Raw genomic sequence first — 144,179 nt, 5'->3', positions numbered from 1 at the left:
CTGTATACATGTCATATCACTATAATGGAGTACAGGGGAGCTGGGATATACATTACTGTATACATGTCATATCACTATAATGGAGTACAGGGAAGCTGGGATATACATTACTGTGTACAGTTTTATATTTTGGACTCTTTATTCTAAAGAAAAATGTAATATCATAAGCTTTTAGGGGGCGTTGTTGGGGGCACAGTTGGGGGTGTGCTGGGGGTGGGGTTGGAAGCAGGCCTGGACAAGGTTGGGTGGGGCAACTGGTGGAGAGTAAGTTTTGTGACCAGCTAGTAGGTCTGGACTCAAAATTTTAACCCCTGCTATATACCCCATACTATTGTACATGGGGGGCTGAGATCTGGGGGCCCCCTTGTTAAAGGGGACTTCCAGTTTCTGATAAGCCCCCCCCGAAGACCCCTGCAACCACTGCCCAGGGTTGTGGGGAAGAGGCCAATGCAGGGACACCTCTGATCTCTCTTCAGGCATTCCGGTATCTGGTCAAAATCTGGGGATCTCATCAGCATAATAGCGTGCCGCAGTTTTATATACCCTCCCTCCAGCAGACAACATTCTCTGGTAAATCAGGCTAAGCCTGGAACATTGCTTTATCGCACCAAGACATTAAACTGAGACAATGTCAAGTAATCTGCTGTTGCAATGCTGTGCCACTGTGAGTAATCAAAAATTTCTGTAAACATACTTTTTGTTTTCTCAGAATCTATTCTGTGCCCTGGAGCCTGGAGGCTTTTTAGAAAGTAGTAAAGAACAAAAGAAAAGAGCGCACCAACCTTGCGTATTACCTCAGTAAACAGTGCATGTATTTATTAATAAATTATACTCACAAGAGTAGCAGTAAAAAAGGCATATAATATCCATAGCCAACACAGGGTTAAAAGTCACGTGCGAGTTCCATCCGGAAGGGAGATAAACTCTTGGTCAAGCTAACACGTTTCGAAGGGGGGTCCCTTCTTCCTCAGAGCTGGATTATTGATAGTAATATTAAATTTGGATTCAGTTCCTATTCATAGGAGGCATTCAGCCACTATGTGTCAGTGTTTCTGTTAGTTTTGCAGGAAGGCTTTTTAGAAAGGTTTTTCTGGAAAAAAAGCCCCCTTTCCAGGGTCCATATGTTAATTGGTGCTTAGACCTCATTACTGATCCTAGCTGTTCACAGGCTTTTTTTATATGTGAGCTGCGTGATGTTCAGCGCTTTCTCTCTCTTGCTGTAAGAGCCTGCTGCTGCTGCTGGGAGAAAAGGCTGAGTGCTAACAGAATACTATAATAAGTACAAATGCTGCTTGTTTGTTTTGGGGAACCCATTAGGAGCGCACAAACTGATCTGAGTTTAATTTGCGTCTTGGCGAGCAGATATTTTGGGTTTTTTATGCTTTGGGCATGCCGTATGAAGCCTTACCGCATTAAAAGGGTGTTTATTTGCTGTTTTGTTGAACAAAAGTGCAGAGCGAACCTGCTTGGACTGTTCCTGGGTCCCAGTCTGGTGCATTATTTGCTGATGACTATAACACCTATACAGTTCTATGCAGAAATCTGGCTCTGGAAGCAAGATAGGTAAAGTATACGTATATGTAGCTACCTCGGCTTGCCAGTTTTTTATTCATTAGCCCATCTTTAACACTTTACAGTTCTTAATCATTTACGCATAGGTTCTAAGTAACTAATAATATGACATTTTAACTAGCACTGGTGAAATAATTCTGCTAGCTTTCTAGTTTTTTCTATTATCTAGAAACTCTGCATGTATGTGTGTGTGAGGTGTGAGTATATATATATATGAAAAGGGTGTCAGTCACCGCTCTCTGCTCTGCTCTTCCATCACTTACTGACAATGGCTCACTCTCAGCTGACACTGGGTCACAGGAGAGCAAAAGTAAGTACACTCCTGTAACCCACTACAGATGTATGGCCAAGAAAGCTTTGGCCATACCTCTCTTTTAAAGAGCTCTTTCTCGGGTCCCTGGTGAGTGAAAATGGCAATCAACAGGTATTTCAGCGCTGTTACATTTTGAATGACAATTACACAGCCATGCAACACTATACCCAATTAAATTTTTGTTTGAGGCAGATAAAGCTTTACTTTGGTGGTACTTAATCGCCACTGCATTTTTCATTTTTTGCTATATAAATGAAAAAATACCAAAAAAATTTGGAAAAAAAACACGTCTCTTAGTTTCTGTTATAAAATTCAGCAAATAAGTAATCATGCTTCATAAATTTGAACCAATATTTAATCTGCTATATTTCTTTAGTAAAAAAAACCCAAATCAGGGTATTTTATTTAGCCTGTGTGAAAGTTATAGAGATTACAAGCTATGGTATATACTGTATATATATTTGATCATATACATATATAATTGATCAGTTCTAATGTACTGACTGCCTATCTCATTTCTTGAGGCCCTAAAATGCCAGGGCAGTACAAATACCCCCCCCCCCCCCCAAATGACCTCTCTTTTGGAAAGTAGACTCATAACACTGATGAGGCTGCACTGGCATGGTTGATTAGGACATTGATGAAGCTGCACTGATGTGGATGACTGGTGTGGCTGATCAGGGCACTGATGAGGCTGCACTGGCATGGCTGATTAGGACATTGATGTGGCTGCACTGGTGTGGATGACTGGTGTGGCTGATCAGGGCCCTGATGTGGCTGCACTTTGTGTTTACATACTGTGTAAAAATCACAGTATGTAAACACACTCTGTGATCCTACACAGATCGTCTCTCCTTTCCTTACACACTGTCTCTGTGTGAGGAAAGGAGAGCCAATAACCAGCAAAAGAATTCTGTATGTTTACACTGTGACAGCTGTGATTGGACACAGCTGATCACATAATAAAAGATTGCTGTGATTGGCCCTTTATTGCGATCTGTGATCCGATGTGTCAAAGGCACTCAGCGGTCTCAGAAAGCTCCTGATACCCCAGGGGGCACATGGGATGCGTGCATGTGAGTCCAGGGGCGCCCTCCCAGATCTAGAAAGCAGCACTAAAGCTGTATATCGGCTATACAAGTGGTTAAAGTGTTCCTGAACTCATAAAGTGGAGATTCATATTTCATATTGAAATGTTAATTGTACCTAAGTGTAGCACTACACCCTGAAGAGCTGCTGGTATTTTACCCAGGCTTTCCCCCAAATCTTCACTCGCAGCCAAGCACACAGTATTTCCTATAGCCAGGTACACACAGCTTCTGCTACTTACTCCAATGATCAGTCTAGGTGGTTGTAGTTTTTTGTTGTTTTTTATTTTGTTGCAGAACTGGGATAGGGAAGGAATATAGTGGTATACTCCAAATTGAACTATTCACAATTGAGGACAGCTTTCTCTAAGTGGGTCTGTAGGTTCTCTTAGCAGAACTGTGTAGCAGACTGTACAAAGAATGGAGCAAAATCCTTCTGTAGAAATGTAGAAACTAAATGGTCAGTTGTAATTCGGGACACCAGCTGGTGTCCCTTCTACATTACACCCAGCAGCTAGAGGGGGTTAAACAGCACAAGTCCCAGGATCCGTTTAGGATAGTCTGTACTCACAAGGTCCTCGCTGCAGGTCACTTTCCTCTATGATACTAGACAGGATCTGGAGACATCCCCCTCAGTCAGCTCTCAGACGCACGCTGGGTTTCAGCGTTCTGGTCACCCACCCAAAACCTCCTGGCAGAATGTGCCAGGGGAGGCAGCTGCCTCAACCCTGGCTGGAACTCACATCTCAGGAGAAGAGGAACCCAGATCCCATGTGCTCACTGAATATAAATACCAGCACCCAGCATGCTTAGGGGCACCACTCCCTGTAATTGACTGAAGCTGCATCCATATTCATACTGCTCATCTGCATGACTCCATACTGTCAACCCAAAACCTTCGTTGGTTACCTGGATACAGATGAACCTTCACCCAGATGCAGCAGCACTGTGAGTCACACAGGGTGAACTAGCTATACAATTGTAAGAAAATTAAATATATAAATTGTGTCGCGCTCCTGTGTATAAATAATTACAATATTCACTATTTCAAATGACAATCCAATGAGAAAATTTTTTTTGAAAAAATAATAAAATAATATATATACTTATATCTAGTGTATAAAATACAATTATCTTCTGCTTATAACATCATAAATAAATACCGCATACTGTGCTGGTGACAATAGTAAATAGTGATAGTGATAAAAACAATATATATGAAAAAGTGCTCATAGACAGTCCTCTTTCAATTTAAATTATGATGGTGCAATGCCGCTCCCATAATCCACGTGCAGTGTGATTTTATTATGCGCTCACCTCAGGTTTTGCCTTATAAAAAGGCAAAACTAGCTTTTTGTCCTTATAGGACTGCTGGGATGATCCTCCTGCTTAGGATATTCCTGATGGCAAATGGGATGATTATGCTCGATCTTAATCCACCTGGGATCTCTGGAGTGATTATGCCTGCTGCTGATCAGGATTTGATGGCTGGATGGATATTTCGCTTTTTCTTCCAAAGGTCTCCTTCCTCCTATACTGATTTCTCTCCAATATATCACAGGATGATTGTATGAAGAAAAAAACCATCATAGTGCTTTATCCTTTTAAAATTAAGGCTTTATTTGCTGCTGCAAGTTCCATACAGAGTTTTTAGCATAGGCTTCAAAGTAAGGCAGTTTCAGCCTGTCCTGCAGTTTCTGCTATGCTTGCCATGCTGTGCTGTGTCCAAGACAACGTCGTGATGTCAGAGCCCCTCCCCTACGCGTTACGTGACTTCATCAGGGGGATATGATTGGACATCACAACTATTGCTGCTATATATATATATATATATATATATGCCGGCCACCATTTTATTGGAGTCCGCATGTGCGTGGCCATCTTAATGGGGTCAAATGTGTATGTTGCTACACCCAGATTCCGACAGATGAAACTGTCAGTGGAAAGCTAATTAGCCCTCTAACGTCAGACGTTGACTAATGGACAGGCCATGTATAGCATTCACTGAGGGCTTGCTGGATTGCTATATACATCTTATACTGTGTATATTACAATTAGAGATGAGCGAATCGAAGTAGCCGAAGTGGAATTCGAGTCGAATATCGGAAAAATTTAGATTCGCGCCGAATCCGAAAAATAGCCTAATTCGGACGCACGAATCGAAATTTTTCCGAAAATGGCGGCTGACATGTGCGGCGACGGAGCGGGGATGTCTGGGAAGGCGCGCAGACAAGGCGCGCTGACCCATAATGCATTCCTCAACGACATGTGATCGCATCAGCCAATCAGCAGCCAGCCAGCTAGCACTGTGTAATGGTCGAGCTATAAATAGCGGCCATTTTGGAATTCTTCATTTGCCTGCAGTCATTGAACAGAGGCAGACAGCTCTGTATTAGGGACAGGGACAGAGTTAGGGCCACAGAAACGATACTTGGGGACAGAGAAACGATACTTAGGGACAGAGAACTATTACTCAGGGACACAGAATTGTTAATTAGGGCCACAGAATCGTTACTTAGGGACAAAGAAACGCTAGTTAGGGCCACAGAATTCATACTCAGGGACAGACAGAATTGTTACTGAGTGCCAGAGAATTGTTACTTAGGGCCACAGAAACGTTATTAGGGCCACAGAATTGTTACTCAGGGACAGACAGAATTGTTACTGAGTGCCAGAGAATTGTTACTTAGGGCCACAGAAACGTTATTAGGGCCACAGAATTGTTACTCAGGGACAGACAGAATTGTTACTGAGTGCCAGATAATTGTTACTTAGGGCCACAGAAACGTTATTAGGGCCACAGAATTGTTACTCAGGGACAGACAGAATTGTTACTGAGTGCCAGAGAATTGTTACTTAGGGCCACAGAAACTTTAGTTAGGGCCACAGAATTGTTACTCAGGGACAGACACAGAATTGTTACTGAGGGCCACAGAACTGTTACTTAGGGCAACAGAATTGTTACTCGCACAGACACAGAATTGTTACTCGCACAGACACAGAATTGTTACTGAGGGCCACAGAACTGTTACTTAGGGCCACAGAATTGTTACTCGCACAGACACAGAATTGTTACACAGGGACACAGAACTGTTACTGAGGGCCACAGAACCGTTACTTAGGGCCACAGAATTGTTACTCGCACAGACACAGAATTGTTACTCGCACAGACACAGAATTGTTACTCGCACAGACACAGAATTGTTACTGAGGGCCACAGAACTGTTAGTTAGGGCCACAGAATTGTTACTCGCACAGACACAGAATTGTTACTCGCACAGACACAGAATTGTTACTGAGGGCCACAGAACTGTTACTTGGGGCCACAGAAACGTTAATCAGGGACACAGAATTGTTACTGAGGGCCACAGAACTGTTACTTAGGGCCACAGAATTGTTACTCGCACAGACACAGAATTGTTACTCGCACAGACACAGAATTGTTACTGAGGGCCACAGAACTGTTACTTAGGGCCACAGAATTGTTACTCGCACAGACACAGAATTGTTACACAGGGACACAGAACTGTTACTGAGGGCCACAGAACCGTTACTTAGGGCCACAGAATTGTTACTCGCACAGACACAGAATTGTTACTCGCACAGACACAGAATTGTTACTCGCACAGACACAGAATTGTTACTCGCACAGACACAGAATTGTTACTCAGGGACACAGAACTGTTACTGAGGGCCACAGAACTGTTACTTAGGGCCACAGAATTGTTGCTCGCACAGACACAGAATTCTTACTCGCACAGACACAGAATTGTTACTCAGGGACACAGAACTGTTACTTAGGGCCACAGAACTGTTAGTTAGGGCCACAGAATTGTTACTCGCACAGACACAGAATTGTTACTCGCACAGACACAGAATTGTTACTGAGGGCCACAGAACTGTTACTTGGGGCCACAGAAACGTTAATCAGGGACACAGAATTGTTACTGAGGGCCACAGAACTGTTAGAGCCACAGAATTGTTACTCGCACAGACACAGAATTGTTACTCGCACAGACACAGAATTGTTACTGAGGGCCACAGAACTGTTACTTGGGGCCACAGAAACGTTAATCAGGGACACAGAATTGTTACTGAGGGCCACAGAACTGTTACTTAGGGCCACAGAATTGTTACTCGCACAGACACAGAATTGTTACTCGCACAGACACAGAATTGTTACTGAGGGCCACAGAACTGTTACTTGGGGCCACAGAAATGTTAATCAGGGACACAGAATTGTTACTGAGGGCCCCAGAACTGTTACTTAGGGCCACAGAATTGTTACTCGCACAGACACAGAATTGTTACTCGCACAGACACAGAATTGTTACTGAGGGCCACAGAACTGTTACTTGGGGCCACAGAAACGTTAATCAGGGACACAGAATTGTTACTGAGGGCCACAGAACTGTTACTTAGGGCCACAGAATTGTTACTCGCACAGACACAGAATTGTTACTGAGGGCCACAGAACTGTTACTTGGGGCCACAGAAACGTTAATCAGGGACACAGAATTGTTACTGAGGGCCACAGAACTGTTACTTAGGGCCACAGAATTGTTACTCGCACAGACACAGAATTGTTACTCGCACAGACACAGAATTGTTACTGAGGGCCACAGAACTGTTACTTGGGGCCACAGAAACGTTAATCAGGGACACAGAATTGTTACTGAGGGCCACAGAACTGTTACTTAGGGCCACAGAATTGTTACTCGCACAGACACAGAATTGTTACTCAGGGACACAGAATTGTTACTCAGGGACACATAATCGTTTAATTAAAGAGTATGTCAGACAACATGCAGAGGAGTGGCAGAGGAGGCAATGTTTTAGGAGCGAGCAGACGTGGCAGCAGAGGAAGGGGTCGAGGCAGCACTATTCGCAGCCAGAGGCCAGTGCTCCCGGTGTCATCCAGCGGTCGTGTCTCCACCGACAACCCCGCCGTCATCGATTGGTTGGCTCGGTCGTCTTCCTCTTCCCAGGTCACCTCTGACACCTACAGCCAACGGTCGGTGGGTACGTCAGACACAACCGTTAGTTGGCATGGCCCGGGACCAAGCCCACTGAAATCACGTGTCCTCTACCTGCCCCTGTCCTTTGGTGTTCCCTCACCAAGCGAAGTATCGCATGCTGTGGGCTCAGCCCCACTGTACAGTGAGGAAGAGCTAACAGAGGGCGGTCAGGAACGGGGGGAGACATCCGCCTTTTCAGCAGCCAGGCGAAGAAGTAGTGGCGAGGAGAGTGGCCCGGTAGCCGGTCTAGAGACAGGTCTGTCTCCTGACCCAGACGCAGCCGAGGGGGCTAGTAGTGAGGCGGAGACCCTACTTGATGATGAGGAGGTTGATCGCACTTGGCAGCCTCGTCGTCATCAGGCAATTTCTTCCGCATCATCAGGAGAAGAGGGTGGCAGCTTGGCAGTGAGCGAAACAGTCGGTGGGTTGCCCAGGAGACAGCAGCAGGGTCGCAGCAGTGTCAGTGGAAGCAGTGTCAGTGGAGCCAAACGGCCACGGAGTAGAGCACCAGCTCCACTGCAGCCTACCACCACGGCCAGTAGTGGTGCCGGTGTGCACGTAGGAAGCAGCAGTCAGCCAGTGAGGAGTATCGGGGGCAAAGTTTCCTACTCGGCGGTGTGGCAATTTTTCGTCAAGCCGCCCGAGGAAGTAAACGTAGCCGTATGTCGACTATGTGGCCAGAAAGTCAAGCGTGGCCAGGGGGCCCATGTTGGGACTACAGCGTTGCGGCAGCATATGCAGCATCGCCATTTGGTGGCCTGGAAAAACCGTGATAAAGATACGGCGGTTCTGCCCGCCCCAGCCCCCGCTCCATCACCCGCTCCGTTACTTGCTCCGTCACCCGACGTCAATCGCCCTCCATCAGCCAGTCAAGGCTCCAACACCTCTGCTGAGGGGAGTTGTCGCTCGTTGGCATCTTCCGCTCGTTCAGATGCTCCTTCTCCTGCTATTCCTCTTCACGGATTCCGTCAGCAGTCTTTCTTGGAATCCGTTTCCAAGAGACAACAGTTTGCGAGCACGCACCCGACGGTGCAAAAGCTGAACGTCCTCCTGTCCAAGTTGCTGGTGCTGCAGTCCCTCCCTTTCCAAGTGGTGGACTCAGCACCTTTCAGAGAAATGATGGCTTGTGCCGCGCCGCGGTGGAGAGTGCCAAGCCGTCATTTCTTCGCCAAAAAGGCAGTGCCAGCCCTGCATTCACATGTAGAAGAGATGGTGGGCCAGTCTTTGAGCATGTCGGTCTCTGCCAAAGTGCACGGCAGCGCCGACGTGTGGAGCTGTAACTACGGTCAGGGACAGTACATGTCATTTACGGCCCACTGGGTGAACGTGGTGCCGTCACAGCCGCACCAGCAACTTGGACAGGTCACGCCGCTTTTGCCTCCACGTTTGCACGTCCTTGGTCCGGCAAAGATGTCCGCCTCTACCACCTCTTCTTCCGCCGTGTCCTCAGCCGCCACCCCCGTGCCAAGTCCCATTACCCGACCGGCATATCACATGTGCAGGGCGCAACGGTGTCACGCTGTTCTGCACCTGGTATGCCTTGGCGAACGTAGTCACACAGGGGAGGAACTTCTGAGTGTAATGAACAGAGAAATCGACAGATGGCTGTCTCCGCGCAAACTGAAAATCGGAACCATGTTGACCGACAACGGAAAGAACATGGTGTCTGCTCTGCGTCAAGGAAGGTTGTGCCATGCGCCATGCATGGCTCACGTGTTCAATCTGGTTGTCAAGCGGTTCCTAAAATCCACCATCCCACTGCAAGACATCCTTAAAATGTCACGTAAACTTTGCATGCATTTCAGCCATTCCTACACCGCAAAGCACACCCTCCTTGAGCTGCAGCGGCAGAACGGAATTCCACATCATCGCCTGATCTGCGACGTTGCAACAAGGTGGAATTCAACCCTACACATGTTAGACCGCCTTTACGAGCAGCGAAAGGCCATCACCGATTTCCTGATGTTACAAGCGGATAAAGGTACTCCCCTGTGTAACTTCGATGTCAGCCATTGGCAGCTCATGCGTGACACCTGCCGCTTGCTCAGGCCCTTTGAGGAGGCCACGCTATTCGTGAGTCGGCAGGACTATAGGATGAACGACGTCATTCCTCTGTTGCACGTCCTTGAACAAATGCTGTTAACAATGGCTGGTCAGGGTGCGGTAGACGTGGCGCACAGATCTCAACGCCACATGACCCCTGTGGGGGCAGGACAGGAAGAAGAGGAGGAGGTAGAGGAGGACATTTGTGCTCAGGAATTATTGAGTGAAATGGGTGGTTTTTCCACTCAGCGGACAGGAGTGGAGGAGCAGGAGCATCTGGTAGAGGAGGAGGAGGAGGAGACAGAGGACCCAGACACACCGTGGCAGTATGCTGTGGAGATGGAGGCAGGGAGTTCCTCGCATTCCTTGGCACAAATGGCCCATAGCATGCTCGGTTGCTTGCGTAGCGACAGCCGAATAATAACCATCAGACAGAGGGATGACTTTTGGCTGTCCACCTTGTTGGACCCTCGCTACCGTTCCAAAATGGTGGCCTTTTTCACACCTGCTGAGAGGGAGGCCAAAATAACGTACTATAAAAACCACCTATGTAGTCAGTTGGTCTCTGCCTTTGTGCGCCAACGTCCATCCTCAGACACTGTGGGCCCTGTGCGCTCGCGTTCCGCTGCCATGGCAGCAGGGGAGGGGTGGGGTGGTAGGAGCAGTGGCAGCTCCACCAGCAGCGGCTGCCTCAGTCTGCAGTCGATGATGAGTAGCTTTCTTCACCAGCGCAGTGAGGAAACTACTAACCAGCCGCAGCAGCAGCAGCAGCAGCAGCAGCAGCATCAGGTGGACCTGGAGCAGGACCTCAAACAACAGGCTTGGGCCTACTTGGACAGCACCCTGCCAACCGAGGTAGACAATCCCCTTGACTACTGGTCAACGAAACTTGACCTTTGGCCCCAACTAGCTGAATTTGCCCTTGAAAGGCTGTCATGCCCGGCCAGTAGCGTGGCATCGGAGCACGTGTTTAGTGCGGCAGGAGGTATTGTAACTCCGCGGAGGACACGACTGTCCACCCAAAGTGTGGAGAGACTCACGTTTGTGAAAATGAATCAGGCGTGGATTAGTCTGGATTTCAAACCACCAGTTCCTGACACAACTGACTAAATCCGCCATGAATCATGCCTCAAACATGTGCCACTTTGAGGTCTCCTCACACACTGCTGGTGTGTTGAATTTTTTGACATAGGGTGCTGGCAGATTATGGGCCTCCTATAGCTGCTGCCAGGCCCCTAATCTGCCATGGGCCCCTATATACCGCCTCCTCATGCTGCTGCCAAGTCCAGAGTCTCTCATGGGTCCCTGTACGGCCTCCCATTGCTGCTGTCTCCATCGCCACACTCTGCCATGTGCCACTTTCAGGTCTCCTCACACTGCTGGTGTGTTGAATTTTTTGACATAGGGTGCTGGCAGATTACGGGCCTCCCATAGCTGCTGCCAGGCCCCTAATCTGCCATGGGCCCCTATATACCGCCTCCTCATGCTGCTGCCAAGTCCAGAGTCTCTCATGGGTCCCTATACGGCCTCCCATTGCTGCTGTCTCCATCGCCACACTCTGCCATGTGCCACTTTCAGGTCTCCTCACACACTGCTGGTGTGTAGAATTTTTTGACATAGGGTGCTGGCAGATTACGGGCCTCCTATAGCTGCTGCCAGGCCCCTAATCTGCCATGGGCCCCTATACCGCCTCCTCATGCTGCTGCCAAGTCCAGAGTCTCTCATGGGTCCCTGTACGGCCTCCCATTGCTGCTGTCTCCATCGCCACACTCTGCCATGTGCCACTTTCAGGTCTCCTCACACTGCTGGTGTGTTCAATTTTTTGACATAGGGTGCTGGCAGATTACGGGCCTCCCATTGCTGCTGCCAGGCCCCTAATCTGCCATGGGCCCCTATACCGCCTCCTCATGCTGCTGCCAGGTCCACAGTCTCTCATGGGTCCCTGTACGGCCTCCCATTGCTGCTGTCTCCATCGCCACACTCTGCCATGTGCCACTTTCAGGTCTCCTCACACACTGCTGGTGTGTAGAATTTTTTGACATAGGGTGCTGGCAGATTACGGGCCTCCCATTGCTGCTGCCAGGCCCCTAATCTGCCATGGGCCCCTATACCGCCTCCTCATGCTGCTGCCAAGTCCAGAGTCTCTCATGGGTCCCTGTACGGCCTCCCATTGCTGCTGTCTCCATCGCCACACTCTGCCATGTGCCACTTTCAGGTCTCCTCACACACTGCTGGTGTGTAGAATTTTTTGACATAGGGTGCTGGCAGATTACGGGCCTCCTATAGCTGCTGCCAGGCCCCTAATCTGCCATAGGCCCCTATATACCGCCTCCTCATGCTGCTGCCAGGTCCAGAGTCTCTCATGGGTCCCTGTACGGCCTCCCATTGCTGCTGTCTCCATCGCCACACTCTGCCATGTGCCACTTTCAGGTCTCCTCACACTGCTGGTGTGTTCAATTTTTTGACATAGGGTGCTGGCAGATTACGGGCCTCCCATTGCTGCTGCCAGGCCCCTAATCTGCCATGGGCCCCTATACCACCTCCTCATGCTGCTGCCAGGTCCAGAGTCTCTCATGGGTCCCTGTACGGCCTCCCATTGCTGCTGTCTCCATCGCCACACTCTGCCATGTGCCACTTTCAGGTCTCCTCACACACTGCTGGTGTGTAGAATTTTTTGACATAGGGTGCTGGCAGATTACGGGCCTCCCATTGCTGCTGCCAGGCCCCTAATCTGCCATGGGCCCCTATAGCGCCTCCTCATGCTGCTGCCAAGTCCAGAGTTTCTCATGGGTCCCTGTACGGCCTCCCATTGCTGCTGTCTCCATCGCCACACTCTGCCATGTGCCACTTTCAGGTCTCCTCACACACTGCTGGTGTGTAGAATTTTTTGACATAGGGTGCTGGCAGATTACGGGCCTCCTATAGCTGCTGCCAGGCCCCTAATCTGCCATAGGCCCCTATATACCGCCTCCTCATGCTGCTGCCAGGTCCAGAGTCTCTCATGGGTCCCTGTACGGCCTCCCATTGCTGCTGTCTCCATCGCCACACTCTGCCATGTGCCACTTTCAGGTCTCCTCACACACTGCTGGTGTGTAGAATTTTTTGACATAGGGTGCTGGCAGATTACGGGCCTCCTATAGCTGCTGCCAGGCCCCTAATCTGCCATAGGCCCCTATATACCGCCTCCTCATGCTGCTGCCAGGTCCAGAGTCTCTCATGGGTCCCTGTACGGCCTCCCATTGCTGCTGTCTCCATCGCCACACTCTGCCATGTGCCACTTTCAGGTCTCCTCACACTGCTGGTGTGTTCAATTTTTTGACATAGGGTGCTGGCAGATTACGGGCCTCCCATTGCTGCTGCCAGGCCCCTAATCTGCCATGGGCCCCTATACCGCCTCCTCATGCTGCTGCCAGGTCCAGAGTCTCTCATGGGTCCCTGTACGACCTCCCATTGCTGCTGTCTCCATCGCCACACTCTGCCATGTGCCACTTTCAGGTCTCCTCACACACTGCTGGTGTGTAGAATTTTTTGACATAGGGTGCTGGCAGATTACGGGCCTCCCATTGCTGCTGCCAGGCCCCTAATCTGCCATGGGCCCCTATACCGCCTCCTCATGCTGCTGCCAAGTCCAGAGTCTCTCATGGGTCCCTGTACGGCCTCCCATTGCTGCTGTCTCCATCGCCACACTCTGCCATGTGCCACTTTCAGGTCTCCTCACACACTGCTGGTGTGTAGAATTTTTTGACATAGGGTGCTGGCAGATTACGGGCCTCCCATTGCTGCTGCCAGGCCCCTAATCTGCCATGGGCCCCTATACCGCCTCCTCATGCTGCTGCCAAGTCCAGAGTCTCTCATGGGTCCCTGTACGGCCTCCCATTGCTGCTGTCTCCATCGCCACACTCTGCCATGTGCCACTTTCAGGTCTCCTCACACACTGTTGGTGTGTAGAATTTTTTGACATAGGGTGCTGGCAGATTACGGGCCTCCCATTGCTGCTGCCAGGCCCCTAATCTGCCATGGGCCCCTATACCGCCTCCTCATGCTGCTGCCAAGTCCAGAGTCTCTCATGGGTCCCTGTACGGCCTCCCATTGCTGCTGTCTCCATCGCCACACTCTGCCATGTGCCACTTTCAGGTCTCCTCACACACTGCTGGTGTGTAGAATTTTTTGACATAGGGTGCTGGCAGATTACGGGCCTCCTATAGCTGCTGCCAGGCCCCTAATCTGCCATAGGCCCCTATATACCGCCTCCTCATGCTGCTGCCAGGTCCAGAGTCTCTCATGGGTCCCTGTACGGCCTCCCATTGCTGCTGTCTCCATCGCCACACTCTGCCATATGCCACTTTCAGGTCTCCTCACACACTGCTGGTGTGTAGAATTTTTTGACATAGGGTGCTGGCAGATTACGGGCCTCCTATAGCTGCTGCCAGGCCCCTAATCTGCCATAGGCCCCTATATACCGCCTCCTCATGCTGCTGCCAGGTCCAGAGTCTCTCATGGGTCCCTGTACGGCCTCCCATTGCTGCTGTCTCCATCGCCACACTCTGCCATGTGCCACTTTCAGGTCTCCTCACACTGCTGGTGTGTTCAATTTTTTGACATAGGGTGCTGGCAGATTACGGGCCTCCCATTGCTGCTGCCAGGCCCCTAATCTGCCATGGGCCCCTATACCGCCTCCTCATGCTGCTGCCAGGTCCAGAGTCTCTCATGGGTCCCTGTACGGCCTCCCATTGCTGCTGTCTCCATCGCCACACTCTGCCATGTGCCACTTTCAGGTCTCCTCACACACTGCTGGTGTGTAGAATTTTTTGACATAGGGTGCTGGCAGATTACGGGCCTCCCATTGCTGCTGCCAGGCCCCTAATCTGCCATGGGCCCCTATACCGCCTCCTCATGCTGCTGCCAAGTCCAGAGTCTCTCATGGGTCCCTGTACGGCCTCCCATTGCTGCTGTCTCCATCGCCACACTCTGCCATGTGCCACTTTCAGGTCTCCTCACACACTGCTGGTGTGTAGAATTTTTTGACATAGGGTGCTGGCAGATTACGGGCCTCCAATAGCTGCTGCCAGGCCCCTAATCTGCCATAGGCCCCTATATACCGCCTCCTCATGCTGCTGCCAGGTCCAGAGTCTCTCATGGGTCCCTGTACGGCCTCCCATTGCTGCTGTCTCCATCGCCACACTCTGCCATGTGCCACTTTCAGGTCTCCTCACACACTGCTGGTGTGTAGAATTTTTTGACATAGGGTGCTGGCAGATTACGGGCCTCCTATAGCTGCTGCCAGGCCCCTAATCTGCCATAGGCCCCTATATACCGCCTCCTCATGCTGCTGCCAGGTCCAGAGTCTCTCATGGGTCCCTGTACGGCCTCCCATTGCTGCTGTCTCCATCGCCACACTCTGCCATGTGCCACTTTCAGGTCTCCTCACACTGCTGGTGTGTTCAATTTTTTGACATAGGGTGCTGGCAGATTACGGGCCTCCCATTGCTGCTGCCAGGCCCCTAATCTGCCATGGGCCCCTATACCGCTTCCTCATGCTGCTGCCAGGTCCAGAGTCTCTCATGGGTCCCTGTACGACCTCCCATTGCTGCTGTCTCCATCGCCACACTCTGCCATGTGCCACTTTCAGGTCTCCTCACACACTGCTGGTGTGTAGAATTTTTTGACATAGGGTGCTGGCAGATTACGGGCCTCCCATTGCTGCTGCCAGGCCCCTAATCTGCCATGGGCCCCTATACCGCCTCCTCATGCTGCTGCCAAGTCCAGAGTCTCTCATGGGTCCCTGTACGGCCTCCCATTGCTGCTGTCTCCATCGCCACACTCTGCCATGTGCCACTTTCAGGTCTCCTCACACACTGCTGGTGTGTAGAATTTTTTGACATAGGGTGCTGGCAGATTACGGGCCTCCTATAGCTGCTGCCAGGCCCCTAATCTGCCATAGGCCCCTATATACCGCCTCCTCATGCTGCTGCCAGGTCCAGAGTCTCTCATGGGTCCCTGTACGGCCTCCCATTGCTGCTGTCTCCATCGCCACACTCTGCCATGTGCCACTTTCAGGTCTCCTCACACACTGCTGGTGTGTAGAATTTTTTGACATAGGGTGCTGGCAGATTACGGGCCTCCTATAGCTGCTGCCAGGCCCCTAATCTGCCATAGGCCCCTATATACCGCCTCCTCATGCTGCTGCCAGGTCCAGAGTCTCTCATGGGTCCCTGTACGGCCTCCCATTGCTGCTGTCTCCATCGCCACACTCTGCCATGTGCCACTTTCAGGTCTCCTCACACTGCTGGTGTGTTCAATTTTTTGACATAGGGTGCTGGCAGATTACGGGCCTCCCATTGCTGCTGCCAGGCCCCTAATCTGCCATGGGCCCCTATACCGCCTCCTCATGCTGCTGCCAGGTCCAGAGTCTCTCATGGGTCCCTGTACGGCCTCCCATTGCTGCTGTCTCCATCGCCACACTCTGCCATGTGCCACTTTCAGGTCTCCTCACACACTGCTGGTGTGTAGAATTTTTTGACATAGGGTGCTGGCAGATTACGGGCCTCCCATTGCTGCTGCCAGGCCCCTAATCTGCCATGGGCCCCTATACCGCCTCCTCATGCTGCTGCCAAGTCCAGAGTCTCTCATGGGTCCCTGTACGGCCTCCCATTGCTGCTGTCTCCATCGCCACACTCTGCCATGTGCCACTTTCAGGTCTCCTCACACACTGCTGGTGTGTAGAATTTTTTGACATAGGGTGCTGGCAGATTACGGGCCTCCCATTGCTGCTGCCAGGCCCCTAATCTGCCATGGGCCCCTATACCACCTCCTCATGCTGCTGCCAAGTCCAGAGTCTCTCATGGGTCCCTGTACGGCCTCCCATTGCTGCTGTCTCCATCGCCACACTCTGCCATGTGCCACTTTCAGGTCTCCTCACACACTGCTGGTGTGTAGAATTTTTTGACATAGGGTGCTGGCAGATTACGGGCCTCCCATTGCTGCTGCCAGGCCCCTAATCTGCCATGGGCCCCTATACCTCCTCCTCATGCTGCTGCCAAGTCCAGAGTCTCTCATGGGTCCCTGTACGGCCTCCCATTGCTGCTGTCTCCATCGCCACACTCTGCCATGTGCCACTTTCAGGTCTCCTCACACACTGCTGGTGTGTAGAATTTTTTGACATAGGGTGCTGGCAGATTACGGGCCTCCCATTGCTGCTGCCAGGCCCCTAATCTGCCATAGGCCCCTATATACCGCCTCCTCATGCTGCTGCCAGGTCCAGAGTCTCTCATGGGTCCCTGTACGGCCTCCCATTGCTGCTGCCTCCATCGCCACACTCTGCCATGTGCCACTTTCAGGTCTCCTCACACTGCTGGTGTGTAGAATTTTTTGACATAGGGTGCTGGCAGATTACGGGCCTCCCATAGCTGCTGCCAGGCCCCTAATCTGCCATAGGCCCCTATATACCGCCTCCTCATGCTGCTGCCAGGTCCAGAGTCTCTCATGGGTCCCTGTACGGCCTCCCATTGCTGCTGTCTCCATCGCCACACTCTGCCATGTGCCACTTTCAGGTCTCCTCACACTGCTGGTGTGTTCAATTTTTTGACATAGGGTGCTGGCAGATTACGGGCCTCCCATTGCTGCTGCCAGGCCCCTAATCTGCCATGGGCCCCTATACCGCCTCCTCATGCTGCTGCCAGGTCCAGAGTCTCTCATGGGTCCCTGTACGGCCTCCCATTGCTGCTGTCTCCATCGCCACACTCTGCCATGTGCCACTTTCAGGTCTCCTCACACACTGCTGGTGTGTAGAATTTTTTGACATAGGGTGCTGGCAGATTACGGGCCTCCCATTGCTGCTGCCAGGCCCCTAATCTGCCATGGGCCCCTATACCGCCTCCTCATGCTGCTGCCAAGTCCAGAGTCTCTCATGGGTCCCTGTACGGCCTCCCATTGCTGCTGTCTCCATCGCCACACTCTGCCATGTGCCACTTTCAGGTCTCCTCACACACTGCTGGTGTGTAGAATTTTTTGACATAGGGTGATGGCAGATTACGGGCCTCCCATTGCTGCTGCCAGGCCCCTAATCTGCCATGGGCCCCTATACCGCCTCCTCATGCTGCTGCCAAGTCCAGAGTCTCTCATGGGTCCCTGTACGGCCTCCCATTGCTGCTGTCTCCATCGCCACACTCTGCCATGTGCCACTTTCTGGTCTCCTCACACACTGCTGGTGTGTAGAATTTTTTGACATAGGGTGCTGGCAGATTACGGGCCTCCCATTGCTGCTGCCAGGCCCCTAATCTGCCATAGGCCCCTATATACCGCCTCCTCATGCTGCTGCCAGGTCCAGAGTCTCTCATGGGTCCCTGTACGGCCTCCCATTGCTGCTGTCTCCATCGCCACACTCTGCCATGTGCCACTTTCAGGTCTCCTCACACTGCTGGTGTGTAGAATTTTTTGACATAGGGTGCTGGCAGATTACGGGCCTCCCATAGCTGCTGCCAGGCCCCTAATCTGCCATAGGCCCCTATATACCGCCTCCTCATGCTGCTGCCAGGTCCAGAGTCTCTCATGGGTCCCTGTACGGCCTCCCATTGCTGCTGTCTCCATCGCCACACTCTGCCATGTGCCACTTTCAGGTCTCCTCACACTGCTGGTGTGTTCAATTTTTTGACATAGGGTGCTGGCAGATTACGGGCCTCCCATTGCTGCTGCCAGGCCCCTAATCTGCCATGGGCCCCTATACCGCCTCCTCATGCTGCTGCCAGGTCCAGAGTCTCTCATGGGTCCCTGTACGGCCTCCCATTGCTGCTGTCTCCATCGCCACACTCTGCCATGTGCCACTTTCTGGTCTCCTCACACACTGCTGGTGTGTAGAATTTTTTGACATAGGGTGCTGGCAGATTACGGGCCTCCCATTGCTGCTGCCAGGCCCCTAATCTGCCATGGGCCCCTATACCGCCTCCTCATGCTGCTGCCAAGTCCAGAGTCTCTCATGGGTCCCTGTACGGCCTCCCATTGCTGCTGTCTCCATCGCCACACTCTGCCATGTGCCACTTTCAGGTCTCCTCACACACTGCTGGTGTGTAGAATTTTTTGACATAGGGTGCTGGCAGATTACGGGCCTCCCATTGCTGCTGCCAGGCCCCTAATCTGCCATGGGCCCCTATACCGCCTCCTCATGCTGCTGCCAAGTCCAGAGTCTCTCATGGGTCCCTGTACGGCCTCCCATTGCTGCTGTCTCCATCGCCACACTCTGCCATGTGCCACTTTCAGGTCTCCTCACACTGCTGGTGTGTTCAATTTTTTGACATAGGGTGCTGGCAGATTACGGGCCTCCCATTGCTGCTGCCAGGCCCCTAATCTGCCATGGGCCCCTATACCGCCTCCTCATGCTGCTGCCAGGTCCAGAGTCTCTCATGGGTCCCTGTACGGCCTCCCATTGCTGCTGTCTCCATCGCCACACTCTGCCATGTGCCACTTTCAGGTCTCCTCACACACTGCTGGTGTGTAGAATTTTTTGACATAGGGTGCTGGCAGATTACGGGCCTCCCATTGCTGCTGCCAGGCCCCTAATCTGCCATGGGCCCCTATACCGCCTCCTCATGCTGCTGCCAAGTCCAGAGTCTCTCATGGGTCCCTGTACGGCCTCCCATTGCTGCTGTCTCCATCGCCACACTCTGCCATGTGTCACTTTCAGGTCTCCTCACACACTGCTGGTGTGTAGAATTTTTTGACATAGGGTGCTGGCAGATTACGGGCCTCCCATTGCTGCTGCCAGGCCCCTAATCTGCCATGGGCCCCTATACCGCCTCCTCATGCTGCTGCCAAGTCCAGAGTCTCTCATGGGTCCCTGTACGGCCTCCCATTGCTGCTGTCTCCATCGCCACACTCTGCCATGTGCCACTTTCAGGTCTCCTCACACACTGCTGGTGTGTAGAATTTTTTGACATAGGGTGCTGGCAGATTACGGGCCTCCCATTGCTGCTGCCAGGCCCCTAATCTGCCATAGGCCCCTATATACCGCCTCCTCATGCTGCTGCCAGGTCCAGAGTCTCTCATGGGTCCCTGTACGGCCTCCCATTGCTGCTGCCTCCATCGCCACACTCTGCCATGTGCCACTTTCAGGTCTCCTCACACTGCTGGTGTGTAGAATTTTTTGACATAGGGTGCTGGCAGATTACGGGCCTCCCATAGCTGCTGCCAGGCCCCTAATCTGCCATAGGCCCCTATATACCGCCTCCTCATGCTGCTGCCAGGTCCAGAGTCTCTCATGGGTCCCTGTACGGCCTCCCATTGCTGCTGTCTCCATCGCCACACTCTGCCATGTGCCACTTTCAGGTCTCCTCACACTGCTGGTGTGTTAAATTTTTTGACATAGGGTGCTGGCAGATTACGGGCCTCCCATTGCTGCTGCCAGGCCCCTAATCTGCCATGGGCCCCTATACCGCCTCCTCATGCTGCTGCCAGGTCCAGAGTCTCTCATGGGTCCCTGTACGGCCTCCCATTGCTGCTGTCTCCATCGCCACACTCTGCCATGTGCCACTTTCAGGTCTCCTCACACACTGCTGGTGTGTAGAATTTTTTGACATAGGGTGCTGGCAGATTACGGGCCTCCCATTGCTGCTGCCAGGCCCCTAATCTGCCATGGGCCCCTATACCGCCTCCTCATGCTGCTGCCAAGTCCAGAGTCTCTCATGGGTCCCTGTACGGCCTCCCATTGCTGCTGTCTCCATCGCCACACTCTGCCATGTGCCACTTTCAGGTCTCCTCACACACTGCTGGTGTGTAGAATTTTTTGACATAGGGTGCTGGCAGATTACGGGCCTCCCATTGCTGCTGCCAGGCCCCTAATCTGCCATGGGCCCCTATACCGCCTCCTCATGCTGCTGCCAAGTCCAGAGTCTCTCATGGGTCCCTGTACGGCCTCCCATTGCTGCTGTCTCCATCGCCACACTCTGCCATGTGCCACTTTCAGGTCTCCTCACACACTGCTGGTGTGTAGAATTTTTTGACATAGGGTGCTGGCAGATTACGGGCCTCCCATTGCTGCTGCCAGGCCCCTAATCTGCCATAGGCCCCTATATACCGCCTCCTCATGCTGCTGCCAGGTCCAGAGTCTCTCATGGGTCCCTGTACGGCCTCCCATTGCTGCTGTCTCCATCGCCACACTCTGCCATGTGCCACTTTCAGGTCTCCTCACACTGCTGGTGTGTAGAATTTTTTGACATAGGGTGCTGGCAGATTACGGGCCTCCCATAGCTGCTGCCAGGCCCCTAATCTGCCATAGGCCCCTATATACCGCCTCCTCATGCTGCTGCCAGGTCCAGAGTCTCTCATGGGTCCCTGTACGGCCTCCCATTGCTGCTGTCTCCATCGCCACACTCTGCCATGTGCCACTTTCAGGTCTCCTCACACTGCTGGTGTGTTCAATTTTTTGACATAGGGTGCTGGCAGATTACGGGCCTCCCATTGCTGCTGCCAGGCACGTAATCTGCCATGGGCCCCCGTACCGACTCCTCATGCTGTGACGTTGCAACAAGGTGGAATTCAACCCTACATATGTTAGACCGCCTTTACGAACAGCGAAAGGCCATCACAGATTTCCTGATGTTAAAAGCGGATAAAGGTACTCCCTGTGTATCTTAGATGTCAGCCATTGGCAGCTCATGCGTGACACCTGCGCTTGCTCAGGCCCTTTGAGGAGGCCACGCTATTCGTGAGTCGGCAGGACTATGGGATGAACGACGTCATTCCTCTGTTGCACGTCCTGGAACAAATGCTGTTAACAATGGCTGGTCAGGGTGCGGTAGACGTGGCGCACAGATCTCAACGCCACATGACCCCTGTGGGGGCAGGACAGGAAGAAGAGGAGGAGGTAGAGGAGGACATTGGTGCTCAGGAATTATTGAGTGAAATGGGTGGTTTTTCCACTCAGCGGACAGGAGTGGAGGAGCAGGAGCATCTGGTAGAGGAGGAGGAGGAGGAGACAGAGGACCCAGACGCACCGTGGCAGTATGCTGTGGAGATGGAGGTAGGGAGTCCCTCGCATTCCTTGGCACAAATGGCCCATAGCATGCTCGCTTGCTTGCGTAGCGACAGCCGAATAATAACCATCAGACAGAGGGATGACTTTTGGCTGTCCACCTTGTTGGACCCTCGCTACCGTTCAAAAATGGTGGCCTTTTTCACACCTGCTGAGAGGGAGGCCAAAATAACGTACTATAAAAACCACCTATGTAGTCAGCTGGTCTCTGCCTTTCTGCGCCAACGTCCATCCTCAGACACTGTGGGCCCTGTGCGCTCGCGTTCCGCTGCCATGGCAGCAGGGGAGGGGTGGGGTGGTAGGAGCAGTGGCAGCTCCACCAGCAGCGGCTGCCTCAGTCTGCAGTTGATGATGAGTAGCTTTCTTCACCAGCGCAGTGAGGAAACTACTAACCAGCCGCAGCAGCAGCAGCATCAGGTGGACCTGGAGCAGGACCTCAAACAACAGGCTTAGGCCTACTTGGACAGCACCCTGCCAACCGAGGTAGACAATCCCCTTGACTACTGGGCAACGAAACTTGACCTTTGACCCCAACTAGCTGAATTTGCCCTTGAAAGGCTGTCATGCCCGGCCAGTAGCGTGGCATCGGAGCGCGTGTTTAGTGCGGCAGGAGGTATTGCAACTCCGCGGAGGACACGACTGTCCACCCAAAGTGTGGAGAGACTGACGTTTGTGAAAATGAATCAGGCGTGGATTAGTCTGGATTTCAAACCACTAGTTCCTGACACAACTGACTAAATCCGCCATGAATCATGCCCCAAACATGTGCCACTTTCAGGTCTCCTCACACACTGCTTGTGTTTTCAATTTTTTGACATAGGGTGCTGGCAGATTACGGGCCTCCCATAGCTGCTGCCAGGCCCCTAATCTGCCATGGGCCCCTATATACCGCCTCCTCATGCTGCTGCCAGGTCCAGAGTGTCTCATGCCATGTGCCACTTTCAGGTCTCCTCACACACTGCTGGTGTGTTCAATTTTTTGTCATAGGGTGCTGGCAGATTACGGGCCTCCTATAGCTGCTGCCAGGCCCCTAATCTGCCATGGGCCCCTATACCGCCTCCTCATGCTGCTGCCAGGTCCACAGTCTCTCATGGGTCCCTGTACGGCCTCCCATTGCTGCTGTCTCCATCGCCACACTCTGCCATGTGCCACTTTCAGGTCTCCTCACACACTGCTGGTGTGTTCCATTTTTTGTCATAGGGTGTTGGCAGATTACGGGCCTCCCATTGCTGCTGCCAGGCCTGTAATCTGCCATGGGCCCCCGTACCGCCTGGTCACGCTGCTGCTGGGTCCACAGTGTGACATGGGTCCTTGTACCGCCTCCCATTGCTCCCACTGCATGTGCCACTTTCAGGTCTCCTCACACTCCTGCTGGTTTCCATTTTGTCATAGGTTGCTGTATGGCCTCCCATTGCTGCTGCCTCCACCGCCACACTGTGGCTCCAAACACTGGTTTTGGCCCCGTGACTGGCCAAATGAGTGAAGTGTGCGGTGATTCTAAGATCGACGGCACTCATCTGCATGTCATACTGAGTGACAGTATTATTTCTCTTCCCCAGCAGACTCCAAGGGCATTTAAATTAAAGGTACAGTGTTCTGCACTAATATTAAGTCTCTCTGAAGCCTAGAAACACCCTTTTTTAAGTTAAATTCACAGCGAATTTATTCAACTCGAATCGAATATTGTCCACGAATTCGCCGAATCAGTCGAATCGAATTTTTCATTTCTTCGCTCATCTCTAATTACAATCAATACATGGAATTTTTGCACAGCTAAATACCACCTAAAAAAATAATAAAAATATATAAAAATACTATAGCTATGAATCCTATTATATCATCAAATCTAATATTGTATGTGCTATTAAAACCAAATCTTTAATTACTGCGCCATTAAAAACCTCAAATTCTTGAATGAATAATGTTCTAAAATGTATCTTATATATCTCCCTATGTTTTACTCATCTTTTAAAAACTGATATATAAAAAATATATGAAATTACCTCCTAGTGGTGGATCATACAATCTACTACCTCTTAGGAAAATCGATAATACTTTATTATTTTCAAACTATTTAGAACCCAATCAGTATTTTTATATAAAGTCATGATTACAATGATATGTATATATAAAATTAACATCTAATAATGATGTATACCCCATAAATTTTTTTTATAAAATTAAAAAATTAAAAATCTGAAATAATCCCAACCTGATTTTTATTTATTACTAATAAAACATGTCAGATCAAATTCTTTGTTCAAACCATTTGGAGCTAAACAACCCATTTCGTGAATCCACTTCGACTCCTTTTTGCTTATTTCTCTAATCAAGTTATCACCCCTCCAATGATGGGTATGTTTTTCTATACCCCAGAATTCTAATAGTCTGGCGTCTTTATTATGATGTTGTCTAAAATGTAGTGATAAATGATGATGTTTGTAACCTCTATTAATGTTGTATACATGTTCCTTTATACGTTCTTTTAATAATCGTTTAGTCCGTCCTATGTATAATAAATTACATGGACATTTTAAGGCATAAATGACTCCTTTGGTTTCACAGGAGATAAATTGTCGAATTTTATACTCTTTCCCATTGTTAGGGTTATTAAATGTAAATCTCCGTCTGGGATTATGCGTTACTCTACTGCAGCTGTAACATCTGCCACAGGCATAGAAGCCTGTGCCTTGAAAGAAACTCATATTATTCCCCATAGGAGGTTCTAATACATTTTTCACTACCTTATCTCTAATAGAAGGGGCTTTTTTATATATAAATTTGGGTTTTTCTGGAATAACATTCTGTAGGTGTTTATCCAGTTTTAAGACATTCCAATGTTTATTAATAATATTTTGGACTGCTTTATATTGTGTGTTGTAATTTAGTACCACCGATAATTCCTCATATGCAGTCTTCTCCTTCTGTTTATTTGATAACATATTTGATCTGTCCATTAATCCTACCTTTTTCCTTTCTACTTCTATCAACTCTTTATTATATCCTTTATTAATAAATCTTTTAGACAGTGTTAGACTTTGTTCTTCATAATCTTTATCTTTAGTGCAATTCCTTTTGATCCTAATGAATTGGCCTCTGGGAATATTATTAAGCCAAGATTTATGGTGGCAACTATTTGATGGAATATATGCATTCCTATCTGTGGTTTTAAAGTGATTTTTAGTGCATAGTTGAGATCCTTCTTTAAAGATTTGAATATCCAAAAAGTTAATGGATTCTTCATGTATAACATGGCTCAAACTAATATATTCTTCATTCTTTTTATAAGGCAAAACCTGAGGTGAGCGCATAATAAAATCACACTGCACGTGGATTATGGGATTGCACCATCATAATTTAAATTGAAAGAGGACTGTCTATGAGCACTTTTTCATATATATTGTTTTTATCACTATCACTATTTACTATTGTCACCAGCACAGTATGCGGTATTTATTTATGATGTTATAAGCAGAAGATAATTTTATTTTATACACTAGATATAGGTATATATATTATTTTATTATTTTTTCAAACATTTTTTTTTTCTCTTTGGATTGTCATTTAAAATAGTGAATATTGTAATTATTTATACACAGGAGCGCGGCGCAATTTATATATTTAATTTTCTCACAGAACACTGTCTAATGAGTAGGTGTGAGTGCCAGCGAACCACAGGTGTATCATATATTGTGTTTTGTTTTGTTTGTCAAATTAATTAATGGTAATAGTTTAGACAAACACCATAGTAGCTCACAAGTACACTCATTTATTTTTTTAGCTATACAATTGTAACTCTTCTGTTAAGCAGAGAGAGCCACTTAATCTGCCTAACAATCTCCTGTTAAGTAGACGACCATATTTTTCTATACTCAGATGTCTACATCCTAGTATCTAGGAGGGAGCTACATAAGTGGTACACCAAAAAATTATCTTTTGTCTTGAATTCCCCCTGAAAAGTAAAAGTGCATTTCCTGGTATGTGAATGTGACTAGGCATGCCTCCCTGTATCCTTATAGCTAAATAAGTCCAATGTGAGATCTAAGGTACTGCAGCCTCTGACTGCTAATCTCAAGAGATTTGGTAATGTCAGCACTGTGCAGCTCACTGTTTTCCCTACTGGAGAGAAAGCTGTACCTGGCAACCTACAGTGCAAGACACTCACCACTAATGCCTATTTGTTCTTTGGATCTGGGCTTTGTAAACATCACCTTCTGCTTCTTGAATGTTACCACACCAATCAAAAGTCATCCGGGGGGCAGCACTGACATAAGAGAGCAAAGTCCTGCTTCTCTACCAACATGGCTGCCTCCACAAAAAGACAGAGGGGTTGATTTACTAAATAGACAGTTTAGTTTACTAAATAGAAGTGCAGTTGCACTCTGCAAGTATGGTTGTTCTAGAGCTCTGAGGTCTGAAGAAGAAGCAAGTGCTTTGAAATGCGTCACCTGACCCTGTTCCTGCCCTGCCACTGGTCACCCGCCGAGGTCCCAACTTCCTTGCTGTCCACGCTGGTTTCGGCGCCATTTTCAAAAACTCTCTGCATTGCTGAACACTGACGGCTGCATCTCTGCTCATCCTGCATAACCAGGATCCATCTTCACATCATTGGCAGACTGAGGGCTTACCAAAGGCATTCCGTTACCATGCTATTATACTTCTTACGTTTGTGAGTAGTATTTAACCTCTTGTTACCAATAAATCTTTAATCCTCTAAACCGAGATTGGCGCCCCCTTGTGTCCGATTTATACCTTAAAACTATGTGTCTTCTGGCTGGTCACCTGAGGAGAAAGGTCCTTCTTCTATTCAGTGGAGCCATTTTTATTATTCAGTGAAGGGATCTGGGATTCATAAAAGTTCTACTGTGCTTCAGCCTGCTTTGTTTAAGTGTCATTTTTCTTTATTATTATTATTTTATTTATTACAAGTACTTATATAATGCTGTCAATTTATACAGCGCTTTACATATATGTATATTGTACATTCACATCAGTCCGTAACCCTCAAGGGGTGTACAATCTGAGGTCCCTAAACTTACATTCATACATAAACACACTAGGGCCAATTTAGAGAGGAGCCAATTTACCTACCACCATGTCTTTGAAGTGTCGGAGGAAACCCACAGGGCCCAGGGAGAATATGCAAACTCCACGCAGGTGGTGCTGTGGCTGGGATTTGAACCAATGACCCTAGTACTGCCAGGTAGAAGTGCTAACCATTTAGCCACTGTGCTGCATAATTAAAGCCAACATTTAAAAGTTCCACTGTAAACGGTGCACATGGTATTGTGGGTGAGGGTCAAAAGTTTTTCTGTTCAAGCCAAATTTGAATAATCAAAATCCACCTCAAACTCATAATCTGAAATATGAATCTCATCTCTAGTGCCAACACTTTCTCACAGCCAGCTGCTCTTTTTCTGGAGTCTTATCAGACAATACCTTCATACAGAGCATATATATGTATACATGTGCCAGCCTGATCAACTGCCAAGCTCTGCATCAAATTTATCATCACGTAGATAGAAATCACAGGCACATTACATAAACTTTAGCTGGGGATACTTGTCACTAGATACTCACAATATCAAAATATTTGTTTCTGTTACTGAAAGTATTGAGCCTCATTCACACTAGTTCTTCTGCATTTAGCTTTTATCTGGGATGTGTAAAATGTATGCTTTTTGAGATCACTCTTTAATGGATTTCGATGTTCATGCTTTAACCAGTTCCAGCCCAGCCTATAGTCAAATGTTGGTTGGGCAGAGCTGATCTAGCTTCAGATTGACGTCATATGACGTCATATCCCAGAACTCGCCTTGCACTTGCCCCATGAGCCACCCTGCAGCACAATCTGTCACCCACTGTGTCTGGTGGATGACAGATCAGTGTACCGATCCACTGCCGGTATCAATCACAGCAGATCGCATGACAATTGTACACAACTGGCGTTCATTCATGCCATTCATTGTGTACTATTTTGTCAGTCTCTGTGATTGGTTACAGTGATCACATGGTACAGACAGGGCCTATCACAGCCCATCTGTACCACGTGATTAGCTGTGGCCAATCACAACTAATCACAATAGTACACACTGAAGTTTTCATTTGCAAAACATGATTGTTTATGACAGTGAGTATCGCTGTTAAAAGTGATCATAGTGTGTGAAAAAAAAATCCTGATCACCTCCCCAGAGTAGTACAGTGCTACTATGGTAACGCTGTTAAAGTGAGGATGTTGCGCTGCTCTTACCAATTGAAGTATAATAAGAGTATCAGAAGACTGGTGAGTGCCTCCCCCACTGATAAATGGTATTCCTAATTTTATCAGTGGGGGAGGCACTCACCAGTCTTCTGATACTCTTATTAAGACTTCAATTGGCAAGAGCAGCGCTACATCCTCAGTAATTCTACGTGTTCCTTTGTTTGGAGTGTGGTAGGTGTCAGCAGCAGCTCACCATAATTGTGCAGACACATTCTACACATTATGGTAATGCTGTAGTGCTCTGGTCACACTATATATAAAAAGAAAAAAATTTAATAAAAACACAAAAAATTAAAATTGTTGAATTTGTTTTCATTTTACATACTGTCACTAGTCAGTATCCCTAATCACCACCACACCAATTATATGATGCCATTGTACTGCACCGGTGACAGTATGTTTTAAAAAAAATTGTACAAAAAAAACATTAAAAATGTCTTCATTTCATTTAAAAAAAAAATCATGACAAAAAATGACAACCTCATAAAACTTGCCATGTCTCACTAAATACATTACACTGTCTACTTTCAAAAACTTTCATTTGCACTATCCTGGCATTGTTGGGTCTCAAGAAATGAGGTAGGCCATCAGCACATCAGGATTGATCAATTTTCAGATACAGACCATAGTTTGTGGACTCTATAACTTTCCTCCAGACTAAATAATAAAAACAGATTTGGGTTATTTCACCAAAGAAATGTAGCAGTATATATTTTGGTCTAAATTTATGAAGAATAATTTTTTATTTGCAAACTTTTATAAAAGAAACAAAGAAAAACTAACTTTTTAAAAAATTTTCATTTTTTTAATTTAGTTTGCAAAAAAAAAAAAAAAAGCCAGTGGTGAATAAATACCGCCAAAAGAAAGCTCTACTTGTGTGAAAAAAAAAGTGTGAAAGCTGAAAATTGACCTGGGCAGGAAGGGGGGGAAAGTGCCCGGTACTGAAGTGGTAAAGCAGTTTTAGCCATGTTTAGCAGGGTTTACATGCATTTAGCCACATTTAGAGTTTCTATTCTAATCCAGGACACACAGGATTTTAATTGCTGTCTTCGTCCCCATTGGAAAGATTTTTCCTCAACATCAGTTCTGTTTACACTGATGAGGACTCTTGACAGCAACAAAAACTGACAATGGTTCCATCTCTTCCTTACTACTAATAAAACTGCCGTTGTTGATGTCTGTGTCCTAGTTTCAGTTCTGCTCACTTCCTGTCTCAGGGACACAACAGGAAGTAAGGGGAAATCCCTCTACTAGAGGCACAGCATTAAAAATCCAATAAAGATCTAGCCCATCCTAATTCCTATTTAAAACTAAAACAGTTTTGGCTGGAGTTATGTTTATGGTTGCTTAAAGTGGTTGTAAAGGCTCATGGTTTTTACCTTCATGCATTCTATGCATGAAGGTAAAATAAAACCTTCTGTGTGCAGCAGTACCCCCAGCCCCCTCAATACCTACCTGAGCACCATCACGATCCATCGATGTGCATGACAGCCTTGGCCGTCCCAGGTCTCTGCCTCCTCATTGACTCAGACAGCAAGTGGGAGCCAGTCAGCAAATGAGGAGAGAAGGGGCGGGGCCAAGCTGCAGCTCTGTGTGTGAATGGACACATGGAGCAGTGGCTTGGGAACAGCCTGCTTGGGTGCCCCCATAGCAAGCTGCTTGCTATGGGGGCACCCGACAAAAAGGAGAATGCAGGGGCGCCGGCAAGGAACCTGAGAAGAGGAGGATCCGGGCTGCTCTGTGCAAAACCACTGCACACAGCAGGTAAATATAGACATGTTTGTTATTTTACAAAAGAAAAAACGAACCTTTCGAATCTCTTTAAATTATTAGTAAACCTTTGAGTATATTCTCATAACATGTAATTACTTGGAAGCAGGAAGCCACATAATATGGCACACATTGGTGCTCATTTTACCTGTCTGCCTAAGGGCTCTTTCACATGGACATTCCAATCAGGTCTGCCTGCGTGTGTTCAGGCGGACTCGATCGGAACCCCCACTTCCCTTTATGGAGCTGCGGGTGTAAATGGACATGTGTCCGCTTACACCCGCCGACATCCGATCCAATCCGATCCGCCAAAAAGGAACGGATGGAGATCCAATTCGCCCTCCATCTGTTGAACCGGGTCGGATGAAAACGGACAGGCGGTCAACTGGCTGCTCATTTAGGAGAGCGAGTTGTAGTGGAGTGGACACAGGCCTGTCATCTGCTTTCTCAGCTGGGATCAGCGGAGAGATCCCCTGCTGAGCAAGCAGATCCGCTAAACGGGTCCGCTCCATGTGATAGGACCCTAAATTGCATTATAGATTTTTGTACTACAAAAAGCTTGAGTCATTAGATTATAATAATCTTTATTTTTAGCCATGGGACTATTATTGACAGCCCCTAGAGATAAAAATCATGGACATTATGGCAAATAATGGTTAAAGTGATATTAAGCAGAAGAGTGTTAACCTTCCTAGCGGTCTGATTATGTCCATATTTCTGTGCTCAAAGCGGTACATTGTTTTCCATGGAAATATGTTGTTTTTTTATTGTAGGCCTGTAATTCTCAGGAACAACTCACTGAAACCTGTCTGAACAAGAGTCTAGTAAACATCCCGGGTACGACAACATTTGAAACATGAAATCATAAATTATAATATAATAAATAATCATAAAAATAATAATATAATATTAATACATTTAATTCAATAATGTAATCAAACCAAAAACACTGAAATTTGAAATATAGCGCCAAGTTCGCACATCATTGATCTTAGTCACAAAATTGTTTTCAGTGTCTAATGATGAATTTCCCCCACAAATCATTATCACTAAATTCTGCAAGTACAGTAGTTCTAATTTACTATCGCTGTTCTCTAGCTGGTCTAAAACCGCTTTTGACCTAAAGGGATACTTTTTGGACTCCATGGAAGTTTATTAGTTTCCAGGCAGAAAGAACAGTAAAAATGCAGGCAGGGCACAGGACAAAGCACTCGGGACAAAATGTACGTGAAATGGTTTGATACAGTAATGTTATACTATCAGATTTTAGTGTATTGAGTGAATGTCACATTTTACATTTTTTAATTTCCTGCCGGTTCCGTCCCCCAATGCTCGCAGGGAACGGAACCCGGAAGACTAATGCCGGCATCGGCTGGAGGACATGGCCAGGGATGCTGCAGGGGGGACATCACGGGAGCGCAGGACAAGGTAAATGCTGGAGGGATCCCAGAGCAATGCTGCAGGGTAATCCCGAGTGTAGCTCAGGGTTACCACTTCTGGTACTGAAAGTTAACCCCGAGCTACATGCGGGAATACCGCCAGGGTGGTTAATTGGCATAATTCATATAAATTATATGCTGTATATGTTACCACTGTATTTTAGGTTTTATTAAAATCCTTTAACCACTTCAATACCGGGTGTAGCAATCGTGAGCACAAATATGGAAGCGGACGTCCATGTTGCTAAGGATCCTCCATCTTGTCATTCTCACTCCAAAATCAGCCCCCCTCCCTTTCTGTTGAGTGACATGTGGTCTGTGGGTGTGTTGAGTTCAGGAGTGCACAGGGCATGGCTAGATACCCTTGATGGTTGTAAACCCAATTAGCTGATGCCAGGATGTCTGTCCCACTCTTGCTCTGAAGCTGCTCGTAAAACTATAAACCAGTCAGACACTGGACTTCAATTTTTTTGCTATAAGCAAGCATTAAACTGAATGAAATCGATTCATTCAGGTTTTTTGTTGTGATTAGCTGTGATTGGCCACAGCTAATCACATGACACAGATGGGCTGTGATTGGCCCAGTCTGTGCATGTGATTACTGTGATCATTCACAGCTAGACACAGTTGTATACAATGGAAGGCGTGAAAAGAAGCTATCCATTGGTCACAGCAGGTCACATGGTACTGGCAATGGGGCCGGTACACAGATCTGTCTTTGGCTGTGTCCGAGGTACACAGCCGGTGACAGATCTCGCCACTGTAAGGCCCTGCGGGCACGCGCAAGGCGTGATCTGGGAAGGACGTCATATGATGCCCTCCCAGATCGACGAGAGTTCCACCCGGCCGTCATTTTACTATAGGCTGGGCGTAAAGTGCTTAAGTACCTTATTCCTGCAGCACTGCTGTGTGGTCACATGATCTTTCCCTGTTCTTTGGCATCTGCAGGGAAAGATCTTTGGGAGGGTCTTGTATTACTGCAGTATGTCTATGACTGCACAGCTCTGATTGGTACTGTGCCAGTCACATGACTAAAAAAACACTGTTTCAGAAGAGCAACTCAAATTAAATGATAAATATAAAAAAAACTGTTTTACAGCTCCCTGTAAATCTTTATTGAACATCAAATAAATAACTTTGGGGCAATAAGATAGTGTAGGTGGAGTTCAAAAATGTTTGATACTAGCATTCATTGTGTTCAGTTTGCATCTGCTTTCAAGGCTCTTTTATTACTTCACAAGTATTAGTAATTATGTTTGATATGTTTGATACTGATTTATATTAACACTAAGCTTTTTTAGGAGTTTCTTAGTGAATATAATCAACCAGCTTACTATATCTCGCCCCCATGGTGTTTAGCAATGGAGGAGGAGTGATGGAGGTGGAGGGAGGGGAGTGTCATTTACCACTGTGTATGTGTCCACATGTGTGATTCTATAATCACATGGGCTGCAGAGATAACAGAAAAAGAGGAAATGAAGAGCTCAGAAGGGAACTGAAACTGGAGCATGCTCAGAAGATGGCAACAGCTGGTCTACACAATTTCAGCCTGCAATGGAAGCATAGAGAAGATGATAGGGACAGCTGATGGCAGGATCAACCAGGTATATTCACTCTACACAAAACTAATTCTTTAGAAGCCTTGTGATTATGCACACTCTGTTATATAGCATGTAATTAGAGTTTTTCATGGTCTGGGTTTAATGACGCTTTAATATACAGTGGTTTGACCGCTGCCCGACTGCCCTATAGCAGATATACTGCAACGGGGCGGCACAGGTGCGCAAAATCAAGTATATATACGTGATTTCGCATTTCCGGGATGGGGGCACATGCGAGGCGCGTGCCCATGGCTGTCAATCACCGGGTCCCGGCCGGTGATTACTCGCCAGCACTTGGTGATTGTCAAGCATCTCCGACGGGGAGGAGAACTGTTGATAAACAAAACAGTTCTCCTCCCTGTCAGATCGTGCACGCTGCTTTGCATGGCTGTGCAGAGCACAGCCAGGCAAAGCAGTGTGATTACAGTGAAGCATACGGACACAGCCCCATAGTAAAACAGCACACAGTTAACCCTTTGACTGCCCCTCATGTTAACCCGTTCCTGCCCAGCGCCATTAGTACAGTGTCAGTGCTTTTTTTTACCACTGATCACTGTATCGGTGTCACAGGGGATGTCAGTGACACCAAGTCAGTTCCCCCCAGGGGTGGACAGACCATTTGGAAACTCGGGCGCTGCCCGAGGGCCCAGGGTCAGTAGGGGGCCCCATGAGATGCTCCTGGTACCTTTTTCATAGGCTTTTTTGAGTTTGGGCAAGGACACAGGGGCCCCATGATCCCTTATTGCCCGGGGACCCCATGAGTTGTCAGTCCGCCCCTGGTTCCCCCCCAGTGTCCGAATGCCCGCCGCAGTCCCGCTATAAGTCGCCGATCGCTGCCATTACTAGTAAAAAATGTTTAAAAATAGAAAAAAATTCCAGTATCTATACCACCATTTGTAAACGCTATAACCTTCACTTAAACCAATTTATTTACACGTATTGGGATTTTTTTTTTAGCAAAGACATGTAGCAGAATATATTTTGACCTAAATTTATGACGAAATTAGATTTTTTACATTTTTTTACTGGACATGTTTAGCAATAGCAAAAAGTCAAAAAGATTGTTTTGTTCTCAAAATTGTCAGTCTTTTTTTTTTATAGCGCAAAAAAACAAAAATGTCAATTGTCAGTTAAAGGAGCACTGTAATGCAAAAAATGGCCTGGTCAGGAAAGGGGGGTAAATCCTCAGGAGGGGAAGTGGTTAATGAATTGAGCCTTTCAAAAGCCCATCCTTGAATTTGCTCATCAATGTTGTAATATCTGTTAGTTATTCTGCAAACACAGGACTTGCGCACATCAGCGAGCCATGCTGAACACACATCCACTGGTGTGTGCTGGGAGTCACAGAGCCGATGTACCGATTTCAGTGCAACATATTGTTTACATTTTTTTTCACAGACGTTTACTGAAATGTCGCACAGCAGTGTGTAGTTGAGTCGCAGACTGCTGTGCTGAAAAAAAATACTTCTTTCAAGTACTTACAAGTTTATTTCAATGCACAATAGAGCAGTGCTGTGGTGTGAACAGAGAACAAGCAAGTTGCCTTGTCTATGCATTAGGGCTGCACTGGAAATACCTGCCAGCATAGCTCCAATGCATCTGGTGTGAATGAGCCCTCAATCAATAACCAGTCAAGGGGCTCATTCACACTGCAGGCAAGGGGGCGGTAAAGCTGGATGGTTGAGGTGTGGTTTTACTTCCCCCCCAACTATTTATTTATTTCAGGTGCTTATATAGCACCATCAATTTACACAGCACTTTACATATATATTGTACATCCACATCAGTCCCTAACCCTCAAGGGGCATGCAATCTAAAGTCCCTAACTCACATTCATATGTACACATACTAGGGCCAATTTAGACAGGATCCAATTAACCTAGGGAGGAAACCCACACAGGCACAGGGAGAACATGCAAACTCCAGGCAGGTGGTGCCATGGCTGGGATTCGAACCAACGACCCTAATACTGCCAGATGGAAGTGCTAACCATTTAGCCACTGTGCTGCCCACACAGCTAAACACAGAAATGCAGCCACCCAGGGCCGTGCACATGATGTGGCAAAAACTAATCAGAATGTCGCATTTGGTGGATGGTACTGCCACAGAACATAACCTAAGTGAACAGGGCCGCATTGCACCTGCCCTGCAATCACATGCAATGCACGCAATTGTGGCACAATGGGTCGATTTTAAGGCTAGGTGCACACTTGGTGCGGTACATCGCATATGATGTGCATAGGAACCGCACCACATTCCTGTGCAAATCAGAGGAATGGTGTGCGGTGCGATTTGAGCCATACATTTTATATGGCTCAAATCGCACCGCATCTGCACCAAAAAGGTGCAGGACACTTTTTTGGGTCCGCTCTAGAATCGGATCGCATGGGTATTCACAGGGGCGGACTGACCATTCGAGTACTCAGGCACTGCCCGAGGGCCCGGGGTCAGTAGGGGGCCCCATGAGATGCCCCTGGTACCTGTCATTGGCTTTTTCATAGGCTTTTTTGGGTGTGGGCGAGGACACAGGGGCCCCATGATCCCTTATTGCCCAGGAGCCCCATGAGTTGTCAGTTTGCCCTGGGTATTCACACCTATGCGATCCAATTCTGCACATCGCACTGCGTTTTGTGGAGCGATTTTGGGGTGTTGTTAACTTAACATACACACCCGCAGCAGTTCGCATGAATGGGGTGCGATTCTGAATTCGCACAGAAAACGCTGCAAATTCCGGACCTCATCAATGTGAACCCGGTCTAAGGGTTAAGACAGGCAGTGAGGAGGCAACATATTGGCTCCTCACTGCCTGTCAAATGCTTTCTGGAAAGCGATCCACCATGGAGCATTTTTCAGAAGTGTAGCAACAATAGCTGCACATGTGAATGAGCCCTAAGGACTGTCCAGACCGGCAACCCTGTTTTTTCTGAATACAGCCATTCTGGTAAAAATGATCATTTATGTTCCATCGTTGACGTAGCGGACTGAAACAGACGAAATTTCACCCGTCAGGAGAACACCTAGAAAATAAACATTAACACACGCTTATGATTTGTAATGAAAGCATTTACACAGTGTAGCTGTCAGGGAACTGTCACATTCATGAATGGGGAAAGGAAACCGAGGTCTCTGTAATGTTCATACTGTAGATCTGTCAGAGCCGCCTGATGTTTGTCTGAGAAACTTTTCCTCACAAACAGCAACAATAGCCTCTGACTACATGTCAGCACTGCCCTCCCCCTCACTTTGTCACACTTTGCACTCTCTGCTCTGTGCCTGTCTCTTCAATGGGGAAGTGAGACGCGCTTCCTGAGGGAGGGACAGTCACTAACTTGACTGTCTCTTCTGTCTAGGAGGGAGGAACAAACAGTGTGCTGGAGAGACACACAGCAACTGCAGGAGGGGCACAAGAAAGAGAAACAGGGAGGGAGTTGGAGGGAATGTGTTTGGGGGAGTAGTGCTGCACAGCCAGCACTGAGATCTCTTCCTGTCCTATTCCAAGAGTTACCCCAGGAGAGGGGGGCCGGACGGTTCACTGCAACCGCTGTCAAAGCAGGTACAGCTGGAATGGAGGAGGACCATCCTGCAGGTGAGTGGAGAAACATGTCCATAGTCTACGGAGGATGATGACTTTATACTGACCACAGACTACGGAGGATGATGACTTTATACTGACCACAGTCTACGGAGGATGATGACTTTATACTGACCACAGTCTACGGAGGATGATGACTTTATACTGACCACAGACTACGGAGGATGATGACTTTATACTGACCACAGTCTACAAAGGATGGTGACTTTATACTGACCACAGTCTACGGAGGATGATGACTTTATACTGACCACAGTCTATGGAGGATGATGACTTTATACTGACCACAGACTACGGAGAATGATGACTTTATACTGACCAGAGTCTACGGAGGATGATGACTTTATACTGACCACAGTCTACGGAGGATAATGACTTTATACTGACCACAGTCTATGGAGGATGATGACTTTATACTGACCACAGACTACGGAGGATGATGACTTTATACTGACCAGAGTCTACGGAGGATGATGACTTTATACTGACCACAGTCTACGGAGGATGGTGACTTTATACTGACCACAGTCTACGGAGGATGATGACTTTATACTGACCACAGACTACGGAGGATGATGACTTTATACTGACCACAGTCTACAAAGGATGGTGACTTTATACTGACCACAATCTACGGAGGATGATGACTTTATACTGACCACAGTCTACGGAGGATGATGACTTTATACTGACCACAGACTACGGAGGATGATGACTTTATACTGACCACAGTCTACAAAGGATGGTGACTTTATACTGACCACAATCTACGGAGGATGATGACTTTATACTGACCACAGTCTACAGAGGATGGTGACTTTATACTGACCACAGTCTACCCGCAATCTACGGAGGATGATGACTTTATACTGACCGCAGTCTACGGAGGATGATGACTTTATACTGACTGCAATCTACGGAGGATGATGACTTTATACTGACCGCAGTCTACGGAGGATGATGACTTTATACTGACCACAATCTACGGAGGATGATGACTTTATACTGACCACAGTCTACGGAGGATGATGACTTTATACTGACCACAGTCTACGGAGGATGATGACTTTATACTGACCAGAGTCTACGGAGGATGATGACTTTATACTGACCAGAGTCTATGGAGGATGGTGACTTTACACTGACCACAGTCTACGGAGGATGATGACTTTACACTGACCACAGTCTACAGAGAATGGTGACTTTATACTGACCACAGTCTACAGAGAATGGTGACTTTATACTGACCACAGTCCACAGAGGATGATGACTTTATAATGACCACAGTCCACGGAAGATGATGACTTTATACTGACCACAGTCCACGGAGGATGATGACTTTATACTGACCACAGGTTACAGAGGATGTTGAATTTACACTGGACTTTATACTGCCAATAGGCTACCGAGGATGAGGAGTTTATACTGACCATGATCTATAGAGCATGATGACTTTATTCTGATCATAAACTACAGAGCATGAGGACTTTATACTGACCATAGTCTAAAGAGGACGATGACTTTATACTAACCATAGTCTATGGGAATGATGACTTTAAAATGACCATAGTCTACGGGAATGATGACTTTATTCTGACCATGATCTACAGAGCATGAGGACTTTATACTGACCATAGTCTACAGAGAAGGATGACTTTATACTAACCATAGTCTACTATACTGACCATAGTCTACAGAGAAGGATGATTTTATACTAACCATAGTCTACGGGAAAGATGACTTTATACTGACCATGATCTAGAGAGCATGATGACTTTATTCTGACCATAACCTACAGAGGATGATGGTTTTATACTAACCATAGTCTACGGGAATGATGACTTTATTCTGACCATAGGCTACAGAGGACGAGGACTTTATACTGACCATAGTCTACTGAGGATGAGGACTTTATACTGACCATAGGCTACAAAGGATGATGACTTTATACTGACCATAGTCTACAGAGGATGATGACTTTATACTAACCATATTCTATGATAATGATGACTTTATATAGACCATAGTCTAATGAAGATGAGGATATTTTTACTGACCATAGGCTACAGAGGATGATGACTTCATACTTACCATGATCTACAGTACAAAGCATGATGACTTTATTGTGACCATAACCTACAGAGGATAAGAACTTTATATTTACCATAGTCTACAGGGGACGATGAGTTTATACTAACCATAGTCTATGGGAATGATGACTTCATTCTGACCATAGTCTACGGAGGATGAGGACTTTATACTGACCGTAGTCTACAGAGGATGAGGACTTTATACTGCCCATAATCTACAGATGATGACGATGACCGTATGTGGTCCTTAGGCTACAGAGCATAATGACTTCATACTGCCCATATTATACAGAGGATGATCATGTTATGCCATAGGCTATAGAGCAGAGGTCTCCACACTGTAGCCTGGGGGCCAGATGTGGCCCTTTACCAGCCTTTAACTTGCCCTTGGGCCTCCCACCGACACCAACAATTTTATTTTTTATTTCAGGTACTTATATAGCACTGCCAATTTATGTAGTGCTTTACATATATATTGTACATTCACATCAGTCCCTAACCCTCAAGGGGTGTGCAATCTAAAGTCCCTAACTTACATAGATATATATACTAGGGCCAATTTACCTAACAGCATGTCTTTGGAGATGGGAGGAAACCAGAGTACCTGGAGGAAACCCACGCAGGCACAGGGAGAACATGCAAACTCCAGGCAGGTGGTGCCGTGTTTGGGATTTGAACCAATGACCCTAGTACTTCCAGGTGGAAGTGCTAACCATTTAGCCACTGTGCTGCCCTATTGCTTCCACTGATACCAACAGTGGGTTACTATTCCTTCCACTAATACCAATGATTGGGTAATACTCTTTCTTTTACTGACCACCAAGCCTAAGGCCATGTTTATTCTCATGGATCCTGGACATTTTCTACCCCCACTGACCACAATCCAGCACCCCTAAAGTCTGAAGTACAGTAAACTGGCCCTTTGAATGAAAAGTTTGGAGACCCATGCTATAGAGGATGATATCTTTTTACTGCTTATAAACTACAGAGGATAACTTTATACCAACCATAATCTACAGAGAATGATAAATTAATACTGACCATATACAGATGATAATGACTTTTTACTGACTGTGTGAAGAATTACTTATCGCAGAGTACTATTCATTTTCTGTGAAGCTGGCTCACACTGTTAGAAACTGTCTCAGATTTGATCTAAGCATGTAGTGGTGGGTCCAGCTAAACCATCATTTCACATGATCTCTAATCATGTGAAATTTACAGCTGGTAAATTTTGCAGATCTCAAAGCTCAAATTTGAAACAAAATCTCCCTGTTTGTGGACTTCTTGTGTTTATACTGCACCTAAATGCACATAGAGTTCTGCCTCTGCACAAGTACAGTCAGGGGAGGACTGACAACTCATGGGGCCCCTGGGCAATAGGGGATCATGGGGCCTCTGTGTCCTTGCCCAAACTCAAAAAAGCCTATGAAAAAGGTACCAGGGGCATCTCATGGGGCCCCCTACTGACCCCGGGCCCTCGGACAGTGCCCGAGTTTCCAAATGGTCATTCCGCCCCTGCGTACAGTTCTATTCAGTGGTAAAGCAATGAATGGAAGTGCATATTAGCTGCATGAAAAAAAATACTAAATAGTATATACAGTATTACAGTATATAAACAGTATATATATATATATATACATACACACAGACACATAAATACTCAATCCTAATATGTGCAATGAGTAAATTCATATTTGTTATTGGTTGCTCTGGGCTACCTCTGCTTGTTGGGCAATTATCTTGACCTCATTAAATAAAGGTTCTGTTTCTTTGATTTCATAACTTTCGGTCTTTTTTTTCTACTAGAGTTCCTTTTCTCTTTTCAAGCAATAAAAAATCACCAATGCTTGTATATGGAAATACACATAAGCTACATCTTCACATTGCACAGTTTGTGCACATCCTAAAAAGACACATAAGATGTTCTTATGCACAAAACTGTTTCTTTTAGTTTATAGCATTAACACAGAGTAAATATACTGTGATATATTAGTCATGATTGTACTGGGATAAATAAATAAAAGGGCCTTGTTGGGACCTGTATTGGGTTACGTACCCATAAAATACCTGAACCGCTGGTTCTTTATGAGTTCCTGTGGTTTTACTCATGATGCAAGTAACTAGTTAGATATAAAAACCATCAATTCTAGGTTATAGCTACACAGTTATTTCTAAAAAAAACTTTGTGTGGGATGGCATTGTTTAAAGCTGTGTTTCCGCATTAAGTCAATTATGCAGTTTCCCACAGTGAGTTTGCGGTCAGCTTTGGATTCTTAAATAAGACCCATACTGGGCTTTGCCTTCACTCTCACTGGATAGAAAAAAGGTAACCTAGATGAGAATGTTACAGGTGCATACTTTCCAATGTCACAATAAAATGGCAAGAGAGTTGTTGTAGAAAAGGTGATTGGAATGCAGTATTTGAAGGAATGGTACTTGTAGGGTGTGTGTATGTGTTCACACATAGCGGAGAAGGGTGTGTGAGTTTAGATTACAAAGTCAAAGTGAAGCAAGCAAGTGTGAAACAATCCTACAATTAGTGGTGGGTGTAAGCTTTTATTGAAACAAAATGAAGCAAGAAATCTGATCAGCTGTTGCGCTTACACTTCCAGTTTTCTTTGCTCCTGTTTTTATAAATCAGCCCAAAATTCCGAAATGTAGAACTAGAGGAAAGCAAATCTTGTTAAATCTTTTCAGTTGGCGATTCTATGGACCAGCTATCTGGGTGGCATGTCTGATATGCTTCAAAGCCTTTTTGCCACAGAATTTTCTTGGTTAATTTTTTATGATGTAGGTTGCCAGATCTTTCTTCAAAACTCCCCAATTGCTTGGCTTGGGAATGGCATGTAGAATCTAATAGCACATACGTAATGCCAATTTGTATACACACACTAGGCAGGGTCAATTTAGATAGGAGTCAACTAACCTACCAGTATGCCTTTGGAGTGTTGGAGGAAACCCACGCAAACACAGGGAGAGCATGTCCTGGCAAAGATTCAAACCAAGGATCTAGTACAAGACCAAGTACTTGTGTGGTACGTGCTATTCCAATGTGTTGCTCCAGCCAAACTGTATTTTAGGGCATGGCAGCCCACTTTTATTAAAATAACAGAAAGTTCACAAAGATACCAGTTGCTCATACTGGGGTTTTTTCCCCTATCAATATGAACAGTCCAACAAAAATACCCAGCCACGTGGTTCCTTTGTTTGCAGCACCACTGCTCCTCTTACCAGTCACTCTTGACTGTGTCAACCAGCTGTCCAGGATAACTTTTCTCTCTTAGCCTATAGTCGCAGTCCCCTGCTGCACAGCCCACTCCTGGTCTATGCATTGGGGTTCTCCTGACACTCCGATAGGAGCCGACCTGACTTCTGAAACGAGACCTCCTGGCTACTGGCTGGGGCACATCTGACCCTTGGGTGAGACACTCTGCCTCTTGACTTCTGAATGGGACACCTCTGACCCCTGGGTTAGACCCTCTGTCTCTTGACCCATGGCTGGGACACCTATGGCCCCTGAGTGAGACATATTTCTCTTGGCTCCTGGCTGGGGCACTTCTGACCCATAGGTGGGGACATCTGTCCCTTGACTCCTGGCTGGGGCACCTCTGACCCCTGGATGAGACTCTCTGTCTCTTTACTCCTGGCTGGGGCACCTCTGACCCATGGGTGAGAATTCCTGTCTCTCAGACTGGGAGCTCCCCCTCCCCTTTGTAATGTCATATCCTCCTCTAATGTGGCTTCTGGCAAGGCCTTGGGAGAGCTGGTCTGACTGCTCCAAGGCACAGTGCCAGAGTACACAAAGGGAGAAGGTAAAGGTAGGGCATGAAGGAAGCTGTGGTCTGTGGTCTGGAAGCAGCTTCCATGGTAACTGACCCCAGCCTCCTGTGGGATTTTACCACTGTGTCCCAGGATGGAAGTACAGAGTCTGCTGGGTGCTGCTGAGATCAGGAAAAAGATGTCAGCCCCCCAGTTATGTTACAATCAGGGGCGGACTGACCATTTGGAAACTCGGGCACTGCCCGAGGGCCCGGGGTCAGTAGGGGCCCCATGAGATGCCCCTGGTACCTTTTTCATAGGCTTTTTTGAGTTTGGGCAAGGACACAGAGGCCCCATGATCCCCTATTGCCCAGGGGCCCCATGACTTGTCAGTCTGCCCCTGGTTACAAGAGTCCCAAATGCAATAAGAAATCTTGGGGTGATTGACCACTAAAATAAAAAACTTAAACAAAAGTAACAATAATTGTGATGGGAACAAAAACATGTATAGCAGGGTCTCTACAAAGTACCAATATGCACTGGATCTGGATTGTAAAAAGAAACAGATATCGACCAAAGTGCGAGATGATCCCATGTCCCAAGACAAGAGGGCAAACCAATTGCCCAATATGCTGTCCAGTTAGAATGTCTTTAAGGTGCAATATAACTGTTGTGTAGAAAAAATAATGCTGACTTGGCATAACACCGTAGAAACATGATGTTAGCTGGGTCTTTGCAGGATGGGCAATGGACTAACTAAATGTGTTCCTTTACAGAAGTGTGCTCAAGAACTGAGTGGGAGCTGCGTTTACAAGCGCAGGAGGAGGAGGTCACGCTGCTGAAATCAGTATTGCGTGATGTTCTACAACGACTTCAGAACTTAGAAATTCGCTCACATCCTGGACATTCATGTAAGTCAGCTTCATATGGCCTTTGGGCTTTGATCTTTTATAATGGGGTGATCGATTCCAAACCAGAATTAGTAGGTCACGTCTTTGTAAAGGTTAGATTTACAAATGTAAGAATACTGAACCCATTGGAAATAAGAGACTCCCAAAATGTGATCTGACTTTTATCTATGTAATTATAACAAATAGAGCCAGACTTATTAATGATGTGCCTGTTGTCTGATAATGTGTTATGTCAGCAGGATTTGGTTTACACAGTTTACAGAAACTGCATGAATGTTGCTCTGTATTCAGATGTTAGCCTAAGGCCCCATTGGCTTGTTTTAGGTGTGGTGAATTGTGCTGTGTGTTTTTGGTGCTTTTAACCATTGAACTCATATTTGTTTGAAAACCATATTAATGCAGCAAGCGGGTCTTTTTCTGGCACAGGCCACATATATAAAAGATGTGAATTGGGAATTGGGTGAAGATGTGTTAACAGTCCAGCTGAAGTGGATACATAAAGAGTAATAGAAATGCTCCAATATTGACCTTTTTTGGGGAAAAAAATGCAACTCTAGGCAATTAGCAGGTTCTTCTTCAGAAAGTTGTGAGTATTGTAGCATTTAACCATTTTTTATTCATCCACCCCACACGTAGGACAGTGTTAGGCTTTTGTTTAATTTGGAACAGCTTCTCTCCCCATACAAGTCTATGGGATGCAAAATCTGCTGAAGCAGGTCAGAAGCAGGCAAACTACAAGTCATCAGCACCCAAAGTAAATTCTGACTGACCACAAAATTGTCTCAAACTGATGCCAAAAGCAACCTGCAGACACTTATTGATGATGTTGACACAGGCCCTAAGACTGTTCATTCAGCATTATGTTAAAGGATAAGGTCACCTTCGGGAACATGTTACATCATCCACCCATTTTTAGGATTAAACAAGTAAAATGTTACTGCTCCTGCAGCTTCCCCCTCGATCCCCCTGTTAATTGTGACATCTTCCCACACAGCCATGTCATTTATTTGCAGAGTTCTGCAAATGAATGAACTACAAGTACTTGCAGCATTTGCAACTGATGGCTTGTAGTTCCCAATTAAAGTGGTTGTAAAGGCTCAAGGTTTTTACCTTCATGCATGAAGGTAAAAAACCTTCTATGTACAGCAGTGCCCCCAGCCCCCTCAATACTTATCTGAGCCCCATCGCAATCCAGCAATGTGCATGACAGCCTCGGCTGTCCCTGGTCTCTGCCTTGCCATTGGCTGAGACAGCAAGTGGGAGCCATTTGCTGTCAATCATAACCAGTCAGCCAATGAGGAGAGAGAAGGGACGGGGACAAGCCATGGTTCTGTGTATGAATAGCCATGCAGAGCAGCGGGTACCCCATAGCAAGCTACTTGCTGTGGGGGCACCCAACAGAAGGGAGGGGCCAGGAGAGCCTACAGCGGACCTGATCCAGGCTGCTCTGTGCAAAACCACTGCACACAGTAGGTAAGTATAGACATGTTTGTTATCTTCTAAAAATAAAAAGTTAATCTTTAGAATCGCTTTAACTACCAGGGTGCTAGTGGGCACTCTAGGTAGTTCATTGAGTCTTCCTGTCATTGTGTAACTGCCTGCCCATACAAAGTTACATAGTTAGTCCGGCTGAAAAAAGACAAAAGTCCATCCAGTTCAACCATAGAAAAAAAAAAAGAAAAAAGTTGTAATCCTATACCCACAGTTGATCCAGAGGAAGGCTAAAAAAACCCACCAAAGCACAATCCAATTTGCACTTGCTGGGAAAAAAATTCCTTCCTGATCCCCCGAGAGGCAATGGGATATTCCCTGGATCAACTTTACCTATAAATGTTAGTATCCAGTTATATTCTGTGTATCTAAGAAAGAATCCAGGACTTTTTTGAAGCAATCCACTGAGCTGGCCAGAACCAACTCTTGAGGGAGTCTATTCCACATTTTCACAGCTCTCACTGTGAAGAAACCTTTCCGTGTTTGGAGATTACATTTCTTTTCCTCCAGTCGTAAAGAGTGCCCCCTTGTCCTCTGTGATGACTTCAGGGTGAATAGCTCTACACCGAGTTCACTATATGAACCACTGATGTATTTATACATGTTGATCATATCCCCCCTTAATTTCCTCTTCTCAAGAGAGAATAAATTCAGTTCCTCTAATCTTTCCTCATAGCTGAGCCTCGTATCAGTTTAGTTGCCCTTCTCTGTACTTTCTCAAGTTCCCCAATGTTCTTTTTGTGAATTGGTGCCCTAAACTGAGCTGCATATTCCAGATGAGGTGTTACTAATGATTTGTACCGGGGTAATATGATATCTCCCTCTCTGGAGTCTATACCTCTTTTAATTCAAGAGAGGATTTTGCTCACTTTAGAAGCCGCAGCTTGGCATTGCATGCCATTATTAAGCTTGTGATCTACCAGAACCCCCAGATCTTTCTCCACCATTGATTCCCCCAGTTGTACCCCTCTAGTATGTATGATGCATGCATATTCTTAACCCCCAAGTGCATCACCTTACATTTATCAACATTAAACCTCATTTTGCCCAATTAAACAGTGCATTGAGGTCGGCTTGTAAATTGAAATGGGATTTATAATCCCAGACCCTATATTGTTTATAAATGTATTAATAAGTAAGGGTCCCAACACTGAACCTTGGGGTACACCACTGACAACCCTAGACCATTCAGAGTATGAATCATTAACCACTACTCTCTGAATACGATCTTTTAGCCAGTTTTCTATCCATTTACATACAGATTTTTCCAAGCCCGTAGACCTTACCTTACACATTAGCCGTGTGTGGGGAACTGTGTCAAACGCTTTTGCAAAATCCATGTATACCACATCCACCACCACCCCTCTGTCCAAGTATACCAAGCCAACCGCCACCCCTCTGTCCAAGGTTTTACTCACCTCCTCATAAAAAGAAATCAGATTTTGTTTGACAACTTCTGTCTTTCATGAATCCATGCTGTCTGTTGCTTAAAATATTTTTTCCAGCAAGAACTCATCTATGTGGTCTTTTATTAATCTCTCCAGTATCTTCCCAACTATAGAAGTTAAACTAACAGGTATGTGCAGACAGATACGCTGACAGTCTGCAGAAGCCTTGCATTGTACCCACGATCTGCTGATTGAGGGTGCAATTCTTTACAGGCTCCTAAAATAAAAATAAGAAATGCACATGTTTTTACCTGCAAATATGAACTTATCCTTTAACATTTGGGATTACGTCTGCTTTGTATTTGTGGTTCTGCATTTATTTTGGGTTGTTCTCACCATAGTTGTGAGACTAAAAAGAGAATTTCTACATGAAGGTAAATGAAAGTAATCCTTTAGGGCCTGCATTTGAGATTAGTCTGAGGCACATCTGAAATCATTCAGAGCTCATTGATAAGGGACTTTGACCAAGAGTTGACTCTTTCTGACCTTCACTGTACCTCCTTGTAAGCTGCTTAAAGTTGATTTTGCATTCCCATTGATGTGTATATAGAGAGAAGCAGCTATGACTCAAAGAAAATCCCATCAGCACAGTCCTCTAGATTGATGCTCATATTTGCCTCAGGAAAGGTTACCTTTGCCCTTCACTAGTTACATAGTTACATAGTTAGTCTGGCTGAAAAAAGACAAAAGTCCATCCAGTTCAACCATTAAAAAAAAAAAAAAAAAAAAAGTTATAATCCTATATGCACAGTTGATCCAGAGGAAGGCAAAAAAACCCAGCAAAGCATGATCCAGTTTGCACCTGCAGGGAAAAAATTCCTCCCTGATCCCCCAAGAGGCAATCAGATATTCCATGGATTCCCTAGTGTGCAAAGAAGTAAGAGTGAAAGAAAGGCTTTGGAAGAACCTTATGAGAATTGAGTAGTTTTATAATAGATTGCACCATATGATTCCTCCCCTACCCCCCATCCTCCTTATCTAAGATTAAACAGGTACACAGACCTAAACACTACAAATTAGTGCAGTCATAGTGCAGTCATATACATTTCTTATGACTTTTGATTGGTACCTAAACTTTGCCCCTTACGAGAATAAATAAAGCCTAATAAAGTTATTCTGGGTATGCAAACAATGATTTGATACAATGAATATTCAAGCATCTGTTCTGATAATCTATCAGCGAAAGATTACCAGTTTGAAATGAGCATTTCTGAATAGATTGAAATAGCTATCAATATTCAGGCTGTTTAGCTGACAAGCTGGGCTGTTAAAGACTTGATTTAAAGTCTATGTAAACCCAGTTACTAAAATCACATATATGTTTTAACATATTTATACATTTCAAAAAACATTTTCAAAATGTTGAAAGCTGCAGTTTTTGTTAACATGTATCTAAAACCTTTTTTTTTTGCTTTGTTTTAATTTGGACATACTGGTGAATGGTTAGAACCAGGGGCGGACTGACAACTCATGGGGCCCCCGGGCAATAGGGGATTGTGGGGCCCCTGTGTCCTTGCCCAAACTCAAAAAAGCCTATGAAAAAGGTACCAGGGGCCTCTCATGGGGCCCTCGGGCAGTGCCCGAGTTTCCAAATGGTCAGTCCGCCCCTGGTTAGAACTCATCAGATTTTTATTACTATTTGTGTTCCTTCTGGAGAGATTCACCTTGTCTATTCGTCCTAAAGACTGACTGCTGTGTCTGAAACTGAAAGTGAAAGAAAATCCAAAATTTGAGTTGTCATCGGAACAATAGATTGAAAATGCGGACATTTGTTTCGTTGAGTGAACTTACCCCACAGCTTTCCCTGAGCTGCTTGTTGTGTTTAGAGGTCATTAGGAGAAGAGAAATCTCTCCAATGGGACACAGATAAAATAGAACTTGACATGAGTTTTAACTCTTTACTACTTTGTCTTAAACAGAACAAATATTTTAGCTTAAATACCCTTTAAAATAATCCCAGGTGATCCTGCTGTGAAAGTCCTTGCTGTAGGCACTGTTACAATGTGACAATGCTCTGTTCCTATGTCCCAATTGTTCTCCTGAGTGGCCACCTTGTCACATGGGCTTTCAATGGAGACAAGTGGGTGTGCTGACACTTATTACACAGGGATGATTAACTGTTGTTACCATCTTGAAACCGGCTCTGAGAAATGCCATACAGCCAATACAGAAGTGCATATAGATAGGAAGAAGCTATAATGAGGCTGCAAGAGATCCCCAGTGCAAATAACAAATAATAAAACATGGGAATGGGTATTTGATTTTTTAAAAATGGCAGTTGTTTATGATATATAATTTATATTTAGCAAAACTACATGTCATTCAATTCAGTCGCCCATGCCATGTATGAATGCTAATTCACCCTGCACTGCTATATGGTAATTGTCTGCGAGCAATATTCATCTGTAATATCGCCCATGCCATGTATGAATGCTAATTCACCCTGCACTGCTATGTGTAATCTATACTGCTTTTAAAATCCACCTCTAACTGAAGCTGATTCATAACTATCAATGTTCTTATTGGTCATTCTTACTGCTTCAAAAATCTTTAACTCTGGTCCATATTACTGTGGTGTTTATTTTACTCCTATTGTCTAACCCAAATTTATGAGTTGATCCTAATCTTTACAACTCTGTCCTCCTGCACTCTTGTCTATTGTAGTTCTCCTATGGTGTGAGAAGTTTGCCCTGCTAGCCATGTGTCTCTGCTAAGCATTCCTAATTGATTAATTGGCAATTCCCCCACCCAACTCAGTATAAATATAGGCCTTCTTTAGGGAAGGCACAGCCAGAGGCAGCATTGGCAACGATCATCGTGTATAAAGTATTAATTGTGGATTAAGTGTTACACTTCGGTTCTGCACTTCAGTGAATGCACAAAGCGAGAAACAACAGCAGACAACTTCAAATACTAATCAGACTACAGGTGACCTGTTTCCCCACCCAGCTCTTTCAGCTTTCATCCAGCCTGCTTCATCTCCACTCTGTAACATGCACTCCCTCCTCCTCCTTCTCACAGTTGTGTCCTCTCTCTTCAAACTCTCTCTCCTTCACCCCTCTTCTCCACCCCACAGCTTATATATATCACCCTCACTGCTTTCTTCACCTTATTACTGTACTCATCAACTCCTGATAATTCAGAACCCGCACACTAATAAAACCTCCAGCACACTGGAACCTGTCCTTCCTTTAAGTCATACTCCCATATTACCTCACTCACTCTTCTGCTTCTCCTAACATCTGGAGACATTTCCCCAAATCCATCTTTTTTCCTTTGATCAACACACCCGGCACCCCCTATCCTTCAACAGCAGCCACAATCCACACAATCTAGTTACTATTCCTCTTCTTCCTAGAACCAGCCTCCCCTTTTCCTGTGCCCTCTGGAATGCCCGCTCTGTTTGTAACAAACTCACGTTTGTCCATGACCTTTTTATCACAAACTCATTTAACTTGCTTGCAATTACAGAAACCTGGCTTCATGAATCTGGACCCTGTTCCCTCACAAATACTACAGTCACCCTCTGGCTCTATCCTTCATTCTTTAACTCGTATCTTCAATCTCTCCCTTTCTACTGGCATCTTCCCCAACTCCCTAAAACATGCGCTAGTCACCCCCATACTTAAAAAAGCCTCACTGGACCCCACCAATCTTGGCAACCTAAGACCCATCTCCTTACTCCCTTTTGCCTCCAAACCCCTTGAACGTCTAGTCTACAGCCGGCTGAGCTGCCACCCTATTGAAAATAACCTTCTTGATCCCCTTCAGTCTGGATTTTGCTCACAACACTCCACAGAATCTGCTCTCCTAAAACTCACAAACGACTTACTAAGCTCTAAAACCAATGGTCACTATTCCGTACTTTTGCTCTTGGACCTCTCCACTGCCTTTGACACAGTTGACCACCCCCTCCTCCTCAAAAAACTCTATGTACTTGGTCTCTGTGACTATACTCTCTGTTGGTTTGAATCTAATCTATCTCACTGCACCTTCAGTGTCACTTACAACTCTACTTCCTCCTCTCCTACTCCTCTTACTGTTGGGATCCCCCATGGTTCTGTCCTTGGACCTCTCCTATTCTCGATCTACACTTCTTCCTTGGGTCAGCTGATAGCTTCCCATGGTTTCCAATATAATTTCTATGCTGATGACACACAAATCTATCTCTCTACTCTTCAGCTCATCCCATCAGTTCCCACACGTATCACCGATTTACTAACAGACATATCAGACTGGATGTCACTCCACTTCCTAAAACTCAATCTATCCAAAACTGAGCTCATAATATTTCCTCCCCCACGTGCCTCTTTCTCAGTCAGGATCAATAGCACCTCTATCAACCCATCACTGCATGTCAAGGTGCTAGGTGTAACCCTGGATTCTGAACTATCCTTTCAGGCCCACATCCAATCCCTGTCCAAATCATGCCGCCTCAACCTCCGCAACATCTCCAGAATATGCCCCTTTTTAACCAATGATACCACAAAGCTCCTAATTCACTCCCTGGTAATCTCTCGACTCGACTACTGCAACTTCCTCCTCATTGGCTTACCTTTACATAGGCTATCCCCCCTCCATTTCATCATGAATACTGCTGCCAGGCTCATCCACCTTACCAACCGTTCAGTGTCTGCTACCCCTCTCTGCCAATCCCTCCACTGGCTTCCACTTGCTCAATGAATAAAATTCAAAATACTAACAACTTACAAAGCCGTCCACAACTCTGCCCCCAGCTACATCACCAGCCTGGTCTCAAAATATCAACCAAACTGCTCTCTTCGATCCTCCCAAGACCTTCTGCTCTCTAGTACCTCCTCCCATGCTCACCTCCAGGACTTCTCCCGAGCTTCTCCCATCCTGTGGAATTCTCTATCCCAATCTGTCCGGCTGTCTCCTAATCTATCCACCTTTAGACGATCCCTGAAAACCTCTCTTTAAAGAAGTCTATCCTGCTTCTACCTAGTAAACCGCCATTTATTTCCTCCATCAGCTCATCCTCCCACAGCTATTACCTTTTGTATCACTCAATCCTTCCTCCTAGATTGTAAGCTCTAACGAGTAGGGCCCTCTGTTTCTTCTTGTACCAAATTGTATTGTAACTGTAATGTCTACCTTCATTTTATAAAGCGCTGCGCAAACTGTTGGCGCTATATAAATGCTGTATAATAATAATACTCTGGTTTCCTCCCACACTCCAAAGACATGCTGGTAGGTTAATTGACTCCTGTCTAAATTGGCCCTAGTATGTGCATCTATGAATGTGAGTTAGGGATCTTAGATTGTATGCCCTTTGAGAGTTAGGGACTGATGTGAATGTACAATATATATGTAAAACTCTGCTTAAATTGATGGCTCTATATAAGTACCTGTGATAAATAAATACTTAGGGTTTATCTCTACTTCCAATCTGAAGACCAGAAGCCAGACATCTCCCTGTGAAGGCTGGGTGGGCAGTTATCTTCTTATGCTTTTATGCATGAATCTATAGAGCACCGGGACCCACAACCTTCCTTACCCAAATCTGACAGCAGTGGATGAGAACATTTTTGAACCTTCACTTTTCTCAATCGAAGAGTGAAGAATACCTCCCATTCACAAGGAGATTGTGCTTGAAATCTTAGCTATACACATGTGTAATGCAATATCTTTGAAGATAAAGTTACCAAGTGATGTACCTCAATGATATGGTCATTATTGAACTTAGACCCAAGTCAGGTTGGGAAGCATAATTATTTTTATATGGCCAGTATTTATTATTATGATTATATAGGATTTCTATAGCACCAATAGTTTGCGCAGGGCTTTACAATATAAAGGGATATAGTACAGTTACAATACAATAAAATACAAAAGGGTTGGACGGTCCTCCTCGTAAAAGCTTACAATATATTAGGGTGGGGCAAGTGGTACAAAAGATTATAACAGTGGGGGATTAGTTTATGGAAGTTATACAAGTTCAGTTAGTTGGAGGTGTGATAGGCTTCCTTGAAGAGATGAGTTTTCAGGTATTGCCTAAAGGCAGCCCGAGTAGAAGATAGCCGGACAGACTGGGGTAGAAAGTTCCAGAGGATGGGAGAGGCACTGGAGAAGTCCTGAAGAGGAGGATGGGAGGAGCACACAAGGGAGCTTGAGAGCAGGAGATCTTGAGAGGAGCAAAGAGGACGACTTGGGTGCTATTTGGAGACAGGATTGGTGGTGTAGCTCGGGGCAGAGTTGTGAAAGACTTTGTATGTTGTTATTAGTATTTTGAAATTAATTCAGTGGGCAATTGGAAGTCAGTGGAGGGATTGGCAGAGAAGGGTGGCAGACACTGAGCGGTTGCTAAAGTAGATTAGTCTGGCAGCAATATTCATGATAGACTGAAGAGGGGATAGCCTATGGAGAGGTAGGCCTACGAGGAGGGAGTTATATTAGTCAAGGCAAGAGATAACAAGGGAGTAGCTTGGTGGTTTAGTTAAAAAGGGGCACATTTTAGAGATGTTATGGAGGTGAAGTCTACATCTTTAAAATTGGATTTGGGGCTGAAAGGATAGGTCAGAATCTAGGATTACACCTAGTACTCTGGCATGAGGGGAGGGACTGATTAGTTGCATTATTGATCTTGATGGAAAAGTCATGGAGGAGCACCTCATGCTGATATGTCAGTTAGTAAGTTAGTATTGCGAGAGGAGACTGAAAGGGAGAGGTGAGAAGTAGAGAGATAGATTTGGGTGTCAACAGCATAGAAGTGATATTGGAAGCCGTGGGATGTTATAAGGGGATCAAGAGAGGAGGTGTAGATAGAGAAGAGAAGGGGTGCAAAATCAGAGCCTTGGGGGACCCTACAGAAAGAGGAAGTGGAGAGGAGGAGGTAGAGTTATAGGTAACACTGAAGGAGCACTGTGATAAGCAGGAGAACCAGGAAAGAACAGAATCTTGGAGGCCAAAGGAGTGGAGTTTTTTGAGGAGTCAGTGGTCGACAGTATCAAAGGCCGCAGAGAGGTCTAGTAGTAAGAGTATGGAGTAGTGCCCATTGGTTTTAGTATTTAGTAAAATTGAATATATTTTAATGGCATTGGTAGTAGTGGGCATTTCATCAGATGTATACACTGAGTGGAGAATGGGTTCATAGCATGTATAACCTATTTACAGTTTAAAAATTTAGATTGTTTTCAGTATATGCAATAACCGATTGTAAATTTATCTGTAAAACAGGTAATTCCAACTCCTCTGTGGTGAAATCTGTGAAAGATACCATTACACCATCAAACACCTGCAGGTACCGATATATGTATGCTTTTTATTTGCTATAATAAATAAGGATTGAAGAAGTTACAGTATATATGCAAAATTTCTATGCCTGGAGTCAAAATAAAGTACAAACCAAGCAGTTCTGATATAGTTATACAACAGTTTGACCATCTCTGGCCATAAACTTTTGCATCACCTAAACTCTGAACATGGGGTTGTCATGTTGGAAAATTATCCTAATCCTCTTAATCTCTGTTTATTAAATGTCTTCTAACCGCTCGTACATGTATTTAATCCTCTCTTCAGCTGTTACTTAAAAGGTAAATGTGCAAGATCATGCTGGATTCAGTTTCCTGTAGTACCAGTCAGAGAATTTTGGCATCTGATGGGGCAGAGCCAGACCATATTCAGGAAGAATTCCGGCAATACTGTCTAGATCCACCTGGCCTCCTGATTGATAGTTGGCACCTCTTTTTAGGGAACAGATGAGAGCCACGGCCAGCTGAGCTTGTGCTCTTCCCAGCCTGGTGCTCCAGTGAACATTGAAGGAGCAGAGCGAGATGCATTGACTGACAGTCATTGTTGTCTGATGGAAACTGACTGAAAGCTGATTGATCAGCTGTCAGGTGATCGCTCAGCTGTTGGTCCTAGAGCTGGCGTGGGACAGCTGTAGTGTCACATGGATGCTGCATCATGGTGGTGAATATGTATGTTTGTTTTATCATTCGCTCCAAACTTCTCCTTTCAACCAGACATTGTAACCTTTATCTAAAGTGACCCTGTCATGTGGACACAAAGCTAAAAAAAACATACTGCCTAGAATAGAAACTACATGTTGCAGTTACTTACTTGTCCCACTGCCTGTGCAGCTGTTCTTCTCTGTATTCACAAAATATAGCTGCCGTTAATGAGCACCACCCAGCTTGACAAATGTTGATTTAAAAATGGACAAATGGACTGATGTTGGTGGAAAGCTATCAACAGAACAGTGTCTTCACCCTATGCAGTCATATTTCTGGCCAAAATTTCTCCTGGACCTGACATTTTGGGAGTGTCAGATGCCTGTTCCCCTTCTACACACTATGGTTCCTCCTACTGTCACTACAGGATGTGGGGCTGGTGGCAGAAGCCACAGAGTACAGCAAGGAACCCGGCATTCAACTCACTGGGAAGCATGCTGTATAATTTTCTGTCTCACAAATACACAGGGGAATTACAACTTTAGAAGTGAGGCCGGTAAGTATTAAATAGTTTCTTTTCCCTAGCATTCATTTTTATTTTTGTGTCCACATGGCATAGTTGCTTTTACTCCTGCAATGCAACTTTTTAAGTCTAAATGTATAATACCCCTTGCCACAAGAACATTAATTAAAGTTTTCGTAACCTTAATAATTACATTTTATAGCTGTATTTCTTTGCCTATATTAACGTTTGTAAATAGTTGTTTTTTACAGCAAGTTTACTTATTAGCATTAAATACCTGTTGACCCTGCTAGGTCATCCTTTAACACTGTGACCACACCAAGCATGGAAGCAGCTGGCATGGTCATTCTATTGTAACTCCCTCCTCATTGGCCTACCTCACCACAGGCTATCCCCTCTTCAGTCATATCATGAATGCTGCTGCCAGACTCATCCACCTTACTAACCGTTCCATATCTGCCATCCCTCTCTGCCAATCCCTCCACTGGCTTCCCATTGCCCAACGGATAAAATTCAAAACATTAACAATAACATATAAATCCATTTATAACTCTGCCCCAAATTACATCACCAATCTTGTCTCCAAATATCAACCAAACCGTACTCTCTGCTCCTTGCACGACCTCCTGCTCTCTAGCTCCCTTGTCTCCTCCTCCCATGCTCATCTCCAGAACTTCTCCAGAGCCTCCCCCATCTTCTGGAACTCTCTACCACAATTTATCAAAATATCACCTACTCTGCTCACTTTTAGGCAATCTCTGAAAACCTATCTCTTCAGGGAAGCCTATCCTGCCCTCAGCTAATAATGGAATCTTCTATTCCTCCTACCAGTTCATCCCCCACAGTTATTATTATTATTATACAGTATTTATATAGCGCCAAAGGGTTTGCTCAGTGCTGTACAATAGCAAGGGGGACAGAACATGAGACAATACAGTAACAATACAATACACGAAGGGTTCGAGGGCCCTGCTCTTTCGAGCTTACAATCTAGGAGATTTATTACCTTTTGTACCACTAGCCCCTCCCTCTTAGATTGTAAGCTCCAAGGAGCCGTCTTGTATTGAACTGTATTGTTGCTGTATTGTCTCCCATTATATTGTAAAGCGCTGAGCAAACTGTTGGCACTATATAAATTCTGTATAATAATAAAAAGAATAATTTTGCATCCCTCAGCTCCTAACCAGAGCTACAGAATGCTGCCAAGATGCACACTGTGCCTGTAGTCCATAGCCCCACCCTGCTAGTTTTGATTGACAGCAACTCTGTCAAATCCGAAGCTGGATATTGCAAAGCAGCTGATGAGTGGAAAGAGTGAGGAGTAGAATGCAACATCATGCTGCTGCCCGCCTCAGTAAATGCTGCCACGTCACCCACGCTCAGAAATAGTTTGGAAGAAGAGCTTGTGAGGTCACATGACTGAGGATTAAAGGTACAAATTACTGGAAAGACAGGCAGTATTTTTAGCGATTGAACTTTCTGTGACATATAACAATGTATTTGAAATGGTCTGGGTGTCCAAGTTTCAAATCTCTGGTCACGAAAGGGATAATTTAGCCAAAAACATTATGTTAAACTTTGCTGGTTAGAAAATAGAATGGATTTCAGCCATTTTGATGGTCATGTCATTTGGCATGATTTTTAACTACAGCAGGTAACATCTAAACTAAACTCTTGACACTCTCCAAGAAGAGAAAGTGCCTTCTCTTCTTATTTAAATGAATTCTATTATCATGCACCATTGTCCCCCTCTGTCTGTGCCAAAAAACCCAGCCCTTTTTTCTCAAACCAGACAAGAAATCTATCCGTTGAAACCCATCTTGGCTTTTTAAGGGCCTTTATGTATCTGCCTTCTCCCATTCTAAAACACCCTGGGATTAATTTGAGACCACACCAAGACAAATTTGTGGAAAAAAAAGAAACTAACAATTAATGCCCAAAACAATAAGTTCAGATAACTCGTAGTCCTGAGGTCATTCCCTCAAAGGTGAACAACCAAGACAATAGGATCTTAGCAGACATGCGGTAGCATCATCAGGCAAAACTTGCATCCATGAGAGGCCATGGATGCCATTTTACTGGATGTCTGCATTCCAGGAACCCAAGAAAAAGCATAATGAATGAAACTTGGCAAGACATGCTGTCCAGAAAATGTAGGAAAACCCAACAAGCCACACCAAATGATGGGAATTGCTTAAAAGGAAGAATCAATTAGTGAGCAAATCAGGAAAAATGTAGGCCAAAAAACAGAATTCCATCCTCCTGTATGCAAAATTCCTTAAAGTGGTATTGAACCCAAAACTAACATTTTATATATTGCAGCTTACCAATCCTTGCAAGTAATAGCCGCATTTGTTTATTTTTAGGCTTTCTTTTCTTGTTCAATATTTTTATTGAAACAGATTATTAAGTATAATATTTCACATAGGTCAAGATAGTGCAATGATACAATTATTTTGTACACATCCGCAGGTAAAGATAATGGTTCATCCCGTTAAGTATATTGAAATCAAATTGTAACGGTACATCAGAAGAAATGAAACATAAGGGGAGTAAAGGCTCCCCATACTGCATGAGTTGCTTAGGTACCCAATACATATCAGTTGGAGGGGGGAGTAGACAGTGGATAGGAGCATACAGGGCAGACATATAATATGGTAACCACATGTCCTATACTGAGTAGAAAATTATGAATGGGGAGAAAGCAGGGAAGTAGAGAGAAAAGAGACCAATAGGCCAGGAAAAGAAGAGGGAGGGAAGAAAAAGGAGGGAAAAGAAGAAGCGAGGGACAAGGCCAACGGCTCCACACCAGGGCAGGAAGTTAGCCAAATATTTTGGCTGGTGTTATAGAGTTAGGTTTCCAGTAGCGTGGTGTCAATACAAGGGGGTAGGAAATGATCCACCCATGGTTGTCAGATTTTTAGGCTTTCTTTTCTATATTTGTACCTGGTGATCTATCCAGTGACACACTTCCTGTCTTAGAGTGACACCAACCTGCTTCCAGCTCACACTTTTTAAGCAGTTACAGCAATCTTTTTTTTTTTTTCCTTTTTGGGATAAAGGTTTTACCACTTCTGCCAGTGTTATCTAGTTTACCCTTTAACTGCAATTTTTCCTGGACAGATTAGTCTGGTAAAGGAAGTAAAAAATAATAGTTTTACTGGCAAGAGGACTAGGTGAAAATTAAGGGAGAAAAAGCCTAATAAAAGGAAGTTATAACAGCCACTATATTTAAGGATGGGTAAACTGGCCATAATTGCACAGTAACACAAAACAAATGTGTACCATATTCTCTTGGGTGTAAATCTAAAAATGGTAAACATTATTTTCTTGAATCTAAATCTGTAAATTGTGCCAAGGAACTGCACGGTATTCCTTAACCACACACAACGCAAAAGCCGCGCTGCTTATAATATAAACTGAATGCAAGTAACCTCTCCCAAAGATGTCAGTTTTTGAATACTTGACAATTCTAACGCCTTAATCCATCACAAGAACATAGAAGGAGATAGATCACTAGATTTGATCATGGCTAGAGAGGCTAGCTTTTTCTTTTCTTTTTCTTTAATTACAACAAAAACATAAGTAAGCAACATGTAGTACATGAAGAAAATAAATAATTAAAACCTTTATAGAGCTCCATAAAGGAGAAACTAATCAAAAATAGTAGGTTTAAGGCCATAAATTAACCAAGGGCAAATAGGTGACAGAGACTCATACAGACAGAGGAATATAGGAAAGGATATGGGGTACCTTGTGTGGAAACATGGTGTGGAAAAATGCTTTGTGACATCTAGCCAAAAAAAGAAGGCCAGGGCCAATGGGACAATTTATTACTACATAATTGGCGGCACCATTATTGCTCAATTGTACCACATGATCTATAGTTAACAGTAAGTAATCATCTGCCGATCTTATTTGTTACCATTCCAGCTAAGCCTTCCAAAGACTTTTCCAGGTAGATTGAAACACATGATTGTGGACCTCTAGCATAGATTGTTCTCCAGTACAGAACCTAGGCATGCTGACATCCAAAGAAATCTGCTTGAGAGTGGAGGGAAAGAGTATCAGCAACACCAGATGATACAGCAATGCTAAGACAGGCAAGGAAGATGAAGCTAGACTATTAATACCATAAACAATGCTAATACTGTCTGTAATTAACAAAGGCATTTGTTGTTCAAATGCTACCCCCAGAGTGCAGTAGACACCACAGTGTGGAACAGTTGTAGGAAAGTTAGGTTTTGTTTAGGCTTTTTTCACCCAATGCCAGGCCAGGCTTCAGCACGCATAGGGGGAGATTTACTAAAACTGAGCGTACAAAATCTGGTTCAGCTCTGCACAGAAACCTATCAGCTTCCAGGTTTTATTGTCAAAGCTTAATTGAACAAGCTGAAGTTAGAAGCTGACTGGCTACCACCCACAGCTACACCACATTTTGAGTGCTCCAGTTTTAGTAAATCTCCCCAAATGAGAACTCAAGAATGGTCCCAAAATATTTTGAGCCTGCCCCAAATTACGTGAGCATTGGACATTTCTAGATGCTGCCGACAAGATCTCCTGCTATCATTTTGCAGAAATCATTGTTATACTTTTAGACTGATATAATGTGTATTACCAAGGTCACAAACCACCTCAGACTATGATTGAAAATTACGAAAAAGCTACACATTAACAAGGCCAAACTTGGCCTTTCCTATTTAGTAAAGCCTTATTGTTTTACAGTGCTGTTCCTTCCTCTCCCAACCTGTATTCTGCTGTCTAGACCAGGGGTCTCCAAACTTTTCATTCAAATGGCCAGTTTACTGTACTGCAGACTTTAGGGGGGCCGGATTGTGGTTAGTGGGGGTAGAAAATGTCCCGTGACAAGGATCCGTGAGAATAAACATGGCCTTAGGGTTGGTGGTCAGTAAAAGGAAGAATATTGCCTCATCATTGGTATTAGTGGAAGGAATAGGAACCCATCATTGGTATCAGTAGAAGAAATAGTGCACCATTGTTGGTGTCAGTGGGAGGAATAGGCCCTTGTATCATTCAGTGGAATAGTGTCTCAAGGGCCGAGTAAAGGTTGACAAAGGGCAGCATCTGGCCCACAGGCTACAGTTTGAAGACCTCTGGTCTAGAGAAATAATAATAGTAGGAATAATAGGAAATATTTAAAAGTACAATAAGGATGTATGTGATGATTAATAGCTAATTTCCAGACTAACCATTTCTGATTATTCATATACAATTTAAATGCTGATAGGAAGAGGAAATTAATGGTATTAGCATGATTACCAATGAACACCAAGTTTAAGAAAGGTTATCATTAGAGAATCTGAATGAGATTGTTAGATTTTGTATCAGATCTCTTGTATGGTTGTAGAGTATGGAGTAGAGTACAGTTAAACCCCCTGTGCACTTTTCAATTTTTTCTACTTGTGTTTCACTAGTGGGATTTCTATTTACGTCCTGTACTGTAGATAGACCAGAAAGTAGAAAGAAAATCTCTCTAAAATAAAGAGGGAGGTGTTTGTCACAGCACAGGTATCCCCATTGAAAAATGTCTCCTCTATTCGTGTTCTGGAGAAAACTGTACAATTTTGTAATTTCCATCACTTTCATTCCCAGAGACAATAGTCACCAGAACAAATAAAAAGTGTGAATCTTCCCAATGGGGACATGGATTTTACGCATTACCTATTTTATGAAATGTTAGAAGTAAAATGTTTTGGTTTTAGATAAACTGTAAATGTTTGTGGCTTAGCAGGACATTCTCCTGTTTCTGCCATTAACCCTGAGGCATGGTTCACTTTTTCCTGGGGTTTAATTTGTATTGCGATTAAATATTTTAAAATTGTTTGTCTTTTTGCTGAAGTAAGATGCATGGGTTAATTGTTGAATATAGTCCCTAATGTTAAATCACAGAAACAGTGGCAGAAATAGCATGTACAACTGCTATTTATATTTACTTTGCCAAACTTCCAAATACAGATGGGGCTGTATGTGTCTCCTGTAATTTCTTAACCAAAAGGAGATTAGGTTTCATTCTTGATGACTGACTTTTTCAAATTTAGGATTATGAAAAACCTTAGCTAGTGTATATACTTGAAGACTTCAACAATTGTTATAGCACTACAGATACACTATATTGCCAAAAATATTGGGACCCCTGCCTTTACACACACATGTACTTTAATGGCATCCCACTCCTAGTCCGTAGGGTTCAGTATTGAGTTAGCTCACTTTTTGCTGCTATAACAGCTTCAACTCTTCTGGGAAGGCTATCCATAATGTTTAGGAGTGTGTCTATGGGAATGTTTGACCATTCTTACAGAAGTGCATTTGTGAGGTCAGGCATTGATATCGGACGAAAATGCCTGATTCACAGTCTCTGCTCTAATTCATCCCAAGGGTGTTCTGTCGGGTTGAGGTCAGGACTCTGTGCAGGCCAGTCAAGTTCCTGCACCCCAAACTCGCTCCTCCATGTCTTTATTGACCTTGCTTTGTGCACTGGTGCGCAGTTATGTTGGAAAAGGAAGGGGCCATCCCCAAACTCTTCCCACAAATGAATGAGTCACTCGGGTCTCCCGGTTGAACAGGAGAGCTCGAGAGAGCAGCGGAAGGATGTAGGAGGGGGGGAACATCCCCTCCGTCTGACTGTAAAAGCGATCCAACAGCTAATTAGCTGCTTGGATTGCTTTTACAAGAAAGCTGACAGTCGACTACAAAAAAAAAACGATACTAGGATGATGCCTGTGGCTGCTGGCAACATCCTGGTATAACCACTTGAAGTCCAGCGATGTATGGGCACGTCACTGGTTGTCAAGTGGAGTAAAACAATATTCTCATTATAGAGATCCTTACTACAAACTGAGATATCTCTTAAATTATGGGAGTGATTTGAAATATAAAGCTTTTCTTTAGTTTAATTAATGAGCTGAACAAGAGAATGAGCTGAATCAGTCGACTTCCTTATCCATGCTAAACAACGTGGACGGAGGAACCTCTACTGCCGGCTATTGTATTTAGCAGCCGCAGCACCCAAGGGTGTCTGAACACCACAGCATTGCTGTAAAGTGACTGTGTCTGATATGATGCAATCACTGTTTGGCTGATAATTTTGTCAAATTGGGGGACTTACAGGGCCACCCACAGTTCTGAACCTCATCCGATTTAGCAGGAATCAGAAAAAAATCAAGCTGTCTATTGCCAGCCTTAACCAATGTTGAATTCAAATGCTTTTGTTTGATGTTTAAACATTCTACTTTTGTCTACAGTGAGCCTAAGAAAAAAACACAAGAGGTGACTCCTTTGCGTATCACTGTTGGGACACAGACCGAGTGTCCTCTGATAGAGCGGGGATCCAAGGAGAGCTTAGACACGTTGGATGGAAATTTATTATGTGAAAATGACTCACTGAATGGTGAAACAGCAGATGTGATCACTGACTTTGAGGAGGCACAAGTGGTGGACAAGGTGTTCCAAAGCCCAGCACCAGAAGAGGCAGGAGTCTATACAAGAAACGTTTTGGCTCTAAGACAAAACAAGAAGGACTTGTAAGTGAACATCTTTTTGTTATACAAACTAGAATTTGAATTACAATTTGCCCCAAATGAAATGAGGTTTTACTTCAACCAACACTGATATTTCAGCATTGAAGGTCAGCAAGTAAAAAAAATAATGTTAAAATTTATCTAACTATCTAAGCTCTATTATAGTTTTAAATAGTGTGTTTTGGAGGCTATAACCACTACCAAGTTTATTGGTGTCTGTGTTTCTGCTTGGGAGATCCACCGTCTATTGTTTTCCTGCTGTCTGAGATGGAAAGTAAGGGCATTACAAAAAAGGCAAGGGGGCACTCTTTACATTTGGAGAAAAAGATTTAAACTCCTACACATACAGAAAGGCTTCTTTACAGTAAGAGCTGTGAATATGTGGAATAGACTCCCTCGTGAACCAGTTCTGGCCAGCTCAGTAGATCGTTTTAAAAACAGCTGTATCATGCACAAAATATAACTGGATATTAACATTTCTAGGTCATAATTCGGTGGTTCAGGAAGGAATTTTTCTTCCCTCCACTGGAGTGAATTGGATAATGCTTTATAGGGATTTTTTGGCTTCAGCTGGATCAATTGTGGGTACAGGGTTCTGTAGATTGAGGTTTTCTATTTTTTAGTTTATTTTAGTGGTTGAACTAGACCGTCTTTTTCAACCTAATTATGTAACTTTAGAGAGGTCAAAAAACAAAAAAGGCTTAATAAACTAAGCTAAAAGAGGGTTACTTTATATGTCAATTGCAGTTTAAAACTCCATCACTTTATTAAACAAGATATCAAAACATACATAATTAAAGCGGAACTATACTCACCTCCACTACAGCGCTACAGTGTCCTGAAACTCCCTCACAAGCCGCTGACATCTTTGGCCAGTCTACTTCTGGGTACCTATCTTCTGCCAGTTTGAGAGTTAATTAATCTCAACAAATTCGGAAATTGTACACTGAGCTACTCATGTATATTAAATTTATATAAAATGTTTTATACTTCCTATATCACTTTTTCCTGCATTTAGATATTTTTTATTTAAGGCCCCTTGCACATGTACAGTGTAGCTGCTTGTGGCCTTCCTTCAGTTTTAGTGCACCCTAGAGGGACAGCTGCAGTGTCCCTGAATGGCCCCCATAGACTTTGATTGGCTGTGGGCAGTGGGGATGGAGCATGGCATGAAGGCCTAGAGGGCGACGATGGAAAGGCGTAGGTAAGTACAGATCCCATATTTTAAGAAATTTAGCTTACAAATCATTAAGAAACAGTTTCTCATTTAGTAGCATTGTATTCAAACATTCCTTCCCTTCTTGCAAGTGAACATTAGATTTCTTTTAGACTCTGTTTAACATAATAGCCAGTGGGTCCAACCAAAAAAGCGCGTTGAGACCTATCTAGTAATAGAAGATCGATCTATTGTGGTGAATGTAAATCCATGGGAGGTTACCTGGAGCATTTGGAAGTGGTGGCATGTTCATCTGTTACTAATCGCACCAGCACCTGTTCACCTACCTTTTGTTTTTCAAGCAACTATTATTTGAATGGGACTTATTGATACAGTGGAAATTAGTTGTATTTTCTGGTGTTATTTATTTATCCTTTCAACTTTTACATATGGCATACTATTTAGAAATCTTGTATAGCGCCCTCTAGATTTAGCTAGATAGGATTTGTTTTTTTAGTCAGAGGCTTGCTAGAAGCCTGGGATGAGTCAGCCTGGGAGTCAGGTAGAGAGGACAGGCTGGAATGCTCAACAGGTCAAGGCTTCTGGAGCCCTCCCACCGTTCTAGAAACCGGAGGAACTTTCTAGAGGAGGGGCAGTGGAGGGGAGGAAGCCCGAATTTGTATGTTTAGGGGAACTTGGCCCGTCCTCAGGCAAGAGGCCAGGCAAGGTAGCTAAGAGCAACCCTTACATGTGAGAGAGCCTGTGCAGCAGGTTAGAGTTGGAGTTGGGTGGAAGATGGACTAAAGAAAGGTGCTGGAGTGTGGCGCATGGCAGGGGGCCCTGTCTACAGGCTTCAGCAGACAGAAGGATCTACACAGCTGCACAGTCTCCTAGGGAGGACATTCTGTCAGCAGGGAAGGAGCCAGCCCAGCTGAAATCAGCTGCAAACCACCAAGCTGACAGGAGAGTGTGAGTACTTCTACACCCCTGGGCCAGAGAAGGGTGAGGGCGGTCAGGTGCAATACCCAACTAGTTCTCATCCAGGACTACTTAACTGCAGATCTTGGAATCCCTTGCCCAGGGATACCCTCAAGACAGCCGGGTGAAAGAGGAAGGGTTCATCTGGGGTCTGAGGGGGTACACCAAAGGGGACATCAGTGCTCCTTAAGGAGACAGTTGCTACTTTTTGGTCCACATTTTTGTACAGTGTTTGCTGAGAATTTGTCCTCATGTTTTACAGTTTCTTGGGCATTACAGATACACCTAGACCCCATCCAAGGTGTTACCCCCAATAAAACAACAAAATCAAGCTCAAGGGCTGTTTTACTGACTCTGTGAGAAAAATGTGGAAAATGCATGTTGCCTGGCTGTGCAGAGCTTAGGGTGACCCAGCAAAAACCAGCAGCCCTCAAGAGGGTAGCGTTACACTGGATTCATATTTTTTGGCACATTTATAGGGTTCACATTTTGAAGACTGCAGCAGCCATATTCATACTCATCTGTGTCTTCTTTTTTTTTGTTTTGCCTGTGGCGCAGAATTTTCATTGTTGCAAATATGTTCATAGAGGATTTTGTGTACGGAATTTCCAGATTTCTTCTAAGGGTTGAAAGCCAATGTCTAAGTTTTGAAGAAGAAGAATATTTCATCCCAGGAATACTATGGTGTTATTATAAAGGTGACCAGGCAGAGAAGGTATGCAAGTTTAGGAAATGATGTACATGGGTGAAACCAGGGGCGGACTGACCATTTGGAAACTCGGGCACTGCCTGAGGGCCCGGGGTCAGTAGGGGGCCCCATGAGATGCTCCTGATACCTTTTTCATAGCCTTTTTTGAGTTTGGGCAAGGACACAGGGGCCCCATGATCCCCTATTGCCCGGGGGCCCCATGAGTTGTCAGTCCGCCCCTGGGTGAAACCATGAGTGATCTGCCATTCAAAAGGTCTAAGGGGTGTTTCAAGCCTGTGGGAATAAGGGGTTTTTGAGGATCAGCAATATAGGTAAAAAAGGGAACATCAGTTTGCCTGAGAATCAAAGTTTTGAAAAGAAGAGAGTTTGAAAGCTTCAGGTTGTGCAACCTCAAGGGGCTTAGGAAGGATGGGGCAAGCTTTATTAGGGAGCCAAATGAAGGCAGAGATTGGGGTTGCACCACAGTCTGACAGTTCCAAACAACTCAGAGAGTGACATCCATGGTAGCATATAACAGGGAAAAACTGTGTGGCTTTGTAACAGCTCTCTATATTAGGAACACCCAGCAGTCCTTCGTAATTCATGCATACTTTTCAATAGTGATTTCGTTTGTAGTTTGGATTTAAGTAGGCTTTAAAACAAAAGCCAATTTTCTCTACAGTAAGTACCTGTTCTGATCTCTGCACAGCCAAAAAGTACATTTTACTTTCTAGACATTTCCTTCTTCCTAAGGGCTCATGTACACTACAGCTGATAAACTCACGTTCAGGAGCTTTTCTGCGTTTTTTTCCAGCAGCCCCTGAACTCTCCCTAATGTTTTCCTATGTGTCCATGTACACATTGTCATTTACAGTTGTTTACAGGAAGTTGAGTTTACAGTCATTTTTTGAACGCACCAAACTTGCGTTCAGGAGTAGATTTTATCAGCATTTCAAATGCCAAACGCTTGTATACGCAGCTAACCACATTTATATGCGTTTGCATCTAGAAGCGTTTTTTAACTGTTCCATATCCAAATGCTGTCCAGAGCCTTTTTTCATCATCAGAAATGGAAAGCATTTTCCATGTATTCAAATGGACCTAGTACACCAGCGCAGTCAGTTCCAGGTTTTGCATGAAGGAAAAAATGGTGGAACGTGCTGCATTATGCTCATGATGGGATGCATAGTGAATACAACCAGAAAAGACAGGTCATCTCAACACATACTGCTCTCTCTGCTTCTGCTCTCTCTATTTCTCTCAAAATGTCTGAAATAGTTCATTTTTTACTGTTTTTCAGTGCATTCTGGGCATTTTAGAAGGTCTTCTGATGTTATCTTTAAAAAACGCTTCTAAACGCAAACGCGCATAAACGCGATATGCAAACGCGGCTAAACAGACATTTTTTTACCTACGTTTTCCAGCACTCACTTTCCATCGTTCAGAAGTGTTTTAGAAACGTCCCGTGTACATGGAGCCTTAGGCTCCATTCACAACAATGTGTTTTTTTAGTGCTTTTTGCAGAAACGCACTACAGTCCACTTAACATGGTTTCCTATGGAACATGTTTACATCTATGCTTTTTTGAGCTGCTGCGTTTTTGGAAAGGGTCAGGGACTTTTTCAAAAGCAAGAAGCAGCGTTTTTGCTACAATAGAGTTCAATGCAGAAGCTGCTGAAATGCATGGTAGTGCGTTTTTGCCATGTTTTGCATTTTTATTTTGCCCAGCAACAAAAAAATTCCACTTTTTTTTTTAAAAAAAGAGCTAAACAAAACGCTGAAAAAACATGTCAAAAAAGTATTTAGAAAAACGCAAAATGTGGAAAGCACTGCAAAACTGACAAAAAGCTAACTGCATAGGTGTGAATAGAGCCTAATGGAACTTACTGATATCACATTCCCTTCAAAGGTTTGAAAAAGGTTCAGCATGAGTCGTATTTGTCATACTTAGGACCTTATGGTCTCTTACAAATATTCAATTTATACTGTAGATTTACTAGAATGTTTTATTGATGGATGAAAACCTTAACGGAAGCTTTAAAAAGGTTTAATCATTTATAGTATGCTGTGTGTGTGTCCATAGAAGTTTTAAAATCAACCTCACCCCTGGTTTTCACAGCTGTAAAGTGTAAGCAATCCCGAGTGTGGAGGAGGGAAAGTCGCAGAAGGAAACCACCTGCTGCGCTAATATGCTTATCTGGGTAAAAAAAAAAAAGTTTGCTGAAATCATCTTTAAAGCTGAAGTTTAACCCCTTGTTTACCAAGGTACTTTTATAAATGTCCTGGTATTCAAGGGATTAAAGCAAGGGCTTGGTATTGTTATTTTCAGCCAGTTTCACGTAAAAGTGAGCCACGCGATCACTTATGCAGTACTATGAATTGCTGCCCAGCCACACACCCCTGCCTTGGTTCCCAGGTTCTCCCAGTTTTCTGGGGAGCTCAGAACCACTGTAAGTGCGCAGTCATACCGGTGCAATTTGTGAATTGAAATCGAACCTAATGAATGTGAATATCAGTGTCTTAACATGTGTGATTTGCTACAGTAGTTCTTGCATTACTTTTTTCTACAGTTTATTGTGGGCAGCGCAGTAGCTAAATGGTTAGCACTTCCACCTGGCAGTACTAGGGTCCTTGGTTCACATCCCAACCAAGGCACCACCTGCCTGGAGTTTGCATGTTCTCCCTGTGCCTGCATGGGTTCCTCCAGGTACTCCAGTTTTTTCCCCCACTCCAAAGACATGTTGGTAGGTTAATTGGCTCCTGTCTAAATTGGCCCTAGTATGTGTATGTATGAATGTAAGTTAGGGACCTTAGATTGTACACCCCTTGGGGGTTAGGGACTGATGTGAATGTACAATATATATGTAAAGCGCTGCATAAATTGACAGCACTATATAAGTACCTGAAATAAATAAATAAATTTCACATACATAGAATATAATAGAAATCTTCACAGAAAAAAAAAATCTTTAAAAGTTGCAATAAAGTCTTCAGAAATCATACGATTTTAAATTGCAGCAATGTGACCAGTGACTAAATGTGTGTAAGGATGCCAATCTCCTCTGAGATTAATGGACACAGAAGTGCTCAGCTCTAAGCATTTCCGGATCCTGAGCTGTCAAAATTCCAGCTGGCAGGATGTGCAAACCAGTCCTGTGCTTGATTGACTGGAATGGGTGTCACGGGAGACATTAGCGGCTAAGTGTCACTTATAGACAACTTTGGGACCATCATTTTTTACTATTTTTTGAGCGTGTGCAATTTTATGGCTTGACATGTTTGGTGTTTATTCACTTGAAGCATTCTTATCTTTTATATTGCAGAAACAATAAGTATTATATTACGTTGGGTGAACTCTAAAACAGTAGATTTGATAAACAGTTGCGCAGAACTACGTACAAAATTGAAATTGCTACCATTTTATTTTGCAGGGGCTCTGCTTTCAGAAAAACATATAATTATTTGGGAGTTTTAAAGTGTTACTAAACCCAGGACCCTGCATTCACCATATCTGGTCTCCCCGGACCCCACATTCACTATATCTGGTCTCCCTGGACCCTGCATTCACCATATCTGGTCTCCCCGGACCCTGCATTCACCATATCTGGTCTCCCTGGACCCTGCATTCACCATATCTGGTCTCCCTGGACCCTGCATTCACCATATCTGGTCTCCCCGGACCCTGCATTCACCATATCTGGTCTCCCCGGACCCTGCATTCACTATATCTGGTCTCCCCGGACCCTGCATTCACCATATCTGGTCTCCCCGGACCCCACATTCACTATATCTGGTCTCCCTGGACCCTGCATTCACCATATCTGGTCTCCCCGGACCCTGCATTCACCATATCTGGTCTCCCTGGACCCTGCATTCACCATATCTGGTCTCCCACAGTACACACAACATGGAAATGGAATTATTTTAGTAAATATAAACTGCTAAATACCTTTTCTCATCAGCAGTTAAAGCAGTCTTGTGACTTCTATCAGTGTCTTGCTGAGCACTGACTAAAGCTTGTAGGAGGAGTTTTCATTCTCCTCTGACTGTCCTATGAAGTTACATGGCCCTTGACTCTCTGTCTGGACAGCGCTGATTGGCCCTGTGCTAAACACACACACACCCTCCAAAAGAAGAAAAAAACTCTGTAACAATACACACTGAGCATGTGCAGAGTGACACCTAGAGCTCTGTACTATCAGCAGAAGGATTGGGTAGAGTAGAAGGGGAGGATAGAGAAGACAGAATCAAGCAAACTTTTTAAACATTGCAGAGGATTAACCCCTCAGGTTCCACAGGGAGTATAACAAGCATGCTTTACTGCATATACAGACTGATTTTACTGTTGTAGGTTAAGTAACAATTTAAGCTATTTTCTAACAACAAAATGCAGATTTTACCATTAATTGACTGGGAAGAAAAGTGATTAATCTACCTATTACATACCTTATATTAGACCCAGTAGGTCCCTGTACTTCTATATGCAATTCAGGCAGATTATGGCTGGTGGGACGTGGCCAGTAGGGTGAATACATACGGTAGCTGCCAAGAATATCACAGCACCCGGCTTCAGTAATCTTCTAAAGATGAAGGGGCCATCAGGAGGCAGCGGTATTGCCTTCTGAATGCCTGGTAGCCACTTCTCTATGCCTTTGAAAAGTAATCCACTACAGATCTATTTTGAGAGGGGTGGAAAACGCTAACGCCTGTGTCAACAAACCCTTATTATGTTTCTTTTGTTCTTTTTTCTTTAAATGGACTGGAACTAACAAACTGAAAATTCACCATGCTATAGGGAGCATTTAAAAATGCTTAGTGTTCCTAAGCAGTACCCTGAAAAATGTACCATTTGTCTGGAATTCCTCCTAAAAAATAGCAATGCCTAGGCTCTCTTGTGCCTACAGTCTCATAGCTTAAGTGTGAAATGTAATGTTCTGCTGCCTCTGAATGCTAGTCTTAGAAGATTTGTAGTGAGATTTGGTGATGTCACTACTGTGGTGCCCATTGTTCTCCTTGCTGGAGGCTCTGCCATGTGGAAGCAAAGTCCTGCCTCTACCAAGATGGCTAATTCCACATAGAGGGGCAATGCAAAACAAAGCCTGGTAAGTCAGTAACAGGGAAGGGATCAGCTACTTGGAGAAGTCAGGCAACACTGAAGACTAGCCCTTTGCCAGCAACCTGCCTTTTTTGAGCACAACTTCCAGACTTCAGTTTTTCTTTAAGAGAAAACATAGCAAGAAAACCTTTTCCAACACATACAAATAAGTTACAAAGAAAGTCAGACATGAAGTTAGTCAAAAACATGTATGCTTACAATATATTAAAGTGATATTAAAGGCAATAAAAAAAAATATGTACACTTACCTGTTCTGCGCAGTGGTTTTGCACAGAGCAGCCCTGATCCTTCTCTTCTTGGGTCCCTTAACGGTGCTCCAGGCCCCTCCCTCTTGCTAAGTACCCCCAGAGAAAGCCATTTGCTATGGGGGCACCAAGCTGGCTCACTCCCAATTCACTGCTCTGTGTGTCCATTCACAAACAGAGCTACGGCTCTGCCCCACCGCCTCTCTCTCCTCATAGGCTCACTGGCTGTGATTGCTAACGGCTCCCGCTGCTGTTTCAGCCAATGGGGAGGGAGAGTCCCCGGAGACACGAGGCTCTCCTGCACATCGCTGGATTGCGATGGGTCTCAGGTAAGTATTATGGGGGAGCTGTTGCACACAGAAGGTATTTGACCTTCATGCATAAAATGCATGAATGCATGATGATGATAAAAAAACCCTTGAGCCTTACTTCCTTTAAGACTGTATACAGTAAGTATGCATAGAATGTATGTTCTGAGTAAAACCAGTCAGGTTTCTTTGTACCTCTACATCACACTTTTGTGCATTTTTTGGCCATGAAACAATAAAAGTAATTTTTTAAATATACACTTAAGGTGAGGCTTCATGAGCAAGTCTTCAGTGTACTGCTGTCACAGCTGGGTTAAAATATTGCATTAAATGAACAGAAAGGCCATGAGATCTTGATCACAGTAGGCCTTTGTCTGGAATTATGCCATCCGTTCCGCAAGTGCACTGTGTAAAAGTTTAGGGAGGTGTCTGTGCTCCCCGCTGACAGGGAAATTAATCTGCTACTGCAGAGGGTGATATGCTATACAGAATTGATATCATGTTGTACAGACAAAACCCTGCTCTTTAGCCTAGGTCAAGGGAGTCAAACTCAATTTCATCATGGGTCACATCAGCATTATGTTTGCTCTCAAAGGGCAAGTTGTATCTGTATCTGTCCAAACCCCCCCCCCCTTTACATCAGATGTCAAGAGTCACCCACCTTGCCCTACATCACAGTGCACCCCCCTACTTTGTGCTGCTTCCGGGAAGAAGCTGGGATGGAGCTGGGAAGCAGAAGGTGCAGGGTCTGGAAGAGGACCAGAGGAGGGCTGTAGTGATCTGCCAGAGTCTGCTGAATGCTGAGACAAGAGAAAGTGGAGATGAGGGGGTGCTGTGGCTGTCATCCTTTCCGTTGCCGACTGCTGAGACAAGGTGTGGGGGGGGGGGGCGCAGCTGCCAAAGAGGTGCGAGGGCCACGTGAAATGGCCTGGTGAGCTAGATTCGGCCAGTGAGCCTTGTGTTTGATATATATGCCATAGGTGATCTATCACTCTTTTTTGTGAAGGGTTTCATTTCAGTAAACTTTTCAAACCATAGTGTTCCTTTTCTGCAACATTGTATTGATTCTGTGTATCAGTTCATTCTCTGCAGTAGCTGATCCATTACACCAGGCATCGCTAAATGGCGGACCGGGGTCCGGATGCGGACCAAGTCACTGTCCCATCCAGACCCATGCAGTCCTGCCATTTAAGAGCTATTTCTTCCCCCAGTTGCCAACCTCACAGAGCTGACAGCGGGAGGCAGGACAGTTCTTGATGGAGGGTAGGAGCTTCCCGAGGTTAACAAGCAGCTGATTGATTGCTGGGATGAAGGGCAGTCCTAGCAATCAATCACTGTCTGTGTAAGGTAGGACAATGGGGGGGGAAAAATTAAAGGGGCTAAGGACATTAGTGTGAAGGGGGGCCGAGGACTGAATGTGTGTGTGTGTGTGTGTGGGGGGGGGGGGACTGTGGACAGTAATGTGGAGGACTAAGGACTGTGGTGTGTGGGGGCTGAGGACATTAAAGTGGGAGGAGCTGATGACAGTAATGTGGGGCTGAGGACAGTAACATGGAGGAGGGCTGAGGACAGTAATGTGGGGGCTGAAGACAGTAACATGGGGGGGGTGTCTGGGGACAGTAATGTGGGGGATGATTTAAAAAGGGGCAGAGTACTCTTCAGTGAAGGGGGCAGAGGAGAGTACCGTTGGGGGAGGGGGAGCTGAGGACACTCTTCAAGAGGGATCTTTCTGTGAATGAGGAGGGGACTGTGATGTGCAGTGGGGATTGAGGACACTGATGTGAGAACAGGTTCAGATCTGTACCTGTGCATTTGGTGCACACGTTGTGGGTAGGTCAGCACTACCTGCTAGAAACCTTAAGAAGTCCCCAACACTTTTTTTTCAAAAATCGCACTGGAGCAACACGTGGTTTAGCGCACACGAAAAGTCACCACGGGGCCTACATGAGGTTCGGACCTCTGATGCATGCAAATTTTACTGCCCGGACCTTGGTGAATTTTACTTCAATACCCCTGCATTACACTGTCAGTGGTGAGCTCAAGAATCTTTACGCACTTTGTATACAGCGCACAAGTCTCCTCCCTATTATTTCCCCTTCTGGTCAAACGGTTTGGCCTACAATGTTAGGTTAGTTTCCCTATGATTCAAATGTTGTTTAATTGTTCTGTTCAAATGTTTCTAAGGGTTTGTTTTCTCTTAGAATCGAATGTTAATGAATCCTAAATTTTCCCTGCGAAAGGCAACAAATAGAAACTGACATTTCACATATATTACAGTTATTACAGGTATTATTTGTGACCTTTGACCAAATGCTGGGACATTCAAAAAGTGGTTTTATTGTGAATGGATTTCTAAGTCTCTGCTCTGTAAAGTCATCAGAAGCCTGATCAAAATGAAGGGGCCCCATCCCAGTATGGAAATAGATGTAACAGATTTCCTAAGATACTTTCACAGCAGAAAATTTCATTAAGGGCTTTAGGTTGCTCTAGGGAATATTTATGTTGTAACATTGCACAATTAGCGTGGTTTCTCTTAAGGTGGCCATATACTAGCATTTTGTTAAAAAAAAAAAAATCATTTTAAGAATGTATGATTATCTAATCGTAATGGGGTCAAATCATTTTCAAATGTGGTGACGAGAAAATTCAAAAGAGCAGAATAACACATTTTCTCAAACAAATATCCAACAGTAAGTGTCTGTTCACATATGTCCTGCACGGTCGGTGCAGATTCGGTGCAGATTCAGTGCAGATTCAGTGTGGTTTTAAAAAGAGTCATGTCCGATTTCTGAGCAGTGACTTCAGGTTCAGGTGCGGATTACAGGCTATTGACTTCTATGGGAACATTTCCTAAACTGCACATTTGTGAACAGGATAAGATCCTAAGCTAATCCTGTCCTGAACCTGATGTAAACCTGACGTGAACCCATGAACAATTACTGTATTAGTTAGCGGTGAAACCTGAGCTTCAATCCAGACTGCACATGCGTTAATCAGTTCTAAGCCCAGGTTCACACTGGAGTTTCTAGAAGGCAGTGAGTGGGGGTGAGGAGGGGTTGATCTGCATACTTAGGGGATCTTGGCCAATCCCCAGGCAGGAGGCTTGGTATGGGGCCAGGACAGCCCTTAATTATGCGAGAAACTGACCAGCAGGGAGTAGAGTCAGGTGGAATATGGAGTGAAGGCTGGAGTGTGGAGCCTGGGAGGGGGCCCGGGAGAGGGGGCTACCGGCAGGCAGGAGCTGGAAGGGAGGATATTTCAGCCTCAACTGTCCCCTGAGAGTGGACAGCCTGGGAAGCAGGGAAGGAGCCAGCTCAGTATAAGGCCTAAAGGAGCCACCAACCCACAAGCTTGCAGGAGAGGACTGAGTGTGTAATCCCACACCCCTTGGGCCAGATAAGGGTAGAGGGCAGTCAGGTGGCCAACCCAACTAACTCCTCATCTGGAACAACTCTGCTAAAGTAGCAGTTTCTGGGCCCCCTTGCTCAGGGATTCCCTCTGGCAGCTGGGTGAAGAGAATTCATCTGGGGTCTGAGGTGGTACACCAGGAGGGCTGGAGAGCTCTCAAAGAAGAGAATCTGTCTGTGGACTTGTATATAAATGCTAAGGAGTTTGTCTCCAAGTTGCATTTTCCTTGGGCATCCCATACACCCCTCAACCCAAACCAAGTTCAATACCCCTTAATAAAACCAAAAAACCAACTCAACAACTGTTTACTGTTTCCATTGTGCAAGGTCTGAAGAAAATGCGTGTTGCCTTGCTGTGCAGGACTCTAGGGGGACCAAAAACTCAGCGACTCCTAAGGGGGTAGTGCTACATGTTATCTAATTTTTAAATATTGTTTTATATAATTTCTGTATAGAGGGGAGGCCTTTCATGTACCTGGATAGTGAGCCTGAAGTGAAGAGGCAGGCCTCCTGTACAGCTTTGGCTCGAGGGCTACTGAGATTGGGACAGTGGCCACAGGAGCTCGGCGAGATATGAGTGCCGGTGACCAGTCCAGTAGTTGGTGTTCCAGCAGTAGCCGGCAGGATGGAAGGATTGCTGGGGAGCAAGGTGGAGGATGCAAGGTCAGATGAGCCGGGTTGGTAGCAGTCAGGCAGATCAGGCATAGCCAGAAGGAAGTAGTGTAGTCGGGTCAAGGCCAGGTCAGCAGCAGAGGATCAATCGGACAACAGCAGGAGACAGAAGAGTAATCCAAGATAAGCCAGAGGTCAGGGCAGGTAGAAGACAAGTGGAGGTCAGGAACAAGCTGGTTCAGTATCAGGAGTCAAGCACAAGGATCAGGATAGACATGCAGAGGCTAAAGACCAAACAGCAAGGAGACATTAACTGCAGCTAGTTTAAATAGTCCTTCTGGTGCCAGCATTAGTGACAGGCATGCGCCTGGATACGCAAGTGCGCACGCAACTGTGTGCGCCTATGCCCAAGTACATAGGCCCAAGTACATGCACATCTGTCTGGCTATCATTGTTCTGCACATGCACATATTTTGTGCGCCGCGAGTCTTCACCTGTGCTATGGGCAATCCTTTCCTGACAGGCCCCTTCTGTCAGGGAAGCCCAGGCAGTTGCCCCTTTTGCCCCCCCTATAAATCCAGCACTGATTACGGGCCCATTAAGTAATGGATGTGTAGGGTTATTTTTGGAGAATAAGGATATCGTTTTTTTGCCATTTTGCCATCTTCAAGGCAAAAGGAGGTCAGTCCATGGTCCTGATAAACTAGAGCCACAAATCATAAGTGGTACTGTCTTGGTGACATTTGTAGCTCTACCACGTCTGAAATCTACATGTGATTTTTGTTGTTGTATGTAATATAAAGGCAAGGTCAGCTTACATTTCTACATGTGCACCGTTTTTGTAATTACTCATCTGCCTATGATGTTCTTTATTAAATCCAGATATGTAGTTGGTTAAAACATTGTATGCATTTTTAATAATCAAATGTGTAAAATATATATATAGCTACTTACTGTAACTGATCTTTGTGTATACGATCATTTACTAAGGCAAGAATAGTTCTCATCACATGAATGTCCTGAATTATTTTTTTTTTATTTTGGGAGCCCTAGGCATATACAAATGCTGGCATGTAGACCAGCAACATAGTCTGAATGCCTTATCCCTAGAATATAATAACATAACTGTCCTCGTTTTCTGACTGGACTATATCACTGGACATTTGAACAATGAATGCCTTTAGTATCAGAGAAAATAGTCTGAATGCTTCCTAATCTTAGGCTCTGTTCTGCTGATCCACACAGAAATCACACAATCTATTTGTTCTTTGGTATTAGTGGTCCTTTGGATAGCGTCTTGCCCTATTTTCTGTGTTGTGAGCCAGATGAAAACTAGTTACCACAGTTTACTGCATGTGGTGAGATCACAAGACTTTCAGTAAACAATAGATTTGCATGTTGATTGCAAACATATCTGTATAATTGCCAATGACTTCCAATAAAACAATCTGCTATTTTCGCATATCGTCTTCCCAGACAGCACTGTCCTGCGCCTCCTTATTCTTTGCAGACAGTATCATGCTACGCCTTCTCTTTTTATTATTTATCTTTTATCAACCTTTTACTGGTGGTAGAGGTTTCCTGCTGATCAGTCCAAGATAGGGTCAGTTACCCATCAGCTGCTCCTTCAGGCAAAAGAAAGGGTTTAACAGGACTCTAGGTCTTGCTTCTCTGTTTGTGCTGCTAATTTTCACTAAAGCTGGACATAGATGGTTTGAATCTTAACTGGTTCAGCAGGGACCAGCCGAGATTCGAACCATCTATTGGAAGGCTGATTGTACCCAAGTAGGTTGTTGTACGACTTGGGTACAACCAGCATGTCAGATTTTTCATGCAGCTGTGGCCGCAAGCCATTATCACTGTGCTCTCCTGGCTGTGACAGTTCCCTGAGCTCCCCTGTCAGATGAACACAATAGCTCTGTGGGAGGGATTCCCTCATCAACACTGACAGTGGTTGCAGGAAAGAAAATCACCTGATCTATGGCCTGCCTAAGTTCCTGATCCACTGTCTGGTCATACTGGTGGTGGTGGTGAGATGCATATCTTTTATACAGTGCTGGATTAAACTCTGTAGAGGCTCCTAGGCAGTCGAAACCTTGCCCCCCCCCCTCACAGGTTTCTGGAGGTTTCTCATGCATGTGCTCTAGTGCAGCCTTTCTTAACCAGGGTGTCCAGGCACACTGGGGTGCCTTGCGGTTTCTTCAGGGGTGCCTTGGTAAAATGTCTAAAAATTGCCCAAAATTTGTGTACAAGCCAGCCTTTTAGTTACACAAAGCCACAGGTTTTCATTGTTCACCATTACGACCTTCTAGCTGCCGGTTTCCTGACAACCAATGACATCATCAGTTGATAAGAAGGATGTCAGTTGGACAGCATCCTAGTTTGACCCTCCCCTGCCCCTTTCCATCAGTGCTGGGGTCACATTAGCTCAGTGATGGAGAGAAACATTGGAATACCAGTCAGTACCAGTGTGCAAAAGTGTATTTGCTTTGGAAGAATAAATCACCTCTAATGTTGGGTGTTCTACATGTGTGGATGTTGCTGCGTTACATAAAACTTTTCATATTTAGAATGGTTTGCCCTTTTAAAATTATGGACAGTCTTGAGGCACCCCATTTTGGAATGGGGTGCCTTAAGACTGTCAATAATTTTAAAAGGTGCCTCGGGACTGTCCATCATTTTTAAGGGTGCCTTGACTGAAAAAAGGTTGAGAAACACTGCTCTAGTGGGATAACATTGTGCGCATGACATTGTGTGCATTTCGACCACTAGATGAAGGTGACCATCACTACTGTACATTACACCTACTGTATGAAGGTTGCACCATGCACCAATTTTTCTTACAAACTGACAGCTGAAAGATGTGAGCTTTAAAGAGATAAACTGTAATGTGAACCTGATGTCTGCTTATGTTTTAAAGTGGTTGTAAGAGCTAAAAGTCTTTTACCTTCATGTATTCTATGTATGAAATTAAAACATTCTGTGTGCTGCTCCCCCAAAGCCCCCCTAATACTCATCTGAGCCCCTTCTTGATCCAGCGATGTGCACGGGAGCCTCCGCTGTCCCGGATCTCTCTCTCCTCATTAGCTGAAACACAGTAGCAGGAGCCATTGGATCCCTTTGCTATCAATCACAGCCAGTGAGCCAATGAGGAGAGAGTAGGGGAATAGTAGAGCCATACAAAGCAGTGTGCTTACAGTGTAAAGCACACACACAGCACACAGTGAAACAGAACACAGTTAACCCTTTGATCTCCCCAGATGTTAACCCCTTCCTGCCCAGTGTTATTAGTACAGTGTCAGTGCTTTTTATTAGCACTGATCACTGTATTGGTGTCACTGGGGATATCAGTGACAGTTAGTCAGTGCCCCCCCGTGTCAGAATGCCCGCTGCAGTCCCACAGTCCCGCTATAAGTCAACCGCCATTACTAGTATAAAATTTTTTACAAAAAATTCCAGTATATATTCCACCATTTGTAGACGTTATAACTTTCACGTAAAACAATTAATTTGCATGTATAGGTATTTTTTTTAGCAAAGACATGTAGCAGAATACAATTTAGCCTGAATTTATGACGAAATTTGATTTTTTAAATTTTTTTATTGCACATGTTTAATAAGTAAAAAAGATTGTTTTTTCTCAAAATTGTCAGTCTTTTTTTTTTATACCACAAAAAATTTAAAATGCAGATGCGATCAAATACTACCGAAAGAAAGCTCTAATTGTGGGGGGAAAAAAGGACATTTCATTTGAGTGCAGCGTTGCATGACCGCGCAATTGTCAGTTAAAGTAACGCAGCGCCTTATCACAAAAAGTGGCCTGGTCAGGAAGGGGGGTAAATCCTCAGGAGGGCAAGTGGTTAATATCACTTAAGGTTGTTAATGGATACATTTTGTTAGTACAGTATTTTCTCTATAGAGTCTTTAATGTAAGACTCGTTTCTTTGAGTTGATTAATTTCTTCTACTCTTTTGTAAACAATTTAAGAAGGCTTCATTTTAATTTTCTTTCAAGATCAAATCAATATTATTTTGATTTGTTCTTGCCATGCCCTTAAACAGCGTGTGGCCCATAGGTTTATACTCTGCCAGTTTGGTAAGCTGGCACTGCTTTTGTGAGACATTCTAAAGGTCTTTTTGTGCAGTCTTGACAGTTGGTGAAGTCCTTAAGATGGACATTAGTGGTAGTGGTTGTTGCAACTGAGTGCATAAAATGCTCTTCTGGATGATGTATGGGGAATGCTCCTAGTCCTGGTGCTGGGGATGCCAGGTAATCTATACGCATAGTAGGCATGCATGCCAGATGGGCAAGGAATGGTAAGGCGGCTGAGACCTAGTGGCCAGCAAATGCTGTATTTAGGCATTAGAATAGAATTTGTATTTTGTTGGTGCCACAGTTGGAACATGATTTGTCTTGGTAATTGGCATCTGAACTACTAGTACATTGGCAGCGCTTTGCATGGCTTTTATTCTGGTTTTGTTGTTTCTGTGATGTAGAGGTTCTACCTCAAAAACATTTCCTTTTCTACCCTCTGTGATTGGTGGTTCTCTGAGTTAGTCTGTGTTTTTTAATGTTTTAGTTTGTTGGGGTTTTTTTCTGTATTTTCTCTGAAATTTCTACAGGCCAACCGGGAAGTGCTTTGTAGAGCACGGGGTTGCAGGAAGTGGTGTGGGTTTTTAGGGCGTTAAGACTGGCGTTAAAGGGTGATAACAAATGCCCCCTCACTGCCTGTCGAATGCCCTCTGAAAAGGGATCCACTGTGGATTGCTCTTTAGAGAATGAAGCTCACGTAAAAAAGGCCCTTACTCCTACTGGTGGACACAGGTACACTTTATTTAGCAGCAGTCCACTAAGGTGATCAATCAGTTCTCTTTCTCTCTCACTTGCTCTGTCTCCCGCACCTCAGGAAACACCCAGTGTTATATATGCAATACACCAAGGCCTGTCTGCCCCAATCCAATTGTATAGGGAAAAGGTCCTGTATGATGAGTTATGGACGTGTTATCTTAGATGTTCTTGGAGTGGGAGCCATTCAAAATGCAATGCAGATCAAGTGAAAACACAAAGTATGTTGCTATTGAGCCCTACATTGAGCCCTACAACAGCCATGTCTGTTATGAAAAATGTTGCTAATTCCAGTAGGTGCCATATCACCTATTTAGTGCCTTGGCCATGGGATTTACAGAGTGTTACTGACTGGTTAAGAGCTTTACAACACAACGTGGGAATATACTGAAAGCATCTGATATTGTATGTTTAGCTAGGCTCAGTAAATACAGCCATTTTGTGAGCTTGACAAATATTTCAAAGCCTTGCAGGTTTAATGAACCATTATTATGCCTTCAGATTGTATTAATATGTCCTTTATTTCTCTTAGGTTACGAAGAAACAGTTCCTCTGATAAACTGGTCAGAGAAGCACGGGATAAAAGCAAAAAGCTGGAACGAAAATCTGCCTCATCTGCAAATCTTTTAAGTGGTGAGAAATGTGGGGATGGGAGTGAAGAATAAAAAACGCTCAGATGCATTTCATGTGCCAAATGTTTGGCCACCAATTCATGATTTGCAAATTGTTTAGTTTAGCAGAGTAATCAGGCCATGCAGACCTTAGAGACCCAGCTAGTAGGATGTACCCCCATAGATTGGATCTAGGAGTCATTGGTATAGCTAAAGTAAACTGCAACCAAAACATTTCTAGTTTTAGAAATATGTACAGAGTGTGTAGATGTTGCTTCTTCTGTCTTTTTTTTTACTGTTGACTTAGCCTTACCTCACTCACAGTCTGTTGTCACTGGGACAGGAAGTGGGAGAAAAGCCCCTTTCACACGGCCATTCTGATCAGGTGCGCCTGTCAGTTTTCCAGACATAACTGATCGTAAGGTCAATGCATCTCTATGGACAAGTGGGTGTAAATGAACTTTTACATCTGCCTACCTCCAAATTCATCTGGGTTTGCTTAAAAAAATTAAGCACTGCATCGTCATCCAATTTGGTGGACTGGATTGGAGATAGCTGGGTGTAAAAAGACAGTGGTGTCTATTTTTACATGGGCGCCCATAGAGCAGAGCAGTGTCTCTCCGACCTGTCATCCACCTACTCTGCTCAGGAGGTAATCAGCTCACTGATCATAATGGAGTACACCCCATGTGAAAGAGGTCCAAAGCTAACCATACACTAATATATTTTCTAACGAACATTTGTCCAAAAATGTGTGTGAAAATTCTCAGTACACTCAACTAGTTGATGATTTATTGTTCAAAAGTCCTTCAAAATGTAGGAGTTAATGGGCTTTTTGGAACAAAACCACATACGCTGATAGAAATCTGTACATTCAAGAAAAATTTTCATCCTGCTCCTTCAAATTTTCTTGTCACTGCAGACGAATTTGAATGCTGATTTGACCCCAATAACAATGAGAAAATCAAATGAACTTTCTTAAAATATAAAATTTCAAACAAAATTCTACTAATTTATAGCCATGTTAGTGGTTCTTCAGTCTGCAAGAAAAAAATGAAAAGTCAGAAGTTACAAATACTGTAGCTGCCCCTGGCACTGGCATCTTTAGTGTGGGAAGCTGGTTGTTATTCCTTCGATTCCACAGTTAGATTTCCACTGCACATGTGCGAGTCATACTTAGCTTTGTAAATGGTCCCAGAGAGCTGAGAGGGATGGGGGAGAACTTCCACTTGGATTGCCTAGGTCAGGGATGTCCAAACTATGGTCCTCCAGCTGTTGAAGTACTACAAGTCCCATCATGCCTCTGCATTTCTTGCCTGTGAATGTCAGAGTCTTGCAAGGCCTCATGGGACTTGCAGTTCCTCAACACCTGGAGGGCCATAGTTTGGACACCCCTGGCCTAGGTAATATAAGCGGAAGTGGAAGTTTGTCAAAACCAGGTACCTGCTCCCCTCAAAAAATAAAAGTAGAATAGAGCGGGCAGGAGGCAGAAAATCTTAAATCTTCTTAACAGAGATGTAGACAGCAATAAAAGTTTGATGGAGGTTCTAATTTCTCACCAATGAGTTTAAAACTTGTGGAAAAAAAAACAGTTGCAGCTGTTGTAAGCAACAATTGCAAGCACATTTTGAAAGCATGTATTATCTTCAGAAAGATTCTTCTATCAGAAAGATTTTTCAACATTCTAGCATTTAATACGCCGATGTTCTGACTCAGATAAAAATGTTACTGTGAACAAAACAGTAGGTAGATGTCTGACTTGACATTCTTGAAGAAAATTTTGCAATCCATAATTTGCTTAAGTGGATTGCTTCCCCCCATTAGTCATCTCCTCCCCCTCACTGTGCCTACAATTACAACTATCATAATGATGATTTTTTCTGGCCCTTCACCACATGGGAGAGGAATTTTAAACTCTTGTCCGCATTTGGCAATGGGGTGCTGTGGTGTGTTCCAACTCTTTCATGTAGCAATTGGGTGCATTTCACACTTTTATTTACCTGCAGTGAATATTCTGTGAGAGATGGCAGACAAACCTCAATTTCAATACTCTCAGCATTATTTTTGGCTGGAGGAAATCGGCTTCTGTTGACTACTTCTAATTAGAAACAATGTATATCCCCACCACCACACAGCTTTAAAATACTGCATAAAGAAGTTTTTCCCTTGCAGTGGGGCTGTACCTGCACTGCATGGGTTAACTGCTTGTTTTTATCTAGGTATACTGTACTTACCTGCCGGTCCTCCCAGTGCAAGTCCCTCATTGCTCCTACCCACCCCGCTGTCTAGCAGTCGTGTGCGGTGGACTGTTCCTGAAGTCATCACACCCATAGACCAGCTGTGGATATAAGAACAGCAGGAACAGCACACCGCTGGACGTGGGGGAGTGCCGTTTTCTGGAGCATCAGGTGACTTTAGCCTTTCTGTGCATCCCTGGACAAAACAAGTAGTTAACCCATGCCGTGCAAGAACAGCACCACTGCATGGGAAAACAACATTTCATGGAGTTCTGCTTTAAGGCTTAGGACCTGCTGTTGTTGTTAAGCCTCCCTGCTATTTGAATAATACATACAACATGTACACTGAAGGGTGAATTAAGTTTGAGTAGTGGTGTCTTGGCTCCACAACAGATCCCCATTTGTTACCCTGACACTAGAATCCCTCCTGTCTGAAATAGGTGCCAACTCACAGCCAGCATACTAGTCTGTCTTGGTCAGTGGTTGTCAACCTATGAGCTAAAGGGGCTTCACATTTGGCCCTGGACATTACTAAAGGGCTGCACATAATGTTCAATATATGTGATGCTTGGGAGGACTGTCAGAAATTACAGTCTTAATTGAGGAAAACAAGATAAGAGAATCTGGACATGCTACATTTATAGCTGAGGATATGCTACAGAAGACAGTACAAAACTTGGAACATGTTACATGAGGCTTGTAGAGATCAGTGCTATTACCCTAATCGATGTTCCTGATACAGACTGCTGAGGTCTGAGGGCCACACATCATTAACCAAAGGGCCGCAGGTTGGGCACCAGGGCTCTAGGTGATTGTCCTGTTACTAAAGCAAGTATGATTCCCTACTTCCATACCCAGTCACATCACATGTTCTCTACTCTCAAGAGCCTCCCATAGCCAGTTCTTGCTTGGGACATCCCCACTAATGAATGTGAGTATAGACCTGTTTGTCATGTAGGTTCATAAATAGTACCTGCTACCTCTTTAAATTGATTAGTCCCTCTAAACTGGCCCAAGATAAAACCACACAACTTTAAGCACAATACAAAAGCAATTTAATTAATGGCACCAAATAATATAAATGGCAGTGTGTAATCATGTCCACAGTGCTTTTACATGATTGTCATATGGCAAATATCACCTTGGTGGTCCATTATACCAAGTTGTCTTAGAAGCTGGGAAAGGAAATGACATGGCTGGATCAGGGGCGGACTGACCATTCGAGCACTCGGGCACTGCCCGAGGGCCTGGGGTCAGTAGGGGACTCCATGAAATGCCCCTGGTACCTTTTATAGGCTCTTTTGGGTGTGATTTGAGTGTGGTCAAGGACACAGGGGCTATCCCCTATTGCCCGGGGGCCCCATGAGTTGTCAGTCCTCCCCTGGGCTGGATAGACATCAGCTGTAACTTTTTTAGTTGTTACATTCCATTCACAAGTAAAAAATCTCATTGTTGTAATGTTCTTTAATATTCATTGAATTTAATTAATTTATTGTAGCTTCTTCTGGGTCTAGAAGAGGAAATTATAATTTGGGTAAGTATTGACTGTTTCATTATATTTATAAGGTATATTTCAACAAATCAAGGTCTTTAATAAAGTATCATCCAAAATGTAACTGTTAGCAATTTTTTTTAACAAAACTGTAAAATTTAAAATGAAATTAAAATGTGTGCTACATTAATTTTTATTAATTAAAATAATAATTAACCTAATTTTATTTAGTTTGATGAAATTTTATTTTAATTAAAAAGAAAAATGGAAAAAAAATTAACTGTTAGCAAAACGCAAAATGCTTTCCCTGACTAGTTTTTTTCTACTTTCATAACAATGAAATGAAATTTTTGTGCTACTTTCATAACAATGTAGAATGTACATAAAAATTAATGATTGGCTTGTCCTACTATTTGCTTAAGTTCTGGCAGCTTGGAAGCATTGCAGCAATATAAGCTGGTGAAATATATGAACTGCAGGAATTAACCTCTCTTTGTCTCTTGGTCCTTTCACTGGACTTGTCTTAAGATAAAGTTCCGTTGCCATAATTGGCTACCTACCTGTGCATCCTTTGTAATTTTAACCTACAGTATATAGAACTTCACTTTTTTGCTTATATTTAGAGAAGTTTAATAAAACTCTCGACTATGCCCCTGATAAATGTATTGTATTCATAGACTTCTCTTTCTATAAGTGATTTTTCTGCTGTATTGTCCTACAGAGCATTAGTCATTCATTTAAATATATGCTGTGCTTTTTCTTAGAGGGGGTCAGTGTTAAAGTTTTTCTCCGTGGTCGCCCAATTACAATGTACATTCCATCCAACATACAGAACCATGATGACCAGAAACCGGAACTTCCAAGTGAAAAGCTACAGTTGGAATGGGTGTATCCTAATTGTTGCGTGGTTTCTACATCTGCCTGTCTAGTTGCAGATTTTCCCTAATTCAGTTTTGCCTTACTAGACCGATACAATATATTGACCTCCTTGATTTTCCTTGACGCCATTATCTTTAGCTATGGCTGTCGCGGCCGTGACTCTCGATGCACACTTCGCATTCTGCAATCTGGAGAGGTGATCTACTTTACTGCCTGCGTCATTGTCATGTGTGATGTAAACCGTGGAACCCAGCGCCATTTTTTAAGGCACACAGACTGTGTACGCTGGTAGGTCAGAAAGGATCTAAAAATGTTACATAAAATGGCAATAATTATTTTCTGACATTATGTTCAAGAAATCAATTTACATCTAGTATAACAAATATAACAAATAATCAACTATTATCAGATAGCAGCTTCTGAACACTTTTAGTATTAATACAAAAGGGTCTCTTGCTCCTTCAGAAACTAGCTTTTGAAGGGAGAATCTGTGTGTGGGAAGTTCAACATTAATTTATTTCAAAATAAAAATCTCTAAGTCTTTTTCTTTTTTTTTGTAGCATGTTGTGCTATGAGCCCTGTAAAAACTACCTATGTATAGCTATTTTTGTAAAGAATAACACTGCATTTTGGAAAAAAAAAACAATTTTACAGACTGCTGCATTAATTAATGTCTGTTATAAAACCAGCTATATACCAGTAGAACATTGGGTTGATTTTCTGATGGTTAGTGGGATCAGATTGATGATTGTTTTCGGCTTTCGGATCAGAAAATTCGAAGAAGCTGGATGGAAATTTTTTTTTGAATGAACAAAATTCTAATTGTGAATGTAGTTTTCCTTTAGGAAAAAACATACATACTGTAAAGTTCATGTCCTAAGCACAAAGGGAACCTGTTTAAAATATGTCTGAAATTCCATTCAAGTGGTAAGTCTGGATGACATTTTAATGGCTTTCAAATTAAATTAGTTGGCTCAAAGATGGCAATATCAAAAGTTCAGATGAACAACATTTCAGAATTTCCATGTGTATGTTTGAAGGAAATTCTAGTGGAATATGGCCAGTTTAAGGAGGAAAGGGTTGATTGTATTATATTACATAATTTAAGTGCATGTCAAGGCTAAAATGTAAAAAAAAACTGTATTCAATATACACCGATCAGCTATAATATTATGACAACTGAAAGTAAAATGACTATCACTGACTATCTCATTGAAATGGCACCTAAATGTTGGTGGAATATATTAGGCAGCAAGTGGACATGTCGTCCCTGAAGGTGATGTGTTGAAAGCAAAAGTAATGGGAAGCATAAGGATTTAAGCGACTTTGACAAGGGCCAAATTGTAATAGCTAGAAGACTGGGTCAGAGCATCTCCAAAACTGAACTCAGGATGTTCCCAGTCTTCAGTGATCAGGACCAACCAAAAGTGGTCCAAGGAAAGAAAACTGGCAAACCAGTGACATGGTCATGGGCAGCTAAGTCTCACTGATGCCCGTGGGGGGTGAAGGCTGGCCTGTGTAATAGGATCCAATAGAAGAGCTACTGTAGCTCAAATTGCTGAAAACATTAATGCAGGTTCTGATAGAAAGGTGTCAGAACACACGGTGCATCACAGTTTGTTGTCTATGGGACTGCGTATCTGCAAACCAGTCAGGGTGGCCATGGTGACCAATGTCCACAGCCAAAAATGCCTACTATGGGCATGTGGGCATCAGAACTGGACCATGGAGCAATGGAAGAAGGTGCCCTGGTCTGATGAATTCAAGAATGGTTTCAGGAACACAATGGGTTTCAGGTGTCGATTTGGCCTCCAAATTCTCCAGATATTAATCCAATTGATCATCTGTGGAACGTGCTGGAAAAACAAGTCTGATCCAGTGAAGGCTGGCCTGTGTAATCCGATCCAATAAAAGAGCTACTGTAACTCAAATTGCTGAAAACGTTAATGCAGGTTCTGATAGAAAAGTGTCAGAACACACAGTGCATCACAGTTTGTTGTGTATTTGGCTGCGTAGCCACAAACCAATCAGGGTGCCCATGGTGATCTGTGTCCACAACCAAAAATGCCTACAATGGGCACGTGGGCATCAGAACGACACCATGGAGAAATGGAAGAAGGTGCCCTGGTCTGATGAATTCAAGAATGGTTTGAGGAACACAACAACGGGATTGAGGTGTTGACATGGCCTTCAAATTCTCCAGATCTCAATCCAATTGAATATCTGTGGGATATGCTGGAAAAACAAGTCTGACCCATGGAGGCTGCACCTTACAACTTACAGAACTTAAATGATCTGCTACTGCCAACTTAGTGCCAGATACCACAGCATACCTTCCGAGGTCTAGTGGAGGCCATGCCTTGAAGGGTTATGGTGGGTGGCCATAATGTTATAGCTGATGTAAGTATATCTGCACCACTTGTCTTTGTCTCTGAAATTCAGAAATCCATTGAACTCTTAATTTCCTATTTGAGCCGACAGCTCTACTGCACTGAAATTCTAAGCAGTGTTTTCAGCCATGCCCGGTTCTCCTTGACATGTATTTTTTGTACTTGCAGTCTGAAAGAATAAGGCATGAGAGATGTGCTTGTGTTTCAGAGATGTCCTAGATATATATATATTTTTTTTGCCTAGACATACACTTTAAATGAAAACATCAATTTTCAGACTTCTCTTCACGTCTCTGCCCTTTTCTCACACAGTTTAGCTGTTCACCCTGATGGGGTAAAAGTTGCCTCTGGACAAACAGCCGGAGTAGACAAGGATGGCAAGGTGAGTAAGGAGAAGAATACATAATCTGCTATATGCTGTAATCTGTATCTGAGTCTACTAGTGTACATAGAAAAAAAAGAAAAATAAGTTCCCAGTCTTGAATAAAGTAGAGAAAGATATAGAAAAATATCTGTCAGGTTTTTATAGCTGGTTGGTGTTCCCATTGGGAAGATTTATCCCTACTCTTTCTACCTTTGTCATTGGAACAGGAAGTGAGGGAAAATCTCTCTTGGTCTCATGCACACAGGTGCTTTGGGGCATACAACGTAATTGGGGGTCTATTTCTGTGCCTGAGATACACAACCTTGGTGCACAGCTGCCCATAGTAATGAATGGCTGTACACGAGTTTATGCTGCTACCTGTGTAAACCTGCATATGTATATGGGTGAAACAGTGCAGCCATTCATTACAAAGGCAGCTATGTTTTCCAGGTGCAGAATTACACTCACAATTTACACAGTGTGCCAAAAAGCTCATGTGTGCATGAAACCTAATGGAGACACAAACAGCAAAAAAAAAAAAAATCTGTTCAGCTGAGTAGAGAAAGGTTAGAATCTTTAATATTACTCAAATTTTTTTTATTTGCTGTATGTATGCTCATTAGGGAGATTGCTTTTCTTTTCCCATCTTAGTGACATCATGTATACCAATGTATACGGGGGGGTACAACTGGGGGAATCCATGGTGGAGAAGGATCTGGGGGTTCTGGTAGATTACAAGCTTAATAATGGCATGCAATGCCAAGCTGCGGTTTCTAAAGTGAGCAAAATCCTCTCTTGCATTAAAAGAGGTATAGACTCCAGAGAATATCTTATTACCCCTGTACAAATCATTTGTAAAGCCTCATCTGGAATATGCAGTTCAATTTTGGACACAAATTTACAAAAAGAACATTGGGGAACTGGAGAAAGTACAGAGAATGGAAACCAAACTGATAAGAGGCATGGAGGAGATCAGCCATGAGGAAAGATTAGAGGAACTGAATTTATTCTCTCTTGAGATGAGGAGATTAAGGGGGGATATGATCAACATGTATAAATACATCAGTGGTTCATATAGTGACCTCGATGTAGAGCTATTCACCCTGAGGTCATCACAGAGGACAAGGGGGCACTCTTTACGTCTGGAGGAAAATATATGTAATCTCCAGACACGGAAAGGTTTCTTCACTGTAAGAGCTGGGAAAATGTGGAATAGACTCCCTCAAGAGTTGGTTCTGGCCAGCTCAGTGGATTGCTTTAAAAAGGCCTGGATTCTTTCTTGGATACACAGAATATAACTGGATACTAACATTTAAAGTAAAGTTGATCCAGGGAATATCTGCTTGCCTCTTGGGGGATCAGGAAGGAATTTTTTCCCCAGCAGGAGCAAATTGGATCATGCTTTGCTGGGGTTTTTGCCTTCCTTTGGATCAACTCTGGGTATAGGATTATAACTATTTTTTTTTTAATGGTTTAATGAACTGGATGGACTTTTGTCTTTTTTCAGCCAGACTAACTATGTAACTATGTATGTCTTGAAATGCGGAAATAAGAGGAAATCTTCCTGACACTAACATTGCCCAAAACTAAAAAAGTATTAACCAGAGTAGGCAAAATCACACTTTATCGCAACGCACAGTAATACGCAATATACGTGTTGGTGCAATGCAGTGCCATTCATTTTGAATGGTACCCAGTTATACTTTCCCAATCTCAAGTCATCACATTTTAGTGCATTACATTAGGAAATAATGTAATTGAATTCTGTTTTGGACATGCTTAGGTGTGTTGGCAGTTCACTGAAAATAAATAGACTGCCTTAAAACTTTGCCCATAACAGTTTGATAACAATTAAGCACTTTCCCTCCAGAGGATTTACCCTCCTTCCTGACCAGGCCATTTTTTGCATTATGGAGCTGCGCTACTTTAACTGACAATTGCAACGCTGCACCCAAGTGAAATTTATGTCCTTTTTTTCCCATGAATTGAGCTTTCTTTCAATGGTATTTGATCGCCTGTGCGTTTTAAATTTTTTTGTGCTATAAACAAAAAAAAAGACTCACAATTTGGAGAAAAAAACTATATTATGGACTTCTTGCTATTAAACATTTAAAAAATTTGATCATAAATTTAGGCCAAAATATATTATGCTACATGTCTTTGCTAAAACAAATCCCAATACGTTTAAATTAAATGGTTTACGTGAAAGTTATAGTGTTTACATATGGCAATATATATACTGTGTTTTTTGGTTTATTTTTACAAGTAATGGCGGCGATCAGCGACTTATAGCGGGACTGCGGCGGTCATTCTGACACTGGGGGGAACTAGCGCCAGTACAGTGATCAGTGCTAATAGCACTGATCACTATAATGACACTCTATTAATGGCCCTGAGGAGGAAGGGGTTAACATGTGGGGTGATCAAAGGGTTAACTGTGTGCTGTTTTACTGTGTGCTGTGTGTGTGCTTTACACTGTTCTGCTATGCAGGCCATACAAAGTAGTGTGCAGGAGCTGACAGGAGAGAGATCTGTGTTGTTTATACACAGGTCTCTCCCCCGTTGGTAATACTCGGTGATTGCCGGGTGTCGGCAGGGAAATACCGGAAGGGACCCGGTGATTGACAGCCAAGGCCGCGAATAGTAAATATATATACATGATTTTGTGCACTCGTGCCACCCTGTAGCAGTATTTCAGTATATATATAAGTCGCTGATCGCTGCCATTACTAGTAAAAAACCCCCAAAATGTCAGTATATTTGTAAAAGCTATAACTTTCACGTAAACAATTAATTTACTCGTATTGGGATTATTTTAGCAAAGACATGTAGCAGAATACATTTTGGCCTAACTTTATGACAAAATTTGATTTTTTAAATTTTTTTTACTGGATATGTTTAATAGCAAAATGTCAAATATATATATATTTTTCAAAATTGTCAGTCTTTTTTTGTTTATAGCGCAAAAAATAAAAACCGCAGAACAGGGGCGGACTGACCATTTGGAAACTCGGGCACTGTTTGAGGGCCCGGGGTCAGTAGGGGGCCCCATGAGATGCCCCTGGTACCCTTTTCATAGGCTTTTTTGAGTTTGGGCAAGGACACAGGGGCCCCATGATCCCCTATTGCCCGGGGGCCCCATGAGTTGTCAGTCCGCCTCTGCCGCAGAGGTGATCAAATACCACTGAAAGAAAGCTCCATTTGTGGGAAAAAAAGACGTAAATTTAATTTGGGTGCAGCGTTGCATGACCGTGCAATTGTCAATGAAAGTAACGCATTGCAAAAATGGCCTGTTCAGGAAGGGGGGTAAATCCTCTGGAGGGCAAGTGGTTAACACAACGCACATTAACACTCATAAGATCCAAGGAGCAGGGCCCTCCTAACCCTCTTGTATTGAACTGTATTGTTGTGTATTGTCTCCCTTTATATTGTAAAGCGCTGAGCAAACTGTTGGCGCTATATAAATCCTGTATTATAATAATAATAACTCCTCATTAAACATATAGCACAAATGTAAATGGACACTAAAGGATAACTGCACAAGGGAGGAGAAATGCATTCTATTCGTTATACTCACCTCTTTGCCCACTCTGTTAATTCTCTATTATGATAAATGCCTGAAAACTAGAGATATCTAGAAGCAGGACACAACTGGAAGAAGCTAGGACAAGGAAAAGAGTGGCACAATAAACAAAGTAGATAAATGTCACAGGTCTACTGTAATTAAAAAAGGTACTTGATGTCCTACTCCTGACATCAGTCTTCCCTTGTTAACCTATAATTGCACTTCTATATATAATATACGCTGTTTTAAATTACATATAACAGGATTTATTTTACAGACTGCATAGTTTTGTGTTGAAGGCACAGATTGCATTGGACTAGGGTGTAAAGTGACTTCTGTAATATTATTCTGGTTTCTAACTTGGAACTGTATGTACAGAGTCCACAGTGCTGGAGATATTTTTGGAATTCTTTTAAACTGTGAGTAAGAGACGGTAAATACAACTTCACTCCACTGAAGCTCAGATTCCTTGTAAAAGGTCCAACTTTGCAGACTGTAAGAGTTTGTTAAATTTCTGTGTATTGAAATGCATCCACTCAAGGGCTACAGCTTAATTATATGGCTGGCAGGGAGCCCCAGGCCAAAAAGCGTAAGGATTTCATGCTTCTCTTGCTGCAGAATACATTGCTTGATGGGGGGTCTGGGTAACCTGATATATTATAAATATAACAGCAGTATAAAAGTTATGCAGAATTTGAGCTGATGCTAATTTAGCAATTCTTTTAAACATTTTCTTTCAATTGCAGTTACATAGTTGGTCTGGCTTAAAAAAGACAAAAGTCCATCCAGTTCAACCATTAAAAAAAAAGTTATAATCCTATACCCACAGTTGTACTTATAAATATAGAAGTTAGGGAAAAGTATTCGTATTTGTAAGAATATCATACTCTTCATAAATTTGCACATCTAAAATTTGCCGAGATGCACGTTTTGGAAGGTGCAAGACATTATTTTTAATCATAGTTTGGTTATGTTAGATCAGTGGTCTCCAAACTGTGGCCTGTGGGGATGTGGCCCTTTGCTTGCCTTTAACCGGCCCTCGGGTCACTATTTCTCCCACTGATAGGAAGCACTATTCTTTCCTGTCAACAATGATGAGGCATCATTCCTTCCACTGACATCAGTAGTGGGGCATAATTCCTCCCACTGACACCAATGATGGGGCACTCTTTCTTCAACTGAAACCAACAATGGGGCACTATTCTCCCCAATAACACCAATGATGGAGCACAATTTCTTCCACTGACACCAATGATGGGGTACTATTCCTACCACCAATACCAATGATGGGGTACTATTCCTCCCACCAGCACTAATCAAAGGGTACTATTCCTACCACCAATACCAATCATGCGGTACTATTCCTCCCACCAGCACTAATGATAGGGTACTATTCCTCCCACCAATACCAATGATGGGGTACTAATCCTCCCACCAGCACTAATGATAGGATACTATTCCTACCACCATTACCAATGATGGGGTACTATTCCTCCCGCCAACAGTAATGATAGGGTACTATTCCTCCCACCAATACCAATGATGGGGTACTATTCCCCCACCAGCACTAATGATAGGGTACTATTCCTCCCACCAATACCAATGATGGGGCACTATTCCCCCACCAGCACTAATGATAGGGTACTATTCCTCCCACCAATACCAATGATGGGGCGTTATCCCTCCTCCTACTAACCACATGCTCCAACTAACCACCAAGCCTGAGGAATTGATTACTCCCACTGACGCTGGGGCATTTTCTACTTCCACTGGCCACAATTCGGCCCCCTAAAGTCTGAAGGACAGTAGACTGGTCCTTTGCTTAGAAAGTTTGGAGACCCCTGTACTAGATCATCAAAAAGTATGAGAACTACTATTAGTATATATGAAAGGATCCTGAGCTATCATATACGTATTTTCCTCTAGAAATGTCCTTTTCAATAAATCCAACCGTTGTTTTAATTGAATGTTGTAGAGCACTAGCAATGCAGTCACTATATTAATAATGACTTGAGCTATAATGAAATCTCTTTGCAGCCTATGGTGTTTATATGGGATTCTTCAACACTTCAGATACTGCATCAGATTGGTCTTGGTTTCTTTGAAAGGGGCGTTGGCTGTCTTGCCTTTTCCATCCAGGTAAGTTTCGGCAATCACAAAACACCCTGTTGCTGACAATTTACTGGTACTCAGTTAAATAAACGAAACAAAAAAGGTGGTAGTGCTGCCCTTAAGTTGATATTAAATCCAAAACCTAAAATAATATATTGCAGCTTACTAATCATTAGGTGAGGTGTTTGCATTAGTTTACTTTTTTTTAGGTTTTTCCCTTCTGTTTTTTACCTGGTGATTTGGACAGTAACACACCAGCTGTATTAGAGAACCTCCACTCTGGATGAAGGAGTACAGGGGCACTGTTGGACAGCAGCATTGTCAGCTGGGGGGGGGGGGAGAGTAGTGTTAGAAGGTGTAATACACTAACAAATTGAAGCCAAACTCTAGCTCATACTTTATAGTCAGCAACAGCAGTTTTTTTGTCGTTTGGGAATATACATGAATAACAAAAGTGATCATTGTAAGCACACGTCAGTGGTAAATGGTTTGTCTCACCCCTGTAAACTGATACAGAAGAGAGTTTGTTCTTTTAAAAAATAACAGACTGCGTGTTAAGTACCTATCTGTATTCAGAGAGGCTCCATCTCCTATTCTTCTTGCATTCTGTATGCTGATACAGTAACAATTTTCCTTTTAGAGTGTATTATGTTATTGGTCTCTAAATGTCTATCATTTCTGCAATTTATTGTTTTCCCCCTATACGGCACTTGTGTACGCAGTTTATTGTCATGTTTTCTCATCAGTGCATATTCTGTATTATTCATTGAATCTTTTGTATGTTATATTCCTGCTGGTCATTGCATCTGTTTTTGACTGATTCTGTGCTGTTTCCTATTCTATAATAAAATTCTTTGTAAAAGAAAAATAACAGACTTACTGGCCAGATCACCAGATAAAAACAAAAGGAAAGAGTCTAAAAAAGAAAACGAATGTAGCCACTACATAAGAATTGGTAAGCTGCAATATAATAAATGATTTGGGTTTAACTGCTTCCCTGATGCCCTATAGCAGATATAATGCTACAGGGCGGCAGGGGTTCTCAAAATCACGTATATATACGTGATTTTGCATTTCCGGGTAGGGGGCGCGCACGAGCCGCCGGAGCTGTCAATCACCAAAGCACCAAGTCGACTCGGGCACACTGCTCTGGATTATTATTATACAGTATTTATAAAGCGCCAATAGTTCGCTCAGTGCTGTACATTACAGAGGGGGACAGAACATGTGACAGAACAGTACTAATACAATGCAAAACATGAGGGGATTTAGGGCCTTGCTCTTTCGATAGCTGTGCACGGCACAGTCATCCAGAGCAGTGTGCTTACAATGAAGCACCAACACACCGATCCCCAGTAAAACACTCCCAGCACACAGGTAACCCTTTGATCGGTCCTCATGTTAACCCCTTCCTGCCCAGTACCATTAGTACAGTATCAGTGCTTTTTTTAGCACTGATTACTGTATTGGTGTCACTGGGGATGTCAGTGACACCAAGTTCACTTGGGGGGGGCAGTGTCAGAATCCCCGCCACAATCCCGCAGTCCCGCTATAAGTCACTGATCTCTGCCATTATTAGTAAAAAAGAATTAAAAAATTCCAGTATATATACTGCCATTTGTAAACGCTATAACTTTCACGTAAACCAATTAATTTGCATGTATTGGGATTTTGTTTTGCAAAAGACATGTAGCACAATACATTTTGGCCTAAATTTATGACGAAATTTGATTTTTTAAATTTTTTTACTGGATGTGTTTAATAGCAAAACGTCAAAAATATAGTTTTTTAGCTCAAAAAATAAAAAACGCACAGGCCATTAAATACCACTGAAAGTAAGCTCAATTCATGGGAAAAAAAGGACATAAATTTCATTTGGGTGCAGCGTTGCGCTGTAACACAAAAAATGGGCTGGTCAAGAAGGGGGATAAATCCTCAGGAGGGCAAGTGGTTAATTCCACTTTAGCCAACAGATTATAAATGTTTTTGATATTAGAAATCTGAAAAGAGAGCCAGTATCCAGCTACGATATTTGTGTTTATAAATTGAATCTATGATTAACCCCGTTCTTCTTCAATTCATTCCACCAACTTGAAATATTAGATTTGGAACTTGTATTTGACCAGTTCATGAGAAAACTTGTAAAGAATCAGTTCATAAAAATGGCCCAGTATTTTTGGTTGGGTTTCATAGAAAAACAAAGAATTGAAAAACACAGGAGTAGACATGTGCAGACACGTTTTTTGTTATTTGGAAATTCGGATGTATCTGAATTTCCGTATTACAATAGTAACGAATTTAAACGAATCTGAAATAAGGAAACTAAATTGCAGCTGAAATTCGAATCAAAATGATCTAAATAACGAATCAAAACTAAACGAAATAAAAATAATTTTTCATTCTGCACCTGCCTACACAAGGGTGATTTACTAAAATTTCAGAGTGCAAAATCTGGTGCTGCTGTTCACTGTAGCCAATCAGCTTCTAACTTCAGCTTGTTCAATTAAGCTTTGACCATAAAACCTGGAAGCTGATTGGTTTCTATGCAGAGCTGCACTGGATTTTGCAGTCTCCAGTTTTAGAAAATCAACCTCAATATCTGATGGTGTAAATCCTTTGAAAGCTCATAAAAAGTGCTGGAGGGGCATAGCAGAGAGCCTCACTGAAGGCCAAGAACTGAGTGATCAGTGGTCTTTGATTGCTCAGTTCTCAGTCTTAGAGGCAGTGGGGGACAGATGCATCTTCGCTCTGATGCTGCATCCACCTAGGTAAGTATGATTATTTATTTTGAAATCCCAAACTTCTTTTTTTAATGTAAGTACTTGCAGTTGTCTTTCTATCAGCTTCTAGTAATCTCATGCATGGCATAATTTGGACTGGGAGAAATAACACCAGCCCTAGGAGCTATTAGGAAAGCCATGGGCCCACTCATCCCAGCATGCTCCACTATACCTAATAGCTAAATTATCATTTTGAATTGAAAGGCACTGTAAGTAGTATGATCCATACTGAAAAGGTGCACAAAGGATGGGTGCACTGTAAGAGTCAAGTTTAATATATTGAAGTGCAGGAATACACTCATTTATTGTGATCACTAGGTATACACAACTATGTATGGGCCAGTGAAGATTTCAGTAGTCAGGCCCCACTCTGCATTGTAGCTTTATACTTCTTCAGACTCTTTCCTTTCTTATTACCAGTACATTCATTTCTGGCAAAGCAGATGCTTAACCACTTGACGACCGGGCTATAGCCAAATAATGGCTACAGCGCAGTCATCTAGTTCTGGGAGGGCATCTTATGACATCCTGCAGAACCGTGCCCCGCACGCCTCCCCTGGGGCGCGCACCCAGGCGAGCTCTGTGATCGCTGTGTTCGTTGGACACAGCTGGTCACATGACATTCTAAAGGGCCAATCACAGTGCCCTTTTACCACATGATCAGCGTGTCCAATGGCACAGTTGATCACAGTGTAAATACAGTTGCTGCTTATCGGCTGCACTTTCCTCAAGCTGTCACAGCATGAAGAAAGAGAAGAGGCAGTAATGGGCAAGTGTATTTAAAAAATCAGAGGCAGTCCAGTGCAGCCCCCAGCCCCAAAAGTGTCCATCAGTGCTGCCAGTCAGTGTCCATCAATGCTGCCAGTCAGTGATCATCAGTGCCTCTAGTCAGTGTCTATCAGTGCCGCCTAACAGTGCCCATCAGTGCTACATATCAGTGCAACCTCATCAGTGCCTCCTTATCAGTGTTGCTTATCAGTGCTGCCTATCAGTGAAGCCTCATCAGTGCTACATATCAGTGCTAAATATCAATGCAATCTCATCAGTGCCTCTTTGTCAGTGCACATCAGTGCTGCCTATCTGTGCAGCCTCATCAGTGCTCATCAGTACTGCATATCAGTGCCCATCAGTGCAGCCTCATCAGCTCACATCAATAAAGGAGAATTACCTGTTTGCAAAATTTTATAACAGAAACTAAGGGGAAAAAATTTTTTTTTCAAAATTTTTTGGTCTTTTTGTGTTTGTTTAGCAAAAAATAAAAAAAACCCAGTGGTGATCTATATATCTAAAAGATAAAAATGTCATAAGTGTACAGTGTTGCATGACTGCACAATTGTCATTCAAATTGCAACAACTCTGAAAGCTGAAAATTGGCCTGGGCAGGAAGGGGGTGAAAGTGTCCGGTATTGAAGTGGTTAAAGCAATGTGATTGCTGCGAGGACATCAGATTCAGAAGATTAAAACACCAAATGCATTATCTGCAGAATTTGAATCGCTTTGGTCACAAAACACATTCTAAGCATATCAGAAAAAGATTTTCCACGCCCTTACATCTCTGACCTTTCCACATTCAGTATCACACCCCTGACAACAATCACAGGATTTTTTTTTTCTGCCAAAATGCTGCTGCCAGGAAGAAAGGCGACTAGGAGAGATGGCCAGATGTCCAGTGTGCATGGGGCCTGCTCCATTTTTTCTTGTGTTCCATGTCATCCTGTTAGTTATTTTAATGTTTCTTCTTTTTTTTCTGTTTCCAGGATTCGGGCTCATACCTCTGTGTTGTAGATGACTGTAATGAACACGTTTTGTCTGTCTGGGACACAGCCAAAGGAAATAAGATTGCAGAAACAAAGGTGTGTATGTATGACTAATGAGGACGATATCGGAGAATGAGGACATCCCAGAACACACTGGGGTTATTTACTAAAGCTGGAGAGTGCAAAATCAGGCTCACTTCTACTGAGAAACCAATCCGCTTCTAACCTCAGTTTGTTCAATTAAGTTGGCAATAAAACCTGGAAGCTGATTGGTTTCTATGCAGACATGAGCCTGATTTTGAACACTCCAGCTTTAGTAAATAACCCCAGTGTTAGATCTGTCAGAGAAAACATCAGTCAGGCCAGAAATTCACCAGGACACATACATTACACTGGGCTGTGTGATCATGGGGTATAGCACCACTTGTGATGAATGTTGGGAACTCCTGGGAAGCAGCTGATTGCCACTTCGGCCCCTTTCACACGGGCGTTCCATTTTTTTTTTCATCAGTTCAGTCACATTTTTCCCAAGAAAAAACGGATCAGTTCACATCAGTTTTTCATCAGCTTACATCCATTTTTCATCAATTTTTTCATCCGTTTTCTATTCCGTTGACATCCGTTTTCATCCATTTACATCCGTTTTTCATCCATTTACTATCATTTTTGTCCGTTTACATCTGTTTTCATCCATTTTTATCCGTCTTTCATCCGTTCCATTTTTTTTAATGGAAGAAAAATAGGTTTTTCTTCCGTTCAAAAACCAAATGTTAATGGATGCGGACATTAACAGATGTAAACAGATGATCGTCCGTTTACATCCACTAGTCTATAGAAATACATGGGTGTCAGTTTTTCATCAGTTTACATCCGTTTTTCATAAGTTTACGTCCTTTTTTCATCTGTTTTTTCATCAGTTTACGTCCATTTTTCATCCATTGTTTTAATCCGTTTTTCATCAGCTTACATCCATTTTTCCTCCGTTTGTCATCCGTTTTTCATCTGTTTACATCTGTTTTTTTGTCCATTTACATCCGTTTTCATCCGTTGTTTGGTCTGTTTACATCCGTTTTTGTCTGTTTACATCTGTTTTTCATCCGTTTACATCCGCTTTTCATGCATCCCATTTTTTTTACTGGAAGAAAAATAGGGCTTTCTTCCATTCAAAGAAACGGATGTTAACGGATGCGGACATTAACCATTTGGCAACCTCGCTATAGCCGAATGACGACTACAGCGCAATTCTCCAATCCTGGGAGGGTGTCATATGACATCCTCTCAGAACGCGTCCTCCCGCGTGCCCCCGGCGAGCTTAATTATCGATGTGTCCTACAGACACAGCTGATCATGTGATGTGGTAAAAGGCCAATTACAGCAGCTGCACTTTCCTCACGCTGTCACAGTGCCGCCTATCAGTGTCCATCAGTACTGCCCATCAGTGCTGCCTATCACTGCCCATCATTGTTGCATATCAGTGCCACCTATCAGTGCTCATCAGTGCTGCCTATCAGTGCTCATGAGTGCGGCCTATCAGTGCAGCCTCATCAACGCACATCAGAGAAGGAGAAAAATTACCTGTTTGAAAAATTTTATAATAGAAAAAAGAAAAACATTTTTTTTTACAATTCTTTTGCCCTTTTTCAGAATTTTCATCGGGTTAACACTGCATATGTGAACAGCCTCAATAGAAACTCATGTTCTTTCACTCGTCATGCGATTCCATGCTTTATGAAACACATCATAAATCGCATCAGTGTGAACCAGGGCATTTATCATGGGGGCAGTGTGAATGAGTCCTCAGTCTGTACAATAAAGTATTGTACAGACTTATTTGCATGATAGAAGCCAAAAAAGTTATTTCAACTTTCACAACAAACAAACAAACAGAACAATAGCTAGCTTTTCACATTATGTATTTATTGCTGAAAGTGTTACTAAACCCAGGACCCTGCATTCACTATATCTGGTCTTCCAGAACATAGAACATGGAAATTGAATTAATTTAGTAAATATAAACTGCTAAATACCTTTTTCTCATCAGCAATTAGAGCAGTCTTATGACTTCCATCAGTGTCCATCAAAGCACTGGTGAAAGCTTGTAAGAGCAGTTTTCATTCTGCTCCAGGAGGATGCAGAACCCCTGACCTCTGTCTGGACAATGCTGATTGGCCCTGTGCCGATCACATGTACTCTCCTAAGGACAAAAAAACCTCTCTGGCAATACACACTAAACTGGGCATGTGCAAAGTGTCTCCACACCATATGTCTTATCAGGTGATAAGAGGGGGACACTGGAAGAAGGGGAGGATCAGAGAAGAGAGGATCAAACAGCATTTTTACACAAAGCAGAGGACTGACCCCTTAGGTTCCACAATGAGTATAAGCATGCTTTATATACAGACTGCTTTTACTGTTGTGGGTTTAGTAACACTTGAAGTTGGTTCTTCCAGTTCTACTTTTATACCTGAAAAATAAATACTTTCTTCCTGATAGATCAGTAAGGATCTTGATAGATCAGTAAGGCTAGGTTCACATGTGTGTGGTGCGGCTGTGGATCCGCATGAAAATTCGTGCAGCCACACCACCCTCACAGAGAAATGCAGACCCGTGGGCGGGTGCCATTAATTCTAATGTCATGCTGCCTGTACTGGAAAATGCAACTATACTGGGAACCGAGGTTCCCGTGCGGGCTGCGTTTTCAGAAGTGCAGGGACTTCTTCCCTGTGTGTCACGGGAGTCCATTCAAATGAATGGGCTCTCGTGCCCACGCAAAACGTGGCCCGCACGGCCGCATATATGTGAACCAGGGCTAAGGCTTGATTTCTATTTGGTTTTCTTCAGTTCTTGTTTAACATGCTCGTAGTATTTTCAGTTTGGAGATCTAATTAAATGAAAACTCCTCAGGAAATGTATTAAAAACACTTTAACATATATTCATTTAAAAATCACTAAGGGTATGTTCACATCAAATGTGGTGGGAGTGCGTTGGGTGTCTATTCCAGCACAGGCCCACCAGCATGGTCTCCTATGTACCCAGTCCACGCCGCTGCACTGCGCAGGCACAGTACACTGAGAAAAGGTACTGCATGCAGTAATTATTATCAGTGCAGCGCGGTCAGAGGCCATCCACTGCCTTGCACCGTACGACCGGCAATTGAACTTTATGAGATGTCTTTGTGACATCTTAATAAACTTCATTAAAAAAAATAGGCTGAGCCCAACACATCTTAGCTGTGCCGAGCTTAGCCGGACCGCATGGCACACCAGCCGCTGTACTGCAATGCAGCAGCTGGTGGTAACCAGATCTCAGTTACTTTTGTTTTAGACAGGTAGAATACAAATACACAAATGCAAAAATGTCTGTGCTCACCCTGAACCCCCTCAATCCAAGTTGCTGTATTATTATCTAATATTTTCAGTTGCTCACGCTCCGTTGGTGTGCACTGGGGAAGATTATATTTTATTTTATTTATTTATTTATTTATTACAGGTACTTATATAGCGCCATCAATTTACGCAGCACTTTATATATATATTGTACATCCACTTCAGTCCCTTAAGCTGGCCATACACGTATAGATTTTCATTCAAGAATTTTCGTTTCAAGAATAGTCGTTTGATTTCCTAACCATTAGTGGGGTCAATTCAATGTTTGTTTTCGACCACAGTGATGGGAAAATTCGAAAGGGGCGGGAAATAAATCTTTTCTCGATCAAACAAATTTTTGGCCAGCATATGTGGTTATCGTTCAGAAATTACATTCATTTTAAACTCGAATGTTAAAAGCAAAAGACAATTTTCGAACGACATTCATCCAACCGCCGAATGTTCAAAGAATTTGTCCGAAAATCTACACATGCATGGTCAATCTAAGGTCTAAGGTCCCTAACTTACACTCATACATACACATACTAGGGCCAATTTAGACAGGATCCAATTAACCTACCTTTGTAGTGTGGGAGGAAATTGGAGTACCTGGAGGAAACCCACACAGACACAGGGAGAACATGCAAACTCCAGACAGGTGGTGTTGTGGTTGGGATTTGAACTGACGACACTAGTACTGCCAGGTGGAAGTTCTAACCAGTTGTGCTGCCATATGAAGAGAGTGGCACTTGCTGGGAGAAAATGATGAATATGAAATATCACAATGTAGTATTTTTTTTTTACCTAGTTACAAAATAAGTTGTAAACATTTATTTTTTCAATTCCTAAAAAATGTAAGTATATAAAAACAAGATAGAGGGCCTACAAGAGGCTGAATTACAAAATATTTGTAAGGTAAAAGAGTACCTATATTCATGTTTCATCTGTGTACTTGATTAGCTGGAGCTGCCCTTTAAATAAATACAAGTCTTTTATATCTGTAGTGTACAAATGAACCAGTTCTATGCGTGGCCTTCAATCCAGTGGACAGCAATTATATTGTCACCGTGGGCAAGTCTCACGTGCACTTCTGGACCTGGAGTGGAACATCACTGACAAAGAAACAGGGAATTTTTGGGGTATGTGCTTTGGTTTGTTCCATTCCACTGTGTCCTCTTAATAAAGCATTTTACTTTCTTTCTCACTTTTTCTTTCTCATCTACTAATGGTTGTCTTGCTGTCTCTGTTGATTAGAAGTTTAAAAAGCCACGGTATGTGCAGTGTTTACTGTTTGACCGAACTGGGGATGTCCTCACTGGAGATTCAGAGGGACAGATATTGACCTGGGGAAGAAGTGCAGCAGATACAAGGACTTTAGGAAAAGGTGCAAAAGGTGAGATCTGATACATTATGGCACAGATAATAATAACCATCTTTGGAAATTCCCATCATTGTGTTTAACCTTTTTACTACCAGGTGGTTAAAATCTACACTATATTGCCAAAAGTATTGGGACGCCTGCCTTTACACGCACATGAACTTTAATGGCATCCCAGTCTTAGTCCGTAGGGTTCAATATGGAGTTGGCCCACCCTTTGCAGCTATAACAGCTTCAACTCTTCTGGGAAGGCCGTCCACAAGGTTTAGGATTGTGTCTATGGGAATGTTTGGCCATTCTTCCAGAAGCGCATTTGTGAGGTCAGGCACTGATGTTGGCCGAGAAGGCCTGGCTTGCAGTCTCCACTCTAATTCATCCCAAAGATGTTCTATTGGGTTGAGGTCAGGACTCTGTGCAGGCCAGTCAAGTTCCTCCGCCCCAAACGCACTCATTCATGTCTTTATAGACCTTGCTTTGTGCACTGGTGCGCAGTCATGTTGGAATAGGAACGGGCCATCCCCAAACTGTTCCCACAAAGTTGGGAGCATGAAATTGTCCAAAATGTCTTGGTATGCTGATGCCTTCTGAGTTCTCTTCACTGGAACTAGGGGGCCAAGGCCAACCCCTGAAAAAGAACCCCACACCATAATATCACCCCTCCACCAAACTATTCACTTGGCACAGTGCAGTCAGGCAAGTACCGTTCTCCTGGCAACCATCAAACACAGACACGTCCATCAGACTGCAAGACAGAGAAGCGTGATTCGTCACTCCAGAGAACACGTCTCCACTGCTCTAGAGTCACCACTGCATCCGACGCTTTGCTTTGCACTTGGTGATGTAAGGCTTGGATGCAGCTGCTCGGCCATGGAAACCCATTCCATGAAGCTCTCTATGCACTGTTGTTGTGCTAATCTGAAGGCCACATGAAGTTTGGAGGTCTTTTGCTATTGACTCTGCAGACAGTTGGCGACTTCTGCGCACTGTGCGCTTCAGCATGCACTTACCCCACTCTGTCATTTTATGTGGCCTACCACTTTGTGGCCGATTGCTGTTGTTCCCAGTTGCTTCCACTTTGTTATAATACCACTAACAGTTGACAGTGGAATATTTAGTAGCAAGGAAATTTCACAGATGGACTTATTGCACAGATGGCAACCTATCACGGTGCCACGCTTGAATTCACTGAGCTCCTGAGAGCAACCCATTCTTTCACAAATGTTTGTAGAAGCAGTCTGCATGCCTAGGGGCTTAATTTTATACACCTGTGGATATGGAGGTGATTGGAACACCTGAATCCAATGATTTGACGGGGTGTCCCAATACTTTTGACAATATAGTGTAGCTTACAGGAACCGTTTTTGCAATGAAATGAAGTGTAGGAAATCATAAATACTGTTTTTTGTAGGTTATCTCCTTTTAGAAAGCAGATGGCATTTAGTGAATTTTGAAATCTGTATTGTGAGTTTTATTGATGTGAAAACATGAAAACTGGTCTCTCCACCTGGGGTAGAAGAATAAGGGCCCGTTCACACTTGACTTTATTTCTAACTCTTGCCAAACGCCCCTATAGCATTTGACAGGCGTTTGGGAAGCGCTTCCCAAATGCCCTATGCGTGGTTTTGAGGCGTTTGATAGACGTTTGCCAGGCGTTAAACCGCACCACAAATGCCTATAATGAAGTTAAATGGTATTAATGCTCCTCAAACGCCTTGCAACCGCCTCACAACCGCGTTGAAACCGCACTGCAAACGCCTCCCAGGCGTTGAGGAGCGGCACCATAGACTTGAATGGGAGGCTTCAACTCCTCCTGACTTGACATGAGGCACCAGTTTTGCCACGATGCAACGCTAACGCTTCAGTTTGAACAGCACTGTGTGCTGCCATGTGCAGAATTTTCATAGGCGTTTGAGAAGCATTAAAAACGCTTCCCAAACGCCTGTCTGATGCCTGCTGACAAAGCTAGTGTGAACGTAGCCTTAAAGTTAAAAGGTGTGGCAGTGAAAGGGTTATTAAATTGTACTTAATACTTTGCAATTATACGCAACAGAGTCTCTCCATTCCACAGAGACCTATTTTGTCCAGGAGCTGCAGAGTGAAATCCAGTACTGGAGCTCCTCCAGCTGGAAATAGCAGTGAGTGTATTGTATGTCTAGAAGAGAAGGCCTCTGTATAATTACTAGTGGAGGGTGGGAGTCTGATGCAGTGGATGTATTTCACCATTTGAAAATCTACCAAGAACAAGCATGTGGCAAATTAAGTCAGAAAGTCAGGACTGCAGATCTGGTGTACCTGTCCTTGTTCTGTGACTCATAGTATTGAACCCTCAAATGTGAGAGAGCCTGGGGAGCAGGCAGGCAGTGAGGGAAACTGGAGTGTGGAGCTTAAGAGGGGACCGGGAGGAGGGGGCCCACCTACAGGCTGGTGCTGAATGGGAGGTTCTTCACTGCCTCAGCGTCTCCATGGAAGGACAGTCTGTACAGCAGGGAAGGAGCCAGCCCAGCAAAATGCCTGAAGGCAGCCACCAACCCACTCAGCTTACAGGAGAGAACAGTGTGAGTACTCCCATACCCCCGGGACCAGATAAGGGGAGAAAGAGGTCAGGTGCAATACCCAACTAGCTTCTTAGCTTCTCATCTGGAACTGCTCAATTGGCAGCTCTTGGGCTCCCTTGCTCAGGGATACCCTCAGGTAGCTGGGTGAAGGGGAGAAATCTTCTGGGGTTTGAGTAGGTACTCTATAGAGCCATTAGTGCTCTCAAAGAAGAGACTGTTGCTACCCGCATTTTTGTACAAGGAGTTTTGTTGCTAAGGAGTTTGACCTCAAGTTCTGCAGTTCCTCGTGCATCCCATATACCCCTAGGCCCCATCCAAGTTCCAAACCCCATTAACAAAATGTTTAATGACTCCCGTGTGCAAAGTGTGGAAGAAAATGCATGTTGCCTGGCTGTGCAGCGCTAAAGGGACACCCAAAACTCAGCGACTCCTAACCTCCTGCATTCAGAATGCATCAGGCTGGCCAATTGGCGTGGGGCCAAGAAGCAAGTGGAGATCAGTGGAGTAGTGGTGTCTACTTTATTGGCCATGTATGGTTTATACATAGTTACATTGGTCCAAGCTATGTAAAAATATTTACCATGCCTGGAATTCTTCTTTAACATACACTTTCATAAGGGACCAAAGGGGAGAAAAGAAAAGAAACTATTTTTTAGGACTTAGGCCCCATTCACACCTGAGTGTTTTGTAGCACGAAGATCCAAAATGCTCAGGGAGAAAAATCAATATTACTCTATGGAGATAGTTCACATCTCCACTCCAAGTGGCCTGAAGCAGAACGCCTGAAGCTCAAAAAAGTTTTGAAGCTACTTTTGTAGCTCCATTCAGGCAGATTGATGCATTTTTGGTGCATTTTCATTCCCACATAAATACATGGAAATGCACAAATTCATGTGCTTTCGCACGTTTTGTCACAAGAGCAAGAGTTTTTCTGGCAAAAATTGATGTCACAGATGAAATTTTTCTCTATGGGCTAATACAAAAATGCCAGAACTCAAAATGCCCGAAAATGCCTGAACAAATCGCGCACAAACGTTTGCAAACGCAAAACAACGTGCAACAAAGTGTGCGAAAAATGCACAAAAACACTATACTCAGATGTGAATGGATCCTTACATAGACATCAAAGTCAAGTCAAGAGGTAAGGATACATTTTACATCATGGGTATGATGGTATCCATTTTTATTTACATTTTACTTTTGATGCCAAACTGAGCAGTAGTAGATTTCAGTTATAAAGCTTTTTTTTTTTTGTTATAAAAGTGGGAAAGTTAGAACTTGAAATAACCCAGATACGACCGAGGCTATATTTTTCCTGTTTCTCCCACTGGCAGCAAATAGCATTTTTATTTTATCCTTTGGATTTAATGAAAAACAAAAGCATAATTCCAGATCCCGAAATGATTCTGTTAATAATGAAACCCTTGAGAATATAAGACTTACCGTAGTTTATGGTCAGCTTGGAACATGAATATATATTAGTAGAATTACAAGAAGCATACTCGCAATCACAGTAGTATTCTTTGGAAATATAGCTTTACAGCCAAATGGTGACACACACTTCCTTCCTTCCTGCGCATTAAGCTGCCCACTGCCAATCCCACAAATACAACTGTATTAGAGAAACGAAATAGACACAAAACAAAATAAATCCTTCCTTGCCAATGCAGTTCCACAAGCTTGACGTAAAGTATAAACCAGGTTTTCTGGAATGTTCACACCTGCTGTAATGTTACAAACAACAGCGATTGCCCAAATATAATATTTGACGCACAAATTTATTTTTATTTCAGGTACTTATATAGCGCCAATTTACGCAGCGCTTTACATATATATTGTACATTCACATCAGTCCCTAACCCTCAAGGGGTGTACAATCTAAGGTCCCTAACTCACATTCATACATACACATACTAGGGCCAATTTAGACAGGAGCCAATTAACCTACCAGCATGTCTTTGGAGTGTGGGAGGAAACCAGAGTACCCGGAGGAAGTCCACGCAGGCACAGGGAGAACATGCAAACTCCAGGTAGGTGGTGTCGTGGTTGGGACTTGAACCAACGACACTAGTACTGCCAGGTGGAAGTGCTAACCATTTAGCCAATGTGCTGCCCAAATAAAATAAAACAAATAAAATTCTTCTTTAAGAGATTGGTTCACATTACAAAAATGCACCCTGGATGCATTTCTCCGTGAGCATTTTTTATGCGTTTTCAATTTGTTCAGTGTGTTTTTGATGCGTTTTGTAGTGTTCCCGTACTGTTCAATGCAGAAAATATGCAGCATGTTCTAATTTTTTTTCTTTGCTGCACTGGTGTGGACTATGCCATTGGAACCCATATAATTTTCTGTGCATGTGTGTTTAATGCAGGAAAAAGCGCTCTCAACTCTGTTTGGTGTGAACCAGCCCAGAAAGTTAAAGTGCTACTAAACCCAGGACCCTGCATTCACTCTGTCTGGTCTCCCACAGTACACAGAACATGAATTATTTTAGTAAATATAAACGGCTAAATACCTATTCTCATCAGCAGTTAGAGCAGTCTTGTGACTTCAACAAAGTATTGGTTAATGCTTGTAGGAGGAGTTTCCTTTCTGCTCTAGGAGGATGCAGAACCCCTGACCTCTGTCTGGACAGTGCTGATTGGCTTTGTGCTGATCACATGCACTCTCCCAAGAAAAAAAAAATCTTCTCTAGCAACACACACTAAACTGAGCATGTGCATGTGGCTACGGGTTCAGTTTGTCTTATCAGGTGGACATTTGAACAAGAGGAGGGGCAGAGGAAACAGGATCAAACGACTTTTTTACACAATGCAGAGGATTAACCCCTTAGGTTCCACAGTGAGTATAACAAGCATGCTTTACTGCATATACAGACTGATTTTACTGTTGTGGTTTTAGTAACACTTTAAATGCAAAGACTGGATTCACATTTGTGCGTTATGGTAACTCACAGTAAAATGTGTGTTTATTGATCACTACTGCTACACACATTAAATTGGTTCCTTCGAGAGTTTTTTGGATTCTTCTTTTCCCTTTCAGTCACCCATCTCTTCTCTCCTACAAATCCAACTATCTTGTAACACTCTTAAGATTTTCTCCTTTTAAGTCCTCATAAACACTGGACATTTTTACAGCAGTTTTTGGCTTTTGATGTTTTTTTTTCCACAGTCAATAAACTCCCCAGCATGTTATCCCATGTGTCCATGCACACATAGACTGTAATCAACATTTTTTGGCTGGAAAAAAACCCAGGATTAGCTGTAAAAATTCTCTGAAAAATGCAGAAAAATGCGGTAATGCGCCACAAACCGGCGTTTTTGGACTTTTTTTTACCAAAAAAAAATTTTTTTTGTTAAAAAAACGCAAACGTGGAAAAATGCTGTTAAACGACACTAAACACTAATGCAAAAATGCTAAAAAAAACTGGAAAACTTTAAACAGCTAACATTACCAGCGTTATCAAAACGTCCAGTGTGCATGAGGACTCAGGTCTCATGCACACTGGACGTTATAAAAACGCCAGCGGCGTTAGCTGTAGAATGCTGCAATAAAAACGTGAGTTTTTTTTGTGTTTTTAGCATTTTTTGCATTAGCTTTTTTCAGCGTTCTTTAGTGTTTTTCAGCGTTATACTCAAAATAATACTAGTAATAGTTATACCCACAATATCTTCAGGCTGAAAAATGCTCATAAACGCCAGATAGCTGCATTTTTTTAGCGGTTTTCAGCTTTTATCTGCGTTTTTCAGCTTTCATCAGCGTTAGAGCAATTTTTACAGCTAAACAAACTCCTCTTGAAACCCACTAGTTCTGCGGTGTTATTTCCTAGGCAGAAAACGCTCCTGCCAAAAAACACTGAGTAAAGCCTATGTGTGCATGAATACATAGGACAACATGCTAGAGAGTTTACTGACTATAGAAAAAAATGCCAGAAGCCAAAAACAGCCACTGTAAAAAAGTCCAGTGTGTATGAGGACTAAGTGCTAGGATTCCAGCCACTGGTTTTCTTAGTGGTATTCAAGCACCTTGCTTGTTGCAGGGATATTGTATATCTATGGTAGTATCTCAATCCTAGATACTCTGTATGCATTTCTTGCTTTGGTATTGTAATCACATACACCATAAGTCCTCATGCACACTGGACATTTTGATAGTGCTGGTAGTGTTTTTGCCGCGTTTATCTGCGTTTTCCTGTGTTTTCCCATTTTTCTGCATTTGCGTTTTTTAGCTTTTTTCCCCCCAAATTTTTTTGGAGTAAAAAAAAATCCCAAAACACTGGTTTGTGGTGTTTTGCCGTGTTTTTCAGCATTAGACCGTCTTTACAGCTAAAATACTCCTCTAGAAACCCATTAGTCCTGGGTTTTTTTCCAGTCAAAAAACATCCCAGCCAAAAAACGTTGATTACAGTCTGTGTGCATGGACACATAAGATAACATGCTGGGGGGATTACTAGCTGTAGAAAAAAATGTCAAAAGCCAAAAAGCATCAAGTGTGCGTGAGGACTTATGTGTAAGTAATTGAAAACTTTTGAATAAACAGTGATTTAAAAAAAATCTGTTTGGAGTCCAACCATATCTAGCTAATAGTGCAGTTGGCAGTTCATCTTTATTTCTGTTTGTTGGACAGAGCCAGTGCTGAGAGTTTTCTTACTAACTGTTCCATATTAACTTTCTTCGCAGACACGTATCAGATATTACGCCACACACGTGCCCATGATGGTAGTGTGTCTTCACTTACTGCTCTCAGAGGGGGGTCTGTCCTCAGTTCAGGAGGGAAGGACAAACGTTTGGTGCTATGGAGTGACACACTGACCCAACTTAAAGAATGTGAGGTGAGAAGGAAGAAAATGTCATGGGTAATATTACCATCTATTCTCCAGTGCTTTGACATCCTTACATCAGGCTATACAGTGGGAGTTTTAATACTTCAGACATTGCTTTGTATGGAAAATGAGATGTGACTGTAATTAGCTTGTTATAAAAGGAGATCTGTGTCCGTAATGGACAAAGCAACAGGTTTACTTTAATATCCCCCTCCCTGGTAAGCAGCACATACTACAGCTTCCTATAGAGCAGGGGTCTTCAAACTGTGGCCTGTGGGCTGATTGTGGCCCTTTGCTTGCCTTTATCCGGCCCTTGGGGCACAATTCCTTCCACTGACACCAAAGACGGGGCACTATTCCTTCCACTGACACCAAAGACGGGGCACTTATTCCTCCCATTGACACCAGAGATTGGCCACTATTCTTCCCACTGACACCAGTGATTGGGCACTATTCCTCCCACCAATACCAATGATGGGGCACTATTCCTTCAACTGTCATTAATGATGGGGCCCCATTCCTCCCACTGATACCAATGATGGGGCACTATTCCTCTCACTGACACAAATGATGGGGTACTATTCCTCCCACTGACACAAATGATGGGGTACTATTCCTCCTACTGACACCAATGATGGGGCACCATTCCTCCCACTGACACCAATGATGGGGCACTATTCCTCCCACTAACACCAATGATGAGGCACTATTCCTCCCACGGATACCAATGATGAGGCACCATTCCTCCCACTGACACCAATGATGGGGCACTATTCCTCCCACTTGCACCAATGATGGGGCACCATTCCTCCCACTGACACTAATGATGGGGCACCATTCCTCCCACTGACACCAATGATGGGGCACTATTCCTCCCACTGACTCCAATGATGGGGCACTATTCCTCCCACGGACACCAATGATGGGGCATTATTCCTCCCACTGACAACAATGATGGGGCACTATTCCTCCCATTGAATAACAAGCCTATGGCATTGTTTACTCCCAGGTAAGAGTCGTGGTGTTTTTTTTTTTAAGTTGATACCAAAGCATTTTTTTATACTCGCTCTGGCCACAGTCTGGCCCCCCTGAAGTTTGATGGGCACTAAACTGGCCCTTTGTTTCAAAAGTTTGTAGACCCCTGCTATAGAGCCTCGGTGCTCCATTCAGCCTCTGGGGTCAAACAAAACACTCAATACTTCCAGGTATGGAGCAACTTTTGAGTCACTCTTCCGCTCACAGACAGTGCTGGTGATCCAGTGCTATAACCATCGGGTGGGTAGACAGTTCAAGCTCGGTGTTCCACATTCTGACCAGTGTGACTTGACACACAAGGTTTTGTTCTGGGTTCCTGCTGACTGAATGCAATAAAAGGTAGGTACATGCTGCTGAATGAACCTGTTTCTTTGCCCTGAATTGGTAAAGCACTAGGACAACTGGGAGGAACTTCAGTCATTTATAAAAAAAAAATGAAAGGACGTCACCTACAAATATCGTAGCTGCTGAGTTTTAATAAACAGGAACTCACCAGTCCAGCACTATTTTCACCTGGGCCAGTTCTTTGCCAGGTCTTTGGGACCCTGGTGTCACCATCTTGGCTGGGGGAAGCCGGCTGTGACTCCCCACTGCACATCCAAGAGATGTGCTGCTCTTGTAGACTATTAGGTGGGGGCTGAACTTCTGCCTAGGTATGAAAAGTGGAAGTGGGACTGGCTACCTGTCAATAGGTACCCATTCCCAGAAAAAAACCCCAAAACGTTCAATTATAGAAGAGGAGGTGGGAAGGATGAGGATGAGCAAAACTTCCTCTTTTCTACGTAAAATTGAAAAGTCATTGATGAGTCAAACCCAGTATATTTGGAGCTTTCTGCGCCCAGTTGCAACAAATATTTCTTCCTGCAAGATTGCCTCCTAAACCAGCGGTAGATTGCCACTTGACAATGGTTTCATGGTGTGATCTCCCTTAGGCCTCATACACACAGGACACTTTCTTAACTCCCCTAGAAGCCTTTCCTCCTGGCAGCAGCGTTTTGGCAAAAAATATGCTTGATGCTTGTAAAAATGTGTAACGAGGTCAGGCATTTGGGCATCAATTAATTTCATTGTCCAGGATAATTTTTAATTAATTGACTCTCAAGCGCTAAACGCACCGAGTATTAATGTGCGTTTAGACGCATTTCTACGCATTTAGAAGCATCAAGCATTTTTTCTGCCATAACTCTGCTGCTCCTGGATGCACTGGCAGTAAGTTTCTTTTTCTTGCATTTAAACTCTCCTGCCACTATAAAGTTTATGTGTGAATTGACACATAGGCTAACATGCAGGGCAGTTTAGAGGCAGAAAAAAAACACAATGTCAGACGCCCCTAGGAGCAGCTGTAAAAATATCCAAAGTGCATGAGGCCTTATTGTGTTTTTGTGACAGGTCCCCTTTACTTACATGTAACCTTCCTACTGTTGTGATAACATGTGATTGGCCATCCTAATTGTCTTTCAGTTTTTTCAGTTACATTATGGAAAGGGTTGTCAAGTGAAGCGCTGAACCTATTTCAGGAAGCAATGGGGTTGATTTACTAAATGCAAATAGACTGTGCACTTTGCAACGTGCAGTTGCTCCAGAGTTTGGTAAGTGAGGTAAAGCCTCCCTTTGAGAAGAATACCCAATCGCATGCACGGAAAATTTAAAAAAACTTAATTTTTGCTTGCACATGATTGGATGATGGAAGTCAGCAGAGCATCTGCTCATTTACTAAGCTCTGGAGCAACTGCACTTGCAAAGTGCACAGTCTAATTGCCTTTAGTAAACCAACCCCGATGTTTGTGGGGACAGAGAGATAGATGCAGCTGGAAAGAAGAGTTATGTAAAGTATTAAGTTCCAGCAGCTGCAGGGCACTTTTTAAATTGCTTCATGGTCAATACAGTTTTTTTGTATTTCAGTGATGAACCAAATTAGGTTTGCTTCGTGATTTACATTTCCAGGTGTTCTAAAAATATTAGTATGATCTTACATAATGTACCCAAATGTATACCTTGTGAAATTCATCTAGCAGAATTAAAGATGTACTTAGTGGCGTCCCTAGGGTTGGTGTCACCCAGTGCGGCAACACTTGGTTACACCCTCTCTCTCTGCGCTCTTTCCCCCCCTCTCTGCCCTCTTTCTCCCCCCCTGCCCTCTTCCCCCCCCCCTCTCTCTCTGCCCTCTTTCTCCCCTCCTCTCTCTCTCTGCCCTCTTTCTCCCCCACCTATCTCTGCCCTCTTTCTCCCCCCTCTCTCTCTGCCCTCTCCCCCCTCCTCTCTGCCCTCTTTCTCCCCCCTTCTCTCTCTGCCCTCTTTCTCCCCCCCCCTCTCTCTGCCCTCTTTCTCCCCCCCTCTCTCTGCCCTCTCCCCCCCCTCTCTGCCCTCTCCCCCCCCTCTCTCTGCCCTCTTTCTCCCCCCTCTCTCTCTGCCCTCTTTCTCCCCCACCTATCTCTGCCCTCTTTCTCCCCTCCTCTCTCTCTCTGCCCTCTTCCCCCCCCCTCTCTCTCTGCCCTCTTTCTCCCCCCTCTCTCTCTGCCCTCTTTCTCCCCCACCTATCTCTGCCCTCTTTCTCCCCCCCTCTCTCTCTGCCCTCTTTCTCCCCCCTCTCTCTCTGCCCTCTTTCTCCCCCCTCTCTCTCTGCCCTCTTTCTCCCCCCTCTCTCTCTGCCCTCTCCCCCCCCTCTCTCTGCCCTCTCCCCCCCCTCTCTCTGCCCTCTTTCTCCCCCCTCTCTCTCTGCCCTCTTTCTCCCCCACCTATCTCTGCCCTCTTTCTCCCCTCCTCTCTCTGCCCTCTTCCCCCCCCCCCTCTCTCTCTGCCCTCTTTCTCCCCCCTCTCTCTCTGCCCTCTTTCTCCCCCCTCTCTCTCTGCCCTCTTTCTCCCCCCTCTCTCTCTGCCCTCTTTCTCCCCCACCTATCTCTGCCCTCTTTCTCCCCCCTCTCTCTCTGCCCTCTCCCCCCCTCCTCTCTGCCCTCTTTCTCCCCCCCTCTCTCTCTGCCCTCTTTCTCCCCCCCTCTCTCTCTGCCCTCTTTCTCCCCCCTCTCTCTCTGCCCTCTCCCCCCCCTCCTCTCTGCCCTCTTTCTCCCCCCTTCTCTCTCTGCCCTCTTTCTCCCCCCCCCTCTCTCTGCCCTCTTTCTCCCCCCCTCTCTCTGCCCTCTTCCCCCCCCCCTCTCTGCCCTCTTTCTCCCCCCTTCTCTCTCTGCCCTCTCCCCCCCCCTTTCTCTGCCCTTTCTCCCCCCTCTCTCTCTGCCCTCTTCCCCCCCTCTCTCTCTGCCCTCTTTCTCCCCCCCTCTCTCTGCCCTCTTTCTCCCCCCCCTTTCTCCCGCCCTCCCCCCTTTCTCCCCCCTCTCTCTCTGCTCTCTTTATCCCCCTTCTCTCTCTGCTCTCTTTATCCCCCTTCTCTCTCTGCTCTCTTTCTCCCCCCCTCTCTCTCTGCCCTCTTTCTCCCCCTCTCTCTCTGCCCTCTTTCTCCCCCCTCTCTCTCTGCCCTCTTTCTCCCCCCTCTCTCTCTGCCCTCTTTCTCCCCCCTCTCTCTCTGCTCTCTTTCTCCCCCCCTTTCTCCCCCCTCTCTCTCTGCTCTCTTTCTCCCCCCCTTTCTCCCCCCTCTCTCTACTCTCTTTCTCCCCCCCTTTCTCCCCCCTCTCTCTCTGCTCTCTTTCTCCCCCCTTCTCTCTGTGCTCTCTTTCTCCCCCCTTCTCTCTGTGCTCTCTTTCTCCCCCCTTCTCTCTCTGCTCTCTTTCTCCCCCCTCTCTCTCTGCTCTCTTTCTCCCCCCCTCTCTCTCTGCCCTCTTTCTCCCCCCCCCCTCTCTCTCTGCCCTCTTTCTCCCCCCCTCTCTCTCTGCCCTCTTTCTCCCCCCCCCCTCTCTCTGCCCTCTTTCTCCCCTCTCTCTCTCTGCCCTCTTCCCCCCCCCCTTTCTGCCCCCTCTCTCTCTGCTCTCTTTCTCCCCCCTTCTCTCTCTGCTCTCTTTCTCCCCCCTTCTCTCTCTGCTCTCTTTCTCCCCCCCCTCTCTCTGCTCTCTTTCTCCCCCCCTCTCTCTCTGCTCTCTTTCTCCCCCCCCTCTCTCTCTGCCCTCTTTCTCCCTCCCTCTCTCTCTGCCCTCTTTCTCCCCCCCTCTGCCCTCTTTCTCCCCCCCCTCTCTTCGCCCTCTTTCTCCTCCCCCCTACCTACTACATGAAGCTGCAGTGCTTTCACCAGGGTCCGGGGAGTACACACTGACCTGCTGCATACTCTGCCCACCCCTCCAGCTCTCTGACTTCAGCACCCGTGGCAGGGATGTGGACCGGCCCCTCTGCTGAAACTCCGAGGAAGAGAGGTGTCCGAAGTGCCTGCCTCACTGTCCGTCCCTTCAATGCATTCTTACTTCAGCAGCAGCACATACAGGGACGGACTGAGCCTCCCATGGGGCCGGTAGTGACCCTGGGCCCTCGGTCAGTTCGTCCCTGGTGGAGCGGGTCCGGTGTCACCCCTGTGCAAAAGGTGTCACCTGGTGCGGTGCACCCCCCCCCCCCCCCGCAATTGCCTAGGGATGCACCTGACTGTACTCCAGGCAGATATAAAGGTTACAAATTAATGCATTAGATGTATTTTTTTAACTACTGGTAGTGTAAGTACCTACATTTGACTTGGTATCAGCCACTTGCAAGCCGCTCTACAGTAGTGCTCAGACTGGAAAAGGGAAAGGCAGCACAAAGAGACAGTCAATTGTGCTACAGTGCTTGTGTGCTATCAGGGTACATGCTGATTGTAGGAGAGAGCAGAATTATGAGGAGATGAGCTGTTCTGCCCCTTCTTTTTCACTTTCCAGTTACAGGCTGGGGAGGGACAAGACCTGTAAGGGCTCATGTACACTGCAGCTGATATACTCACGTTTAGGAGCTGTTCAGCGTTTTTTTCAGCAGCCCCTGCACTCTCCCTAATGTTTTCCTATGTGTCCATGTACACCTCGTCGTTTACAGCCAGTTGAGTTTACAGGTTTTTTTTTTTAACGCAGAAAACTTGCGTTCAGCAGTAGATTTTATCAGCGTTTCAAATGCAAAACGCTTGTAAATGCAGCTAACCGTGGCTAACCGCGTTTATAGGCGTTTGTGTTTGAAATTTTTTTTTAACTCTTCCATTTCCAGATGCTGTCCAGAGCCTTTTTTCATCATGAAAAATGCATGCAAAGCGTTTTCCCGGTACTCAAATTGACCCGGTACACCATATGTTGAGGTTTTGCATGAAAAAAAAATGTTAGACACTGCTGCAATAATTTCTGCACAGAAATGGGCTGGAACACATCCAAACACCACAAAAAAAAGACAGCTAATCTCAACACATACTGCTCTCTCTGCTTCTGCTCTCTCTATTTCTCTCAAAATGTCTGAAATATAAGACCTTCCAAAATGCCCAGAATGCACTGAAAAACAGTAAAAACATTACTGAGGATATCTTAAAAAAAGCTTCTAAATGCAAACGCTCATAAACGCGGTATACAAACGCGGCTAAACAGACATTTTTTAATCTACGTTTTCCAGCAGTCAGTTTCCATCGTTCAGAAGTGTCCCGTGTACATTAGGGTTACTTACTGCAGAGAGAAAAAAATCAGATTTCCTGCCCTAACAGAGAAGGCTTTGCTGTGAAGCACAATTGTGTCAATCATATGAAAACATTGTGTAAATCATAACTGGATAGGCAGAATAAAAAATCCTTTGCAAGGTAAACAGTTATCATACAGTATATGTATTTAAACTGTTTGCCTTCTTGCTTTTTTGGGATCTCAGGCAGAATCTCTGCGATTCTCCTTGCGATCTCAAAACGCACTGCAATAGTGACAAAGCTCACCATGCGTGTTCAGGTGCCATTTATTTTCAATAGCACCTAAACAAGTGGTGCATTTTGTCATTATTGCTGTGCGTTTTGAGATCACAGGTAGAATCACAGTGAAATCCCAAAACGTCAGATGTGAATGGGGCTAGAGGGAAAATACATCACAGCAAATGTTTGTAGTTTCAGAATCAGGGGCGGACTGACAACTCATGGGGCCCCCCCGGGCAATAGGGGATCATGGGGCCCCTGTGTCCTTGCCCACACTCAAAAAAGCCTATAAAAAAGGTACCAGGGGCATTTCATGGGGCCCCCTACTGACCCCGGGCCCTCAGGCAGTGCCCTTGTGCTCGAATGGTCAGTCCGCCCGTGTTCAGAATTTAAAACATTCTTTAAAGCTTGGATTGTAAGCAAGAACATGTTAAACACCCATACAAAACCTTCTGTCTTGCTTAAAGTGTTACTAATCCCCGGTACCTGCATTCACTATATTCGGTCTCCCCAGACCCTGCATTCACTATATCTGGTCTCCCCGGACCCTGCATTCACTATATCTGGTCTCCCCGGACCCCGCATTCACTATATCTGGTCTCCCCGGTCCCTGCATTCACTATATCTGGTCTCCCCAGACCCCGCATTCACTATATTCAGTCTCCCCAGACCCTGCATTCACTATATCTGGTCTCCCCGGACCCTGCATTTACTATATCTGGTCTCCCCGGTCCCTGCATTCACTATATCTGGTCTCCCCGGACCCTGCATTCACTATATCTGGTCTCCCTGGACCCTAAATTCACTATATCTGGTCTCCCCGGACCCTGCATTCACTATATCTGGTCTCCCCGGACCCTGCATTCACTATATCTGGTCTCGCCCGACCCTGCATTCACTATATCTGGTCTCCCCGGACCCTGCATTCACTATATCTGGTCTCCCCGGACCCTGCATTTACTATATCTGGTCTCCCCGGACTCTGCATTCACTATATCTGGTCTCCCACAGTACACACAACATGGAAATGAAATTATTTTAGTAAATATAAACTGTTAAATACCTATTATCATCAGCAGTTAGTGCAGTGTTGTGACTTCTATCGGTGTTCAGCTGAGCACTGGTTAATGTTACAAGAGTAGTTTTCATTCTGCTCTGACTGTCCTATGAGGCTGCATAACCCCTGATCCTCTGTCTGGACAGTGCTGATTGGCCTGTGCTGATCACATGCACCCCCCCAGAAAAAAAAAACAAAAAAAACTGTCTGCAGCAATACACACTAAAATGAGCATGTGCAGAGTGACTCCTAGAGCTCTGCACTATCAGCAGATGGATTGGGGACAGTAAAAGAAGGGGAGGATCAGAGAAGACAGGATCAAACAGCCGGTTTAAATAATGCAAAGGATTAACCCCTTATGGTCCACAGTGAGTATACAAGCATGCTTTACTGCATATACAGACTGATTTTATTGTTGTGGGTTTAGTAACACTTTAAGAACAAACTCAGAAGCCAGAGACAGTACCCGACATCACATGACTTTATTGTTTACACAGATTCCTGAACAGTTTGGAGCCGTCCGTTCTATTGCTGAAGGCGTAAATGGTGAATTATTGGTCGGTACAACAAAGAATGCTCTACTTAAAGGTTCATTAGAGCATGGATTTACTCCTGTTATACAGGTTTGTACACTGCATGTCTATGTATTACTTGTAGGTGTAGTTTTTCTATGCAGGTCAAAGAGAACTGAGACTCTTTGAGGTTGATTTACTAAAGACAAATAGACTGTGCACTTTGCAAGTGCAGTTGCTCCAGAGCATTGTAAATGAGGTAAAGCTTCCCTTTGCCAAGAATACCCAATCACATGCAAGGATAATTTAAAAAAAAAACAGCATTTTTGCTTGCACATTATTGGATGATGGAAGTCAGCAGAGCGTCTGCTCATCTACTAAACATTGGAGCACCTGCACTTGCAAAGTGCACAGTCTATTTGCCTTTAGTAAATCAACCCCATTATGTTTACTACAAAAAATAACATGATCACAAGGCAAGTTTGTTACCTTTAAAACACAACAGATATAGAAAATAACAAAACTATTTTAAAAATTACAGAACTGGAAATTAGTTTCTTGAACATTGCTCAACAAATAATTTTATGAAAATAATTACATTTAGTCAGTTGTGTAAAGAGCATTGATGGCAAAAGTGCAGTAACACTGACCCAAAACCATTAAAGTTTTCCTTCATAAGAATTTTACATAAACTTCTGTATGTTTGTAGATATATCTTGTACATCCCTAATTTTAACCATAGGACTTGGGATTGAGTCTGTCATTGACTATAGGTGGAGTTCTTGTGGCATCATTTCTTTCCTGATCACTTTGTGGTGACCCCTGATGTAAGGGAGAACGTATGGACTGTGATGTGATGTAAATGGAAACTCTGTGGACTGTGATGTACAGGGGAGCTCTGTGAACTCTTGTGTAAGGTGGGGGGCTGGTGACCATAGACCCCCTTACATCAGAGGGAGAACTTATGGACTGTGATGTGATGTAAATGGAAACTCTGTGGACTGTGATGTAGAGGGGAGCTCTGTGAACTCTTGTGTAATGTGGGGCTGGTGACCAGAGACCCCCTTACATTAGAGGGAGAACTTATGGACTGTGATGTGATGTAAATGGAAACTCTGTGATGTAAAGGGGAGCTCTGTCAACTCTTGTGTAAGGTGGGGGGCTGGTGACCAGAGACCCCCTTACATCAGAGGGAGAACTTATGGACTGTGATGTGATGTAAATGGAAACTCTGTGGACTGTGATGTAGAGGGGAGCTCTGTGAACTCTTGTGTAAGGTGGGGGGCTGGTGACCAGAGACCCCCTTACATCAGAGGGAGAACTTATGGACTGTGATGTGATGTTAATGGAAACTCTGTGGACTGTGATGTAAAGGGGAGCTCTGTGAACTCTTGTGTAAGGTGGGGGGCTGGTGACCATAGACCCCCTTACATCAAAGGGAGAATTTATGGACTGTGATGTGATGTAAATGGAAACTCTGTGGACTGTGATGTAAAGGGGAGCTCTGTGAACTCTTGTGTATGGTGGGGGGCTGGTGACCATAGACCCCCTTACATCAGAGGGAGAACTTATGGACCGTGATGTAAATGGAAACTCTGTGGACTGTGATGTAAAGGGGAGCTCTGTGAACTCTTGTGTAAGGTGGGGGGCTGGTGATCAGAGACCCCCTTACATCAGTTTCCTTTTAGACCAGAGTCCGCAGCATTCCCACATACAGTACATCAGACTCCACAGAGTTATTTTTTAAGAACCCACAATGTTCCCTTTTACATCAGCTCTGCAGAGTTTCCCCTTGCACTGTAAAGGTGAACTCTGCAGACCCTGATGTAAGGAAGAACCCTATAGACTCTGATGTAAGGGGGAACTCTGTGGACTCTGATGTAAGGGGGGACTCTGGGGAATATTTTGTTAGGAGGAAAATCTGTAGACACTGATGTAAAGGGGAACTTTGATGTAAGAGGGGACTATGATGTAAAGAGAGACTCTTGGAACCCTGATGTATAGGGAAATTCTGGGGACATATATATTGGGGGATTCTGATGTGAATACAGGGTTCATCCTGACTGCTGCACTCTATATTTTGTTTTGCTTTCTCCTGACCCCTGCACTGTATACATTATGTTGTACATCATATAGTCCTGACCAATGGTTTTAATGACGTTTTTCTTTAAGATCGACTCAGTCAGTCCTTTTTGTGTGCATGAAAGCATATGCAATGTAAATGTGTACTTTTTAAAAAAATGATCCTTTGTTCTGAGGTTTATTTGTGTCTGTGATTCTGTCAGTGGTACAGTAATTAGGAATATTTTGTATGTACAAGGACTGTTATCTGTGTGCAGTATATACAGTGGCTAGGCACAGATTCTATTTAATGATGCCCCTTTAAGCCCCTCCCACTGTTAGCCAAAATCTGAATGCTGGTTGCCACTCTAGGTCCTTCGTCATCCTAGTCATGCTCACATTTTCTCACTTTGTTTAGAATTTATCAATGTAAAGCCGTCCTCTGAGTGTCGTTATCGTTTACGTATCATTTATACTGTTTAAATATTGATTGCCTTAGTTTATATGATCTCTGTGATATTTCACAATGTCAGTAAAAATGTGCTTTATCAGTAAATATTCCATGTATTGTTAGTAAAAAGTCACAGGAGGTTGGCAACCCTGTTGAGGACCCATTTAGCATTTACAAAATACAGACTGACTCAAAAAGAAGGGGTAATGGCAGCTTAGAGTGGAATCCACACCTTTTCTACTTTAGGGCTTATCCAGATTGGCAGCCGCTGGTGAGAATCTGTGATTCTGGCTGGCGGAGAAACTAGCCCCATGCACACGTGTACAAACAGCCATGACCAGCAAGAGTGGCCAGATTTGTTCTTTCTATACTGTAACTCAATGGCCAGTTCTGTCTCTGTTTACGTGGAACCGTTCCTATGATTAGGACCTCTGACTGGCCCTGGGGCAGGCAGGTTTTCTTTCAGGGCTGACGGTTCTGGTTACATACAAACTGGACACACCTAATCGTATGGTTTGTATGTGGTCATAGCATAGAATGCTGGCTGCTGCAACCAGATATGGAGTGTAGCCACATCTGAATGAAGAAGTGTATTCACCCACCTGAATGAGCCCATACTATTGTATTAAACCTGAATTACATCTTAATGCTTTCAATGAATCAATTCTATTTGAAACCCATGCCAAATAACTCATGATCAGCCAATGACAGTGCATCATATGTGCCTTACTGGATATCTTGACTTAGTAACAAGAAATCTAACATTTTTAACACATTTAATTATATCACAGATAGCTTTTTATGAACAGTACAGGCGTACCTCGGGTTCGAATGTAATTCATTCTGCGGGACTTTTCTTATTGCGAAAAAATCGTAAATCGAAACACGGTTTCCCATAGGAATGCATTGAAACCAATTCATCCGTTCCAGAGGTCAGAAAAAAAGTTAAAAAAAAGTTTTATCTGTTCAAAACTCTTTATACAGTGCACTTTAAAGGCATAAAGGGACATGATTAAAAAAAAAAATCGTAAATGCATTGAAAACCAATTAATCCGTTCCGGAGGTCAGAAAAAAAGCCAAAAAAATGTATCTGTTCAAAACTCTTTATAAAGTGCATTTTAAAGGCATAAAGGGAAATGATAAAAAAAAAAAATCGTAAATGCATTGAAAACCAATTAATCCGTTTCGGAGGTCAGAAAAAAAGTTTTATCTGTTCAAAACTCTTTATACAGTGCACTTTAAAGGCATAAAGGAACATGATTAAAAAAAATTGTAAATGCATTGAAAACTAATTCACTATATCTGGTCTCCCACAGTACACAGAACATGGAAATGCAATTATTTTAGTAAATATAAATAGCTAAATACTTTTTCTCATCAGCAGTTAGAGCAGTCTTGTGACTTCTATCAGTGCTCAGCAGAGCACTGGTTAAAGCTTGTAGGTGGAGTTTTCTTTCTGCTCTAGGAGGATGCAGAACCCCTGACCTCTGTCTGAACATGCTGATTGTCCCTGTACTGATCACATGCACTCTCCAAAGAAATAAAAAACCCTCTATCAATACACACCAAACTGAGTGTCCATGCATGATATGTCTCATCAGGTGATAAGGGGGGGGGACACTGGAAAGGGGGAGGATCAAAGAAGTCAGGATCAAACAGCCTTTTTACACAATGCAGAGGATTAACCCCTTAGGTTCCACAGTGAGTATAACAAGCATGATTTACTGCATATACAGACTGATTGTACTGTTGTGGGTTTAGTAACACTTTCATTGGTACTGTGCACATGTGATGCTAAGTGTTCAAGGAACAATAAGTATTTGGCTTCATGTATGAAACTGTTTCCTGATGATGACAGTACAACCTACCAGTACAAAGTGTGTCAGCACAGCTCCTTGTAGTATCTATTAGGAGTGTGTGTGACAGGTTGACAATACAGGAGAACAAGTGGCAGACACAGCATTTCCAACCTATGACAGGAAGAACATGAAAAAAGGAACTTCTCAGCAGGATCTCAAGGGGTTTGTTTTTATTAAAACCGCAGATTTATAAACATAGAAAATTACTTTTGAAATTACTGTAACTTGTTAAAGCACATATGAGATGATAATCATACATGTTTTTAATGTTAAAGTGTTACTAAACCCAGGACCCTGCGTTCACTATATCTGCTGTCCCCAGACCCTGCAGTCACTATATCTGGTCTCCCCAGACCCTGCATTCACCATATCTGGTCTCCCCAGACCCTGCATTCACTATATCTGGCCTCCCTGGACCCTGCATTCACTATATCTTGTCTCCCCGGACCCTGCATTCACTATATCTGGTTTCCCGGACCCTGCATTCACTATATCTGGTCTCCCCGGACCCTGCATTCACTATATCTGCTGTCCCCAGACCCTGCAGTCACTATATCTGGTCTCCCCAGACCCTGCATTCACTGTATCTGGCCTCCCTGGACCCTGCATTCACTATATCTGGTCTCCCCGGACCCTGCATTCACTATATCTGGTCTCCCCAGACCCCGTAGTCACTATATCTGGTCTCCCCAGAGCCTGCATTCACTATATCTGGTCTCCCCAGACCCCGTAGTCACTATATCTCGTCTCCCCGGACCCTGCATTCACTATATCTGGTCTGCCCAGACCCCACATTCACTATATCTTGTCTGCCCGGACCCTGCATTCACTATATCTGGTCTCCCCGGACCCTGCATTCACTATATCTGGTCTCCCCAGACCCCGCAGTCACTATATCTGGTCTCCCCAGAGCCTGCATTCACTATATCTGGTCTCCCCAGAGCCTGCATTCACTATATCCAGTCTCCCCAGACCCTGCATTCACTATATCTGGTCTCCCAGGACCCTGCATTCACTATATCTGGTCTCACCAGACCCCGCAGTCACTATATCTGGTCTCCCCAGAGCCTGCATTCACTATATCTGGTCTCCCCAGACCCTGCATTCACTATATCTGGTCTCCCCAGACCCTGCATTCACTATATCTGGTCTCCCCGAATCCTGCATTCACTATATCTGGTCTCTCCAGACCCTGCATTCACTATATCTGGTCTCCCCAGACCCTGCATTCACTATATCTTGTCTCCCCCGGACCCTGCACTCACTATATCTGGTCTCCCACAGTACACACAACATGGACGTGCAATTATTTTAGCAAATATAAACTGCTAAATAAACTTTCTCATCAGAAGTTAGTGCAGTCTTGTGACTTCTATCAGTGCCCAGCAGAGCACTAGTTAAAGCTTGTAGAAGGAGTTTTTATTCTCCCCTGATTGTCCTTTGAGGCTGCAGGATCCCTGACCTTCTGTGCGCTGATTGGTCCTGTGCTGATTACATGCACTCCCCCAAGGAAAAAAAACTCTCTAGCTATACACACCAAACTGAGAACGTGCAGCTCTAGGCAGTTATATTACAAATATGTATTTATGTTGCATTTTATATATTTATTTTTTACAGGGGCACACAGATGAGTTGTGGGGACTGGCTACACACCCTACCCATAATATCTTCATGACTTGTGGACATGACAAGCAGTTATGCATCTGGAATGGTAGTGGTCACACACTAAGCTGGGCATGCATTCTGGAGGTGAGATGTTGATTGACAGAGAGACTCATCCTTAATGGGCAAGTGGACATTAGATGGTGGTTGACCATGCAGGCATTATCTGACCATCCTTAAAGGCAAGCTGTCATCAGAATGCTTCACTCTCTTCACTTTTTGTTTAGCCTGTGGTCTAAACAAAATAAATCTAACAGATTCTTCCATCCATGCAGGTGATGTTTGGCTAACAATATGGTCAGATTTAGCATCTATGGATAGGGAGAGAGAGGAAAAGGAGGCCAACAATGTCTTTTAAAAAGAGAAATAATAGCAATCAAGTCAAATTCTCTAACCTGCTCAATCAACCCCCCTTCCCTAGCCCCAATAGTGGCTGGCCAGCAGACTTTCGGCTAACCCACAGAAATGAGCTTGCTATGTAATCAACCCAAAATATTTTGATTAGGAGACCATCATCTCATTTATACTGCAACTGTAAGGAACACTAATTTACCGGAAAACATTCCAATGCCTGCCCTAATATGAGACCAGACCTTGGACAAATCAGCAGACCTGAGAGTTCTTTTGTCATTCATGGGTAACCAGAGAAGCCACTTGCTGCCATGGTGGGAGAAGGAGTTTAGGAATGAACTTTCACAAGTAAGGGTTGGTACTCAAACTTTCAGTCATACATTTTACTTAAAATATAATCAGTAACAACCTATGCTAGGGGCAACGTATATGGTGAAACAGCAGCTGTCAAAAATGCAGGCAGCAGACAATTAATATTATGTAACATTATGTAGCGCTAATTCACCCTAATTAAAATAGATCATAGGTATATACAAAAATAGTCAGGTACAGTCCTCAACATAAGTCCATGATGTGCAGCTGGGAATTATATATAGCCCATATCCATAGAGAAAACAGTGCCCCAAAAGAGAAAGAGATCCTCCATTGTCCACACACATAGCCTCTTACCAGAAACAATGACCACTCACAGCGTATAATGCAAGGCAAAGCACGGGCCCTGTGTGTAAATGCAATTGCCTTACAATAATGACGATCCTGGAGCAGTGTGTGGATTACTATACCGCTGTTTTGATGAATGGTGTTCCCCCCAGTGTCAGAATGCCCACCGCAGTCCCACTATAAGTCGCTGATTGGCGTTATTACTAGTGAAAAAAAATGTTTTCTATTAAATTCCAGTATATATATACCTCCATTTGTAAATGTTATAACTTTCATGTAAACCAATTAATTTACACGTATTGGGATTTCTTTTAGCAAAGATTACATTTTGGCCTAAATTTATAACAAAATTTGAGTTTTTACATTTTTTCTCTCGGACATGTTTAATAGCAAAAAGTAAAAAATATTGTTTTTTTCTCAAAATTTTGGTATTTTTTTGTTTATAGCACAGAAAATAAAAAACGCACTGGCGATCAAATACCACCGAAAGAAAGCTCAATTTGTGCGAAAAAAGGATGTAAATTTAATTTGGGTGCAGAGTTGCATGACCGCATAATTTTCAGTTAAAGTAAAGCTGCGCTGTAACGCAACAAATTGCCTGGTCAGGAAGGGAAGTAAATCCTCAGGAGGGTTAGTGGTTAATGATGCTTCCCCTATTGTTTACTCTATAACTGTTGTTTTTATACCGTACCAAACTGGCTGAACTTACAGCAAATTGTGAGCTTATGACAGGATAGCTGTTTATATCTGGCTGAGCTTCCTCGGTACGCATCTTTTGAAGAACATTGTGCCTTATGTGTGCAACCCTGTGAAAGAAGCCATCTTTTGCTTCAGCAACCATTCTGGCTTCCCCTTTCATTTTCAGGTGCAGGTTGAGTGGAAAGGGAGAATCTTATTGGTTGCTATAGTAGAAGATAGTTTTTAAATATTTCTAAAACATGAGGTACAGTGTCTTTCATTATAAACCCAGTATGTACAAAAATGCATAACAAATACTGGGCAGCACAGTGGATAAATGATTAGCAATTTCACCTGGCAGTACTAGGGTCATTGGTTCGAATCCCAACTACAGCACCACCTGCCTGGAGTTTGCAAGTTCTCCCTGTGCCTGCGTGGGTTTCCTCTGGGTACACCGGTTTCCTCAAACACTCCAAAGACATGCTGGTAGGTTAATTGGATCCTGTCTAAATAGGCCCTAGTATGTGTATGTATGAATGTATGTTAGGGACCTTAGATTTTACGACCCTTGAGGGTTAGGGACTGATGTGAATGTACAAATATATATAAAGTGCTGTGTAAATTGACTATATAAGTACCTGAAGTAATAATAATACTTATGCAAACATCATTTACTTTATGTATCGTAGGATCCTGGTTTATGTGCAGATTTCCACCCTAATGGAAGAGAAGCTTGTGTGGGTCTGAGCACAGGAAAGTAAGACTTTCATTACATTTCCAATTATTTCTTACAAATCTGCTTTCTTAGTTGTCCTGTTCTTATTAAACCGGAGTTCCACTCACTCTGTAAAAACACTCTGTAAAAATATAAAGGTCAGCAGCTGCAAAAACTGTAGCTGCTGACTTTTAAAAAACCGCCACTCACTTGTCCCACGATCCCTCTTTGCCCCCGCTGCAGCCCATATTCCAGGCACCGGCATCTTTAGTGTGGGCACCCGGCTGTGACAGCTTGCAGCTTCACAGCCGGGTACCCACTGCACATGCATGAGCTTCCTGAATGGCCCTGTCGTCTTCTGGGACCTGTCACGTGTCCCACAAGACTACAGGGAGGGAGGACAACTTCCGCTTCCAATCGCCCAGGCGATCGCAGCGGAAGTGGGAGCAGGTACCTGTCAAATTCGGGTACCCGTTCCCCCCCACTCCCCAAAGGTGCCAATCCTTAATGGGGAGCAGGGGACCAATATTTAAAGCGGAACTTCCCCTTTTGGGTGGAACTCCACTTTAACCAATCCTCTTAGAAGTATCAAAACACAGCTATAGAACTTCCAGCAATTTAATAGTCACTATATCAAGGAATATCATCCTTACATCTGGCCCATGGTCCTACAGTGGGCAGCAGGGGCAACCCTGAGCTCAATTCAAAAGTGTTTTTCACTTTGCCTTTATAATATCAATAGAAACATAATGGTATTTTTGTTTTCCACAGTTTACAAGTGTATATTGTGTTTGGTAGATGTTGTTACCAGAGAAAATCATGAGAGAATACCCCAACTATGCAAAACAGTTTAAATAAATCTGTATAATGGCTGCACATTCTGTCCATTGCCTATTCGACTCCCACCTTGTTGTTTCTGGACTCAGCTGGCTCTTCTGTGAGCCTAAGACCTCTGTACTGGAAATTAGACATGTGGGGTTCGTTTCCTTCCGAATCGAAATTCGGACAAATTTTTTGTTATTCGGAGACTCAGAATTACGAATTTACGAATTACAATAGTAATGAATTTAAGTAATCTGAAATAACAAAACAAATTTCGTCCGATATTCGAACCGTACTTACCGCACCCCTCAAAGATTGTATGACTGGAATAGGAGGGATTCTTCTCTCTGTCCCAGGTGTGAAATTAATAATGCCACACTTCTTCATATGTTGTGGAAATGGCCTAAACTAACAAGATACTGGACATACATTGTTGAAATGATAAATAATATTTGGAATCTTAATCTTCCCCTTGACCCAATATTTGTTTGTTGGGAGCCCTAGATGAGGAACTCTATACTCCACATATTTACATTGCAATTCTTTGAATGTTGTTTATTGCCTGGAAACTCATAGCCCAGAAATGGCTGCACCCCCTTCTCATGCGACATGGATTAAAACTGTCAATGATACCTTAGTTAGAGAGAAATTAATCTATCAGCATAAGTGATGTGTATGGAAATTTACAATATTTGGGACACATGGTTAAGCACACCGAGACTAGCACCACTGCAACTGGTCAGAGATAGAATACTAAGTGGATGAGTCTCTTCTGGTTTAATATGATATTACCCCTACCCCATACGTACTGTCTGTAGAATAGATTTACATGAATAGTCTAAAATAATTTTCACAAATATCTCTAATCCCCACCTTGTATTGCATTCGTCCTTAGTTAAGAACTAGAGCGACATGTATGCCGAATGTTCCTCTCACGGGCATAACGCTTTTACTCAAACCCTTAAAAATGGATACACCGAAGCAGCTTGTTTATTAAAGTTCAGTTTACTTGAAGATAGTTGTTTTTCGCTGTTAGATGTTTTTATGGTCTTTTTTCTTTGGGGAGGGTTTTTTTCTAAGAAAAGCAAAGAAAGTATGTTTTGGGATCTATGCTCATGACTTTCATATACTCTGCTGTAAACATCTTGAGCACTGCAGTTGTAACCTGACCCTATATTTTTGTAATTTTACATTGGAGTTTGTAATTTATATACATGGGCCGGACGGGAGCAGTGCAGGGGCACTATGATGACACCGTACTGCTAGGGTGACAGTATGTTAAAAACAAAAACATAAATAATAATATAAAAATGTAAAAAAAACTATTTGAAAAATTTAAATTTTTGGTTATAAACTAATTTGAGTTTTTTTTTTTACTAAAAAGATAACTGAATACATTTTGACCAAGACTTATGAAGAAAGATTACTTATTTGGGAAATTTTATAAGAAAAACACTTTTTTTTTTTCAAAATTTTTGGACTTCATTTATATAGCAAAAAAAAATAAAAAAATACCACCAAAATAAAGTTTTATCTGTCTCAAAAAAATTTATATGGGTACAGTGTTGCTTGACCGTGCAGTTGTCATTCAAAGTGTGATAGCACTGAAATCTGAAAATTAGCCTGGACAGGAAGGAGGTAAAAGTGTCCGGACTTGAAGTGGTTAATAACTATGTATGTGTATGGACCCAACTTTCAATAAAAAAGATCTGATTAAAAAAACACATTGGAGTGAGCAGAGCCTAATACTTTAAGAAATCTGGCCCTGCTTTGTAGTGATATCACTGTTGTTCATGTCTTTACAGGTGGCTGGTGGTGGACATGCATTCTCACAGTATTCTGTCAGTGTACACTGATGGAAATGAACAGCTCTCTGTGGTCAGGTACTCACCAGGTGAGAAAAACTAAGATGCATGTAGTCATAGGCAAGATTGGGCAGCCCATACATGCTTCATTTTTTTTTAAATTTAATTAGCGGGTTGAACGAGAAAAAAAAGTGACCTGATCCCGCCATCCATGCACTCAATGTAGTTGAGGTAATCACTCTTGATGAGTTATTGTATTCTGACAGCAGGGAGCCTTCACCGCCCTCAGAATACACTGATCAGTGCTGTGGCTGTAGCCAATGGCACTGATCGATCAGGAAAAACTTGATTGGCTGGTTGTACAGAAGTTGATTGGCAGACCGACTTCTGTACAACCAGCCTTCCCATACATGGGTTCAAATCCAGCCGATTCCTGCTGAACTGGCCGAATTTTAATCCAAGCAAGACTGGCTTTAGATTTTTCTTCAGCTAACATTTTCATATCTACTCATGAATGTAATTATCTCCTTGCATTGTCAGTCTGATTTTTATTGCCATTCTTTCTGCTTTAACCTTTTTTCTCTAAAGACGGGAATTACCTGGCTATTGGATCTCATGACAACGTCATCTACATATACAACACAGGACACAAGGATCGCAAGGGTGACTATTCAAGAGACAGCTCATTAGAAGAGAAAGACAGCTCTCAAGAGGAGGGAGAATGTCCTAAAGGCGAAGGAGATAATAGTGTGTCTGACAGGGTACAGCGGTACATACGATATGGAAAATGCATGGTGAGGGATAATTTGCTTTCACCTGAATAGTGCATACATCTTATCAAATACTATAAGCAGCCCATAGATTATACAATTTTCTTTCCTGCCACCACATGGTGAAAGGAAAGAAAATTGCTCTATTCCCTCATCAACACAGTCAGTGTTGATGGGGGAATCCATCCCATACAGCTACTGTGTTCTGCTGGCGGCTATAGCCCATATAGCTCATAGATGGATCAAATCCCAGCCAGTCCCTGTTGAACCTTTAAGCTTTAGGCTGCTCTCACCCTTATGCACTTTGGTGTGGTTTGTTACAGAAAAAGTTTGCCCCACCTTTGGTTTCCAACACCACACAACTTCCATAGGGATGAATCATACCATATGTAAAATGCACTTAAAATGAACAACACTTAACATACAGAGGTGCTAATATAGCCTTAGTGGCATTTGTGGCATAGTTCCACATGCATGAATATTTTAAAGTGGTCCTAAAGGCAGAAGGTCTCTGCATTAAGTTAACAAACCTACTGCATGCAGCTCCCCTCCCTTATACTTACCTGAGCCCAATGGCGGACTGACCATTCGGGCACTGTAGGGGGCCCCATGAGATGCCCCTGGTACCTTTCATTGGCTTTTTCATAGGCTTTTTTGGGTGTGGGCCCCATGATCTCCTATTGCCGGGGGGCCCCATGAGTTGTCAGTCCGCCCCTGCCTGAGTCCAATCTCTATCCAGGAATGTGCACAAGAGTAGCAGCTCTCTCCTCATTGGACAGAGAGGCAGTATCAAAAACCATTGGCTCCTGCTGCTGTCAATCACAGCCAGTGAGCAGAGAGAGGGGGGCAGGGACGAGCCAGCTCTGTGTGTCAATGGACACGAAGAGCCAGCTCAGGAATGAGCACATACAACTGCCCCCATAGCAAGCGGACATGAGGACACTTGAGCAGAGAGGCCAGGAATGCTGGTGGGGGACCCGAGAAGAGGAAGATCAGGGCTCTTCTGTGCAAAACCATTGCACTGAGCAGGTAAGTATGGCATATTTGTTATTTAAAAAAATACACTGAACAATTACAATCACTTTTAAGTGTACTTTCTAAAATTAGGTGTAACAATTCCAGTTACTTTACACTTTCAGGTATGGCTGTTAATAGAATGTTTAACTTTTGTTAACTTTTGTACTCAGTGACCTTATTTGTTATATTTATACACTAAAATAATTTTTGACCAAGCACTGATACTGTATTCACCTATTCAGAAACGTAGCTTTAGCTTCTTGGCATCTGAAATGACAGGCCTGTTTCTCATTGGCATTAGTAATCTACATACTAGGAAACTGTATTGACAAGAAAAAATGTGAATTTATTCATAATTATGGAGAGGCAGTCAACAGGCTAGGCCTGAGCAATCCAACTGCAATACAATCTTTATTGTTTCCTTTTTTATTGTTGCTTTATGCCAGTATTCAGAGCACTGATTTTTTTCTTTACATAATAAATAAATAGTCTGTTTTTAATACGTCATCAATCTATTTAACATTCCATATATTGTGTTTCATGATCTACATTATTAACCCAGTCTACTATTCCTTATTCCCATAGAGCATCATTAATACTCTTCTTTCTTCTCAAAACCATAGGGTCATTCTAGCTTCATAACACATTTGGACTGGTCAAAGGATGGAAAATATATCATGTCAAACTCTGGTGACTATGAGATTCTCTACTGTAAGTGTTATCCATGGTGTCTTTCATATTATCATATATCACATATTAGCTAAAGAATTTGTGTGTGGAAGTACAGCTAGAAACTATCCAAATTCAATTGCAAAGCCTGGCATGACACCATAGTGGCAGCTAAACTGGATCCAAAAGCTTGGTTTGAGGTTTCTTGACAACATTTGTTTTTTGCAACTCATCCCTATTGTTTGTGGCTGGACATAAGATCTGTTTGGTGTGCATTCAACTTTCTCTTAAGCTGGCTATACAACAGTAGATTTTTCTGATGAACATTCATACTAAAATCCGTACGAACATTTGTATGAGAATTTTCAGTACATTTGATGGCTTGACGAATGTTGTTCGAAATTACTTGAAAATGATTTTGCTTTTAACGTTCAATTTTGGAATTAAATTACTTTTTAAAGTGAAAACCACATGTTAGAATTTGTTTGTTTGAGAAAAAAATTTTCCTGTTCCTTGGAATTTTCTGGTCACCGCTGTCAAAAAACGAACCTTGATTTTACAACACTAAAAATTAGAAATTTGAACAAATGTTCTTAAAACAAAAAAATTGCAAACAAAACTCTACTCGTGTATGACTAACCTTAGCCTCGCTACAACTGCAAGACACCAGCATGGCCTGAGTAAGCAAAGCGAAGCACCCACACCTAACTAGCGGCACCTACTTACCATTGCAGTTTCCACAGGTATAGACACAGGGAAACAACCTAGGAATAGAAATGTTGTATCTATGTTTTGTTTCAGTGTTAATACCAGAAGGGGGGCAGCGGAGGAAAAATTCCCACCTTGCTTTGTTATAGTAATGACCCAAGACAAAACCAAACATATCAGTATTAACGGTTGCTTTCTATACAAATACATGACAATTGTATCGTCCACAGGCTGATATATACGTCTGGGAGGAAGGTGATGGTTGCATGGTATCAGGCACCATTAGCTAGTTTTCCAATAGGTGGCTCTGTTCCAAAATAGTTTGGTAATAGGCAGTTATGGAAGTGGGTGTTAGGTCCCCTTTTAGACAAAGCTTTCCTGTAGTGATGTAACAGGTGATGTTAGTGCCCATAAAAATGCCAGGATGGGGGGATTCTTGTGAGATGGGATATGGGAGCCAAACACCCCACAGCCATATGAATGTAGTCTGCTACTGCAAGAGCCCTTCATGGAACTGAAGCACCAGGTGAGGTAGTTTAACTAAAAAGGAAACCAGCTGAAGTCACCCTGACTCGTGATACGGTCTGATGTGGACTGTGGGCAGGATTCAGAGGGCCTTTTAGACCTTTGTGTTTTTCTGATGTGAGTACTAGTACACCATCGAGGAGAGAGTAACATCTGGGAGCTTGCCCGGCTGGGCAGAGCTATGGAGTGGGACAGAGAGAGAGGGACTGATATACTACAGAAAGGCACCTTGTTAATCTCAGTTTGGCAGAAGCAAAATTCTGTAGTTCGAGTACATTGTACTAGTACAGTCCAGTGGGTCCCAACCTTATGGTGCTCCCAAGGAGGAGTCAGATGAAAGATGGCCTTATAATTATGTGTTGACATTCCGTGCCTGAGTGACTGCTGTGTGTCAAAGTAAAGTTACATGTCACTGCTATCTTTGAAGAGTTGTAGTAAAGTATGTAAAATATGCTTCTTGTGTAGACATTCCTTGCTTCTTCAAAATAAAGGCCTATGGCCAGGGATGTCATGGGCAGGCTTATGGCCAAGAGTTGGGCACAATGTTGCAAAGGCTTCAATCTACCAGCAATCTGTCACTGTCCTATCCCAAAAGAATCGGGGTGGGGGCTGCAGTGAATTGGGGCCAACACACAGCCACTTACAGCCCCCTTAACATGCAGTTGACGTTTGCTGTTATAGAGTGAGGAGGCTTGTTTTCAAGAAATATAAAAGGCATTTCATTGCATAATTTTTTTTGTCCAATTATCACCTTTAGAGAAACAAAACAAAGTGTATATCAGAATTCATAGCGTTTCTATACTGTAAATGTTAATATTTTCCTTTTTTTTATCTTATTTATATGATAGGGGATATTGCTGGTGGTTGTAAGCTTCTCCGAAACCGATTTGAAAGCAGAGACCGTGAATGGGCAACTTACACTTGTGTGCTGGGTTACCATGTCTTTGGTAAGTGATTTCTACTTTGGCAATGGATATCTTGTTTATACTCAGTACTGTTCTTGCATGTTGGTACACACAACAAGACCTTTCACCAAAGCCCCCCTAACAGGGCAGTTAAAAAAATGGAACAGCCTGACAGACTGTCAGGTAGGCTGTACAAGGCCCTGTGATTTCTAACAGCAGCCCTGGTGACAGGCAGTCATTAACAGTATCTGACTATGCCCTCCCTTTTTTCCCAGTTCCTCCATTCATAGAAGCTGTACTACAGCTTCTATGAATGAAACAGGATCTATGAATGGGGAGGATGGGTGAATGCTTGAAAGGTCTATATCTTCCATTCATAGATCCTGTTTCATTCATAGAAGCTAGAGTACAGATTCTATGAATAGAGGAGGGGGCGGAAAGGGTGAACATGGTTGGGCACTATTGATGACTGCCTGATGAGACAACAGCAAAAAGGGACACATCCTACTGATGTGTCATGTGCTGCTTTTTGCCAGTAGTGCAAATATATGGTATAAGAGGTAATCTTTAATAATACAGGTTATGCTCAGATTCTTTAAAGTTGGCAACATTGGTATACCTTTGACATTGTATAACACTGTATAACCTGTGCTAATGTATGTATATCTGAATAGAACATAATGTACAAAACAAATATTTTGTATAAAAAAAGACAAAACATTTTCTTTGTATGTCTAATAGGTGTATGGCCAGAGGGGTCTGATGGGACAGATATCAATGCTCTTGCTCGCTCTCGTGATATGACCATGATCTCTGTTGCTGATGATTTCTGTAAAGTTCACCTTTTCCGATACCCATGCAATAAACCAAAGGTAAAGTGCCAGAGACGTCAAGCTGTTTTAGAAATGATAGTGCTAATAGTCTTACATGTGACAATGTCTAGTAGTGGCAACATATGAATAAAGTGCGCAAACAACAAAAATAAAAATCAGTACATACCCTACCAGTTAGCAAAGAAGACCCCTCTAGGTGGCTTTTACTTTTAAAACAAAGTAGTAGTTTGTAGTATAGATCTGTATATCTGGAAACTGCACATCAAAACGCCTGCAACATGCAGCCCCACTCTAAAAACAACCTGTTGAGCAGCTGGAAGACATTTGTACAGGCCCGATATGGTTTCTACGGACAATAGCATGGACAGCAGCATTTGAATAGCACAGTCACAGCAGTACAGCACAATTCCACTTTCCCACTAGATTCCTGTGACCACTTGGCAGCACCTAACGGTTCTCTGGCTCGATGGTTGCTGGTTGCTAGGGGCAATGGCCATAAACATATCCTGGTCAAGCCCCCAAATGTAGCGTATCCCTGTGAGGGTCGCTGTGTTTCTTGGTACTCCTAAGCTCTGCACAGCCAGGCAACATACATTTTCCATACTTTCATCCACAGTCAGTGAACAATCCATGAGTTTGTTTTTTGTTATTTTACTTTATTAGGAGAATATAACTAGGGTAGGGTAATAGGGATTATGGGATGCCCAACTTAACTGAAGCCATCAGTCACTGCAGAACAGTAGCAACAGGCTCTTATGGGCCAGGAACTTGCAGCCCCTCTGAAATCAACTTAGCTTCTTGTAACTACATGCAGAGATATCTCTTCTCCCCTGTAGGAATGCTTCCAGCTCCACAGCCTGCAGACACTACCAGCCATCCTGGCTGCTCAGGAGATCTCCCAGGACAAGGATAAAGGATTAAGCACAGCACTGTCCTTTGAAAGTTTGCTAAATGTGGCAGACTGTGGTTGCTGTGGTTCTGCCCCCCTTATTTTTTATCATCGTGGTGTTTTGTATGTTGTATGTTTTATGTTATGTGATTGAGATGACCTTGTCTTACTACTTTTAAATGTTGTTACATAATTACTGAAGTCATTAAGTATTGGATTATATAATACATTTTATTTTTAATGACACAGATATATTATATGCTGTGAAGATTCATACTGTCATAATGTCATCGATACCCTGTTCGATATTTAACATAGGTGCTTTCATTTTTTATATACTGTATGTAGCACATATAAATATATATGTACACATTTTTGGTGACTGTGTAACTTTTCATGTTTATTTCTCCGCTAGGCTCCAAGCCATGTGTATTCTGGCCATGGGAGTCATGTAACCAACGTTCGCTTCACTCATAATGACAGTTACCTCATCTCATTGGGTGGAAAGGATGCAAGCATTTTTCAATGGAGAGTTGTGAGGGGAGCCAGCCTGCCTCGCAGCCAGTCATTGTCCTCAGCCTCTTCACTGGAGATTGCCTCTTGAGTCACATTTTCAATTAGAAGACTTTCGGCCAGAGATACCCCATATAACGACGAGCCAGATCCCATTATACTCAACCAATATTGTGCGTTTAAGCTTTTTTTTTTTTCTACTGAGCTCCAACTCTAACTGAAATGCAGCAAAAGATAATCTGAGCCAGTCTTAACTGAAGACACAGCTTCTGTCACCTGTACTACTACAGCTGACCTTTCCAGCAGAATATCCCCAAGAATAACAAGGTACAGAGAAATGTGAAATTTGTCATAGTCAACTCAGCGCTGCATGTACCATGGACTGTTCCATTACGTTGAGCACAGTATGTTCTGTAACAGTGAAATCCTTGAAGAGTGCCAGAGAATCCTTCCTGGATATCAGACCAAAACGCTGAACTTGCCAGGAATTCAAACACTTCAAGGCAAAACTACTGAGAAGACATTTTAGCTATATTGTAGATCAAAAAGTTCTGATGCAGTAGAAGCTAATCTACCTGATGGAAATACAGGTAGCATAATAAATGCAGTGAAATAGATTAGAATCTCCTCCAGTGGCTGTGAAATGCAACATACCTTGCTAATACAAACATTCAAAGCGCAATCATACAAATACTAAACCATGCACTATGCCTGATTGAATGTTAGAGAAACCTGTACTACTTTTATGTGCACTGTATACACATCAGCAACACGCTCTAAAAACTTCTGTCCATAAGCCATTTCTTTGATGGTGAAATTTCACTTCTAGAACTTACAAGTGAACCTGTTATTGCTCCCGTTGCTACTGATACTGACCTTCTCCTCCACTCCATGTACCTGCTGGAGCCCTGTAGCATATCTGGTAGGCGCAGGCATGGAGGTGCATGTCTCTCCCTCTCCACCCTTTCTGGATGAGTGCTGGCTGCTTAACCACTTTAAGTCCGGACACTTTTACCCCCTTCCTGTCCAGGCCAATTTTCAGCTTTCAGTGCTATCACACTTTGAATGACAATTGCGCGGTCATGCACCACTGTACCCATATGCATTTTTTAGCATTTTTTTGAGACAGATAAAACTTTATTTTGGTCGTATATATTCACCACCGGGATTTTTATTTTTTTGCTATATAAATGAAAAAGTTCAAACATTTTGAAAAAAAGTGTTTTTCTTATAACATTTTGCAAATAAATAATCTTTCTTCATAAATCTTGGCCAAAATGTATTCTGCTCTCTTTTTAGTTAAAAAAATAACCCAAATTAGTTTATAACTATTATTAACTAATTATTTTAAAAAAAAATTTTTTTTTTTTATATTATTTATGTTTTTTTTTTTTTTAACACACTGTCACCCTAGCAGTACAGTGTCACCATAGTGACACTGTACTACTTGTGGGGGGTGATGAAGATTTTTTTTTTTACACGGATTGCTTTTACACCCATAAAGGCTGTAAAAGCAATCATTTCTCTTTCTCTCTGGCTGCATTCTTGAAGCCATTGAGAAATACTGAGAGCTGTGATTGGTCACAGCTTGTCACATGGTACAAGGCTGTTGTGAATAGCCTTGTACAATGTGATCATTCACAGATTTCACTAGTAGTAAGCAATGATGTCAGAAGTGACATCTTGATTACTACTATTCATGTGATCACTGATTAGCCAATCAGTGATCATATGATCGGGACCTCACACAGAGGTGTCCGTACAGCAATCTGTGTTCCGCTGTGTCCGGAGGATTGCGGTGCCGCGTGTTCCCAGGGAGCGCTCACAAGCTAAAATGGCGGGCACCGTTTATGAATGGCAACCCGCCCCTGCACTGCTCCCGTCCAGACGTTTATATACATGGGCCAGACAGCAAGTGGTTAAATGGTGGTTCACAAGGCCCAAGTGCTGTCACATCAGGATAGGGTGGGTGAGGAGAGATTTAGCCCCATGAAAGCTTTGACTTACAGCTTAGAGAGGACTCCTTATTGGTCCTAAGAAACTAAAAGGGAGGTTGGAGAAGTTCACAATCAGTAATAGAAGGGGTGTGCCATCAAACAAATCTACTATTTAGGGCAGTATGAGCAAAGTAAAGGTTAACTACAGAGCCAAATCATATCTCCAAATAGAATCTATTTAGCCTTATGTTAGAATGGTGCCTGCTGATTAAAATGATCCTTTATCTTCGAACTTACCCATTATACTGTCATCCTGCCTTGTCTTGTACCCTATTGTTGATGTTCTTAAACTGCCTTTCTAAGCACTTTCTTCCATTGCCTAATGTATATAAGGATATGTGTTTAAAAGTGAATTTACATGGATTTTTATTAAATATATATTTGAAATAAATGGCTGATATAATTTTACTTTCTGAATGTGTGATTGCTTAATTTTAGTATATGGTAACTTCAAACAAAAGTTAGAAAATTGGCCAAATGAAACATTCTGTTGATACCCTCATCAATCAGATGGTGGAACAGATCACTGTAGGAGTTTATTAATGGCTTTTCTTGAAGGGGATGTAGATATGTAAAATTTGGGAAACTTTCAGGCCCATCTAGATGGAAATCAAGTATCCCCCACTAAAAACAATATGATTTATGGCAACACAGTGGCTAAGTGGTTAGCACTTCTGACTGGCAGGCAGTATTAGGGTCGTTGGTTCAAATCCCAACCATGGCACCACCTCCCTGAAGTTTGCATGTTGTGCCTGTGTGGGTTTCCTCTTGGTACTCCTAGTTTCCTTCCACACTCCAAAGACATGCTGGTAGGTTAATTGGATCCTGTCTAAATTGGCCCTAATATGTGTATGAATGTAAGTTAGAGACTTTAGACTGGACACCCTTTCAGGGTTAGGGACTGATGTGAATGTGCAATATATATGTAAAGCACTGTGTAAATTGACAGCGCTATATAAGTACCTGTAATAAATAAATTTCTGCTATAATGACAATGGATTTACTATGATGAGAATGATTTATTGGGGGTTATAGACATCCTCTAATTTACCAAAACAAAACATTTTTGTTTTTGACTATGCTGCTGTTGGAGGAAACTGCTGTCTCTAGCATAGCAAATCCGACTTTGAAATCATACGACTTCACTTGAATTTGCACAATTTCAAACTTGGATATCAGTGTGACTTCATGCACAGATGTCTATGCAAGTCACACCTGAACTTTCAAAAAGTAGTGCATGAAACAAACGAACAATAGGGTGCAATGATCAAATCACATGACAATTCACACCAGTGTGACCAAGGACTAAGGAGCCCTGGGTAGCAATATAAACCGAACATGGGTCCAATCCTTTACCACTCTATCTAAAACTAAAAATAAGATGTAGTCTAAACTTATATTTTAAGTGTAAAACTAGAGAAAAAGAAATGGGGACACTTCTAATATTAACCAGCCTTGTACGTCTTTCACTGTACATAAATAATCCTATTAACAATTATCTACATAAAAGGATTGATTTACTAAAGGCAAAAAGGCTGTTCAGTTTGCCTGGGAATTTCCCCTTGCATCGGTGAATGAGGTGAAGCTCTTCTGACTACCATCATTCAATCTTGTATAAGCAAAAATACTGCTCGTTTGTCTTTCTTGCACATGACTGGTTACTCTACAAAGTGAATTTTTGCCACATTCACCAAACTAAGTAGACATTCTCTTGCAAAGTGAGCAGTCAGTGTGTTTGTGGTGTTACTGAACAAACATTGACATTCCTTGTGGGCACTGATAGTATGGCTTCTGAAATATGTTCTTTTTAAGCATCAACAATTTATTCCAAATGGTATTTTAATTTAGGATTAATTCATGACTTTTTTTTGCACCTAAGTCAGAAATGATTTATTGCATTTAAAGCGGAGTTCCACTCACACTGTAAAAAAATAAGTCAGCAGCTACAAAAACTGTAGATGCTGACTTTTAAAAAACAGCCACTCACCTGTCCCAGGATCCTGCAGTGTCCTCCCCGCAGCCCGTTTCCCCAGCCATCTGGTGTTCCAGGCGCCGGCATCTTCAGTGTGGGCACCTGGCTGTGACAGCTTGCTGCTTCACAGCCTAGTGCCCACTGCGCATGGGCGAGTAGTGCTGCACTTCATGAATGGCCCTGTAGTCTTCTGGGAACTGTAACGTGTCCCAGAAGACTACGGGGAGGGAGGGTAGGAGGACAACTTCCGCTTCCGATCACCTAGGCGATCGCTGCAGAAGTGGGAGCGGGTACCTGTCAATTTCGGGTACCCGCTCCCCAAGGGTACCAGTCTTTAAAGCGAAACTTCCCCTTTTGGGTGGAGCTCTGCTTTAAGCCCAACTCCAGTTTGGGTGCTTTCCCACCTGCTATCCTAATTTTGTTTATGTTTCTGCATACATACCTGTTCCATGGGTCCTTGGTCAGGTCATGTATTGTTGTGGGTCTTCCTCCACTGGAAAAAAACAGCACCTGAAGAAGAGAAGTGTTGAGAAGGGTACCAGTGCTGGACCTTGGAGCAATGAGTTTGTGATGAGTATGGAAGAGAGAGCTGTTTTTTCTTTAGTTTTAATAAGTGCTGAACAATTTATTTTTTTTAGCTTTTAACTGGATTTAGGTTTTAAAATACAGTATTGTTGTTGTTTTTTTAATTTGTATTCATTAGACATCCAATATTTTGTTTCACAGTAACACAGGAGTGGAGTTGAGGCTGGCAGCTAAGCATTCTTTGTTACATGTCTAGAAGTATACAATAAATATACTGTTAATATAGAGATGTGTTAATCACCTCAAGTCCCGACACTTTTATCCTCTTTTAGTCCAGGACAATTTTCAGCTTTCAGCACTGTCACACTTTGGGTACAGCATTGCATGCCTGACTAATTGCCATTCAAATAAAATGTATATACTTTTTTTTAGACAGATAGTGCTTTCCTTTGGTGGTATTTAATTACCACTGGATTTTTTATTTTTTGCTATATAAATGAAAAAACCCGGAAATTTTGAAAAAGAAACACTTTTTTTTTAGTTTGTCATAAAAATATGCAAATAAATAATTTTGCTTCATAAATTTAGGCCAAAGTGTATTCTGCTACAATTCTTTGGTAAAAATAACCCAAATCAGCGTATATTATTTAGTCTGTGTGAAAGTTAAAGAGCCTAAAAACTATGGTAGGTAGCAATGAAAATTGATCAATACTGATGTACTGACTGCCATCCTATTTCTTAAGGCCCTAAAATACCAGGACAGTACATATACCCCGTATATAACCCATTTTTGGAAGGTAGACAGTCCAAGGCATTTAATACCAGGCATTGTGAAATTTTCATATTTTTGTCACACTTTTCTGGAAAATGAAAATGAGAAATAATTTTTTTTTTCACAAAGTTAGCATTTTAACAACTTATGTTTTTCACACAGGCATACTTATCATTAATTTTGCACAGTCTAGATGCTTAGAGGAGCCCAAAATCCAAGGAGCACTTTTGGGCCTTCAAGGAACATGAATTGCAATAGCACAGTGGCTAAATAGTTAGCACTTCTGCCTAGCAGCACTATGGTTGTTGGTTTGAATCCCAACCACAGCACCACCTGCCTGTAATAAATCAATTTCCTCACTACCTATCAGTTTTTTGGAGTTTCTCGAGCACCAGGACGATGGAAACACCTACAATATGACCACATTTTGGAAAGCAAACACTCCAAGGTATCTTCTGAAAGGCATTTTTGAAAATGTAATTTTTTGCCACTAGTTTTTGGAAGATACAAAAATAAAAACTTTTTTTTTTTTTACACGCAGTTGTCAATTAACATGATATTTCTAACAAACAGCATAGACATACTTAGAAATACCATCTCAAGCATATTATGCTATTTCTCCCAAGTGTGGTGATACCATATGTGTGAGACTTTTTCACAGTCTAGCCATACAGAAGGGCCCAAAATCCAAAGAGCACCATCAGGCTTTCTAGGGATATAAATTACACATCTAATTTTCTTACAACCTATCACAGTCTTGGATGCCCTAGAGCACCAGGACAGTAGAAACACCCACAAAATGACCACATTCTGGAGAGTAAACACTCCAAGGTATTTTTTAAGTGACATAATGGGGTTTATTTACTAAAGCTGGAGAGTGCAAAATCAGACTCACTTCTGCATAGAAACCAATCAGCTTCCAGGTTTCATTGCCAAAGCTTCATTGAACAAGCTGAGGTTAGAAGCTGATTGGTTTCTATGCAGAAGGGAGTCTGATTTTGGACTCTCCAGCTTTAGTAAATAAACCCCAATGAGTCTTTTGGAGACTTCATTTTTTGCCACAAATTTTTGAGAAATGTGGAAACAAAAAGAAAATACTTTTTTATACAAAGTTGTCCATTGAAAAGGATGTTTCTCACACACAGGTTGAACACACTTAGAATTACACCCCAAAACACATTTTACTACTCTTCCTGAGTATAGGGTAACCACATGCATGAGACTTTTTCATAGTCTAGTCACGCAGAGGGGCTAATTTCCTGACTACCTATCACATTCAGGCCCTGGAGCACCAGGACAATGGAAACAATTGGGGACGATTGCTGACACTGGTATGGGTATGGCAGTGATCAGGACACTGTTATGGTAGTGATCAGGACACTGGTATGGGGTATGGCGATGATCGGGACACTTGTATGATATACAGTGGTGATCAGGATGCTGGTATGGCATATGGCAGTGATCAGGACGTTGGTTTGGGGTATGGCGGTGATTAAGATACTGGCATGGTGTATGGCAGTGATCAGGACGTTGGTTTGGGGTATGGTGGTGATTAAGATACTGGCATGGTGTACAGCAGTGATCAGGACGTTGGTTTGGGGTATGGCAGTGATTAAGATGCTGGCATGGTGTACAGCAGTGATCATGTCACTGGTAAGGTATATGGCAGTGATCAGGATGCTGGTATGGGGTATGGCATTGATGTGGATGCTGGTATGGCATATGGTGGTGATCAGGAAGCTGCTACGGGATATGGTGATGATCAGGATACTGGAATTTTGCACGGGGGTGTCCAGGACAATAGGGGTGTGGCGGTGATCAGAATGTTGGTATGTCTTATGGTAGTTGTGATGGAGAGCAGAAATATTATTATATTTTTGTGTTGTTTTGTTGAAATCAACAAGTGTGTCAAGAAGTCAGTTTGTCTGCTTAATTAAATCTAGGAGTTCCTGTGCCCTGCAGGGGGTGAGAGATGAGTTTGATCTCAGCAGGAGTCACAGACAGCACAGTGTCCTGCAGCTGGGAAAAGCCAGACGTGCCGGCACCGGTTGCTTGGTTTGGCAGAATTGAAAGGACAATATAATGTCCCTATGCTGCCTAAAGAATGGGCAGAGCTTGAGTCAGGATGGACAGAGCAGCTCATGGCTGCAGGCCTCGCTAGGAGATGCATTGAACTGTGTTTTGCTTTTTGCACTGCTGGGACTTGTCTGGACCCTGAGTCTCCCCAATAAACGCCCACATGTTCGGTTTCATGTAATCTGCATCCGTGTGCTCTCTCTCTGTGCTCCTAGCGGGACAGGAGGAGTGCAGTGGGACAGGAGGAGCGCAGAGGGATAGGTGAGGGGCAGTGGGACAGGAGAAGGTGCACAGAGAGACAGGAGGAGCGCAGAGGGACAGGTGAGGGGCAGATGGACAGGAGGAGCACAGAGGGATAGGTGGGGGGCAGCGTGACAGGGGGCATGGCTCCGCTACCCTGACCTCGTCCTCTTCTGCTTCCTCCTTCGCGGCACCTTCTGGCCTTCCTGCAGATCCCGGCACACCGACAGCGGGCCCTGCCCCTCACTCGCTCTGAGCGCACACCGG

At 43.6% G+C, this 144,179-nt stretch overlaps 1 protein-coding gene across 1 annotated transcript; it reads left to right on the top strand.

Annotated features, from left to right (window-relative positions):
* The first annotated feature begins 36,501 nt into the window (after positions 1-36,501).
* EML3 (EMAP like 3) lies at positions 36,502-138,735 on the top strand. Its single transcript, XM_089652879.1, has 23 exons — positions 36,502-36,714; positions 43,349-43,483; positions 53,620-53,683; positions 62,121-62,399; positions 80,284-80,384; positions 84,098-84,133; positions 84,856-84,979; positions 85,109-85,258; positions 87,673-87,742; positions 93,327-93,428; positions 97,939-98,034; positions 102,309-102,443; positions 102,559-102,697; positions 109,918-110,069; positions 118,423-118,548; positions 124,426-124,557; positions 126,849-126,916; positions 129,502-129,590; positions 130,090-130,295; positions 131,912-131,999; positions 134,039-134,137; positions 134,837-134,967; positions 136,233-138,735. The coding sequence occupies exons 1-23, from the start codon at positions 36,693-36,695 to the stop codon at positions 136,419-136,421; spliced, it is 2,733 nt and encodes a 910-aa protein (XP_089509005.1). The 5' UTR covers positions 36,502-36,692; the 3' UTR covers positions 136,422-138,735.
* The last annotated feature ends 5,444 nt before the right edge of the window (positions 138,736-144,179 follow it).

Source organism: Staurois parvus, unplaced genomic scaffold (assembly GCF_062004578.1).
Source record: "Staurois parvus isolate SC_StPar_1 unplaced genomic scaffold, SC_StPar_1.0 ptg000694l, whole genome shotgun sequence".
NCBI lineage: Eukaryota > Metazoa > Chordata > Amphibia > Anura > Ranidae > Staurois > Staurois parvus.
The sequence above is the reverse complement of the archived record's forward strand: the minus strand, read 5'-3'. Positions and strand labels throughout refer to the sequence as shown.

Excerpts from the sequence above, each read along its gene's own strand:
- EML3 (XM_089652879.1), top strand. The coding sequence starts at position 36,693 with ATGGAGGAGGACCATCCTGCAG. Across the intron at positions 43,484-53,619 it reads CTCACATCCTGGACATTCAT|GTAATTCCAACTCCTCTGTG; the intron begins GTAAGTCAGCTT and ends TCTGTAAAACAG. Across the intron at positions 62,400-80,283 it reads AGACAAAACAAGAAGGACTT|GTTACGAAGAAACAGTTCCT; the intron begins GTAAGTGAACAT and ends TATTTCTCTTAG.